The 129923-nt window shown below is 43.5% G+C and overlaps 6 protein-coding genes and 1 pseudogene across 10 annotated transcripts; 4 read left to right on the forward strand and 3 right to left on the reverse strand.

Annotated features, from left to right (window-relative positions):
- The first annotated feature begins 1904 nt into the window (after nucleotides 1-1904).
- Nucleotides 1905-13346, forward strand: LOC120054599 (annotated as a pseudogene).
- Nucleotides 13347-16295: 2949 nt separating this feature from the next.
- Nucleotides 16296-32985, forward strand: LOC120065693 (U5 small nuclear ribonucleoprotein 200 kDa helicase). Its single transcript, XM_039016810.1, has 44 exons — nucleotides 16296-16643; nucleotides 16996-17159; nucleotides 17271-17442; nucleotides 17614-17806; nucleotides 17923-18077; nucleotides 18174-18326; nucleotides 18422-18521; nucleotides 18638-18774; nucleotides 18946-19026; nucleotides 19206-19379; nucleotides 19496-19633; nucleotides 19794-19949; nucleotides 20080-20250; nucleotides 20436-20629; nucleotides 20763-20886; nucleotides 21049-21198; nucleotides 22268-22378; nucleotides 22474-22605; nucleotides 22753-22941; nucleotides 23122-23319; nucleotides 23470-23622; nucleotides 24707-24787; nucleotides 24916-24999; nucleotides 25087-25193; nucleotides 26108-26226; nucleotides 26348-26502; nucleotides 26630-26819; nucleotides 26936-27109; nucleotides 27288-27448; nucleotides 27575-27802; nucleotides 27938-28129; nucleotides 28293-28471; nucleotides 28605-28756; nucleotides 28861-28969; nucleotides 29102-29210; nucleotides 29305-29494; nucleotides 29631-29795; nucleotides 29958-30079; nucleotides 30256-30399; nucleotides 30573-30749; nucleotides 30870-31030; nucleotides 31226-31307; nucleotides 31414-31506; nucleotides 31701-32985. The coding sequence occupies exons 1-44, from the start codon at nucleotides 16599-16601 to the stop codon at nucleotides 31848-31850; spliced, it is 6414 nt and encodes a 2137-aa protein (XP_038872738.1). The 5' UTR covers nucleotides 16296-16598; the 3' UTR covers nucleotides 31851-32985.
- On the reverse strand, nucleotides 32383-39656 carry LOC120065803 (probable cytosolic iron-sulfur protein assembly protein ciao1-B). 4 transcript variants are annotated; one of them, XM_039017095.1, is made up of 7 exons: nucleotides 39276-39656; nucleotides 36276-36424; nucleotides 36065-36176; nucleotides 35850-35938; nucleotides 35494-35686; nucleotides 35310-35382; nucleotides 32383-33648 (listed from the first exon to the last, which is right to left on the reverse strand). In XM_039017095.1, the coding sequence occupies exons 1-7, from the start codon at nucleotides 39412-39414 to the stop codon at nucleotides 33414-33416; spliced, it is 990 nt and encodes a 329-aa protein (XP_038873023.1). In that variant the 5' UTR covers nucleotides 39415-39656; the 3' UTR covers nucleotides 32383-33413. The 4 variants fall into 4 exon arrangements, with proteins under 4 accessions (XP_038873023.1, XP_038872947.1, XP_038872879.1 ...); XM_039017019.1 differs by having other exon boundaries at nucleotides 35310-35385; XM_039016951.1 differs by having other exon boundaries at nucleotides 35485-35686.
- Nucleotides 39657-39817: 161 nt separating this feature from the next.
- Nucleotides 39818-43049, forward strand: LOC120066080 (transmembrane protein 127-like). Of its 2 annotated transcripts, XM_039017305.1 has the most exons (4): nucleotides 39820-39956; nucleotides 40332-40611; nucleotides 40693-40857; nucleotides 41271-43049. In XM_039017305.1, the coding sequence occupies exons 2-4, from the start codon at nucleotides 40368-40370 to the stop codon at nucleotides 41579-41581; spliced, it is 720 nt and encodes a 239-aa protein (XP_038873233.1). In that variant the 5' UTR covers nucleotides 39820-39956; nucleotides 40332-40367; the 3' UTR covers nucleotides 41582-43049. The 2 variants fall into 2 exon arrangements, with proteins under 2 accessions (XP_038873148.1, XP_038873233.1); XM_039017220.1 differs by having other exon boundaries at nucleotides 39818-40611.
- A 5115-nt stretch (nucleotides 43050-48164) lies between these two features.
- Nucleotides 48165-49666, forward strand: LOC120051074 (coiled-coil domain-containing protein 74B-like). Its single transcript, XM_038997704.1, has 6 exons — nucleotides 48165-48288; nucleotides 48384-48425; nucleotides 48553-48649; nucleotides 48769-48961; nucleotides 49085-49188; nucleotides 49413-49666. The coding sequence occupies exons 1-6, from the start codon at nucleotides 48165-48167 to the stop codon at nucleotides 49546-49548; spliced, it is 696 nt and encodes a 231-aa protein (XP_038853632.1). The 3' UTR covers nucleotides 49549-49666.
- Nucleotides 49667-49757: 91 nt separating this feature from the next.
- Nucleotides 49758-105720, reverse strand: igsf9b (immunoglobulin superfamily, member 9b). Its single transcript, XM_038997718.1, has 21 exons — nucleotides 105645-105720; nucleotides 105353-105559; nucleotides 73039-73185; nucleotides 72190-72341; nucleotides 71974-72091; nucleotides 68222-68363; nucleotides 63727-63872; nucleotides 63466-63608; nucleotides 63220-63360; nucleotides 63017-63133; nucleotides 62763-62913; nucleotides 62533-62644; nucleotides 62261-62436; nucleotides 61912-62150; nucleotides 58942-59026; nucleotides 58120-58290; nucleotides 55939-55975; nucleotides 52115-55660; nucleotides 51793-51962; nucleotides 51457-51645; nucleotides 49758-51153 (listed from the first exon to the last, which is right to left on the reverse strand). Exons 1-20 carry the CDS (start codon nucleotides 105718-105720, stop codon nucleotides 51473-51475), a joined length of 6249 nt encoding a protein of 2082 aa, XP_038853646.1. The 3' UTR covers nucleotides 49758-51153; nucleotides 51457-51472.
- Nucleotides 105721-117351: 11631 nt separating this feature from the next.
- LOC120054605 (transmembrane protein 230-like) lies at nucleotides 117352-119470 on the reverse strand. The gene is made up of 3 exons (XM_039002081.1): nucleotides 119073-119470; nucleotides 118659-118781; nucleotides 117352-118523 (listed from the first exon to the last, which is right to left on the reverse strand). The coding sequence occupies exons 1-3, from the start codon at nucleotides 119166-119168 to the stop codon at nucleotides 118383-118385; spliced, it is 360 nt and encodes a 119-aa protein (XP_038858009.1). The 5' UTR covers nucleotides 119169-119470; the 3' UTR covers nucleotides 117352-118382.
- Nucleotides 119471-129923: the final 10453 nt, after the last annotated feature.

Below are 129923 nucleotides of genomic sequence, written 5' to 3' on the forward strand. Positions count from 1 at the left end.
AATGGTAAACTATGATTTATACCTGAAATATGCAAATTTTTCTAACAAAACATATGCTATACAATAAATATGTTATCAGACTGTCATCTCATGAAGTTGTTTCTTGGTTAGTGGCTATTTATATCTTTATTTGGTCGAATTTGTGATAGCTACTGATGCAGTAAAAAAATGGTGGAGTAAGAAAAGTGGTGTCTTTTGCTAACGTGGTTAGCTAATAGATTTACATATTGTGTCTTCCCTGTAAAACATTTTAAAAATCAGAAATGATGGCTGGATTCACAAGATGTGTATCTTTCATCTGGTGTCTTGGACTTGTGATTTAATGATATTTAGATGCTAGTATTTACTTGTGACGCTATGCTAGGCTATGCTAGTCAGCTTTTTTACTGACGGGGGTGCTCCCGGATCCGGGTTTGGGAGGAACTAGAAGTTAACGCACCGAATGACCGATCTGCATGCAACTTGATATGTTGCATCTATGGACAAAGGTCTCTCGGCAATACTTTCCAGACTAGTACCTCAAACAACACTGATCAATAAACATTCACATGGGTGTGGTCTGGCACATAAATGCATATAAATCAATCAAAGGTATTTGTATTGTAACAAAATGTGGTACACATGCTGCAAACACTGTCAAGACTAAACATATTAAAGAACATTCACATTGACCACATGGTGGTGCTATTACGGGCACATGTTTATATCTCTTGATGGGTTTGACTCAGAGTGATGACATTTGGAACACAGGTTCAGGGATAGGAATCTAGCTCACCCACACAATATCTTAGACACCACTAGCTCTGAATGATGCTTCTTACCATAGAGATCCGTCATTTACAAAATTACACTTATTGGCCCAAGCGGAGAGCAATACATCATTCCTGGGGGACGACATGTTTACTGTTGCCTTGTTTTATTCTTGAAGTACCGTATATAGGCTATATATACTTTTATGCTAGTGTATGATTCACTGACAACTTAATATAGGCCTACTGAAAGACTGCTTTTATACTGTATTATTTCAGAGATTGATATTTAAATTGATCTGTCATCATACATGATTTGTAAAGTGCCATCTCTCAAATTTAAATTCAAAACATATATTCTTCTTAGGGTAATCATTCACGCCATGATTAACCCACCAATTATTGGATGTGCTCTTGCTTCACAAATTAACGATCACTGTTTAAAAAAATGCACAAACAGTTCACTAATAAAAAAGTCAATAGGTCAGGTTTGACAGAGATTGGCCCAGTGAGCATGGTGGAGAGAATAGGGTTACTATCAAATGTAAAAAATTAGAAACCGTTTTCACACATACAATGGTTGTTAATTTAACCCCGCCCAAGATGTTTAAATTTACTTTAACAATAGACATGCTTTAACATTGCAGATCCATAGTGTCTGTTTTGGTCCTGTCTGTTAACTCCTGGTCTAATATGTTTATGTCAGTTCAAATATGTAATTACTGTTAAATACTAAAATGAAACAATGATTTTGATCTTCTGATTCAGTGTGGTGAATAAGTATTTATTTTTTATTTTTTTGCAGAACATTGTACATCATCAACCACCTACTGAGGCTCACACAATGGATGTACTTTGCATATTATCCCAGTGTCTAAGAACTCTCAAACCAGCTCAGTAAACTTAGATAGCAATTATTGTTTTACCCTTCACTTTAGCCTCTTATTGACGAGAGCTCGGAAAGGAGTAAGAAAATAGCTATATTCTTTGATTTGAGGCAGGATACCTGAAACGCGTATTTATTGAATCTCAAGGAAGCAATATACCTCATTATTTATTATTCGTATTATCTTGAAAAAAATGTTTAAGTTATTTTGAAAATGTCCGAATTTTTATAATTTTGTTTTGAGATTCAAATCGACATGTTTTTTTACAATGGAATCTACCAGTATAGCATCTCTAGCAGGAGCCACCACTGCCTATTCGAGTGATATGTCAGGCTACCTGTGGCTACTGATGTTGGGCTTTGTCATTGCCTTCATCCTGGCCTTCTTTGTGGGGGCCAATGATGTGGCCAACTTGTTTGGCACAGCGGTGGGCTCTGGCGTGGTCACCCTACGAGAGGCCTGCATCCTGGCCACTGTCTTTGAGACGGTAGGCTCCATGCTGCTGGTGGCCAAAGTCAGCGAGACCATCCGCAAGGGCATCATCGACGTGAACATGTACAATGGCTCCGAACACGTGCTGATGGCAGGCTCCATCAGTGCCATGTTTGGTGACTGCTTATATGACGATCATTGTTAGGAGTTCAGAAACTCCTTGCATACTATGTTGATTTAAGAGGTCTCAATGGCATTTGTTGATATCCTTATAAAGGCAACAAATGAGGACGTTGTTCATGCTTGTGTTCTACAGGTTCTGCTGTGTGGCAACTGATAGCTTCATTTTTAAAGTTCCCTATATCTGGAACCCACTGTATTGTGGGTGCAACAATTGGTTTCTCTATGGTAGCCAAAGGTCATCATGGGGTCAAATGGATGGAGCTACTAAGTATTGGTGTGTAAATGACTGTGGTGATACGCTGCAATAAGGACTTGCTCAGACATGATAATTATGAGATGATGATATCACATTATTAGGGTGACAAAATAAGGGTTGAAAAAAATAAAAAATAAAAATGCTTATGACAAGTCTTACAATGCATTACATCTGTATCGTAATGCATTATTACCATATAGTATTGGTCAGAGACTCATTGAAATATGCTTTGACATAATTATCTTTAGAAATATCTCTCTTTTCTCTCTGCAGTGGTATCCTGGTTCCTCTCACCTCTGCTGTCAGGCATCATGTCTGCAATTCTCTTCTATTTTGTTCGCAGGTTCATCCTGAATAAGGTAAGAGGGGTAAACCTGTAATATTGTTTTTAGTGTTTCAACTTTCTCCTGACGAGAGAATGTAGAAGGATGAAATTACTGTGTCAGCACACAATGGGGAATATCTGAGGAATCTATGAAATAATAGTGACATTTAATAAGTGGTCCTTAGCCATGTGCTCCAAGCCAGATCGCACCCCACCTGTCTTCCTCAGGAGGATCCTGTTCCCAACGGCCTGAGAGCTCTCCCTGTCTTCTATGCTATCACCATGGCCATCAACTTCTTCTCGATCATGTTCACTGGAGCCCCCCGTGAGTACACACTCTCAGTCACTATGCACACATACACCCCACTCACTTCATCCTCCCAAAGCACTAATGCAGGGACCATTGAAACCCTCTGGGGCACCCTTGATGCCTTATTAAAAAGTGTCACTGGAGGCATAAAGGAGTCTGCTATGATGAAATGTGTTAATATTTCAGTCCCAATGTTTTGTCATTCAGCGTATTTAACTACCTGATTTTTTTTTTAAAGAAAACATGCCGCTGTCAGAACCTCTAAAATTACATGTTTTATACTGTGCTGTGGGATACAATTTTATTTTATTGCACACAGTAGACACATCCAACAATATGGGCTACTGTGTATGATATTGCTCACATATTTACCACACTCGTTTTCATGCTTGCCCACATACTTTTACACTTACCCTTACTCATGTGTTCTGTTTCTCAGACATTGAGTAACACAACTGATGCTGATAATCTCACTCATGCTAACAGACACACATAATCAGAACCACACAATCTTGTAAGGCTTCATTTAGAAGATATGAAATGTTCTCTTGGGAGCCCCTCATTGTATCTATGGCAGTAGGAGAGTTATTGTCACTGCATTACAGTATTTGCTATCCTGTATATTTTTATTATTGCTGTAAATGGTGTTTTGCTTCCTGTCTCTCACATCTGTCAAATTTGATTGACTCGTTGGCCATACATTAGTTTTGATCTGTAACATTTTATTAGCTACTGGATTAAATAGGTAAGTATTGAGAAAATGTGCATTACTAACCTCTATAGTATAAAAATATGTTAAAAAGTTGAAACAATAGGTTGGTACATAAACTCAGCAAAAAAATAAACATCCCTTTTTCATATCTCCCTGACTAGCTTTAAGCACCAGCTGTCAGAGCAGCTCACAGATCACTGCACCTGTACATAGCCAATTTGTAAATAGCCCATCCAACTACCTCACCATATTGTTATTTCTTTTATTTATTTTGCTCCTTTGCACCCCAGTACCGCTACTTGCACACTCATCTTTTGAACATCTATCACCCCCGTGTTTAATTTGCCATACTGAGGGCCTCCCGGGTGGCGCAGTGGTCTAGGGCACTGCATCGCAGTGCTAGCTGCGCCACCAGAGTCTCTGGGTTCGCGCCCAGGCTCTGTCGCAGCCGGCCGCAACCGGGAGGTCCGTGGGGCGACGCACAATTGGGCTAGCGTCGTCCGGGTTAGGGAGGGTTTGGCCGGTAGGGATATCCTTGTCTCATCGCGCTCCAGCGACTCCTGTGGCGGGCCGGGTGCAGTGCGCGCTAACCAAGGGGGCCAGGTGCACGGTGTTTCCTCCGACACATTGGTGCGGCTGGCTTCCGGGTTGGAGGCGCGCTGTTTTAAGAAGCAGTGCGGCTTGGTTGGGTTGTGCTTCGGAGGACGCGTGGCTTTCGACCTTCGTCTCTCCCGAGCCCGTACGGGAGTTGTAGCGATGAGACAAGATAGTAATTACTAGCGATTGGATACCACGAAAATTGGGGAGAAAAGGGGATAAAAAATAATTTAAAATAAAAAATTATAATAAATAAATAATTTGCCATACTGTAATAATTTCGCCACTAAGGCCTCATTTGCACACACTGTATATAGACTTTCTCTATTGTATTATTGACTGTATGTGAGTTTATTCCATGTGTAACTCTGTGTTGTTGTTTGTGTGGCACTGCTTTGCTTTATCTTGGCCAGGTCGCAGTTGTAAATGAGAACTTGTTTTCAACTAGCCTACCTGGTTAAATAAAAAAATAAAAAGGTAATTCGTAAAAATCCAAATTACTTCACAGATCTTCATTGTAAAGGGTTTAAACACTGTGGGGTGTTCAACACACATGCTTGTTCAATGAACCATAAATAATTAATGAACATGTAACTGTGGAATGGTCATTAAGACACTAACAGCTTACAGACGGTAGGCAATTTTCCTGGGCCACTATAACTGTGTCCTTTGATTGGTGTCCTTTGATTAGTTCCTGCGCGCGACAGATGTAGCTCGACATTTTCTTTCTCTGTAGTATTGAATAGGTTACCGTCCGGTTGAAATATTATCGATTATGTATGTTAAAAACAACCTGAGGATTGATTATAAAAAACCTTTGACATGTTTCTACGAACATTACGGATACTTTTTGGAGTTTTCGTCTGCCCTTCAGGAACGGAACGAGCCTGTGGTTTTCTGAACATAACGCGCAAACCAAATGGCGGTTTTTGGCTATAAAACTCATCTTTATCGAACAAAAAGAACATTTATTGTGTAACTGGGAGTCTCGTGAGTACAAACATCCGAAGATTATCAAAGGTAAGCGATTAATTTGATTGCTTTTCTGACTTTCGTGACCAAGCTAATTTAAGGCTAGCTGTTCTTAGTGTTTTGTCTAGTGATTGATAAACTCACAAACGCTTGGATTGCTTTCGCTGTAAAGCATATTTTCAAAATCTGACACGATAGGTGGATTAACAACATGCTAAGCTGTGTTTTGGTATATTTCACTTGTGATTTCATGATTTATAAATATTTTTAGTATTATTTTTGAATTTGGCGCTCTGCAGTTTAGCGGTTGTTGTTGATAAATGATCCCGGTAACGGGATCCGTGCGTCAAGAAGTTAACATTAGAAGCCTCCTCCCTAAGTTTGTTTTATTCACTGCTTTAGCACACTCTGCCAACCCGGATGTCCTAGCCGTGTCTGAATCCTGGCTTAGGAAGACCACCAAAAACTCTGAAATCTCCATCCCTAACTACAACATTTTCAGACAAGATAAAACGGCCAAAGGGGGCAGTGTTGCAATCTACGGCAGAGATAACCTGCAGAGTTCTGTCCTACTATCCAGGTCTGTACCCAAACAATTTGAACTTCTACTTTTAAAAATCCACCTCTCTAAAAACAAGTCTCTCACCGTTGCCGCTTGCTATAGACCACCCTCTGCCCCCAGCTGTGCTCTGGACACCATATGTGAACTGATTGCCCCCCCATCTATCTTCAGAGATCGTGCTGCTAGGTGACCTAAACTGGGACATGCTTAACACCATGGCCATCCTACAATCTAAGCTTGTTGCCCTCAATCTCACACAAATTATCAATGAACCTACCAGGTACAACCCCAAAGCCGTAAATACGGGCACCCTCATAGATATCATCCAAACCAACTTGCCCTCTAAATACACCTCTACTGTTTTCAACCAAGATCTCAGCGATCACTGCCTCATTGCCTGTATCCATAATGGGTCAGCGGTCAAACGACCTCCACTCATCACTGTCAAACGCTCCCTGAAACACTTCAGCGAGCAGGCCTTTCTAATCGATCTGGCCCGGGTATCCTGGAAGGATATTGACCTCATCCCGTCAGTAGAGGATGCCTGGTTATTCTTTAAAAATGCCTTCCTCACCATCTTAAATAAGCATGCCCCATTCAAGAAATGTAGAACCAGGAACAGATATAGCCCTTGGTTCTCTCCAGACCTGACTGCCCTTAACCAGCACAAAAACATCCTGTGGCGTTCTGAATTAGCATCGAACAGCCCCCGAGATATGCAACTTTTCAGGGAAGTTAGGAACAAATATACACAGGCAGTTAGAAAAGCCAAGGCTAGCTTTTTCAAACAGAAATTTGCTTCCTGCAACACAAACTCAAAAAAGTTCTGGGACACTGTAAAGTCCATTGAGAATAAGAGCACCTCCTCCCAGCTGCCCACTGCACTGAGGATAGGAAACTTTGTCACCACCGATAAATCCACTATAATTGAGAATTTCAATAAGAATTTTTCTACCGCTGGCCATGCTTTCCACCTGGCTACCCCTACCCCGGTCAACAGCACTGCACCCCCCACAGCAACTCGCCCAAGCCTTCCCCATTTCTCCTTCTCCCAAATCCAGTCAGCTGATGTTCTGAAAGAGCTGCAAAATCTGGATCCCTACAAATCAGCCGGGCTAGACAATCTGGACCCTTTCTTTCTAAAATTATCTGCCGAAATTGTTGCAACCCCTATTACTAGCCTGTTTTACCTCTCTTTCGTGTCGTCTGAGATTCCCAAAGATTGGAAAGCAGCTGCGGTCATCCCCCTCTTCAAAGGGGGGGACACTCTTGACCCAAACTGCTACAGACCTATATCTATCCTACCCTGCCTTTCTAAGGTCTTCAAAAGCCAAGTTAACAAACAGATTACCGACCATTTCGAATCCCACCGTACCTTCTCCACTATGCAATCTGGTTTCAGAGCTGGTCATGGGTGCACCTCAGCCACGCTCAAGGTCCTAAACGATATCTTAACCTCCATCGATAAGAAACAATACTGTTCAGCCTTATTCATTGACCTGGCCAAGGCTTTCGACTCTGTCAATCACCACATCCTCATCAGCAGACTCAACAGCCTCGGTTTCTCAAATGATTGCCTCGCCTGGTTCACCAACTACTTTTCCGATAGAGTTCAGTGTGTCAAATCGGAGGGCCTGTTGTCCGGGCCTCTGGCAGTCTCTATGGGGGTGCCACAGGTTTCAATTCTTGGGCCAACTCTTTTCTCTGTATACATCAATGATGTCGCTCTTGCTGCTGGTGAGTCTCTGATCCACCTCTACGCAGACGACACCATTCTGTATACTTCTGGCCCTTCTTTGGACACTGTGTTAACTACCCTCCAGACGAGCTTCAATGCCCTTCAACTCTCCTTCCGTAGCCTCCAACTGCTCTTAAATACAAGTAAAACTAAATGCATGCTCTTCAACCGATCGCTGCCTACACCTGCCCGCCCGCAAAAAATCACTACTCTGGACGGTTCTGACTTAGAATATGTGGACAACTACAAATACCTAGGTGTCTGATTAGACTGTAAACTCTCCTTCCAGACGCACATCAAACATCTCCAATCCAAAGTTAAATCTAGAATTGGCTTCCTATTGTGCAACAAAGCATCCTTCACTCATGCTGCCAAACATACCCTCGTAAAACTGACCATCCTACCAATCCTCGACTTCGGCGATTTAATTTACAAAATAGCCTCCAATACCCTACTCAATAAATTGGATGCAGTCTATCACAGTGCCATCCGTTTTGTCACCAAAGCCCCATATACTACCCACCACTGCGACCTGTACGCTCTCGTTGGCTGGCCCTCGCTTCATACTCATCGCCAAACCCACTGGTTCTAGGTCATCTACAAGACCCTGCTAGGTAAAGTCCCGCCTTATCTCAGCTCGCTGGTCACCATAGCAGCACCCACCCGTAGCACGTGCTCCAGCAGGTATATCTCACTGGTCATCCCCAAAGCCAATTCCTACTTTGGTCGTCTTTCCTTCCAGTTCTCTGCTGCCAATGGAACGAACTACAAAAATCTCTGAAACTGGAAACACTTATCTCCCTCACCAGCTTTAAGCACCAGCTGTCAGAGCAGCTGCAGATCACTGCACCTGTACATAGCCTGTAAATAGCCCAAACAATTACCTCATCCCCTACTGTATTTATTTATTTTGCTCCCTTGCACCCCAGTATTTCTACTTTGCACATTCAGCTACTGCAAATCTACAATTCCAGTGTTTTTAATTGCTATATTGTATTTACTTCACCACCGTGGCCTTTTTATTGCCTTTACCTCCCTTATCTCACCTCATTTGCTCACATTGTATATAGACTTGTTTTTGTACTGTATTATTAACTGTATGTTTGCTTTACTCCATGTGTAACTCTGTGTTGTTGTATGTGTCGAACTGCTTTGCTTTATCTTGGCCAGGTCGCAGTTGTAAATGAGAACTTGTTCTCAACTTGCCTACCTGGTTAAACAAAGGTAAAAAAAAAAAACTATTAAGGTCACAGTTTTAAAAACGTAGGACACTAAAGAGGCCTTTCTACTGACTCTGAAAAACAGCAAAAGAAAGATGCCCAGGGTCCCTGCTCATCTGCGTGAACGTGCCTTAGGCATGCTGCAAGGAGGCATGAGGACTGCAGATGTGGCCAGGGCAATAAATTGCAATGTCCGTACTGTGAGACGCCTAAGACAGCGCTACAGGGAGACAGGATGGACAGATGATCGTCCTCGCAGTGGCAGACCACGTGTAACAACACCTGCACAGGATTGGTACATCCGAACATCACACCTCTGGGACAGGTACAGGATGGCAACAACAACTGCCCGAGTTACACCAGGAACGCACAATCCCTCCATCAGTGCTCAGACTGTCCGCAATAGGCTGAGAGAGGCTGGACTGAGGGCTTGTAGGCCTGTTGTAAGGCAGGTCCTCACCAGACATCACCGGCAACAACGTCGCCTATGGACACAAACCCACCGTCGCAGGACCAGACAGGACTGGCAAAAAGTGCTCTTCACTGACGAGTCGCTGTTTTGTCTCACCAGGGGTGATGGTGAAATTTGCGATTTATTGTCGAAGGAATGAGCATTACAAAGGCCTGTACCCTGGAGCAGGATCGATTTGGAGGTGGAGGGTCCGTCATGGTCTGGGGTGGTGTCACAGCATCATCGGACTGAGCTTGTTGTCATTGCAGGCAATCTCAATGCTGTGCATTACAGGGTAGACATCCTCCTCCCTCATGTGGTACCCTTCCTGCAGGCTAATCCTGACATGAACCTCCAGCATGACAATGCCACCAGCCATACTACTCGTTCTGTGTGTGATTTCCTGCAAGACAGGAATGTCAGTATTCTACCATGGCCAGCGAAGAACCCGGATCTCAATCCCATTGAGCACGTCTGGGACCTGTTGGATCGGAGGGTGAGGGCCATTCCCCCGAGAAATGTCCGGGAACTTGCAGGTGCCTTGGTGGAAGAGTGGGGTAACATCTCACAGCAAGAACTGGCAAATCTGGTGCAGTCCATGAGGAGGAGATGCACTGCATTACTTAATGCAGCTGGTGGCCACACCAGACACTGACTGTTACTTTTGATTTTGACCCCCCCCTTTGTTCAGGGACACATTATTCCATTTCTGTTAGTCACATGTCTGTGGAACTTGTTCAGTTTAGGTCTCAGTTGTTGAATCTTGTTATGTTCATACAAATATATACACATGTTAAGTTTGCTGAAAATAAACGCAGTTGACAGTGAGAGGACGTTTCTTTATTTGCTGAGTTTAGTAATCCACTGTCCTAGTTGAAAGTGACCCTGATAAGTTCCTCTTCAGTACCTGTCTGACTCACATTATTTGTTGCTGCATGTCCTCTTTCTGATACTGCTCATATCTGAGTATGTACACAAATAGCTTAGTTGGAAGTGAAAAAGTTCTGAAGAAATTCTACCACGTGTCTCCTATCTCATGCGGTCATGAAGTAGGAAGGGACCGAGAAACGACGAATTAGAGACAGCAAGAGGGGTCATTTAGTTTTTACCATCCTTGTGATTATCTAAAAGGACTTTGAAGGCACAAGCAACAGTACACTCAATAGTATACTTGACATTTGTGTATGGTAAATGAAACGGACAGTTTCTACTAAATTACTGAATTATATGCATTTCTAGTTTTAGGAAAGGCGTGTAACCCAACTACACATTTCAACTGAAACATTTGAAGAGAATGTGTTTGATGTGGTTGCTTTGACTGTGATATAGTACAGTAGCAAATATTGCAATTCCCATACCAGGTGCTGTGTAGAAGGATGACCTTGAATTATGTGAAGGGTACATGCTTTAGTGACAGCGCCCTCTACGCCTCACCCTTGTCTGAGCATTCTGTCCCCTGTTCCCTTGTCCTGTACACAGTGCTGGGGTTCGACCAAATGCCATGGTAGGTAACACTGCTCATCTCGCTGGGCTGCGCTCTCATCACAGCCCTGGTTGTGTGGTTCTTCGTCTGTCCACGGCTCAAGAAGAAGATGAAGCGTAAATCTCATTGCTGTTATACAACTTTCAACTTTGAAAGGGAATCGATTGATGTAGAAATAATGCTGATTGCTGCCTTGCTGCTGTTTGTCCATCAGGTGAAGTGGCCTCCAGTCGCTGTGAAACTCCACTGATGGAGAAGACCCCCTCCAAACCTGCCCCACAGGAGCATCCCTCCACAATCAAACCTTGTGACTCCGTTCCCCAGACACCACCAGCCGATAAGCAAAGGGTGGCCTTTAACATTGGAGGCTCAGAGGAGGCTGATCTGGACAGCAACATGGACACCAAAGACTTGGACGTCAGCAATAGTGAGATCCCCTAGTGACTAGTGACAAAATGATTAAGCTTTATAGTATTTTTCCACTCATCTTTATTGTTTGAATTGGATGTATTGTTGCTGGTTATCCCTGTTAGGTATTAATGGCAGAATGGGCCCCATGACTATCACAGACCCACACAATGGCCAAGCCCACACTGTACAAAAGGACTCAGGGCTCTACAAAGACCTACTACACAAGCTTCACCTGGCTAAGGTGGGAGACTGCATTGATGACGACGACGGACGACCCATACGGCGAAACAACAGCTACACCTCCTACACCCTGGCCATCTATGGCATCCATGGGGACCGCAGATGCAAGGGGGGGCGCTAGCAGATCAGCTCAGGAGATTGCGGCTGGACAGCTACAACAGCTACCGCTTGGCAGAGGCAGAGGCAGATGGTGGTACAGTGGTTAAGGAGGAGGCAGAGGCTGTGGGGCTGACAATGGAGGCAGGCAAGGACATACTTCTAGAGGAGGATGAGCTGGAGGTGGACCGGCCAGAGGTCACACATCTCTTCCGGTTCATACAGATCCTCACTGCTTGTTTCAGCTCCTTCGCCCATGGAGGCAACGATGTCAGGTATGCTAGGACAGGGAATATTTAAGCAATAAATGGACAATATACCATGGCTAAGGGCTGTACTTAAGCACAACGAAACGCAGAGTACCTGGATACAGCCCTTAGCCGTGGTACTGTATATTGGCCATATACCACAAACCCCTGAGGTGCCTTATTGCTATTACAAACTGGTTACCAACGTAATTGGTCAAAATAAATGTTTTGTCATAACCGTGGTATACGGTCTGATATACCACGGCTGTCAGCCAATCAGAATTCAGTGCTCGAACCACCCAGTTTATAAAGAGAAATAATTACTGTCTGCTTATTATTATAGGCTGATTATGTGAAGTAAGTATGCTCTCCTTTTTTATTCTCTCTCAGTAATGCAATTGGTGCTCTGGTGGCCCTGTGGCTGGTGTTTGAGAGTGGCTCTGTGGTGTCCAATGCCCCCACACCCATCTGGTTGCTTTTGTATGGAGGAGTGGGCATCACTGCTGGGATCTGGGTGTGGGGACGCAAAGTGATCCAGACCATTGGCAAGGACCTCACCCCAATCACCCCCTCCAGGTATACCATGCACTGAAACTATCTGTGTTTTACATACGTAAGTTTGTGGGCCAATACAACAAAATATCACATTGTTCAAACTCCCAAAGTCTATTCAGTATGAATATCATTCAATGTTCTCTTGTATCTTATTACACAGTATATAATTCTTGCGAATCTTATTTGCTCCTTCCAGTGGATTCAGCATTGAACTGTCCTCAGCGCTCACAGTGGTAGTAGCCTCTAATATTGGTCTCCCTGTCAGCACAACTCACTGCAAGGTAATTCAAGTTTAACTGTATAGATGAGTCGGGTCAATTTTGAGCCTAACAACAAAAAAACTGGCTAGAGCGCTATACCACTGTTATTGAATAATTTGGAAACTTTGTCTTATAATACCATAACGGAGGAATCGCATGACACTTAAATACGTAACAATTCACTCATTAATTGACCAGTGTGAGCTAGTAGAAATCAGTGTGAACCTGTGGATAGTGTTGAGTAAACTTGTTTTTGTTGTGTGCACTCAGGTGGGCTCTGTGGTTGCTGTTGGATGGCTGCGCTCAAGGAAGGCTGACTGGCATCTGTTCAGGAATATCTTCATCGACTGGTTTGTAACCGTCCCCATCTCTGGGCTCATCAGTGCTGCCATCATGGCTCTCTTCATCTATTACATCCTGTGAGGTTCGAATGGACCTGAGATGACCCCTGCCCTCAATCTGTGTTGAAAAATGTGTGTTTTCAGCATTTGTACATACCAAGTCCTGACTTTGTTTCTTTATACACGTGTTTACTGCACAGTACCCAGCATCACAGATGTTGATTACTACATAATGTTGAACATCTGCCATGTAATAAAAAAAAATGTATTGTTAATGTCTAGTTTACAGATCATGCTAAAACTAGAAAGAGTTGTACATCCAGAGGCATTAGTAATGAAATGTTTTATTCAAAATAAAATTACATTACCAAACCATTTGTTGTTGTGGTTATAAGCTTAGTACACATTTACCAGCAAGAAAATACAGTGCAATGAAAAAGTTTAAAAGTAAATTAATTTTGAATAGTCAACTTTTTTCTTTTTTTTTTAACCTTTATTTATCTAGGCATGTCAGTTAAGAACAAATTCTTATTTACAATGACAGCCTACCAAAAGGCCTCCTGCGGTGACGGGGGCTGGGATTAAAAATGAATCAAATATAAACATAGGACAAAACAAACATCACGACAAGAGAGACAAGACAACACTACATAAAGACAGACCTAAGACAACAACATAGCAAGGCAGCAACACATGACAACACAGCATGGTAGCAACACAACATAACAACAACATGGTAGCAACACAACATGGTAATAGCACAAAACATGGTAAAAACATTATTGGACACAGACAACAGCACAAAGGGCAAGAAGGTAGAGACAATAATACATCACACAAAGCAGCCACAACTGTCAGTAAGAGTGTCCATGATTGAGTCTTTAAATGAAGAGATTGAGATAAAACTGTCCAGTTTGAGTGTTTTTTTGCAGCTCGTTCCAGTCGCTAGCTGCAGCGAACTGAAAAGAGGAGTGACCTAGGGATGTGTGTGCTTTTGGAACCTTCAACAGAATGTGACTGGCAGAACAGGTGTTGTATGTGGAGGATGGGGGCTGCAGTAGATATCTCAGATAGGGGGGAGTGAGGCCTAAGAGGGTTTTATAAATAAGCATCAACCAGTGTGTCTTGCGAGGGGTATACAGAGATGACCAGTTTACAGAGGAGTATAGAGTGCAGTGACGCGTCCTATAAGGAGCATTGGTGGCAAATCTGATGGCCGAATGGTAAAGAACATCTAGCTGCTCGAGAGCACCCTTGCCTGCCGATCTATAAATGATGTCTCCGTAATCTTGCATGGGAAGGATGGTCATCTGAATCAGGGTTAGTTTGGCAGCTGGGGAAAGAGGAGCGATTACGATAGAGGAAACCAAGTCTTAATTTAACTTTAGCCTGCAGCTTTGATATGTGCTGAGAGAAGGACAGTGTACCGTCTAGCCATACTCCCAAGTACTTGTATGAGGTGACTACCTCAAACTCTAAACACTCAGAGGTAGTAATCACACCTGTGGGGAGAGGGGCATTCTCCTTACCAAACCACATTACCTTTGTTTTGGAGGTGTTCAGAACAAGGTTAAGGGCAGAGAAAGCTTGTTGGACACTAAGATAGCTTTGTTGTAGAGCATTTAACACAAAATCCGGGGAGGGGCCAGCTGAGTATAAGACATTATCATCTGCATTTAAATGGGTGAGAGAGCTTCCTACTGCTTGAGCAATGTTGTTGATGTAAATTGAGACGAGCGTGGGGCCTAGGATCGAGCCATGGGGGACTCCTTTGGCGACAGGCAGTGGCTGAGACAGTAGATTTTCTGGCTTTATACGCTGCACTCTTTGAGAGAGGTAGTTAGAAAACCAGGCCCACAAGAATGGAATGGTCTACCGTATCAAAAGATTTGACCAAGTCAATAAAAACAGCAGCACAACATTGCTTAGAATCAAGGGCAATGGTGACATCATTGAGGACCTTCAAGGTTGCAGTGACACATCCATAACCTGAGCGGAAACCAGATTGCATACCTGAGAGAATACTATAGACATCAAGAAAGCCAGTCAGTTGAATATTGACAAGTTTTTACAACACTTTTGATAAACAGGGCAAAATAGAAATATCCCTATAACAGTTACAGTAGGATCAGCTTGATCTCCACCTTTAAATACAGGATGAACCGTGGCTGCCTTCCAAGCAATGGGAACCTCCCCAGAAAGGACCTCGGACTCAGTGACTGCCTGCAGGGAGAAACTTTGTATCGGGGCAGGGGAAAAAGAGGGAGAAGCATCGGGATAGTCACATTAGAAGGGGTGGGAGATGAGGAAATGTTGGACGGGCAAGGACTTGATATGCAACTTGTAACTTGATATATAGTTTGAAGAAATAATAGATGAATACCCTCCGTCGTGGTTTACATAGGCACATACAATACAGACACATTGTATTCCTCATAAAATCTTGATTATTCTAGTCTTTCATTAACATAATCAATCATAGAAACATAATGTGTTTATGTGCGACACCTGGGTGATAAAAAATTATAGGATAATAATGAAATGGTGGATACCAGTGGATAGTACAGTATTTTACGTCTACTGTATACGTAGCCTAGTGTGTGTGTCCAGATAATTTGAGACTGGGTGGGCCTGAGGTGATCGCAGTACAGGAAGTATTTAGGAAGAGAAAATATCCAGGAGATGATACACAGTAACCTACATATTAAAATACTATCCACCATTTTAATTGTATTTTTTTTATCACCAAAGTGCCACACAGATTACTAGGCAATGCAATAGAGATTAGCGATCAGGCTATACACTACAGCTACAGTATATTGCAGTATGTACAAACACAAAGGGAATGGAGCAACTGCAGGCAATTTCCTAACTATGTTTTTTTAAAGAATGGCACAGCAGCCCAATTATTAGCTATGCCTTTGTTGGGCAGTATTCACAAACCTATATGACCTCTTGTCATTATATAATAGTCACCAAAGCCCAGCCGGGCTAACAATACAGTCAGTGGTGGTTGATGAGGAACAGTCTGAGCGGGGGTTTTGAACCTGGGACACCTGACACAGCACTAACATATGGATGGGGATGCTATACTCTCACTATTAGTTTAGATTCTAGAAACCCCTATATTTAATTAAATTGGCCATAGCTGTACTGCTTCGTCGAATTGATAGAGGTAACTGTAAAAAATATATAATTTCGAATTTGACCTACGACGCGGACGGAAGCGGAAGTAGTAACTGAAGCGCCGCTTGTTGTTGGAGTGAGCGTGTTCGCAGAAACGAATGGCTAACGCTTTTACTAACAACAAGTACATCACATATCGCTAACTGTATATATTGATACAAAGGATTTTCGCTTACCTCTATTTCTTGATCCAAGCACATCAACATTGGCTGTGGAGCTAACGTTAGCCAACCTTAGTATAGCATCCCCATCTTAGCTGGCTGCTCTAGAAACTCGCTAGCTAATGTTCAGCTAGATAACATTAGCTAGTCATCGTTCTTCCAGTGACACTGTAAATTGTAACTTTTGAACCACAAAAGTGCTTAAACTTTCATTCAAGCAATCATGGCGGATGTTACTGCACGTAGCTTGCAGTATGAGTACAAAGCGGTAAGTATGAAATTGAACTAAGCTAACTAACGTTACTTGGAGATGTTTTCACTCGTGCTGTATTGTTTTCTTGCGCCTAAGTAGTTTGCAGTAGTTATCTAACGTGTTACCGGTATGCTAATGTCTCTGGACACAGTATTGTAATTTCTACTGGTTACTAGCTAGGTAGTTAGCGAGAAGTTAGCCAGCTAACGTTAGTCTGTTAGCTAGCCAGTTTGTCCAATGTTGGCAAACGAATTTCTCTAAATGTGTTGTTTTTGTGCTTCAGTAAGCGTATAACTAGCCAGCATGGTGAAGGCAAGTTTACATTGCTTTACCCTTCCTCTTAACTTTGTCTATTGTCCAATACTAGAACTCCAACTTGGTCTTGCAAGCAGACCGTTCGCTCATTGACCGCACAAGGCGTGATGAGCCCACAGGAGAGGTGCTGTCCCTGGTGGGGAAGTTGGTGGGAACCAAGATGGGTGACAAGTCCCAGAGGACCAAACCTTCAATGCTGGAGGAGAGACGGGCAAAGTAAGTACAAGTGCCTCTTCAAGTCTTTTTCTGGTGCATGTCTGAAACACTTCTTGACTGACTAACCCATGTATGACTATTCCCTCCACCTTTGTCTTTTAAACTGTGCAGGAGGAGAAAGAGAGATGAGGACAGGCATGACATGAACAAGATGAAGGGCTTCACCCTCCTGTCAGAGGGCATTGATGAGATGGTGGGCATCGTGTACAAGCCTAAGACCAAGGAGACCAGGGAGACCTATGAGGTCCTTCTCAGCTTCATCCAGGCTGCGCTTGGAGATCAGGTCAGAGAAATAACTGTTAAGACACTTGTGCAATTATGTGTCTGTCTCAAGGGGTCATTGGTTTGAAAAGAATGAAGAACACTATGCAGACCATATATAATGGTGGAATGAACAATGTTCTATTCAAATCAATGACTTGAATATGCCTGTGCTGTATTTCTGTATCTGCAGCCGAGAGATATCCTGTGTGGAGCGGCTGATGAGGTGCTGGCTGTGCTGAAGAATGACAAGATGAGGGACAAGGAGAGACGGCGTGAAGTGGAGCAGTTACTAGGGCCTGCAGATGACACACGCTACCACGTGTTGGTCAACCTGGGCAAGAAGATCAGTGACTACGGGGGCGACAAAGAGCTCCAGAACATGGGTAAAGAAACAAACACAATGATGAAGGAATGTTTACATTATATTCACTCAACTGGATCATGCATTAATTTCTGGCTACTATTATGCACTAAAATGAACCAATGTTTCAACACACAGATGACAACATTGACGAAACATACGGAGTGAATGTCCAGTTTGAATCTGATGAGGAGGAGGGTGATGAGGACCAGTTTGGGGAGGTGCGAGATGACGGCTCAGATGAAGAGAGTGAAGGAGAGGAAGCAGACTTGGGCTGCACTCTGACAGCCAACGTAAGACCCCTCATTCACATAACACACACGTCTGTGTTTATACTAAACTAAAATGTCTCTTTTAACCATTGCACTAATTAAACATGTATCCTGTAGCTTGGTGTGACAGGTGATGTGATGACAGCCAAGAAGAAGGAGCTGCACCCTCGTGACATCGATGCCTTCTGGCTCCAACGTCAGCTCAGCCGTTTCTATGACGATGCCATAATCTCTCAGAAGAAAGCAGATGAGGTTCTGGAGATCCTCAAGGTATGTGTTTGTGTGTCTATTTGTTTCAGTATCTCTGCCTTTGTCTATGTGGTTGCCTTGGTCTCTGACTGACTCCCTGTCTCTGTATTCCACAGACGGCCAGTGATGACCGAGAATGTGAGAACCAGCTGGTCTTACTGTTGGGATTCAACACCTTTGACTTCATCAAAATCCTTCGTCAGCATCGTCGCATGAGTGAGTACCTATCATTTCCACAACTAATGTACATTAAGTTAACATTTAGAGGGGAACTATAACAGCATGCATTGCCAAAATTGAGAGGTCACTCGTAATCAATTTCTCTGCTACAGTCCAGTACTGTACCATGTTGGCAAGTGCTCAGAGCGAAGCAGAGAAGGAGAAGATCATAGGAAAGATGGAGACAGATCCAGACTTGTCCAAAGTTCTTTATCAGCTGCAGGAGACTGAGAAGGAGGATATTATTAGGGTAAGAAACCATCTTAATTGTTGTATTAATCACTGGATAAGTCATTGTTTCTACACTGTGTACTGTAGACGTATTGGAACAGACTGAAATACATAGAAGGATAAATGATCACCTAAGCATTTAATGTTGGTTCCCTTGGTCTCAAACAACGGCTGGTGTTCATGTCTTCAGGAAGAGCGATCTCGCAGGGAGAGAGTAAGGAAGTCTCGTGTGGACAATGACTTGGAGTCTATGGACATCGACCATGGAGAGGTGAGGAGGACCATGAATAATGCACACATGACTATAGCCTGTCTATAGCCACTGTAATCCACAGACAATTTTCACATAAACTATAAACATTACACACATGTAGCAATGACATGCATTCAATATGAATACATTGATGCTAAATAAATCCTAACTTCAACCATTTACCCCCCCTCTCTCAGTCCATGACCCCTAAACAGTTGCTGGACCTGGAGGACCTGGCCTTCACCCAGGGAAGCCACTTCATGGCCAACAAGAGGTGCCAGCTGCCCGATGGCTCCTTTCGCAAGCAGCGCAAAGGCTACGAGGAGGTGCACGTCCCTGCACTCAAACCCAAGCCCTTCGCTGATGATGAGGTGTGTGTGCGCCTATGTATCTTTTTGATGTAGTCAGTACTGACGCTTCTAGCAAGTGAATGGTCTTATTTTCAAGAAATGTCACCCAAGCCTCAATTGATCATCTGTATTATTAGGTGCTGGTGACCATTGAGAAGCTGCCCAAGTATGCCCAGGCAGGTTTCGAAGGGTTCAAAACCCTAAACCGCATTCAGAGCAAGCTGTTCAAGACTGCTATGGAGACCGATGAGAACCTGCTGGTGTGTGCTCCTACGGTTAGTAAATAAACCACGGTCAACTATAATACACTGCTCTCTGCTCAGCACTCTGTCATGTTGCATATGTTCAATAGTGCCGTTGTTGAACTCGGATTTTTGTTTTATAACTTATCCCAATGTATTTTCTTCCTCTGCCTATTCCACTGGGTGCCTCCAGGGAGCAGGTAAGACCAACGTGGCCCTCATGGCTATGCTAAGAGAGATCGGCAAGCACATCAACCTGGACGGAACCATCAACTTGGACGACTTCAAGATCATCTATGTGGCTCCTATGCGCTCACTGGTACAGGAGATGGTGGGAAGCTTTAGTAAGGTGAGACTTGTTTTTTTTATGGGGTCAGAACTCAGTGTTATATGCTGTCACGCACTTGAATTGCAGGGGGGCTATGTTTGTATAATAAGGAATTTTGTGATTGTGTTTTGCATGTCTCCCTCCCTCCCAGCGTCTGGCCAGTTATGGCATCATAGTGTCTGAGCTGACAGGAGACCACCAGCTGTGTAAAGAGGAGATCAATGCCACCCAGGTCATCGTCTGCACCCCAGAGAAATGGGACATCATCACACGCAAAGGAGGCGAGCGCACCTACACCCAGCTAGTGCGCCTCATCATCATTGTAAGTACAGACACTCTCTCAAACTTAAATGGTCCTCTTATGGACTTTATGCAAGACCCTTTAATCAAACATCCCATTACTATTTCCCAAGCATTTATGTTATTTGACATGATTTTTTAAAACTGTAGTTATAAACTCATTGGGTGTAAGAGCTGTATGTAACTGAGTGTGTGTCTGGTGGTCAGGATGAGATCCATCTGCTGCATGATGACCGTGGGCCAGTCCTGGAGTCTCTGGTGGCCAGGACCATCCGCAACGTGGAGCTGACACAGGAGGACGTGCGTCTGCTGGGTCTCAGTGCCACCCTGCCCAACTACGAGGACGTGGCCACCTGCCTGCGGGTAGACCCCGCCAAGGGACTCTTCTACTTTGACAACAGGTCAGCCAGGGCTCAGGAAGGAGGGTCAATCTCTCCACACACTCTCATTTATCATCCTACTATAGATGAACAGGTTTTGTGAGAGGTTGGATTGAAAGCACAAATCTGACTGATAGTCTTTTCTGTCTTCCAGTTTCCGTCCAGTGCCCCTGGAACAGACATATGTGGGCATCACTGAGAAGAAGGCTATCAAGCGCTTCCAGATCATGAATGAAATTGTCTATGAGAAGATCATGGAGCATGCTGGGAAGAACCAGGTGAGGCCTGCTCAGCCTAGTGTTCTTCAACCATCATCTGACTCTGCATTGCCGCCAACACAAAATATGAGACCCGGAAAATCCTAATGTCTATCAGATGAGAAATATCAACAGACAGAACATTCCACACAATCTAGTATTCCTGTGCTAACTGTTTGTCAGGTGCTGGTGTTTGTCCACTCCAGGAAGGAGACGGGGAAGACGGCCCGGGCTATCAGGGACATGTGTCTGGAGAAAGACACCCTGGGGCTGTTCCTGAGGGAGGGGTCAGCCTCAACTGAGGTCCTCAGGACTGAGGCAGAGCAGTGCAAGGTGAGTTCATCTGACCTGGGGACTAATTTTAGCTAACAAAGCCTGTAGAATGTCCAGAATTCTACACACATCTGTCCCAAATCTGTGAATATTGTCATGGGAATTTCATAATTGTAAGATTCTTATTTGCATAAAATAGACAGGGACCAGTCTTATTAAAATTAGATAATAGTATTTATTCTCGGAGCACGCTCCCATTGAACCACAAACAACAGTTTATATACAAAATATGACGTCATTGGTTACAGAATGAATCTCCTCCTCTCAACCAAGACAAAACAGGTTCAAAAGTTCATCCCAACTCACCAGCGCACACACATGACACACAATATAACTGGATTAACTCCTGAAGTTTCACCATAATTTATTACCACTTTAGCAGACAGCTCCAGATAATGAAAAACCTAGGGAGTCACTCGCTGCCTTATCTAAACATCCCAGGGCTAAGTTGAGTCGGTTCAACCATAGGTTAACGATCCTTTTTGCTTACTTAATAACCCACAACACATATCTCTCCAACTAAGTTGGAATGGTGTTTATTATGTTTTAATTACTCCTTGTTCATGCTACATAATCCCTTATGAATTAACATTATTAATCAGAAGAGTTCAATTAGTTATAGTTCTATTTAAATGTAGATATTGTTTAGTCATTATTCATAAAATTCCTAACAGTAAAATAACAAATCTTTGCAATAATCTGATTATTGAAGCTGCAATATGTAACTTTTTGGGCGACCAAACCAAATTCACATAGAATTGTGAGTTATAGATCTGTGATTCTCATTGAAAGCAAGTCTAAGCAGCGGTAGATCTGTTTTGTGTGTGCTATTTCTATGCTTCCCGTTAAGTTTCATTTTTACATCTTTTGGTTTTGAACACCAACTTTAAACAGCTGAACATACAATATTTTTGATTATTGAAAATATATTTCACAGCCGTTTAGATTTGTCACAAACTGAAATTAATTGAACTATTATAATTTTAGCAACCAGGAAATGGCAAAGCAATTTCTGCATATTGCCCATTAAAAAGAAAGGAACATTACATACATTTTTTTCATCCCCCAGAACCTTGAGCTGAAGGACTTGCTGCCCTACGGTTTCGCCATCCATCATGCTGGTATGACCAGAGTGGACCGTACCTTGGTGGAAGATCTCTTTGCTGATCGCCACATCCAGGTTAGTCTCTACTAACCTCTTTCCTTTCATACAGTCAGAGCTATTGTTACAATGTCACCGGACCTGTCTCACCGAAAGGGCTCTGTCTGTTTCAGGTGCTGGTGTCCACAGCCACATTGGCCTGGGGTGTGAATCTGCCTGCACATACTGTCATCATCAAAGGCACCCAGGTGTACAGCCCAGAAAAAGGCAGATGGACAGAGCTGGGAGCCCTGGACATTCTACAGGTTAGTCTGCATTGGCCGGATTAGACTAGTGAGGTACATACACAGGGCTAGACTTCACTGTAGCAGAGTATTTTATGAGCTAAATAATGCTCAAACTCTGTTAGCTTTGTGAGTTTGAATGACACCTGTGTTCTGTGCTGTGTTCAGATGCTTGGTCGAGCGGGGCGTCCTCAGTACGACACCAAGGGAGAGGGCATTCTGATCACATCCCATGGGGAGCTACAGTACTACCTATCTCTGCTCAACCAGCAGCTGCCCATCGAGAGCCAGATGGTGTCCAAGCTGCCAGACATGCTCAACGCTGAGATAGTGCTGGGCAACGTGCAGAATGCTAAGGTGAGCGTAAACTGGATTTACAACACCGCACACAACTCACCACTAATAACAATACAGACATGCTGTGGTTTGGTACTGAAACTACCTGTGGAGAGACTGGTCAACTAGAACCATTAGTGCTAACATTCAAACCCTTGCTGCTGTAGTGGTCTCACTCCTCCCTTGTTGTCTCCTCATCAGGACGCTGTGAACTGGCTGGGCTACACCTACCTGTACGTGCGCATGCTCCGTAACCCCACCCTGTACGGAGTCTCCCATGACGACCGCAGCTCGGACCCCCTGCTGGAGCGCCGCAGGATGGACCTGATCCACACGGCAGCCAATGTGCTGGACAAGAACAGCCTGGTCAAGTACGACAAGCGGACCGGCGCTTTCCAGGTACACACCGCTCTACACATGCACTCTGTCCAGTGGGATCAATGCAATGACACTGACCTATTGAGGCCTCTTCAAGATTCTGAGATGGTGAAAACAAAGATTATGCTATTGATATTCATAATAGATTACTTTTCTCATCCTTCCCTGAAGGTGACGGATCTGGGTCGCATCGCCAGCCACTTCTACATCACCCATGACTCCATCCAGACGTACAACCAGCTGCTGAAGCCCACCCTCAGTGAGATCGAGCTTTTCCGTGTCTTCTCCCTCTCCTCTGAGTTCAGGAACATCACTGTCAGAGAGGTATGCAGCACTCTAGAATAGGGATGGGCACGGTTATTCAAATATCCAAATGGGCGTTACTATTCGCTTACTTGGGAGAGTATTAACTTTTGAGAGAATAAATATCGGCCTACTTTAACAATGAAAAGGCTTTGACTAAAATGAAATACGATTATCTATGTGACATTGTTACATAGCCTACAAGGATAAACCATTACATTTTTTGTTGTTGTTTAATGACAGTTTGTATGAGTGCGCCCCATTAAAAAGATTCACCGGCAGCCTACACTCGTTTCACACGTGTAGCTTGTTGTTATTGTCAGTCAATCAAAGCGCTGCTGCATTCAGAGGCTCCATGTGTAGCAAGTGAAGAGGGAGATTTCTAATCAATACAAAATGGAATTAAAATAACATAATTAAGTTGGCTAAATGAGAAGGAGTAGACTAAAATAATCAACCAAGAGGTAGGCTGCTGTTTCTTATGAATGGAGTTGTAGACAAGGACAGGAAGCTCATGCAAAAAATACTCAATTAGTTAGCCGTGCTACGTAAGCTAGATAGATAACGGCAGCAACACGCTTTTCTATCATACCATCTGATAGTGCCTGTCTTGGCTGCATCAAATCGTTGTAAAGAAGCTAGCTAGCTAACTTAAAGTAGCCAGTTAAGTTAGCCAGGTAGCTAGCTAGAGTCTTTAACTGGCCTGTAGCCAGCTAGCTTCTTTACAACGATTTGATGCAGCCAAGACAGGCACTACCAGATGGTAAGATAGATAACCTATGGCAGCAACAAGTTTGGCTACTTTCTCTCTCTCTCCCACACACACCCTTCTGCTGAAACAAGCAGAGGGCAGCACACCGGCTGTCTCCATTGAAGTTTGAAAACTTTTTTTATTTTTTATAAAAACATGTATTTCAACTATCTGAATAGCCAGGGAAAAAAGGTGAAATCTTTTAAAATGCCCATCCCTACTCTGGAATACTATATTTAATTACAAAAGGCCACAAATGTTACTGAATGCTTTTGGCCCAGGTCTACACCAAACCAGCAACTGTACAGTAAAATGCTACAGATACATGAATGCTCACGTGGGGTCTTATTTCAGGAAGAGAAGCTGGAACTGCAAAAGCTGCTGGAGAGAGTTCCCATTCCAGTGAAGGAGAGCATTGAGGAGCCCAGCGCCAAGGTATAATACTACTACACGTGTCAATGTTGACACTGTACACTGATCAATGATATGGAACACCACTGCAGTATGTATTGCTAGAGCCCTGTTGCTATGAGCCAGTTCTGAGGTGGGTGTTCGTATTACAGATCAACGTGCTGCTCCAGGCTTACATCTCTCAGCTCAAACTGGAGGGCTTTGCTCTGATGGCTGACATGGTCTATGTGACGCAGGTAAGGCTATGTCCATTTGTTTGTTTGGTTAGAGAGATGTTTTAAGTATGTTACCAGCATCTGACTGTTAACTATATCCTTCCTCAGAGTGCTGGAAGACTGATGCGAGCCATCTTTGAGATCGTCCTGAGCAGGGGATGGGCCCAGCTCACAGACAAGACCATGAACCTTTGCAAGATGATTGACAAGAGGATGTAAGTTAACCATTGCTGTTTATTCCTAGTTTTCACTGATGAACACCTTAGTCACCAGTCCTAGTGAATTATAGTGAACAAAAATATAAACGCAACAATTTCAACGATTTTACTGAGTTACAGTACATATAATCAGTCAATTGAAATTAATTAATTAGGCCCTAATCTATGGATTTCTTATGACTGGGCAGGGGTGCAGCCATGGGTGGGCCTGGGAGGGCATAGGCCCATCCACTTGGAAGCCAGGATGACTTTTTCTCCACAGAAGGGCTTTATTACAGACACAAATACTCCTCAGTTTCATCAGCTGTCTAGGTGGCTGGTCTCAGACAATCCCACAGGTGAAGAAGCCGAATGTGGAGGTCCTGGGCTGGCGTGGTTACATGTGGTGTGAGGCCGGTTAGACGTACTGACAAATTCTCTAAAACAACATTGGAGGTGGCTTATGGTAGAGAAATTAACATTAAATGATCTGGCAACAGCTCTGGTTGACATTCCTGCAGTCAGCATGCCAATTGCACTTCCCCTCAAAACTTGAGACATCTGTGGCATTGTGTTGTGACATAACTGCACATTTTAGAGTGGCCTTTTATTGTCCCCAGCACAAGGTGCATCTGTGTACTGATCTAGCTGTTTAATCAGCTTTTTGATATGCCACACCTGTCAGGTGGATTGATTATCTTGGCAAAGGAGAAATGCGCACTAACAGGGATTTAAACAAATTTGTGCTCAGAATTTGAGAGAAATAACCTTTTTGTGCGTATGGATAATTTTGGGGATATTTAATTTTAACATGGGACACCAACACTTTACATGTTGTGTTTATATTTTTGTTCAGTGTACATGATGAGGCTGGAATGAAATGTGATGTTCCTCTGGTCTTCTCTGTCTGAATGTGTCCCTCTCCTACACAGGTGGCAGTCCATGTCTCCTCTGCGTCAGTTCAGGAAGCTCCCAGAGGAAGTCATCAAGAAGATTGAAAAGAAGAACTTCCCCTTCGAGCGCCTCTATGACCTCAACCACAATGAGATTGGTGAGTCTGCTCTGCATTGCACCCCAAATTCCCCACCTCGATCTGGACCCACTAACACTACACACTCATTGATTCATCCCCGGTTGTTGAAGTTGTCATTGAAAGTGTTTCTGTCCCTCAGGTGAGTTGATCCGCATGCCCAAGATGGGGAAGACCATCCATAAGTACGTGCACCAGTTCCCCAAACTGGACCTTGCCGTTCACCTGCAGCCCATCACCCGCTCCACACTGAAGGTGGAGCTCACCATCACACCAGACTTCCAGTGGGATGACAAGGTCAGTGGATCTGTATACTACCCTCAGGCTGTTAGTTTATAGCTGTTACATGGCTCAGATTAAATTAGGTTTTTCTTACTGTAACACACCCACACATTCATACACACCCTCTCTTTGGCCCATACAGGTGCATGGCTCGTCAGAGGCCTTCTGGATCCTGGTGGAGGATGTAGACAGTGAGGTCATCCTACACCATGAGTACTTCCTGCTTAAGGCCAAGTACGCCCAGGACGAGCACCTGGTCACCTTCTTCGTGCCCGTGTTCGAGCCCCTGCCCCCACAGTACTTCATCCGCGTTGCCTCGGACCGCTGGCTGTGTGAGTGCGACACTCCTCTGGCTAGCTCTTATTAGTAACTTAGTCGATTCAAACTGTGTAAGCAAATCTAAAGTTTTGGAGGATGTCAATTGAAAATGTTTCTCTCTCTCTCTCAGCCTGTGAGACCCAGCTGCCGGTGTCTTTCCGCCACCTGATCCTGCCAGAGAAGTACCCCCCCCCTACTGAGCTGCTGGACTTGCAGCCTCTGCCTGTGACCGCCCTGCGTAATGCCGCCTTCGAGACCCTCTACCAGAACAAGTTTCCCTTCTTCAACCCCATCCAGACACAGGGTAAGACACACTCTGAGACTCTGAAGTGTCACCATTTGGGCTAACAGTTTCTCACTGCACCCATCTGACCTCTAAGACCAATGTGGCCCATTCAATGACTTCGATCAGGCACATACCTCTATACCTTTGTCGCTTACATTTTGAGTAAAATAACGTGTGGTATTCTCTGTTTGTCCAGTGTTCAACGCTGTGTATAACAGTGATGACAACGTGTTTGTGGGAGCCCCCACCGGCAGTGGGAAGACCATCTGTGCTGAGTTTGCCATCCTGAGGATGCTGCTGCACAACGCAGAGGGACGTTGTGTCTACATCACACCAATGGAGGCCCTGGCTGAACAGGTACAGGGTTATCAAGATGGAGTGTTTTCGACTTTAACATAATGTTGTTTTTGTCTGACTTCTGATTATTCGCACTTATATTACCCATTCCTTCCACCCCGTTTAACATCACTCGTGTGTGTCCAGGTGTTTGTTGACTGGCACCAGAAGTTCCAAGATGCTCTGAATAAGAAGGTGGTGTTGCTGACGGGAGAGACTAGCACTGACCTGAAGCTCCTGGGGAAGGGTGACATCATTGTCAGCACCCCGGACAAATGGGACATCCTGTCGCGCCGCTGGAAGCAGAGGAAGAACGTCCAGAACGTCAGCCTCTTCATCGTGGACGAGACTCACCTCATTGGAGGAGAGAACGGGGTAAGGCCATGATCCAAACTGATGAAACCTATATGTCCACATGCCTAGTGCTTTGATTAGATAAGAACTATACAATGCTTTTTTGACATGTGAAGTAAAATATATTGATATTCATACTCACCGTCTTGCTTGAAGCCTGTGTTGGAGGTGATCTGCTCCAGGATGAGGTACATCTCGTCTCAGATTGAGCGTCCCATCCGCATCGTGGCCCTCAGCTCCTCCCTGTCCAACGCCAAAGACGTGGCCCACTGGCTGGGATGCAGCACCACCGCAACCTTCAACTTCCACCCCAACGTCAGGCCTGTTCCTCTGGAGCTGCACATCCAGGTCTGTACCATGACTGTAATGTCCTCTCAACCTGTTACATCATCAACCTGCCCTTATCCAAATAAAACACCAATAAGGTTTTGTCCATAAAATATATTATTATCTGGCTGGATAATATCATATCTGCTCAATTTACCTTAATTGTAATGCCTCTCTCTCTCAGGGCTTCAATGTGAGTCACACCCAGACTCGCTTGCTGTCCATGGCCAAGCCAGTGTACCACGCTATCATGAAGCACTCCCCCTCTAAACCGGCTGTGGTGTTCGTCCCGTCCCGCCGACAGACCCGCCTCACCGCCATCGACATCCTCACCTTCTGTGCTGCTGATGTGGTCCCTCAGAGGTCAGACCCATAACCTTTACACACTTTTTAATAGTTCTGAGTGGTGCAAGGAGTTAAAACTATGTATACAGTGTTGGTAGATGTTATAACATGAGGTCTCAGAGCAGTAACAGATGTACCTGTCTCCCTGTAGGTTCCTGCACTGCACTGAGAAGGACCTGGCTCCCTTCCTGGAGAAGGTGACAGACGGCACCCTGAAGGAGACGCTGGCCAATGGGGTGGGCTACCTGCACGAGGGCCTGTCCACTACAGAACGCAGGATCGTGGAACAGCTCTTCAACTCGGGTACAACTGGCCACTCCCTTAGACCTGCTGATATAGTACATAGTTAGAGAAAGTATAGCGGATGATTGTTAAATGACATACTGTGTCTGGTCCTCTGTCTGCAGGTGCAGTCCAGGTTGTAGTGGCCTCACGCTCCCTCTGCTGGGGCACAAACATATCTGCTCACCTGGTTGTTATCATGGACACCCAGTACTACAATGGCAAAATACATGCGTAAGTAACACTGTTTGTTTATTATATATATTTTTGGTTGTTGTAATGACTACATTCCCTAGTCTATATCACTCAGACCCCCCCCCTGCCTCAGTTTAAGTGTGTTAGTGACCCTGTCCTCTGTGTCCCCAGCTATGTGGACTACCCTATCTACGATGTGCTCCAGATGGTGGGTAAGGCCAACCGGCCCCTGCAGGACGATGAGGGACGCTGTGTCATCATGTGCCAGGGTTCCAAAAAGGTACGTCAGCAATATCCTCTTTTTCTCTCCATTTTCACTCAGTCACTCCATCATTCTGTAATTTTAAAACCTAATCTATTTTTCTCAAATCTAGGATTTCTTCAAGAAGTTCCTGTATGAGCCCCTGCCGGTGGAATCTCACCTGGACCACTGCATGCACGACCACTTCAATGCTGAGATCGTCACCAAGACGGTGGAGAACAAACAGGACGCAGTGGACTACCTGACCTGGACCTTCCTGTACCGCCGGATGACCCAGAACCCCAACTACTACAACTTGCAAGGTGAGACAGGCACACTTACAGCACTGGCACTGCTCTCTACTGTTGAAATTCTAGACATGTAGTATTTTTCCATACCTGTAGTGTTTTTGTCTAGTAGTCTTATGTTAATGTGCTGCTCTCCATCTCTCCCTTCCAGGCATGTCTCACCGTCATCTGTCTGACCACCTGTCAGAGCTGGTGGAGAACACCCTGCATGACCTGGAGCAGTCCAAGTGCATCAGCATCGAGGATGAGATGGACGTGGCACCTCTTAACTTGGGCATGATTGCTGCCTACTACTATATCAATTACACCACTATCGGTGAGAACTACCACAACCAACATCCCATTGTCACTAAATATGGCTTTATCAGTCACATCACCTATGCTGTGAACCACCCCATAGACTAAGCAAATGTTAAAATAGAATACATACATTATACAGTATATAACTTGAGTTACTGATATTTTGTGTTTGTATCAGAGTTGTTCAGTATGTCCCTGAACGCCAAGACCAAGATCCGTGGATTGATTGAGATCATTTCCAATGCTGCTGAGTACAAGAACATCCCCATCAGACACCATGAGGACAACCTGCTCAGACAGGTAAACACACTAATGCACATCAATAATCATAATATGCACTTTTGCAGACTTACCCCACCCAAATAGCCATGAAGAACTGGAAGTAATGGAAAGTGTGAATTCATTGCTCACAAATACTAATCTGGAAGCATTCTATGAAATTGTCATTAATCAAGTTGTATATGTTGTGTTTTCAGCTGGCCCAGAAGGTGCCCCACAAACTGAACAACCCCAAGTTCAACGACCCCCATGTGAAGACCAACCTGCTGCTGCAGGCTCACTTGTCCAGGATGCAGTTGAGCGCTGAGCTCCAGTCAGACACAGAAGAGATCCTCAGCAAGGTGAATGAGAAATGAATAGATGCGTTGGTGCAGTCGAAGCTGTGGTAAATGGACTCTGTAGAGCAGAAAGACTCTAGTATGACCTAGTGTTGAAGAGTTCAGAAAGTAGAGGGTCAGATTTGAAGTGTGCTAGTGTTTTAAAATCTATGTGTATGGTTGTGTGTCCTGTCCAGGCTGTGCGTCTGATCCAGGCCTGTGTAGATGTGCTGTCCAGTAATGGCTGGCTGAGCCCTGCGCTGGCTGCTATGGAGCTGGCTCAGATGGTCACCCAGGCCATGTGGTCCAAGGACTCCTACCTCAAACAGCTGCCCTACTTCACCTCTGAGCACATCAAACGCTGCATGGACAAGGTAACACATCCACTACTGCCTGTGACTCTATTCATTTGTAACACTTCCGTTTTCCAGACAAGGGATCATGGTCATCTTGATTTGGTGTGGATCTTGAAGCTGATCTCTCGTATTTCTCAGGGTGTGGAGAGTATCTTTGACATCATGGAGATGGAGGATGAGGATCGTAGTGGGCTGCTGCAGCTCTCAGACACCCAGATAGCTGACGTGGCTCGCTTCTGTAACCGCTACCCTAACATTGAACTGTCCTACGAGGTGGCAGAGAAGGAGAACATCAAGAGGTGATTTAAATGAGGGTGGTAGAGGGAAATAGGTTGACTGAATATAGAGATCAGTACCACAGGAAAATGTTTGTTTTCTTCGGAGGTTGTTAATTATAAGGTCTTTGCTACTTACTACTACTGCCCAGTGAATCTATAGACCAATGAGAGAAGCAGAGTAAGTGAAGGTGTCTGATCATATCTTTGTGTTTACAGTGGAGGTCCAGTGCTGGTTCTGGTCCAGTTGGAGAGAGAAGAAGAGGTGACTGGGCCTGTTATTGCCCCACTCTTCCCCCAGGTATGGATCATCACCACCAGTTTGTCAGAACTCCTCTAGTGATTCATTCAAAAAGCACAAACTCAACAATGACCATGTATAACCTTTGACTGTGTTGTTGTTTCAGAAACGTGAGGAGGGCTGGTGGGTGGTGATTGGAGACCCCAAGTCCAACAGCCTGATCTCCATTAAGAGGCTGACCCTGCAGCAGAAGGCCAAGGTCTGTTTAGAACCCTAACTGGACCTTAAAGAGCCAATACATGCAAGCATCTGCATATTTTGACAGTCGCCTACATGTAGGCTAGCATGTAAATGATCTAGCATCTGAAAGCCCAAAAGTAATCTTAAAAGGTGAATACCCTCTGTGTCAGCATTGCTTGGCCTCACTCTCTGTGCCCTTTTCTCCCATTGCAGGTGAAGCTGGACTTTGTTGCACCAGTGCTGGGCGTTCACAACTACACACTGTACTTCATGAGTGATGCCTACATGGGCTGTGATCAGGAGTATAAGTTCAGCGTGGATGTGAAGGAGGCAGACAGCGATGGAGACAGTGATTCAGACTAATCAGGCATCAACAGATGACAAGTCATTTCTCAATTCAAGCTGGGATCAGTAGAGGTTGTTTGTTTTGTTTTACAATGAACAAAAATATAAACACAATTTCAACAATTTTACTGAGTTGCAGTTCATATGAAGAAAGTCAATTGAAATTAATTAATTAGGCCCTAATCTATGGATTTCACATGACTGGCAATACAGATACCATCCAAAAAAATGGGCCTCGGGATCTTGTTGCGGTATTATTGTGCATTCAAATTGCCAATGTTCATTGTCCGTAGCTTATGCCTGCTCATACCATAACCCCACCGCCACCATGGGGCACTGTTTGCATCAGAAAACCGCTCGCACACACAATGTATTATGATCATGCTATTTAATATGCCACGCCTGTCAGATAGATGGATTATCTTGGCAAAAGATAAACGCTCACGAACAGGGATGTATACAAAGCACAAAATGTGTGAGAGAAGCTTTTTGTGCATATGGAACATTACTGGGATCTTTTATTTCAGCTCATGAAACATGGGACCAACACTTTACATGTTGCGTTTATTTTTGTTCAGTGTAGATGAGGCATTGAGTCACATTTATAGTCAATCTCTCTTTGGACTGTTATATTCTATTGTGCTTGAGGTAATTGTCAGACCTTTTTGTACAATTGTTTAAATGTGTTCCAGTCGAGGATAGTAATGTGTATATAGTACCTAATTACAGAAGTCTGCTTACATTTTTAGTAAACAACTCAGTGTCTCAATTTGTCTGTAACTGTTTCACAACTCTGCAATCATGGTTGGGTACTTTCTAAATAATCTGTTACTAGTCAATTGTCAAACTCAGTAACGCAATCTGATTTTCCCTTAAGTCAGAAGACAAAGGATCCATCAAACGCATTGTGTGTAATCATAGTGGCCGCTGACTCGCTCAGGTGGAACAAGCTTGCGCCTTTCAAGACTAATTTGAATGTCATTGAACAGTCTTAATGTATTTTCCCCCCCTGGCAACAATTGATTAGTAAAAATAAGTTCAGTTACTCCCAACCCTGTCTGCTATTAAGAGTGATTAATGATCAGCCTGTTTTGTTTGTTGGTGATATACCTTTGTGCTGTCATGGCTTTTCCAATAAAAATTATCCAGACTACTTTGACTGTAAATTAATATAATCTGAAGACCATCTTTATGAACAATTAATATAAAAGCAAAGACATTTTCTATCAAAGCTTACTAGAAGTGGTTTCTGGAAACATGTATCTAGACATAAGTGTGTTGAATCCCTTGATATTACAAAACACCATTGGAATGTGTAATATGTTAGTCAAATACATAATTATGACATGTAGAACATTTAGGGCCCACATTCATTTTTGAACCACAAAACAAGTGCACAGGCAGGAATCTTATCAGTATAATGAAATCATAACCACTCTAACCTCATTAAAACAGGTTATTGCAAGAGGGATTAATAAACATTCATGACACTTTCAGTGCTGTTGGCACCCTTGACAGTACAAGGTAAATTCAGCACTGTTAAACACTGGATCTGGAAGTCCTAACTAGCCCAACATGTTCTCAGACCCCAGACTGGTAGTTCCAGACTGCTATCTCCCCATTGTCACTGCAGGAGACAAGGAGCCCAGCCTCCTTGGGGTGCCATGCGATACAGTTGACATCCTGGGTGTGGGCCTTGGGTACATGGGCAGACAGGGAGAAAGCAGGTTGGTCTGGGTCAGCCGTCTCATCCTCCTTAAACACACGTACTCCGTCATCACCACATGCAGTCGCCAGGGCACCCGTCAGTGGACACCTGAGAACAACCAAAGAGTACTAACTTGGTGAATCTGGCTGCATTTTTAAATATGTAAATTCATTCAAATATAACCTACCTTCCAAAAGTTTGGGGCCACTTAGAAATGTCCTTGTTTTCCATGCAAAATGAATAGGAAATATAGTCAAGACGTTGACAAGGTTATAAATAATGATTTTTAATTGAAATAATAATTGTGTCCTTCAAACTTTGCTTTCGTTCAAAGAATCCTCCATTTGCAGCAATTACAGCCTTGCAGACCTTCAGCATTCTAGTTGTCAATTTGTTGAGGTAATCTGAAGAAATGTCACCCCATGCTTCCTGAAGCACCTCCCACAAGTTGGATTGGCTTGATGGGCGTACCATACGGTCAAGCTGATCCCACAGCAGCTCAATAGGGTTGAGATCCGGTGACTGTGCTGGCCAATCCATTATAGACAGAATACCAGCTGACTGCTTCTTCCCTAAATAGTTCTTGCATAGTTTGGAGCTGTGCTTTGGGTCATTGTCCTGTTGTAGGAGGAAATTGGCTCCAATTAAGCACCGTCCACAGGGTATGGCATGGCGTTGCAAAATGGAGTGATAGCCTTCATTCTTCAAGATCCATTTTACCCTGTAAAAATCTCCCACTTTACCACCCCCAAAGCACTCCCAGACCATCACATAGCCTCCACCATGCTTGACAGGTGGCGTCAAGTTCTGCATCTCACGAATGTTCTTTGTGATCCGAACACCTCAAACTTAGATTCGTCTGTCCATAACACTTTTTTCCAATCTTCCTCTGTCCAGTGTCTGTTCTTTTGCCCATCTTAATTTTTTCTTTTTATTGGCCAGTCTGAGATATGGCTTTTTCTTTGCAACTGCCTAGAAGGCCAGCATCCCGGAGTCGCATCTTCACTGTTTACGTTGAGACTGGTGTTTTGCGGGTACTATTTAATGAAGCTGCCAGTCGAGGACTTGTGAGGCGTCTGTTTCTCAAACTAGACACTAATGTACTTGTCCTCTTGCTCAGTTGTGCAACAGGGCCTCCCACTCTTTCTATTCTTGTTTGGGCCAGTTTGCGCTGTTCTGTGAAGGGAGTTGTGTACTACGTTGTACGAGATCTTCAGTTTCTTGGCAGTTTCTTTGCAATTTCTCACATAGAATAGCCTTCATTTCTCAGAACAAGAATAGACTGACGAGTTTCAGAAGAAAGTGGTTTGTTTCTGGCCATTTTGAGCCTGTAATTGAACCCACAAATGCTGATGCTCCAGATACTCAACTAGTCTAAAGAAGGCCAGTTGTATTTCTTCTTTAAAATCAGGACAACAGTTTTCAACTGTGCTAACATAATTGAAATAGGGTTTTCTAATGATCAATTAGCTATTTAAAACGATCAACTTGGATTAGCTAACACAATGTGCCATTGGAACACAGGAGTGATGGTTGCTGATAAGGGGCCTCTGTACGCCTATGTAGATATTCTTAAAAAAATATATATATATATATCTGCCGTTTCCAGCTACAATAGTCATTTACAACATAAACAATGTCTACACTGTATTTCTGATCAATTTGATGTTATTTTAATGGCCCAAAAATGCTTTTCTTTCAAACAAACATTTCGACGTGACCCCAAACTTTTGGACGTTAGTGTATATTTCTATAAAGAGGACTCTCACCATGCAATATCATACACTGTCCGTCCATGAAACCCTGAAAGGGTACAAACACATTTCCAAGCCGCGTCGGTGCCTTCTGTAAAAAGAAATATATAAAAAATCTGTTGTTTTTCCTTACCTTCCTTTTCCCCAAACCATCTATACATCTATGGAGCATTGTGTGCATCTTTCTCACCCTGCCCACCTTCAGGCTGACATTCTTTCCAGATCTTCACAGTACAGTCATCACTGCAGGAGGCCAGTCTCTGGCCACTTGGGTCAAAGGTCAAACCCCAGACAGTGGAGGTGTGTCCTTCCAGGGTCGCCCTGCACTCCCAGTCATCATCCTCTTCTTTATAGACACACACATTGTTGTCGTAGCTACATGAGGCGAGGAGCTGCGTAGAGAACATCACTTAGCTTTAATGGGGGGAGACAGTGAATGCAGAGTACAGAATAGTGAAACGATTAGTCCAGAGAAGCCTTGCAATGGGGTGTCATGAGATTATATAACATTGCTATTAGTACAAGGAGTGAAACAGCATATGAAATAGGCAGTACCTCCTGTGTTGGGTGCCAGACAACATGCTTGACATCCTGTGTATGAGAGTTTACCACACTCACACACTCATACTCATTCTCCTCATCCACTGAGAAGGAAAGAGATGGTGAGAGACTATTCAAAACTACATGCAGAGAAACAGTTGAATGTTAATACTTGTTTCACGTGATAGGAATGAAATTAGTTTGTATTTCTATATTGGTGCCGCACTAACCTTCCCAGATCCAGACGCTCTTGTCTCTACTACATGTGGCCAGCAAGTTACCGGATGGGGCCCAGGCCACACATTTGACCTCATTCTCATGTCCTTCCAAAACAGTCAAGCACTGAAAGAAACAGAGACAGTGTGATGCTCTCAACTAGGGCCATGTCTTACCATCATCACCATAAATGCATATGCTGTTCACAGTTGCAAGTCCCCTCACCTCAAAATCATCATTCTTCTTTTTCCAGATGCAGGTTTTGGCATCAAAGCTGGCTGAGGCCAGGTAGTTCCCACATGGGGACCATGCCACCTTTCTGACTGTTCTCTGGTGTCCATCCTGGAGCACGGTCTTGCATTCCCAAGAGTCACCTACACAGATAATCAAATGGGGGTCATTTTTTCCAGTAGTGTGCTACTGCAATTTGGGGCGGTCCGGCATGTGGGCATTCCTGCATCCCATTGGTTCCTGCATGAAACACCGGCGACACCGTGTGCTAACTACACTGAACAATATAAACGCAACGTAAAAAGTGTTGGTCCCATGTTTCATGAGCTGAAATAAAAGATCCCAGAAATGTTCCATAAGCACAAAAAGTGTATTTCTCTCAAATTATGTGCACAAATGTTTACATCCCTGTTAATGATTATTTCTCCTCTGCCAAGATAATCCATCCACCTGACAGGTGTGGCATATCAAGAAGCTGTATAAACATCATGATCACTACACAGGTGCATCTTGTGCTGGGCACAAAAACAGGTCACTCTAAAATGTGCAGTTTTGTCACACAATGCCACAGACGTCTCAAGTTTTGAGAGAGCATGCAATTGGCATGCTGACTGCAGGAATGTTCACCAGAACGGTTTCCAGAGAATGTAATGTTCATGTATCTACCATAAGCCACCTCCAACATCATTTTAGAGAATTTGGCAGTACGACCAACACTTGCAAACCAAGTGTAGCCACGCAGGCCCAGGACCTCCACATACAGCTTCTTCACCCAGCTTCCCTGAGAAACTGTGTCAGTGAAGCTCATCTGCACGCTCGTCGTCCTCACCATGGTCTTGACCTGTCTGTAGTCCGGCATCATAAGCGACTTCAGTGGGCAAATGCTCATTTTTAATGGCCACCGGGCAGATGGCAGACGTATAGCATCGTGTGGGCGAGCGGTTTGCTGATGTCAACGTTGTTAACAGAGTGCCCCTTGGTGGCAGTGGGGTTATGGTATGGGAAGGTATAAGCTACGTACAACAAACACAATTGCATTTTATCGATGGCAATTTGAAAGCACAAAGATACCGTGATGAAATTGTGAGGCCCATTGTCGTGCCATTCATCCGCCGCCATCACCTCATGTTTTCACATAATAATGCTCAGCTCCATGTCACAAGGATCTGTACACAATTCCTGGAAGCTGAAAATGTCCCAATTCTTCCATGGCCTGCATACTCACCAGACATGTGAGTTGAGCATGTTTGGGATGCTCTGGTTCGACAGCAACTCCGCACCGTCATTGAAGAGTGGGACAACATTCCACAGGCCACTAAAAGCCTGATCAACTCTATGTGAAGGTGATGTGTAGCGCTACATGAGACAAATGGTGCTCACACAAGACACTGACTGGTTTTCTGATCCATGCCCTTGCCTTTTTTTTAGGGTATCTGTATTCCCAGTCATGTGAAATCCATAGATTAGGGCCCAGTGAAGTTATTTTAATTGACTAATTTCTTTATATGAACTGTAACTCTGTGAAATATTTGAAATTGTTGCATGTTGCATTTATATTTTTGTTCAGTGTAGTTTGCTAGTTAGCGACACAGTGTGCACAGCAAGCTACGCCTAACAAAATTATAAACACAACATCAAATCAAAATCAAATTTTATTTGTCACATACACATGGTTAGCAGATGTTAACGCGAGTGTAGCGAAATGCTTGTGCTTCTAGTTTAGACAATGCAGTAATATCCAACGAGTAATCTAACCTAACAATTTCACAACAATTACCTTATACACACAAGTGTAAAGGAATGAATAAGAATATGTACATGAAAAAATATATGAATGAGTGATGGTATAGAACGGCATAGGCAAGATGCAGTAGATGGTATAGAGTACAGTATATACATATGAGATGAGTAATGTAGGGTATGTAAACATTATATGAAGTGGCATTGTTTAAAGTGGTTTGTGATACATTTCTTACATCAATTTTTCCATTATTAAAGTGGCTGGAGTAGAGTCAGTATGTTGGCAGCAGCCACTCAATGTTAGTGATGGGGTTTTCTAGGGTTTTGCCAGCCCTGGTTGCGCAATCGATATGCTGATAGTATTTAGTGAGCCTTGTTTTCAAAGACTTTACCGAGTTACAGTTCATATAAGGAAATCACTCAATTGAAATAAATGAATAGGGCAGACTGGAGGTTAGTGTACTAGCTAGCTTGATAGTTAGCGACACCGTGTGCCAGCTAGATTGCTAGCACACTGTCGCTCCGTGTGCTAGCTGGCCTGCTAGTTAACTAGCACACGGTGACACTCCCATCTGCTGTGTACTGGAGTCTTCCTAAGGACTAGATGGCTAAACTAGCAGACTGTCCACTGGCGTACGGCTAGCTAGATAACGTTGTCGCCACCGATCCTACTTATGATGGTTTATCAGTGGCTGGCATCCAACATTATTGTGCATTAATGCCACCTACTGTACTGGAGGGCATTGGCTTCCCGCCTGTAACCTAACTTAAAACTAGAATATGTAACTTTTTGAGCGACCAGACCAAATTCACATTGAAAGAACTATATTTCTTTCTCATTGAAATCAAGTCTAAGAAGCGGTAGATCTGTTAAATGTGCTTAAGTTTCCCGTGCTTAAGTTTCACTTTTGCATCTTTTACTTTAGGTTTTGTAGACCAGCTTCAAGCAGTTGAAAATACAATATATGTGGCTATGGAAAACATTTCAAAGGTTTAGATGGTACAATGACTCTACACAATGACTGCTTGTTTTGTCACAAACTTAAATTAGGCGAACAATCAGAATTGTAGCAACCAGGAAATGGCGGAGTGATTTCTGCAATGTGGATCTTTAAAAACCAATATAAATATATAGAGGTGCCTGCAGATGCAGAAATGCCCACATACAGGAACTCCCCCTTCTAATTTTTTGTTTGTTTCCGCGGGCACATGCTGCTGTCAATGTTCATTTCACAGCGGATTTGTCATATTTACCTTCCCTTCCCCATATCCGAATGGTTCGGTCACCACCGCATGATGCCAGCAATGTGCCTTTGGGGTTCCATGCAACATACCAACAGCGGGAATCTGGATGCGCATTGAATTTCTGTAGAAGGGCCAAAGTGTCGTTCATTGCTAGCAAGCTGCTATATAGCTAGTGACTTGTTATTTGCAACTGATAATGCTGCTCCCAAAACAGCAAGCTAGTCGTAGCTATGCAAACGTCATACACACATAAATAAGGAAGACAGCTAATATCCACTTCAAATACGAGGTTTTTATATGGTATTTGTAAATTAATTTCGCAACTAAAGTTTTACCGAAAATACTCAAACCTCAACTTCCTACTTTCTCTTCCTCTCCGTAGGTAAGTGCTGCCAATTTAAAGTCCATTCGGCTCATTACCGCCGCCATCAGTACACGATGATCATTGCATGTTTTTTGGACACGTTGTACCAAATGGCCAAAGTGTAGCTGCATAATATCCCAGTAGGTGGCGGTAATAACAACAAATGTACCTTGGTCTGGTGTAAACGTTAAATCTAAAAAGAAGTGATGATGAACAAGGAAACAATTTTACAGGAAGATAGCTAGCTACTTGGCTGCCTTTTGTTTTTAGCGTAATATCGTTAGTATAAGTCCTCCTTTGGGCGTTTTAGATTGCTTGAACAGATTGTGAGTATCATGTCTTCAGATTTGATATAGTATGGGTGTCAGTTCACGTTACTATTTGTTTGAAGTAAATCAACTAGGATTTTAGACTGCTAGCTAGCTTCTGCTGCTAACAGGCCTACGTCGAGGTCTGAGGTTTGTAGCTAGCTAGACTGAAAATTATTGGTCAATTTGTTTTGTTGTTGAGTAATTTAGCTAAGAGATTGCGCATTGTGAATAGACTTAAACCTATTTATTTGACACATTGTTACCAGTTGACCTACACTAACGTTATCGGTTTTAGTTAAGTTAGCTGATAATTTCACAGACAGAAGGACGCTTTGTCAAAACAAAAGCTGTCTGTCATTTGAAGACTGACTTAGCATAGCTATAAATCAGGCACTGACTCCTGGTTGACGACCAAGTGTGGATTGGATGACAATGTATGCACCACCGGGTACCACTGTCCCCGGAAGCCGAAGAAGGAGAGGAGGTACCGCACTGCCCAAGCAGCCAGAGCGAAGCCTGGCATCTGCCCTCCCCGGAGCACTGTCCATCACGGCTCTATGTACGGCCTTGGCCGAACCAGCTTGGGTCCGAGTTCATGGAGGGACGTGTCCCAAGCAGGAGCTTGGAGTGGCTGATGTCCTGGGATACATTGACCCAAAACTCCTGGAGGGTAAGTAATGATTTTGCCAACAGTGGCTCAAAGCACCTACTACCTGTGGTTTGTGTTAACTATCACCAACTTCTTCTTCAGATTATTGTGTGAACTCCCAGACCATCTTGCTGCTAAGGGTCATTGCTGCCTTCTGCTTTCTGGGCATCCTATGCAGCCTGATAGCTTTCCTTTTGGATGTCTTTGGGCCCAAGCACCCTGCCCTCAAGATCACCCGCAGATACGCATTTGCCCACATTCTCACAGGTATGAATGGGTTTGGGCTGTGGACAAGAGAGGAAATTAGCTATTCAGCTAAAGTGTGAAAACGATTTCAAGGCAAAGTATAAACTAGTGCAGGTATGGCAATATTTTTCCCATGGCAAAAATGAAAACACAAAGCAGACAACTCTTTGGTCCTTTAAAAACCTGCTGTATGTAAATAGTGTGTGCTATAGCTTGGAAATAAATACATGTGACTCTGGATGACATATTGATGTTTGTTTCCAACGTTAGGGCTGTTTTGCTAAATAAGTTCAAAATAAATTGTTTTGTTTCCTTGCCACGATACTTTGTTTCCTTGCCATGAGTATCACAATACTGGCCCTAGTAGAAACAATGGAAATCAAATAATCCCTTTCCTTTTTCCCCTGCCTGATTATTTTTTTTTATGGTTTTAGTGCTGCAGTGTGCCACAGTAATCGGGTTCTGCTACTGGGCCTCAGAGCTCATCTTGTCGCTACAGCAGCAGCACAAGAAGTACCACGGATCACTCATCTACGTCACGTTTGCCATTAGCTTCTACCTGGTGGCGGGGGCTGGCGGAGCCTCCATTCTGGCCACAGCTGCCAACCTGCTGCGCCACTACCCCACAGAGGAGGAGGAGCAGGCTCTAGAGCTTCTCTCGGAGATGGAGGAGAGCAGTGAAACATATCCTGCCGATTATGACATTGCCAACCAGTTCCAGCCGCCTCCTGCATACACGCCTTAATGTAGCCAGCCCGGCCACTTCTTTCTCTTACATCCATGCTTCTCTATGAGCATGTCTATTGGCCTTGTCTCAAACACCTACAGATATGTGATCCAAAAACTGTACCCAATGGATATTCTCTGCAAATACTCTGCTTTCTATAATCAACATCAACACAAATGGACACACTTATTTCTTGATTGTGGGTGCTTGAGTGCATGAAAGCTTCTTTTTACGGTGGCAGAGATTCAATACTTGATTCTTATTTTCACCACTGAAGCTTGGCTTTTAGGAATTTGCATGTATATGGCATTAAGGACTTGACCCTTACATGTAAAGCAAGAGAAACGGGTAATATATGGGGCGTTATTTTAAGAACTGTTGTACGGTTTGGGTCTACACCTGGTTTATTGAATGATCAGATGTGGCGTGAGACTCAACTTAGTGTTTGACAGTGTTTTAAGTCATGGCTTGACAAAGGTCAAGTTCGGAAGTTTGGGCTTTCCACAGTGTGGCAGTAGTATTGGGCATTGGTTTGAAGTGTTAAATGACCGCTTAACATCAATCATTTGAGTGAACTTGGTGACTTGATGACCTGCCATGTGATTATAATTGGACATTTTATCAGTTAAACCTGAAAGGCACCAAGGTTAAACATACACTGAATTTTAGACATTTATTTCTCAATTGAAATGGACCATTATTTATTAACTGTCTCCCTGGTGTGGTAACTTTTTTTTTTACGTGAATGCAAGGCACTGTTGCATTTTATTTAGTCTTAACAGTTGTGCAGTTCTGAACTTGGAAGTCAATAGGTTTTCCATATTAAGTAAGATTGGTTCGTCACAGTAGTAGTAAAAAAAAGTTATTTTACATAAACATGGCCAGTGATTGAGGCCCAAATTGTTATGAAAGTAATTCATGGAAAGCCAATGAGAAATGTAAAGTTTCTCATGGTTTTGCAATGTACGTTATTCACATTTTTCTTATGTTGGACAAATAGAGGAACATTATTTTCTCTTTTTAACAACTGGCAAACAGGGTAGCATGCCATTGTAGATGTAGACTCATCCTCTGTCCACAATGCATTGGTCATTTCATAAATTCAATCATTTCACTCAAATGTATCCAACTGAATGACAACTTTTATTTGTACTTTGTGATTACTTAACTTGAGTTATGTGTGTTGTCTGTGCATGAGTTCTTCCCCCTGATCCTCAGGATTGTGAGAATCTTATTGGAATCTTTTGGGATGGAATACTTCACACAAGTAATCTCAATTTGTGTTAGGATTCAGCCTTTTTTTTCATGTGATTAATAATCTAGTTGTACAAGTGATTTGTTGCTCTATTGTTTATTTTGATATTGTTTCTTTTATTTTAGTCTTTCTGCTTTAATTTCATAAGTGTGTAGAAATGTTAAGTAAAATATTGTGGACAGTTTATATGTTCATATTCTAAATAAAAATAAATGTCCAATTTTGTTTTAACTAATTGCATTCAATCTTAGAACTAAAGATGAAGAGATTCATTCCAAAACACTATATATGTAGTTTCAGATATGTTGGAAACTTAGCATTTTTTGGTTTAAAGAACTTATGAAAGAGATTGGGGGAAAATCTACACCATATAATCATGGCATGGAATTGTTAAATGGCAGTTTTCAAACAAATACATATCACTAAATGGTTTCATTTCAGAGAGACAATCATATTTTTTTGCAAAATGATATATGTCCGCCTCCCTCTGAGAGAAAAAAGAAGTGCTGCAAGGTTTTACACAGTCAAATGTTTTAATTAAGAACTATGCAATTGAATAATACAGTAATACAGTAATATGAGATCTGTATTTAAAATATACAAGATATGAACATTCCATTCCAGCTAAACAATGGATCTAAGCTATAGTGTTTTGCAACAAAAAACAATTTTTAATACACACATCTGAAATCAGTGTTGTGGAAACTACTCTGAAGAAATAGTTTACCAAGCTACCAATTACTTCATACAGGAAGAAGTTAAGCTACACTAAAGCTACTCTTAAGAAAAATAGTTTACTTAACTAAAGTTACTTAGAAAAAATGTTCACTACTTCCAAACTTCTTTGGTAAAAATGTATCTAAATCTGAAATGTCATAGAGTACAAATTGCAAGAACAGATCACTGTAGTCAGATGTTAACAATATGTGATTTTGCCTGTTAAAGATGCAATATGCAGAAATCGCTATGCCATTTCCTGGTTGCTAAAATTAGCCTAATTTCAGTTTTTGTGACAAAACAAGCATAGTGTAGTGTTGAAATAGCGCACATAGAACAGATCTAATGCTTCTTAGACTTGCTTTCAATGAGAGCGATATCTACAACTCAATTCAAAGTGAATTTGCTCGGGTCGCAAAAAAAGTTACATATTGCAGCTTTAAACACAAAGTGAGAATTAAGCTCACAAAAAGTGTTTCACGTGAGAATTAGGCAGGTCTGAAGAAAGAAAATTCTTACCTACCGTACACCCATATTTAGTTACAGTAGTTACAGTCGTATGAAAAAGTTTGGGCACCCCTCTGAGGCTGCATAATAATTTACTCTGTCGTCACAGAAAATGATCACAGTGGCATGCCATTCATTTTCTAATAAAAGCTGAGTACTGGGGTATTGTCCAGACAAAGATTTTTAGTGTAGCAATATTAAGTTGTAAGAAATTAAATCAGATGTGAAAAATAGGCTATGCAAAAATGTGGGCACCCTTGTCATTCTGTTGATTTGAATACCTGTAACTACTTAGCACTGATTAATTGGAACACACAATTGGTTTGGTGAGCTCATTAAGCCTTGAACTTCATAGACAAGTGCATCCAATCATGAGAAAATGTATTTAAGGTGGCCAATTGCAAGTTGTTGTTCTCGTTGACTCTCCTCTGAAGAGTGGCAACATGGGGGCCTCAAAACAACTCTCAAATGACCTGAAAACAAAGATTGTTCAACATTATGGTTTAGAGGAAGGCTACAAAAAGCTATCGCAGAGATTTAAGCTGTCAGTGTCCACTGTGAGGAACATAGTGAGGAAATGGAAGACCACAGGCACAGTTCTTGTTAAGGCCAGAAGTGGCAGGCCAAGTAAAATATCGGAGAGGCAAAGGTGAAGGATGGTGAGAACGGTCAAAAACAGCCCACAGACCACCTCCAAAGACCTACAACATCATCTTGCTGCAGATGGTGTCGCTGTGCATCGTTCAACAATTCAGCGCACTTTGCACAAGGAGAAGCTGTATGGGAGAGTGATGCGGAAGAAGCCTTTTTTGCACACACGCCACAAACAGAGTCGCTTGAGGTATGCAAATGCACATTTGGACAAGCCAGCTTCATTTTGGAATAAGGTGCTGTGGACTGCTGAAACAAAGATTGAGTTATTTGGTCATAACAAGGGACGTTATGCATGGCGGCAAAATAACACAGCGTTCCAAGAAAAACACTTGCTACCCACAGTAAAATTTGGTGGGGGTTCCATCATGCTGTGGGGCTGTGTGGCCAGTGCCGGTACTGGGAATCTTGTTAAAGTTGAGGGTCGCATGTATTCCACTGAATATCAGCAGATTCTTGGGAATAAGTTTGAAGAATCAGTCACAAAGTTGAAGTTACGCCGGCGCTGGATATTTCAACAAGACAACGACCCAAAACACTGCTCAAAATCTACCCGGGCATTTATGCAGAGGAACAAGTACAATGTTCTGGAATGGCCATCCCAGTCCCCAGACCTGAATACCATTGAGAATCTGTGGGATGATTGGAAGCGGGCTGTCCATGCTCGGCAACCATCAAACCTAACTGAACTGGAGATGTTTTGTAAGGAGGAATGGTCCAAAATACCTTCATCCAGAATCCAGACACTCATTAGAGGCTATGGCAAGCGTCTAGAGGCTGTTATTTTAGCAAAAGGAGGCTCTACTAAATATTGATGTGATTTTTCTATTGGGGTGCCCAAATTTATGCACCTGTCTAATTTTGTTTTGATGCATATTGCACATTTTCTGTTAATCCAATAAACCTAATTTCACTACTGAAATATTATTGTGGCCATCAGTTATTTGATAGATCAAAATGAAATTGCTTATCCAAACACCCAATTATTTATAAATGGAAATCATGGAAATTGTCAGGGGTGCCCAAACTTTTTCATACGACTGTAGCTATACCTCTACATGGCAAAAAAAGTATCCTAATTAACTACTGAAAATACTACCAAAATTTGAATTTAGTTCCAACTACCACCAAGCTACTGCAAAATGTAATTAAATTACTCGTTGAACTACACGTAGTTTACCACTGCCAAATAATGTCTAAAATCTATGAATTTAAAATCTGAGAAGAGTAATATTTTTAAGACACATAAAGGTAGCTAGCTACCCATAAGCATTTATTTCTGATGAAAAAACACATTAAAAATTGACCTATATGATGTTTTGGAAATAAACCATTACAGTGGAGGCTGCTGAGGGGAGATTGGCTCATAATAATAGCTTGGATGGAGTAGAATGGATGGAGTGGAGTGAATGGTATCAAACCCATGAAAACCATGTTTTTGATACCATTCCATTTACTCCATTCCAGCCATTATTATGAGCCATTCTCCCCTTAGCAGCCTCCACTGCTATTCAAATGTAGGCTGCACACAATATTTATGCAATCATGTGTGGATGTCTTGAGCCATGTGTGGTCTACAATATAATTAGGATTTAGAATACTAGAATGGACATGAACCTTCTTATGATGGGATAAAGGTCAGGGAGTTGGTCAAACATGGTTTGTCTGTGCTGTGATAAGATATTGTGTAAAATAATGAATTTGAAGAATGTATCTGCACTGTATGTTTGTTAGCTAGCTATCCAGACAGTTTTAGAGGAATGATTCCATAAATGTTTCACATTAACTGCCAATATGCCAGCATTCCATTCAAACAATGCAGTCACAGCAATAGACTGGCTGAAATCAGTTGATCAGTTGATAGGACTTGGACAAGTTGTCGATGCAACAAGTACTGATATTTGGTGCGTTCGTAAATTCACTCAGGAGTGCCAGAGAGCACTCAGAGTGCGCTCTGGGCGTTCGTAAATTGAGAGCGTTGTCAGATTGTCCGTTTGTAAATTCAGAGTGTTTCACTCTCGGAGCGTTTTGCTCTCGGAGTGTTTAGAGCGCAACCTGGAAGCTCTGGCCGAGGAGTAGGGTTGATTCGAGCGTTCTGACCTCACAACTGCAGTCAAGCACCCAAGCTAACTGGCTAAAGCTAGCTAGCTTGTTAGCTACTTCTAGACATAAATGAGAGAACACCTCACTCTAACCATTTTACTTGCCCTAGCAGAGCTGGTTAGGCTGTTTTCATGGTATCCAGAGCGTTGGTGACTGTAACTGTGCTGCTGGCAACAATTTAATTAAGCTTTTTTGCCGATGTTTACTGACACCGGCCAAATTCAACCGGTGTTGAGCGTTGGTAAATTAATCAGTTATTCTGCGCTCTGGAACACTCAGAAGAGAGTCCGAGCGAATTTACGAACGCACCCATTGTATTATATAATAGCGTACACAGTTTTCCAAGAAAACAAAAATGCAGACATTTATGGTCTGTTTACATATATTTTATAGGAGATTTATACAGAAAATGTGTATGAAACCCATTTAAACTGTATTTATAATTAGATGACAATATTTTAGGTTGACAATAATTATATTACACAATTTCTGATATAATGCCTTACTTTTATGTTCCTGCATAAATAAAATCAAGGTTATGCCTCTACTGCCATTTATTCCAATTAGACTGGTTTGGAGTTCTCATTGACCAATATGGCTGTCATTTTAACTCCATTCTGGAACTTTTAGGGATTATGACAATAACCCTCTAGTAATTTAACAGGATCTACGCTGACTGTCGGTCGCTATGGTAACGACTGTTTCGTTGAAGGGAGGCAAAATTGAGACACCAGGAAGTAAGTCGAGCAGTGCGGAGTCGTCTTTTGAAGCTGAAATGTTTAAGATAAGAGAAATGTTAGCATAAACAGCCTAATCAGGACCTATTGGCCTATCTGAAAAGTTACGTATTTTTTCATGATCGTGGTCCTCTGCCATGTGTGGCTCTTGGTGCTATGAACTTAGGCTACCATGCTGCTAAGAGATATGTAGCCTAATTTTACCCAGTGGTGAGCTTGGACTGAAATAGGTGCTGGTACTTGTTTAATTTGGGCCGGTACTTTTTATATTTAGGTGAACGAACTCTGCAATACTTTTAAGCTAATATTCTATAAGAAGTGCACTAACTCATGCAGTAGACAATTTTAGGTACCGGTAGTTCACTACATTCCGGTGAGCTCCTGTCCAAGTCAAGCACTGATTTTACCATTTTAAAATGGCAAACATTGTTAGCCATATTCATATATAGTGTTAAGTGGTACGTTAGCTAATAGTCAGGCGTGTTGTATTTTCTACTATCATGTCAAAAAATAGCAGTCCGGAACATGCCCCACTGGTCCCATGTCAGATTGTCCCCGACAATTACCACGTGACTGGCCACCGAATCCTCCACAATTGATGGACAGAGAAAGTTTCACTTTTCAATGCACCATGGATTCTGACATTAGACGAGTGGCATCATTGAAGAAGGATGTTTTATTCCTACAAAAACAGCACAGAGAAACACTGAGGAAACTGCATGAGGAAATCGAAGAATTAAAACGTGAAAATAAAGGTATAAAGTTAAATGCATCATGAGTATCCTAGTAGGCTACTGTATTATTAAATAGTCTTGTAACAGCCCTAATAATTGATTTATTCAATTTGCAGAACTGCACTATCAGTCGATAATGGAGCCACAACAATCTGAAGGTATGAGTGATATTTTCTTCTGTAGTTTTTTTCCTCCCACACCATCATGCTATTGGGGAATAAATTGTAAGTGTCCCTCCCTATTGAAATGTATTCTTATACCCCCCCCTTTCCCCTTGTGGTTTAGTATCTCCAAAATGCAGATCTCAAACACAACAGCCCAGCTACATAGAGCAGACCAGCCATCCTCTGCATGGTCTGCCATCTCCATTAGCAAATCTAAGGTAATCATCACACTTAACACCTATATAATATCTTTCTTTAAAATATTTTTAATATAATAAGACTTTGGTGGAAGTGTTGATTGAACATTCTCTTTATTTTCCTGCACACTCGCATGCAGAGTGGATACAGCAAGCACATCTCATCTTTTAAGATCAGATTTAAATGCAAAATCAAAAAGGGGGTTGATCACATCCTTGCTTCCCCTGCGGATTGATGGTGGTCCATCTCACTCCCCCTATGCCCCCACCCTGCAGGAGTGTGAGGTCATCATCAGACAGCTCTGTAAAAACAACAACTTGCAGTCCCAGGAGGTAGGCTACAGAGAGGACCCTACTGTATCATGTTCTGCTCTCATTCCATGTCAGAATGTAAGAACACCATGTCACATTTAATCTCAGAATGTTAAAACTCTCTTCTCTCAACTTGTGTTTCAGCTGCTACGCGTGAAGGCCATCCTCAAAGACATAATAGTCAACAACAAGAAAATGTCCCAAGAGGCTTACACACTGACCAAGGCCTACCTCTCTGATGCAGACAGGTGAAATAGTCTACACAATTTATCAAAATGTTTGGAAAAACTCATCCCTAAAATAGTCTTCATATTGAATTATTTATTTCAGAGACAAAGACATTGGAATGTTTCCAAAACTAACTCTCAAGTCGCTGCCAAAAAAACTGTAAGTCAGTCATGCTATTTATAGTGTTATTGAATGTGCTCCATGATATTACTTAAAATAAGAATATTATTTTTGCCTTCTGAAGGCCCCCAGCCCCGATTGGCATGAGAGAAAGAGTAATCTTGCCAGCCATCAAACAGAGCCTAAACTCCAGAATAGCAGAGAGGCAGAAGAAGGCACAAGCTGTGCTGAGATCCCGTCTGAGAAGAGTGGTGCAGTAGGACACAGCATTATCATCACAAATTATGCATCCCTCAGTTTTGAACCAAGTGTGTTGGCTGTGAATAAAGTAAAGATGTAAAGTCTGTGAATGATACACTCTTGAGTTCCATCTCACTAACTGTGACCAATAAAATGAACATGAGTGTAAACTGGATAGTTCAGGACCCTGTTCAATACTTCAATGTCAAATAATAATGTCACATTCTGGTGCTTTCAGAATAAAACCATTTATTCAATACAAACATATAAAAATGACAATAAGAACAACCAAATGTGCAGATATATTTTTTTAAACCCAGTTGGAACAAAACATAAAACAATGTATTTAAAAAATGCAGATGTGCTCCAAATGTACAGATTTACAGCCGCTCCTTAAGTATAGTACAGGCTTCGATTCCTTTATTTTTTATTTTTTGGTTACTGTAAAACAGTTCCAGTACAGTTTTGTCATTACATAACAAGTCAGGACACAATTTTGTGCATAAAATGTACAACAATAAATGGAGACTTCTTATTCCAACATATAATTCATCTTAATTGAGTATATTCACAGTGTGGTTTTCACATCAATGATGTGAATTTGCATGTAAACATTGTTGCATATCAAAACCCATGTTAATAAATATACAATAATGCTAATTATGCTTGTAATTTTGTACAAAAGATAAAAAAGAAAGATGTAGATGATTAAAATATATACAGTACTTAATCTCAAACCATATTGTTATTCTTGATCTCTAATAATGTAATATATGCTTAATTTGGGAATATGTTTAACCATATTTGTGAACGGTGAACTACCTTATTTTTGACAAAGGTAAAGCAAAGATGATACACAACCTTTCCCTGACATGAACAACATAAGATATTCAAGTCAAGAAATGTCAGCATGAATTCTTTTTCATATGATCGAGGATTAGGATGTTGAGTTTTTAATGGTACCAAAAATATAAGGTTTCATTGTCTAGGGCTACAGTACATGAACACATTTACACTGTTAACTCTTACAAGCAATCACTCAACACTTTCCTGTTAGTCTGAAATACTCTGCTGAGAAAACTGAGGATTATTACAAACACATAAATGAGGGAGATTCACCTGTGACAAGATTGTAATTGGGAAATTAATTTTTAAAAGTTTTTCTACCCAGGTAATGATGCAATACAAAGATGAAGCCTCGCTCACTCAAAGCACAATCCATTTCCCTTGGGGATTGGTGACTCTAAATGCAAAATAGTGTTTGTGTTGATTACACAAAACACAAGAAATATAAATATCCAGCATCTCATAATAGGCTTCAAACAGATCAAAGTATTATTCTGTGTCAATAATAATGGCACACAACACAACTATCAATATCTGTGGCAATTGGTGTGTACAATGTGAGCCATATGATCAAGCAGCATATCCGGTCTGTCAGTTGGTTATACTTTTGACATTGTTCTGTCCACAGAAGATCCAGTTGAACTGTTGAGGATATGGATTTTGTACATATAAAAAGTAGGTATCATGAAGCTTCAATAAAGATATCCAGCATTTATCGAGGACCACAGTGCTGTATTCTGTGCATCTGAGAAACTATTTGCTTCCTTTCTTTGAAATATCTGAAACACAAAATGATAGAATACAGCACACTGTTAAATACATTCCCAGGACAAACAATACATCAAAATACTGCAAGATTATCATTCCATTAGCTAGTACTGCCTGCTTTTGTCCCTGACAATTTTCATGCATCTGTTGTGAAATTGTGCATTGCTTAAAAAGACAGCGTTTTAAAATTTAAGGAAAAAGTGAATGTACAATTTCACAACAGAGAGGGAAGAAAACTGTCAGGGACAAAGGCAGGCAGTGAGAGGTCAAAGAGAAGGTGAGAGGGTAGCAGGAGCAGGCAGAGAGGAACGGACCAAGGTGGGCAGGCGGTTAGAGGAGCGCTGAGTTGGAGTCTGTGTCGGGGGGGAGGCAGGGATCACTGGTGCAGGAGGTTTCCTGAGCGCGCCTGTACTCCTGGTACTCCAGGCGGAGTGCGTTGAAGCGCGCCTCACTTAGGGAGCGACTGTATTGGCAGCGAGGTGGGTTGGAAACTGGTGAACTGACTGAGGGAGGCGGGCGGGAGGGAGAGGAACAGCATGGAATGGGAGAGTCATGGGTACAACTCACATCACCACAACAAAAGGTACAAATTAATTCACACATGATATGATACATTCAGTGTGGTGAATAATAACATACTATTCTCTTACCATTCCTGTGGCGGTCCTGGAGGCCAGGTGCAGAACGGGGTCGATCATGCCTGCCCTCCCCCCTGCCCCGTCCTACCCCTGCCTGTGGCTTCATGGCCTCCAGGACTTCCGAGTCCACACAGACATCAGTGGAATCCCACTCATAACTCTCATCAACTGATGTGTTCCTTCTATTGACAGACACACAAAACAAGTGGTCAGTCAGACATACACAGGACAATAACAATAGTTTAACAGTATATCAATAACATATTTGCAATATCCTACATTTTTGGGGCTGTGAAGAAATCTGTGTGATGTTGGACTGGTGCGGTAGTTTCACCTTTTCTTTCTCCGCTCAAGTAGATCCGTCTCGGCTCTGTGTCTCTGTGTCTCACATTCCTCAGTTGTCTCTGGGGAGCTGAGAAGGGTGGGAGTGATAGAGAGGGACTGGCGGAGGAGGCCAACGCTACCTCTCCCACTGCTCTGGCTGGCATAACTGGCCCTCCCTCCTTCCCTGTTATCTCTCATCTCCACCTCGGCCCCCGCCCCCTTACCCATCCCTCTCTCTGCTTGTCTATGACTGTCTACATCTCCGGGTGGGAAAGGGCCACCATGGTAGGGTGAGGGCCAGCTATACATCCGGGACAGGTTGGGCCTCGGTGGGCCCCTCTTGGACTCTATCGGTCTGGGGTAGTCCCCCCTCATGCCTGGTCTGGGTGGGTACTTGTCTGGTCTGGGTGGGTACTGGGGTATTGAGAAATCCATAGGGACATATATGTGCTGTACAGACCTCAGGGCATCCTGATATGTGATAGGCGACCTGGATGCATCAGGATAAGCACTGGCCTGTCTACGCAGATCAGATAGGTCTCGTCTAGCAGAGCCAGGGGGTTGACTTGGTGGGTACATGGAGGAGCTGAGGTAGGTATAGGAAGAACTGGCTAGGGATCTGTCATACCGAGGCCTCTCCAAGGATATTTCAGCATACCTAGCCCTTTCCAAGCTGCTTACACTCGGCCGTCTAAAATGGACACCTTCTTGCCACAAGGGGCCTGGCCTGGAGAAGGAGGATGCAGGGGTGCGTCCTAAACTATAGGACTTGGCCTGGATGTCTGGTTTTGGGAACTTATCCCAGTAACATTTCTCTGAGACATAAGTCCTTGGGCTTTCAAAATGCTCCCATTTCTGTGACCCTAAGCTGATGGACTTCTTCAGAAATGGACGAGGCTGTCCCATGCCTGAGAGTGTTCTGCAGGGGCCGATGCTCAGAGATTTCTTCATGAATGGTGCATGGGGTTGATGGATCTTAGAGGCTATTTTATTAGTCCTGTTGCCCTGAGAATGAAGTGTTTGGACTTGTTCTGAAGCTGACTCTGGTTTACCAGCAAAAGTGTCCGGGTGTTTTGACACAACGTCTGCCATGCTTTTATCTGCACTAACCAACGTCTGGACTGGACTTATACCCATTCTCGATAGTTGTCTCTCTGAGGCTGTGGTCTTTTGACTAATCAGTGGTTGCGACTGCTCATGGTTGTGATGATAACTCCCTGTGAGTTCTGAACAAGGTGATTGTTTTTTTGACCAGTCTGGAATCCCAGCTTTGTGGCTTGAATCTCTTGCTTCCACTTGCAGAGAGTATCTATAGGCTGGCTTCTCAACTGCTTCTGAAGTTCCTGCTGGACCAACAGAGTGTCTGTTTTCTAAAAAAGAAACTTTTTTTGGGCATGAACTTGTCTCAAGGTTCTCCTGCACATGAACTGCCCAGTTTTTTGGAACCACATCTGGCTTACCTTCCAGAGAAGTCTCTGTCTGTGGCTCTACGCTTTGGCAAGTAGTGACTGTGAGTTCAGATTCATCCCCAGAGTCATCCACACTCATCTCAATGAAACCCGGGAGGCTCAAATACTCCAGAATTGCACTTGTCTGCAGTGGGGACATTTTGGGAGCCTGGTTTGTCTGCTTGTTCTTGAAAGACTCCGAGACTCTGGCAACAGAGAACTGGGACTGGTCACTATCACACTCTTCCAGAAGAGTTAAGTGGGAAATGCGACTGGGGCTGTCACTAAAAAGCGCCCTATCACTCCTTCTGGAGCGTGTCCTGACACACTCTCTCTCCTGCTCAGGGTATAACAGTGAACTCCGAGGGTCATTCCCAATCTTATCATCTCTCACTTTCCCTTTAGCCCCTGCTTTGTGGAGCTCATAGGGCAAAGTAGAATAACTAGAAGGACTCTGATTTACTCTCTCCTTAAGGCCATCTATCGTCTCTGTTTTCTCAGACAGACTATATGATGCAGTGCCTGGGTAAGGCTGAACAGGACTTGTGGCTCTTACTCGATCTGCTGAAACAGATCTGACACTTTCAGCTGCTGGCTCCAGATGCTGTGTACCATAAGCAAAGGACAATCTTGGTTTTAAGGCACCTCCCCCTGGTTGCTTCTTTTCCCTCCAGCCTTCCACAACCATAGAGCTTCTACGATACGTGTCCTGCTCTCTTTCTACAGTTCTGTCAGGATTCCTCGACCTGGCTCTGCTTCTGGCTGTTCCTCGACCAATAGGTGGGCTTTCTGATGTAGGGGAGAGCAGAGATAGAGTGATGCATTGAGTGGCTGGGGAGCATGAGCAGTCTTCAGGTAGCGAGTCCTTCATGGCCGACCCAATGTGACATTGGTGAGGATGTTGGAACCTTGGTGTGGTGCTCTCTAAGGGGCTCTGCACTGGGATAAGGCTGTTGATAGAGGTGACTGGGCTGATGTCCCATTGGATGTAGGGGGAAGGGAGCCGGTCCATTGGGCTGCTCGTGTTCCCAAAGTAGCAGGCCCTCCTATAGTCCGATAGCTGATGGGTCTGTCCGGAAGCCCGGTGGGCTTTGGGACGTAAGGTAATGTCTTGTGGCTTCCATATAGGATCTTCAGCCCCTGAACTATCCAGTTCCCTGTTAGGGCTTTCTGCCTTTTCAGGCTGCCTTTCCTCTTTCTCCCGCTCCCTTGCCCTCTGGCTGGCGGTATAGTTCTCCAGCTCCCTCTCCATCTCCTCCCTCTCTTTGGCCAACTGCAGACACTTGCTGAGGTTATCCCGCTCTTGTTCACTTGTATCAATCTGTGAGACCAGTGTGCTGGCGTTGGTCAGCTGGCTATCTCTCCCCATGGGATGGTAGCCTGCTTGGTGATGCCTGTCCCTCTCCAGCTGTCTGGCTCTCCTGCCCAGGCTGGGGAAGATGTCCTCTGGGTGCCCAGCATGGTATCTTTTCAGGGAGTCACAGGCTCTCTTCTCACTGCTGTCGGAGTAGAAGCTGTCTCTCTCCAGCAGAGCCTCTGAGATGCCCTGCTCGTCATCAGAGTAGAAGCAGCCGTGACGGGAGAAGTTCCTGGCCATGGCCCTCACTCTACCCGGGGAAGCAGGGGGCTTGCTGAGGTCAGTAACCTCCACTGTAAGGGAGGAGTCCTTTCTCTCTCCCCTCTCAGAGCTCAGACTGCTGGACTTTGGAGAGTCTTTGAAAGATGTCTGATTGCTCCCTGTGCCACTATCTCTCCCATTGGTTTGGGTTTGTAGGAAGACTGTTTTCACGTTTTTCTTCATGTTGGAAAGAGTAGATCCCTCTAGCAGGGGCTGGACTATGAAACGTCCATCTGGGCCTCTTGAGATGGACTCCAGAGCAGAGGGTGAGGGGGCATTACCCCCCAGGTGGCTCTCAAAGATGGTGTAGTGGGGTGGGGGAGAGGAGCTGGACAGGAGCTGACTACGCTGGTCCTGGTACTCTCCACGGCTGCCTTTATCAAAGGAGGAACGGTCAGACTGGGAAGATGAGGAGTTGGGGAAGAAAGACAGGGGAGGACACAGCTTTATCTTCAGAACGCTGTCAGGGCTGTCAGAAGGCGAGCGAGCTCTGAGGAAGAGAGAAGAGTCATAGGAGAAGTGATGAGTTCAGTTGAACAGAATAAGACAGGATATTGCATTATTATATTATTGTCTCAAGCTTAAAAGAACAATATGTAAGGATGCATTCAGTGGCTACAAATTGCTATGCTTATTGTTATGAGTAGCAGATAAACACACATTAATATGCAATGATTCTCAAAAAAGGGCACATAAGAATGGAAAATGGGTTGGTTAAAAAACAGCCAATGCAATGAGGGAAATATGCTGGTATGGATGGACACTTACTCTGGAGAAGGACTCTTCTGGAAGGCAGAGGGGAGATCTGGAGGAGAGAGAAAAGGTAAAACAATGGCACACATAAAATAAACAAAAATGATGTCAACTGAAATAGATTAACATGCATTACATGAAAAGAAACCTAATGAAAGTTTCTGAGAGCTGGTCCAGTCATCAAGGCTTTGGAAATCCAGCTTAATAATAGGCTTTGAAAATACTTTAGTTGCTACATCTGTTTTTGGACATAAATTAATTATATATACTCATTGATTCTTGAAGAATATAACTTATACACAGTACCAGTCAAAAGTTTGGACACACCTACTCATAAAAGGGTTATTTTTACTATTTTCTACATTGAAGAAAAGTAGTGAAGACATCAAAACTATGAAGTAACACATATGGAATCATGTAGTAATCAAAAAAGTGTTACAAAAATCGAAATATATGTTATATTTGAGATTCTTCAAAGTAGCCACCCTTTGCCTTGATGACAGCTTTACACACTCTTGGCATTATTTCAACCAGCTTCAAGAGGTAGTCACCTGGAATGCATTTCAATTAACAGGTGTGCCTTATTTAAAGTTAATTTGTGGAATTTCTTTCCTTAATGCGTTTGAGCCAATCAGTTGTGTTGTGACAAGGTAGGGTTGGTATACAGAAGATAGCTCTATTTGGTAAAAGGCCAAGTCCATATTATGGCAAGAACAGCTCAAATAAGCAAAGAGAAACGACACTCCATCATTACTTTAAGACATGAAGGTCAGCCAATACGTAAAACTTCAAGAACTTTGAAAGTTTTTTCAAGTGCAGCCGCAAAAACTATCAAGCGCTAAGATGAAACTGGCTCTCATGAGGACCGCCACAGGAAAGGAAGACCCAGAGTTACCTCTGCTGCAGGGGATAAGTTCATTAGAGTTACCAGCCTCAGAAATTGAAGCCAAAATGAATGCTTCACGGAGTTCAAGTAACAGACACATCTCAACATCAACTGTTCAGCGGAGAGTGGGTGAATCAGGCCTTCATGGTTGAATTGCTGAAAAGAAACGACTACTAAAGGACACCAATAAGAAGAAATGACTTGTTTGGTCCAGCAATGGACATTAGACTCGTGGAAATCTGTCCTTTGGTCTGGTGAGTCTAAATTTGAGATTTTTGGTTCCAACTGCCGTGTCTTTGTGAGACGCAGAGTAGGTGAACGGATGATCTCTGCATGTGTGGTTCCCACCGTGAAGCATGGAGGAGGTGTGATGGTGTGGGGGTGCTTTGCTGGTGACACTGTCAGTGATTTATTTAGAATTCAAGGCACACTTAACCAGCATGGCTACCACAGCATTCTGCAGCGATACGCCATCCCTTCTGGTTTGCGCTTAGTGGGACTATCATTTGTTTTTCAACAGGACAATGACCCAACACACCTCCAGGCTGTATAAGGGATATTTGACCAAGAAGGAGAGTGATGAAATGCCTCATCAGATCACCTAGCCTCCACAATCACTCGACCTCAACCCAATTGAGATGGTTTTGGATGAGTTGGACCGCAGAGTGAAGGAAAAGCAGGCAACAAGTGCTCAGCATATGTGGGAACTCCTTGAAGTCTGTTGGAAAAGCATTCCAGGTGAAGCTGGTTGAGAGAATGCTAAGCGTGTGTAAAGCTATCATCAAGACAAATGGTGGCTACTTTGAAGAATCTAAATCTAAAATATATTTTGATTTGTTTAACACTTTTTTGGTTTCTACATGATTCCATATGTGTTATGTCATAGGTTTGATGTCTTCACTATTATTCTATAATGTAGAAAATAGTAAAAATAAAGAAAACCCCTTGAATATGTAGGTGTGTCCAAACTTTTGACTGGTACTGTACATGTATGCCTCATGAGCTCAGCTCAACTCAATCAGAATCCAAAATAAAAGCTTGTTTTACTCCAATGTTTGTTAACAATATGACAATATGCTTAAAACTATAATTTTGATATCTTGGCCGGTCAGTACATTGCATCAATAGCTATTTCTATGAGTGGTAACATTTCTCCAAGCCCATCTTTCAGCTTTCCATTCCTTTGTTATTGTTTCAACTGCAGATTGCCCATTTAAAGATAACCTCTAATAAAACACTTCAATGGATAGAAAGCTTGAAATTCTTTCTCTTTTAGTATCAGGGAAATGTTAGGATAAAACAGTCTTTACCATCTCTCCTCTTCCTGCGCTGATGGGCTCTTCTGTGACTCATAACACAGGCTGTCACCAAGGAGAGGATGATTGAGAGGAACAGGAAGCACACTCCACCCAACACACCAGCCAATAAGGGCTCAGGGACAAACTCCAGAAAGCCTGGCCAGACAGGGTACATCTCCATGCCTGCAACCACAACAGGCACAGTGTGTTAGTAATGCACTAACAACACCGTAGAGACAGCCATGCTTTTGGCTAACAATCAGCGTAATACATGTATCAACATAATGACAACTGTCAAGAGTCATGACTATCACCAAGCACAATTGATATAACTGTTACATAATGTTTAGGGCTGTTTAGTCTTTGTCACGCCCTGATCTGTTTCACCTGTTCCTGTGATTGTCTCCATCCCCTCCAGGTGTCGCTTATTTTCCCAAGTGTATTTATCCCTGTGTTTCCTGTCTCGCTGTCCCAGTTTGTCTTGTATGTTAGTCAAGTCAACCAGCGTGTTTTTCCCGTTCTCCTTGTGCGATTCTCTTTTTGATAGTCTTCCCGGTTTTGACCCCTGCCTGATCATCCTGCCTGCCCTGACATTGATTCTGCCTGCCCTTTGGTACCTTTTGGACTCTGAACTGGTTTTGACCCTTTTGCCTGTCCATGACCATTCTCTTGCCTTACCCTATTGGATTACTAAATATTGCAAGATTCCAACCATCTGCCTCCTGTGTCTGCATCTGGGTCTTGCCTTGTGTCATGATAGTCTTAGCTTTATAACATAACCAGTGTTTCTATCATACAGTTGATCAGAGCTGGCTGTACAGTAAGGATACTAACCTGTGGTGTTCACATTGACAGACTCACTGGGCTCACTCAGTAGCTTGTTACTGCGAGACACCAATCTCAGATCATAAATGCAGTCCTGAGAGGGGACAGGGGAGAGGGAAGAAGGACACGTGTTCAATAAACACAATTCTGGGCAACATACAATGGCTTGCGAAAGTATTCACCCCCTTGGTATTTTTCCTATTTTGTTGCCTTACAACCTGGAATGAAAATTGATCTTTGGGGGGTTTGTATCATTTGATTTACATAACATGCCTACCACTTTGAAGATGATAAATATTTTTGACAAAACAAAACTTGGGCATGCATACCTATTCACCCCCCCCCCCCCCCCCCCCCCCCCCCCAAGTAAATACTGTGTAGAGCCACCTTTTGTAGCAATTACAGCTGCAAGTCTCTTGGGGTATGTCTCTATAAGCTTGGCACATCTAACCACTGGGATTTTTGCCCATTCTTCAAGGCAAAACTGCTCCAGCTCCTTCAAGTTGGATGGGTTCTGCTGGTGTACAGCAATCTTTAAGTCATACCACAGATTCTCAATTGGATTGAGACCTGGGCTTTGACTAGGCAATTCCAAGACATTTAAACGTTTCCCCTTAAACCATTCGAGTGTTGCTTTAGCAGTATGCTTAGGGTCATTGTCCTGCAGGAAGGTGAACCTCCGCCCCAGTCTCAAATCTCTGGAAGACTGAAACAGGTTTCCCTCAAGAAATTCCCTGTACTTAGTGCCATCCACCATTCCTTCAATTCTGACCAGTTTCCGAGTCCCTGCCCGAAGAAAAACATCCCCACAGCATGATGCTGCCACCACCATGCTTCACTGTGGGGATGGTGTTCTCAGGGTGATGAGAGGTGTTGGGTTTGCGCCAGACATAGCATTTTCCTTGATGGCCAAAAATCTAAATTTTAGTCTCATCTGACCAGAGTACCTTCTTCCATATGTTTGGGGAGTCTCCCACACCAAATGTGTTTGCTTATTTTTTTTCTTTAAGCAATCGCTTTTTTCTGGCCACTCTTCCGTAAAGTCCAGCTCTTTGGAGTGTACAGCTTAACTTCTTTGATATAGGGGGCAGCATTTTCACTTTTGGATGAATTGCGTGCCCATAGTGAACTGCCTCCTACTCTGTCCCAGATGCTAATATATGCATATTATTATTACTATTGGATAGAAAACACTCTGAAGTTTCTAAAACTGTTTGAATGATGTCTGTGAGTATAACAGAACTCATATGGCAGGCAAAAACCTGAGAAAAAATCCAAACAGGGAGTGAGAAGGGTCGATGTTAAAGTCATCGCCTATTCAATTCCCTGTAATATATGGATCTGTTTGCACTTCCTACGCCTTCCACTAGATGTCAACAGTCTGTAGAACGCTGAATGAAGCCTCTAGTGTGATGTGGGGCCAGATGGGAGGTGTTTCAGTCACTGGTCTGGCAGATTGCCAGTTCTTGCTCACGTGCCTTCCTCATGATATCGCCTTGCGTTCCATTACTTATACAGACATGAAGAAATGCTCCGGTTGGAACGTTATTGGATATATATGATAACAACATCCTGAAGATTGATTCTCTACTAAGTTTGACCAGTTTATTCGACTTGTAATATAACTTTTTGAAGTTTTTGTCCGATGTTTGCCTGCATCTGCGTGAGCGTTTGGACACGCAAAAGTAGCTAAGTAGCAAAAGTAGCTAATTGGACATAAGTAATGGACATTATCGAACAAAACAACGATTTATTGTGGAACTATGATTCTTGGCAGTGCATTCTGATGAACATAATCAAAGGTAAGGGAATATTTATGATGTAATTTCGTATTTCTGTTGACTCCAACATGGCGGAGAAATGTTGTTAAATCTGAGCGCTGTCTCAGATTATTGCATGGTGTGCTTTTTACGTAAAGTTCTTTTTAAATCTGACACAGCGGTTGCATTAAGAACAAGTGTATCTTTAATTCTGTGTGAAACATGTATCTTTCATCAAAGTTTATGATGAGTATTTCTGTTATTTGACGTGGCTCTCTGCAATTACTCCGGATATTTTAGAGGCATTTCTGAACATGGCGCCAATGTAAACCGAGATTTGTGGATATAAATATGCACATTATCGAACAAAACATAAATGTATTGTGTAACATGATGTCTTATGAGTGTCATCTGATGAAGATCATCAAAGGTTAGTGATTAATTTTATCTCTATTTCTGCTTTTTGATACTACTATCTTTTGCTGGGAAAATGGCTGTGTTTTTCTGTGGCTATGTACTGAGCTAATATAATTGTTTGGTGTGCTTTCCCCATAAATCCTTTTTGAAATCAGACATGTTGGCTGGATTCACAACATGTGTAGCTTTAATTTGGTGCCTTTTATGTGTGATTTCATGAAAGATTGATTTTTATATTTGAATTTGGCGCGCTACATTTTGGGACGCTACCGTCCCACCTATCCCAGAGAAGTTAAAGTGGTCATATGGACAGATACTCCAATCTCTGCTATGGAGCTTTGCAGCTCCTTCAGGGTTATCTTTGATCTCTTTGTTGCCTCTCTGATTAATGCCCTCCTTGCCTGGTCCGTGAGTTTTGGTGGGTGGCCCTCTCTTGGCAGGTTTATTGTGGTGCCATATTCTTTCCATTTTTTAATAATGGATTTAATGGTGCTCTGTGGGATGTTCAAAGTTTCTGATATTTTTTTATAACCTAACCCTGATCTGTACTGTGTATGTCCATTACATAATCCAAATAAAAATCCATTTACATTACAGGTTGTAATGAAACAAAATAGGAAAAACGCCAAGGGGGTGAATACTTTTGCAAGGCACTGTATCTGAAAACACATTAAAGCTTGGAAGTCATCGTCTTCAGATTACAGTTAATGTACTTTAAAGTACTTTTCACTACACCTCATTTATCTAATAGTTAGTGTCTTCATTCATTCTGCCAAGGTCCAAAATTATAATTGCCTCTCACCCTCAGTAATCCTTGTACCAGTAGTTCACTCTGGTTGGCCTTCACAGCGCTGTTGAGAATGACCCATTGGCCTCTGTTCCTCCGAGCGTGGAGGACATACCCAGTGAGGGGTGTGGCCTGAGACTCAGGAGCATACCACTGTAGAACAATCCCAAGCACCGTCTGATTGATTGACAGGAACGAGGGAGGGTCGATAGTTGATAGAGTGGTGATCACTGTCGGTGGATCTGTTGGTAGGGCTGTGGAGGAGAGACAGGATAAGATCAGACTTGTACATACAAAAAAATGTCGATCAGTGTCCAATACAGACAAATTAAAGGGTGCTTTGTCAGTTAAAACTTGTACTGACCCTGCGTCCTGACAGAGGTGATTTCACTGAAGGGCCCAGAGCCCAGTTTGTTCTGAGGCAGGACACTGAACTGGTAGCTGGTGCCAGCCAGCAGCCCTGTCACCAACAGGTGGGACTTGGACGTGGGCACTGGGAGAGATGCCCACTCATGTTTCCCTCTGGAAGCCTGCTTAACCCTGGGGTCAAGAGGGAGGGACTCAGAGATTTAAGAACCATGACAAAGAAGTGAATGGCCAGTGTCATTCTGAAAAACATTGAGATTAGTTACTAACCAGATAGTAAACTTCTGGGTGTATCCTCCATCAAATCCAGGTTCCCAGGACACATTGGCCTGGTTCATCCCGGTGCTTACTGACACGAATGAGGCAGCATGAGGGCTGGTGCCTGGGGGGAAGATGAGGAGGGCAATTTGGCATACACCAGTGGAACGGTATACCCTGTTTACCAATGTACTACAGAATGGCATGTCTTGCCATGTTACTCCATGCAGAGGTCAACTCACCCAGAACCAAGATCACAGTGCCAGTGATGACAGTGGCCACGCGGTTGGTGGCAAGGCACTCCCAGCCCCCCTGGTGGTCTTTCCTGAGAGGCTTCAGGAGGAGGGAGCCGTTGGATAGCACAGTGTATGTGGAGCGAGGAGTGGGACCAACCTATGAGTTGAGAGAGCAACAACAGAGATGAGCGTAAACAGACAGAGAGAAAGGGCTATGCTCTCTGGGGTTCCATCAGCTGTGTCTATTAGGGACACCTCACCTTGCTCCAGGTGATATTGGGAGAGGGGTCTCCATCTGCCTCACAGGGGATGACTAGCTCCCGGCCCACCTCCTGCAGGTACTCAGCACGAGGGGACACAGAGAATGAGGGCGGATCCTGCAGAGGGAAAGACAGTTTTAAGTCCATCCAGACCCACAGGCAGCAGGGTTTTCTATGACCAGGGGCCTGGAGACCAGCCTTACCTGCAGGATAACCTTAGTGGGTTCAGACTGGCCCATGGTTCCATAGCTGTTATAGGCAGTACAGGTGTACATGCCCACTGCATCATCATTGGCTGTGGCTATAAACACTGAGCCCTCAGAGTTCACCTTCCAGCCAGGGACCTGAGCAGACATAGACAGAAGGAGAAAACAAACATGAAATACAACAGAGATCAATGACATGTATTCTATGTATTAGGATTCATGTTTCCCAGTGTGAATACCTACATTGTCAAGGTTTAAATTGTTCCCATCTTTGGTCCAGTTGACAAAGAGCATGGGGGGCTCAGCCTGGACTGGGCAGAAGATGACTCCCCTCATGCCCGTAGGTAGATACGTTTCCCTGGGCATCCGGCCCACCCGGGCAGGGTCTAAGAGAGACAAAGGAAATATATATACACTAAGTCACTCTCCCAGAGATGAACTATAACACACAGGCCAGGAAATCAAGACATGCATACAGTAGCCTAAGTCAACCACAATTCTTACGTTTGACTTTGAGGTGTGCTGAGACAGAGGGTGGGGTCATCAGCCCATTGGTTGGTGTACAGGTGTAAATCCCAGTGTCCTCTGGGACAAGACTAGGGATGAGGAGTGTGCCGTCCACTAAGATCTTCACACGGGTCTTGAGATAGCTGAGAACAAAACACACACACATCACAACCTGGCCTTGAGTGTCTTCTTAGTTGCAATATGCTCCATTGTCTAAGAATTAACTGTGGTCACAATGCTACTACTGGTATATAATTGACTCACTAACAATCAAATTAACTTGTATTGTAGAGGCAAATGCTTTGTGAGATTACATAGAATCAATGCAATGGGCTTGGAAACATAGATACACATCATAAGACAGTATGCTTCTCACATATCCCAGTCAGTGGAGGCTCGTCAGAGAAGGAAGGGGAGGACCATCCTTTTTAGATAAAGCTATACTAAATATATTCAAATGTCATTAAATACTTTATTAAAATACACTGTTTTGCAATGAAGGTCTACAGTAGCCTTAACAGCACTCTGTAGGGTAGCTGTAATGACGAGGCGGTGAGTCGGAAGCAAGTGCAGGTGAAACATTTTAATAAAACAACAAAACCAAGAACACGACACGAACATAATACAGAATGACACCTCACCAAAGGGATGCATCAGGGAGTTTTTTTGTTTTTGTGTTGGAGGTGATGTCGGGTCCGGGTGTCAGGACCGAGGCATCAGGCTCTCACTCCTCAGCCGGTTCGTCAGATTTCTGCGCCTCAGCGGAGGCGACCGGTTCACTCCTGATCCCCGGGATCGTCCCACTCCTGATCCCCGGGATCGTCCCTGTGGTTGGCGTCCTGCGGCTGGAGCCGAACGCGCCGGGAAGGGGGTACTGTCATGTATGCTCTCTCTCCGACGCTCTAGGTCGCCATGCTCCTGCACCTCAGCTGGATCGACAGGTTCCCGCGCCTTAGCAGAGGTGACAGGTCCGCTCCTGATCCCGGAATCATCATCTTGGTCGGCGTCCTGCGGCTGGAGCCACGTGTCGGGGAGGGGGTACTGTCACGTGTGCGCCCTCTCTGCCTCTAGGTCACCAGGCTGCTCGTTAATGCGCACACCTGTCACCATCGCTAAGCGCATTAGCGCAATATGACACTCACCTGGACTCCATCACCTCCTTGATTACCTGCCCTATATATGTCACTCCCCTTTGTTCCTTCACCAGGCATCATTGTTTCTGTTTCAGTTTCATGGCTGTGCATTGTTCGTATTTTGTATTATGTTGTGTTTATTTATTACAACACTCACTCCCTGAACTTGCTTCCCGACTCTCAGCGCACATTGTTACAGTGCCGACCACCATGGTGTAGTCGGAGGACAGCTAGCTTCTGTCCTCCTCTGGGTACATTGACTTCAATACAAAACCTAGGAGGCTCATGGTTCTCACCCCATTCCATAGACTTACACAGTAATTATATATTGCGGAGGACATCCTCCAACCTATCAGAGCTCTTGCAGCATGAACTGACATATTGTCCAACCAATCAAAGGATCAGAGAATTAATCTAGTACAGAAAGCATTATCTACAGCTAGCTAGCACTGCAGTGCATAAAATGTGGTGATTAGTTGACTCAAAGAGAGAGAAAGACAATAGTTGAACAGTTTTGAACAAATTAATTTGTTCCAAAATGAAGAAGCAAGAAAGAGATAGAGACAGATTTCATATTTTTTTTACTTTCAGTTTCACTTACTTAGCTAGCAAATGCAGCTACAGTTGAAGTCTGAAGTTTACATACACTTATGTCATTAAAACTCGTCTTTCAACCACTCCACAAATTTCTTGATAACAAACTATAGTTTTGGCAAGTCGGTTAGGACATCTACTTTGTGCATGACACAAGTAATTTTTCCAACAATTGTTTACAGACAGATTATTTCACATACACTGTATTACAATTCCAGTGGGTCAGAAGTTTACATACACTAAGTTGACTGTGCCTTTAAACAGCTTGGAAAATTCCAGAAAATGATGTCATGGCTTTAGAAGCTTCTGATAGGCTAATTGACATAATTTGAGTCAATTGGTGGTGTACCTGTGGATGTATTTCAAGGCCTACCTTCAAACTCAGTGCCTCTTTGCTTGACATCATGTGAAAATCAAAAGAAATCAGCCAAGACCTCAGAAAAAAAATTGTAGACCTCAACAAGTCTAGTTCATCCTTGGGAGCAATTTCCAAAAGCCTGAAGGTACCATGTTCATCTGTACAAACAATAGTACGCAAGTATAAACACCATGGGACCACACAGCCGTCATACCGCTCAGGAAGGAGACGTGTTCTGTCTCCTAGATATGAACGTACTTTGGTGCGAAAAGTGCAAATCAATCCCAGAACAACAGAAAAGGACCTTGAGAAGATGCTGGAGGAACCAGGTACAAAAGTATCTATATCCACAGTAAAACGAGTCCTATATCGACATAACCTGAAAGGCTGCTCAGCAAGGAAGAAGCCACTGCTCCAAAACCGCCATAAAAAAGCCAGACTACGGTTTGCAACTGCACATGGGGACAAAGATTGTACTTTTTGGAGAAATGTCCTCTGCTCTGATGAAACAAAAATAGAACTGCTTGGCCATAATGACCATCGTTATTTTTGGAGGAAAAAGGGGGAGGCTTGCAAGCCGAAGAACACCATCCCAACCGTGAAGCATGGGGGTGGCAGGATCATGTTGTGGGGGTGCTTTGCTGCAGGAGGGACTGGTGCACTTCATAAAATAGATTGCATCATGAGGCAGGAAAATTATGTGGATATATTGAAGCAACATCTCAAGACATCAGTCAGGAAGTTAAAGCTTGGTCGCAAATGGGTCTTCCAAATGGACAATGACCCCAAGCATACTTCCAAAGTTGTGGTAAAATGGCTTAAGGACAACAAAGTCAAGGCATTGGAGTGGCCATCACAAAGCCCTGACCTCAATCCTATAGAACATTTGTGGCCAGAACTGAAAAAGCAGGCCTACAAACCTGACTCAGTTACACCAGCTCTGTCAGGAGGAATCCAAAATTCACCCAACTTATTGTGGGAAGCTTGTGGAAGGCTACTCGAAACGTTTGACCCAAGTTAAACAATTTAAAGGGCAATGCTACCAAATACTAATTGAGTGTATGTAAACTTCTGACCCACTCGGAATGTGATGAAATAAATAAAACCTGAAATAAATCATTCTCTCTACTATTATTCTGACATTTCACATTCTTAAAATAAAGCGGTGATCCTAACTGACCTAAGACAGGGAATTATTACTAGGATCAAATGTCAGGAATTGTGAAAAACGGAGTTTAAATGTATTTTGCTAAGGTGTATATAAACTTCCGACTTCAACTGTAGCTAGTTTAGCCTACTCAAACACAGAGGGATGCTATTTTAGCTAACTGGCTATAACTATCCAACACAACACTGGAACTCTTAAAAGTCAAGGTAAGCTTTTGGTTTTACTAATTTATTGCCATCGGGGCCTGCCGGTGTAAGTGCTAAATTGCTTACTGACTATACACTGTAACGTTACTGCATGATTGTAGAGGGTTTACTAACGCATTAGTTCTATTAGCTATGTTGATGATGATGTTGCTTTAGCTTATATGGTGACAACAATGTAGGCTGTGTGTAGCTGTTATGATATGGTTTGGCTTGGAAAGTTTTTTTTTGCCTGGTCACATACAGCTGATGTGTTGTGCATTGAAGTCCACAAGCGAATGGAAAAGGTGAGAGGAGGAGAGCGCATAGATGTGAGAAGGAATACAACATGGCTGCTGTGAAAGTGAACTGGGTTTACACGTGATCAGGTGTGTATTCATTCCGCCGATTCTCTTGAATAACGTTTCTTAAACGGAAGCAAACGGAATGAAACGGGGATAAACATACCTGAATTTGTCCAATAGAAACTCTTGTTTGCAACTATTGGACTAATGATTACACCCTAGATCAGCTCGATGCAGGCAAGAGTGTGCAATGCAGTATTGAATGTGTCACTGTCTGTCTGTCCATGTGTCTGTCACCTAAAATAAATGCCTCGACCAGTGTGCACCTACACTGTAAACTTTCATTCATAGGCTTGGTTGAAGCAACCTCATGATGGATATAGGGAAACATTTTGTATAATGTACTGTAGTAGCCTAAACCTATCGCTGTCACATTGAACTGGGTGAATGGAATATGAATGACAGTTATCCAATATGCTGTAATAAAAATAGGCCATGCTTATGAAAATAAAAAAGATTGTCCTCCGTCATCTTAAACTGCGCTGACTGCCACTGATCCCAGTAGCTTCTGTAGTTTGTGTTTCTACTGTAGTTTGTGTTGTAGTTTGTGTTTCTACTGTAGTTTGTGTTTCTGTGTGTGTTTGTGTTGTAGTTTGTGTTTCTACTGTAGTTTGTGTTTCTGTGTGTGTTTCTACTGTAGTTTGTGTTTCTAATGTAGTTTGTGTGTTTACAATGTGTCAAAGTCAACTCACTCTATATGGTAGACATTCTGTCCCTGTTTCCACCACTCATAGGTGAGGTTGGAGGGATAGGCCTCAGCTTGGCACTGCAGAACTGCATCCTGGGATATGTTGAGGGTGGTGTCCTCTGGGGCGATGATGATGAGTGGAGGACCTATTTTGAAGTTGGGAGAATTTAAGTTACTGCATACATGTGCTTTTATCTGGTTGTAAAACAAGTGAGTCATACTGATAAACCTTAATGATACAGGTATGAGGACACAAATAACAGCTGAGGTTTTGATGTGACAAGAACAGTGCATTTATAGACCATACACCACTAGATGGAAGTGTCACAGTAGCTCTGGGCCTGTATCCACAAAGCATCTCAGAGTAAAAGTGCTGATCTAGGATCAGTTTAGCCTTTTAGATTATAATGAATATGATTATATTGACAGATCCTAGATCAGCACTCCTACTCTGAGATACTTTGGGGATACGGGCCCTGATAGTAAAATGGCGCCGGAGGGGAAGGCTGCCGTCTTATCGGCTCTTAACCAACCATGCTATTTTGTTTGTTTATTCGCGTTGTTCGTAACTTGTTTTGTACATAATGTTGCTGCTACCATCTCTTATGACCGAAAAGAGCTTCTGGACATCAGAACGGCGATTGCTCACCTCAAACTGGACAAAGAGTTGTTCTTCAATGAGTCGGACGGGAGGGATTTAATACAGACACCCGACCAGGCCCAGATCACCGTTATTTGCTGGAGAAGAAAACGCAGATTTCGCGGAAAGAGATCAGGGTGCCTTGTGAGGATCAGGCGACGAGAGGCTAATCTTCCCATGCCTTCCGTCCTGCTAGCTAACGTTCAATCGCTGGAAAATAAATGGGACGAACGGAAAGCACGTTTATTCTACCAACGGGACATTAAAAACTGTAATATCTTATGTTTCGCCGAGTCGTGGGTGAACGACGACATTAAGAACATACAGCTGGCGGGTTATATACTTTATCGGCAGGACAAAAAAGCAGCCTCTGGTAAGACATGGGATGGGAGCCTATGCATTTATGTAAACAACAGCTGGTGTATGATATCTAAGGAAGTCTCGAGGTTTTGCTCGCCTGAGGTAGAGTATCTCATGATAAGCTTTAGACCACACTATCTACCAAGAAAGTTTTCATCTGTATTTTTCGTAGCTGTCTACATACCACCTCAATGAGCTGTATACCGCCATAAGCAAACAGGAAAAAGCTCATCCAGAGGCTGCACTCCTAGTGGCCGGGGACTTTAATGCAGGGAAACTTAAATCAGTTTTAGCTAATTTCTATCAGCATGTTAATTGTGCAACCAGAGGGAAAAATATTAGACCACCTTCACTCCACACACAGAGACACGTACAAAGCTTTCCCTCGCCCTCCATTTGGCAAATCTGACCATAATTCTATCCTCCTGATTCCTGCTTACAAGCAAAAATTAAAGCAGGAAGTACCAGTGACTTGGTCTATAAAACAAGTGGTCAGATGAAGCAGATGCTAAGCTACAGGACTGTTTTGCTAGCAAAAACTGGATTATGTTTAGGGATTCTTCCAATGGCATTGAGGAGTACACCACATCAGTCACTGGCTTTATCAATAAGTGCATCAAGGACGTCGTCCCCACAGTAGTGACTGTACGTACATACCCCAACCAGAAGCCATGGATTACAGGCAACATTCGCAATGAGCTAAAAGGTAGAGCAGCCGCTTTCAAGGAGTAGGACTCTTACCCGGAAGCTTATAAGAAATCCCGCTATGCCCTCCGACGAACCATCAAAAAGGCAAAGCGTCAATACAGGACTAAGATTGAATCGTACTACACCGGCTCCGACACTTGTCGGATGTGGCAGGGCCTGCAAACTATTACAGACTACAAAGGGAAGCACGGCCGAGAGCCACCCAGTATCACGAGCCTACCAGACGAGCTAAATAACTTCTATGCTCGCTTCGAGGCAAGTAACACTGAAACACGCATGAGAGCATCAGCTGTTCCGCACGACTGTGTTATCACACTCTCCGAAGCCGATGTGAGTAAGACCTTTAAACAGTTGAACATTCACGAGGCAACAGGACCAGACGGATTACCGGGATGCGCACTCCGAGCATGTGCTGACCAACTGGAGAGTGTTTTCTTTAACATTTTCAACCTCTCCCTGTCTGAGTCTGTAATACCAACATGTTTCAATCAGACCACTGTAGTCCCTGTGCCCAAGAGCACTAAGGTAACCTGCCTAAATGACTACTGACCCATAGCACTCACATCTGTAGCCATGAAATGCTTTGAAAGGCTGGTCATGGCTCTCATCAACACCATCATCCCAGAAACCCTGGACCCACTCCAATTTGCATACCGCACCAACAGATCCACAGATGATGCAATCTCTACAGTGGTCTCAAGCCATAAGACTCCTGAACAGCTAATCAAATGGCTACCCAGACTATTTTCCCAGAAAACATATGTGCTTTAAGTTGGCTTTCTGTTAAACTAAAGGCAGAGGCTGCGGATCCGTAGGTAACCACCATATCCCAGCCCCCTGGAACCCTTTTCCCCAGGGACGCATTCAGCAGGACGCAATGTTTTGGAACGTTCAGAGAGAAATATGTGTTGTAGAACAAACATGCCTCTCTGACATGTTGAACAAGGAATCACGTAGGCTCTATTCATAGCATTCCTATCTGCAATGTTCAACAACATTTGGCTACTGAACGTGGCCCGGAGCTGAAGATCGGAATCACGTTCTGTGCACGTGTTTCTTTACCTCTAATTTACGCACACATTTTTGTGGTCAAGTTTTACAGGTGAAAAATTGTAAGCTGACATATGGAATTGTTTTAAGAAGGTCCTACCATGGATAATTTAGCTATTTGATTTAGAATTTTAGGACACCTTTAGGTATCAAACTAAATATGTATAAATTATTTGATAAAATATTGAATTTGGCCTTTACCACTATAGCCCAGAGAAACACATTGAATAACACATTCCTAAATGGCAAAATATATATATATAAATCATAATGAATATATATATTCGTATAATTATATATATATATATAATTATACGAATTGATGCTGTTCTGAGGGCAAAAGGGGGTGCAACTCAATGTTAGGAAGGTATTCCTAATGTTTTGTACACTCAGTGTATGTACTTGCTAATACCCTGAGATCTTGGAGTTGCAGAAATTATGTTGCAGAAATTATGTAGCAAAAATTTAAGTGTAGGGTAAAGGCAAGCACCCTAGGTGTAGACAGTACGCTTTGTGTGGTCAGTGTAGGCTCTTTCTCCCTTTCTCCAGGCTCCTCTCCAATGAGAGACATACAGTGGTGAGAAAGACAGGGGTATTGAATCCTGGTGTTCCTAATGTTAGGAACATTTATTCAGCTTTGATCTAACTTTATTAAACGACCACCATTCGTCAGAGTAGCCTGTTCTCTATGAGAAGAGCAGAGACTATGAGTAAAGTAGGGAATCCCATACATGCGCAGAAGCTTTAGGACCTTTAGCTGACGGGAAGAGGGGTCCAGAAAAGACGTATCTGCAGCCACTCCGTAAACTAAATGGTTAGTAAACTAAATGGTTTGTCTTCTTAACCAGACCTAAGGTTTTAAGGACTAATGTATGAACCTTTAGGGGTTAATACATTGGAGACCCTTAAGGTGAGCGAACTGAGCTGATTGGGCTTATGAGAAGTCCGCAGAGGACCTGCCTGCCTCTCCCAGATGGTTAGAAGATAGTCAGACTGACCTTTGACCTGCAGCTGGGTAGTATGGGTCAGATTCCCCTCCGAGTTGGACACATGACATTTATACATTCCTGATGTCTCTCTGGTGACGGGGGCCAAAGATAAGGTGCCATTGAGCACCTGTGAGAGAGGGAGGGAGAAAGAAAGAGATTGCAGATGCTTTGAATCATGACCAACAACTTCATCCAACAACAGCAAACAGAAGCTTTTCTACATACCACTATCTTTTCACCATTCTCAATTGGGGTCTCATCTTTATGCCAGATAACAGTTGGTCGAGGGTTACCATGGGCACCACAGCTGAGGGTCAGGGAGTCCCCTAGCAGGACTTCCACAAAGGTAGGCGGAGTCTTGATAAATACAGGTGGGGCTGTAGGGGGAAAATTAGATGATCTTTAAACAAATGTAACACAATTATCTAGCTAGTTAATTAACTACTGTGTAACAATTAGTTAACTAATGGGAAACTATGAATTATGTTACTGCTATATTTGTAAGCTAGTCATGGCCTCTGATCACCCAAACATGTTGAGTAACCAGGTACGTTACATGGATGTAACACAATACTTGCCCTGATGACATCCTATTTGATGCGTAAGGGAGGAAGAAAATAAGACAAGATGGACAAATGGAAAGAAAGAGAGGATGAGAGGTAGATAGTAAATTGGAGTGGCATGTGTTTTGATATGTGGGTGAATGGGAAAACAGAATAGGAAAAGGAGAGAGTGACAGTAGGAGGAGAGAAGGATGCAGGACAAGAGAAACACTTGAACACAAAACATTGTTTTCCCTTTAGCCTCCACTATCCTGGTGAGGTCACGTGCACTGTGTCTACGTCCCCTGTGGCGAGACGAGACGTGTCGTGAGCAGTGTGTAAAACACTGAGCATTATGCAACAACAACTTATACACTGAAAAAAGACTCCATATGAAGATAAACAGGAGGGACATGCTGAGGATGTTGAGAATATTCTAAAGGGAAAACACTGATGGTTGTGAGCAGTTAGAGGATGACTTGTCCTGTAGGTCCAGTTCCTCTGACTGCCACAGAGACCCACTGAGCTGCACCTGTGATGGAGAGGAAGGTCCAGGTGCCATTGCGGAACTCGTCTGTGGTGCAGTCCAGGAGCAGGATGCGACACTCGAACCAGCCCTCGTCCTCCAGGCTCAGCCCCTCCACCAGCAGCGAGGCCCCCCGGGTCAGAGACACACGGCCTGGGCACAGAGAGAGACAGAGAGCCCCCAGGGTCAGAACATACAACCAGACTAGCAGAGTCAGCACATGCAAACAGAGGGCTTACCAAGCAGAGGACACAGGCATCCAATGTCACAAAAGGCCACAGGCAAAGTCAAACCTCATGGGTTTTCAGGACATCAACTATACTGTCCCATTTAAGTTTTCTGTGAGTTAGTATCAAATAATCAATTATACATTACTTAAATTCCCCAAAGGGTTTAGGGCTTTTCGGTCTGCTTAATGGAATATATGGAATGACATAAATGGCAAACAGAGAATGTAATTTAAAGAGAAGCCAGAGACCTTGGGATAGGGAAGTACAAACACATGATTCAATTGTGACAAGCAGAGCAAGATTCTAGTTGAGAAAGATTTACTATATTTAGACTTCCCGTTGTTTACAATACGGAGAGTGATGAAGAGAATAGATAAAAAAGGGTAAAGGCAGTTTGGTACCAATACATCAACACAATAGAGAAGCTCTTATCAATGTCAAAATGTCACCAGATTCCACCGGAATTTGAAGATTTGTTTTGAAATGTATCACCTGTTTTTGTTTATCATGGAGGAGCATATGGCAGAGAGGGAAACTGTGGAAAGCGGAAGACACTTTATGAAGTGCTCTCTCCCCCCCACCTCCTTCCAAACACACGTCTCTCTATCTCACACTCCGCCCCTCTCTTTTTCTTTCTACTTCTTACAACTCCTTGTCGGGCTTTGAAACGTGATCTTTTGGTTGCCTGGTGACTGAAGCCTGGTTTTCAGGGTACTAAGTTACCCGTCTTTCCCCACCCCCTCCTTATTCAGTCTCTCAATGAACTCTTTTTTCCCCAAATGCAGGGTTTTAAATGATAGGAGGATGTGTATAGTAAATCAGTGGAAAACTCATGCTTTTAGCAGGCAACAGCCAAGCAGTTTTAAAATAAACAGAGCAGTCACAGAGAAACCTCATGCATCCCCTCAGAACAAAACAAACGTACCCAATGAGTTACTCATAAATGTAAGTTAATAATGTTTGGAGCTATAAATGAGCAGAGGAGGAAGCCCTTGGCTTTTAACTTGGCTTTTAAACACAGGAAATATACATATTTTTCAAGGTGGAAAAAGTTAAACCAATTAACCCTCTGACAAGGAATAGGGAAAGGGAAAGGGGGATACCTAGCCAGTTGTACAACTGAATGCCTTCATATGATGAGGTCTGATAAATGCTTAGGCTTTATAAGCCTCTGTAGTAAGCAATTGTAGTAGATAACCAATGCAATTCTACAGCCTGCAGAATCTAGAATAAAGACTGCAGGCACCTTGTACACTAAATCCTATGATTGACAACACAATGTGTAAAAAGCCCCTATTTCCAGAAAAAAAGCCCCTAGTCTGTTCATTGAATAAGCATGAGAATAGAAACGAAGTAGCACCCTCATCATTGAATCTTTTCACGACACAATCTTGTACTTCAGCTCCTGAGGTCATTTCACCAGGGTGTTGAATGACAAAAAAGATTTATTGAATTTACTTCAACTTTGAAATTATGCCAAAAAACATCAGAGGAAAACAGCGACTATTCAGCTGTCCAGGATGTTTTCCCTTCAGACAGCAGTGGCCGGAGGTAGCCTTGTGATTAATTAAGCAAAATGCACCCACAGCCTTGAGGCTTCAGGGTGAAACACCACACTGTGTTTAAAAAGGGATTAGAATAAGTAACAATTAACCCCACATTCCAGAGAGGGGCTGTTGTTTTGGTTAATAGTAAGGTATGCTTGCAGAGGTAATGATTGTCTGACCTGCTTCAACTCAGACCCAATCATTACTGGGCGGCTCTCAGTTTGTGCTTACATAAAAATGTACCTCTGATCCCAGGTCAGTGTTATTAGGAGAGCTGATAGGACACTCAGAGAAAGGAAATGTGTGCTGAAATGATAACAGGTGTATCAAAGACTTCAGGCATTGGCTGTTATCTCAAAGTGAGGGATCCTCCCTGAGCTGTCTATTTCCTGTACAGACTTTTTCCCAAAAAGCAATGGAATTAACTCCACACCCAGTGCACTGGAGAAAAACTATTTCATGTGTAACACTTCACACACACTCTCACACCTAATCCCTTTGTGGCTAGAAATGCTGAGTAACATTTTAAATTCATTAAGATTACCAGCACCTCTAAGAATGATTAAGAATCAAACACAAACCAAGGAATTCCCAATAGCCAAATAAATCTAAATACTGACATGCAAGCATGAGCGTGCACAGCATATGAGTTGATTTTCAAAACCTTGAGTGTGCAGTTCCAACTGGCTCACCACTGGGGAATTTTTAGTTTGACTATCAAACACTTAACTTTCTTGCTCCCCTCCTGCCTGTCCATCACTACAAAGGGAAGGCAACTCCCCCACACCACCCCTCGTAATTCTCTCAGATTACCATAGTGATGAAACCAAGAATACCCAAGGCTGGGAGTTTGGATTTGAATTCAGTTGCTGTGGAAACGGGGAGCGACGACGGGGTAAAACACTGGGAAGGGAGGGCCAATCACAGGGGGTGGGTTTGTGCCTGTGATTCAAAAAAATTACACATGGAAGAAACATGTTTGGATTTAAATAATGGGTAAATGGCTTGTGACTGATCCAGCAGTAGGAAATGGAGACAGTGGGTGCATTCGTAAATTCACTCTGGCTACCTACTCTGATTTCAGAGCACTCTCGTCTGAGTGTGCCAGAGCGCAGAATAACTGACAAATTTACGAACGCTCAACACCCATTGAATATGGCTGGTGTCAGTAAACGTCGGCAAAAAAAGCACAATTCAATTGTTGTCAGCAGCAGTTCTTGATAATGCTCTGGATAACATAAAAACAGCCTAACCAGCTCTGCTAGGGCAAGTAAAATGGTCAGAGTGAGGTGTTCTCTCATTTGTGTCTGGAAGTAGCTAGCAAGCTAGCCAACATTAGCCAGTTAGCTTGGATGCTTGACTGCAGTTGTGAGGCCAGAACGCTCGGATCAACCCTACTCCTCGGACAGAGCTTCCAGTGTGCGCTCTGAACGCTCCGTGAGCGAAACGCTCTGAATTTACGAACAGACAATCTTACAACACTCTGAATTTACGAACGCCCAGAGGGCACTCCGAGTGCACTCTGGCACTCCAGATTGAAATTACGAACGCACCCAGTGTGAGAGCTAAAAGAGAGCCAGAGAGAGAAAAGCATGTTTTAATTCGAATCTGAGGTCAGACAATAGTGACAAATGCAGTTTTATTTTAATTATTTGTCTAGCCATGGATGGTCCCAAAAGGCAAAATTGCTTCCATTCATAAAAACAAATTAGAATAAGATAAAAAAATAAGTATGTGCCCTGTAAATGATTGCTTTTGTTATTAAGATGGACAGATGGGTCACTACCACATGATTTAAAATAATGTTCCAAATTAAAGGTGTGGACAATTTCCAATCCATCCCAACTCGAAAGAAAAATATGGGGATCTGAATACTCATCAAAGATGACCAAGTATTGATTAAAATTGTTAAATGGCTCAGCGCTGCATTCTACAAGGAATACAATGACAGATTATGGCGTGGTTATAGAAGGTATTTGGATCAATAAGCCACCGACTACTACCAATGAGTGAGACCTCACTGACCTCAGTGAGCCTGCAACATTCCAGCAGACACATTCATTACTCCCACTTGGCCTGCATTAGCACAATATCCTGAGGTCCTCCTATACACTAGTCTCTATGGAGCACAGAGACAGAGAAACACTAGCTGCTCCTTTTTCCTGTCTATTCTCCTCACTGTTTTTCCACCCCCAGATATCACATGACGACTTCAGTCCACCTTGCAACGAGCTGCTATTCTGACAGGTCTGGCTGGTGTGCAGTGAAGGGTGCATAATGGAAACTCTAATGCACCCATTCAGTTCAGCATTCCCCTCTAAGACGCACCACCCTCCACATTAGCCAGAGTCAAGTTCTCCCCCAGTGGGTGGCAGGTTAAAAATCACTCAGCTCTTTCTGTGCTGCACCGCTCACTGCACTGCCAGAGAACTGGCTTGCCTGTATTCTGACAACAGTTTTTATGTAACCATGGCCTGGGGTTTTAATATACAAGGAGGCTCTCTGTAATGTACTGCATTGTGTTTAAAATCACTCTGTGCTCCCATGCTTACTTTAGTGAAACTGGTGTTAAAATCGTATTAATTTTACCCACATAATTCCATTCAAGCTGGGTGTCACACATATGGAAGTCAACACTTCCGATGCAGTGATTGTGTGGCAAATGCTGTTCATTGTGGTCCATGCAGCCTCTCAGCGTTAAATCTCTGGGATAATGTTCTATTGTTCGGAGGAAATGGAATGGACATGTGATTGTTGCAGTGGTGGTTCCCACTGCTGCGTAATTACATGTTGTAATGCACGGGGATATACAGAATTTCATATGCTACAATTAATAGCGGCACCTATGGAGGAAGACAGATCATTCTGTTTACAGAGGCCTCAGTTTTGTTTTTCTTTATCCGTTCCGTATGTGTTTAAGGGAGACAGGCAGAGGTGCATTGTGGGATGTGTTTTGATTTGAATACAATCATAAGTCTGGGGCCAGCCCCCAGCCCCTGACAGCCCACCCCTCCCTTACCCCCAAATTTCCCTCTTCAATCCTCCTCTCCCCTAATCAGTTTAACCCTCTTATGAATAGCTCTTTGTCAAGCAATAGATTACAGTTAACTCAGTCCCTCTCTCTCTGTCCGGCTGTTTTAACCCTTGCACCAGCAAGCACGTTCTGCTCACATGGTCAAGCCACTGCAGCAGTGAGTGACACATCCAAACCTCAGCCCCAGCCAACTTGGCCAACTACAGAATGGCCCTCCATGCCTGAATCAGAAAACAAGCTATTTAGAAGCAACAAGTCAACCATGGTCTACAGCATTTAAATCTGTGACAAAGCATGGAAGTGTCAATGTACATACTAACATACTGTATGACTTAGAAATTACCATGTGCAGGTGTTCATGCATGTGTTAGTTTTTTTATGAGCCCTTTTGTATTCCATACATGATGTACAGTACTGGTAAATAATTGACAGATGCTGCATTTGTTCTGCTCATTCGTTCAAATGAAATCAAGCTTTATTTATACAGCACATTTCAGACATGGAATTTGTATTAAGGCAATTCTAACATTTTAAAAACATTACAATACATTCATTACAGAATTCACAAGATACTAAGTGTGTGCCCTCAGGCCCATAATCCACCACCACATATCTACAACACAAAATCAAGGTGTATGTGTGTGTATTGTGCATATGTTATCATGTGTGTATGCATGCCTCTGTGCCTATGTTTGTGTTGCTTCACAGTCACTGCTGTTCCATAAGGTGTATTTTTATCTGTTTTTAAAATCTGATTCTACTGCTTGCATCAGTTACCTGATGTGGAATAGAGTTCCATGTAGTCATGGCTCTATGTAGTACTGTGCGCCTCCCATAGTCTGTTCTGGACTTGGGGACTGTGAACAGACTTCTGGTGGTATATCTTGTGAGGTATGCATGGGTGTCTGAGCTGTATGCTAGTCGTTTAAACAGACAACTTGGTGCTTTCAACATGTCAATACCTCTCACAAATACAAGTAGTGGTGAAGTCAATCTCACCTCTAGAGATTGACATGCATATTATTAATGTTTGCTCTCTGTGTACATCCAAGGGCCAGCTGTGCTGCCCTGTTCTGAGCCAATTGCAATTTTCGTAATTCCCTCTTTGTGGCACCTGACCACACGTCTGAACAGTAGTCCAGGTGCGACAAAACTAGAGCCTGTAGGACTTGCCTTGTTGATAGTGCTGTTAAGAAGGTAGAGTAGCGCTTTAATATGGACAGATTTCTCCCTATCTTAGCTACTGTTGTATCAATATGTTTTGACCATGACAGTTTACAATCCAGGGTTACTCCAAGCAGTTTAGTCACCTCAACTTGCTCAATTTCCACATTATTTATTACAATATTTAGTTGAGGTTTAGGGTTTAGTGAATGATCTGTCCCAAATACAATGCTTTTAGTTTTTGAAATATTTAGGACTAACTTATTGAAACCAACTGCAGCTCTTTGTTAGTGTTTCAGTCATTTCAGTTGCTGTAGTAGCTTAAGTGTATGGTGTTGAGTCATCCGCATACAAAGACACACTGGCTTTACTCAGTCAGTGGCATGTCATTAGTAAATATTGAAAAAAGTAAGAGGCCTAGACAGCTGCCCTGAGGAATTCCTGGTTCTACCTGGATTATGTTGGCTTCCATTAAAGAGAGGCTTCCATTAAAGAACACCCTCTGTGTTCTGTTAGACAGGTAACTCTTTATCCACAATATAGCAGGGGGTGTAAAGCCATAGCACATATGTTTTTTCAGCAGCAGACTATCATCGATAATGTCAAAAGCCACACTGAAGTCTAACAAAACAGCCCCCACAATCAATTTCGGCCAATCATCAGTAATTTGTGTAAGTGCTGTGCTTGTTGAATATCCTTCCCTATAAGCATGCTGAAAGTCTTGTCAATTTGTTTACTGTAAAATAGCATTGTATCTGGTCAAAACCATTTTTTCCAAAACTTTACTAAGTTTTACTAAGTAACAGGCTGATTGAGCCAGTAAAGGGGGCTTTACTATTCTTAGGTAGCGGAATGACTTTTGCTTCCCTCCAGGCCTGAGGGCACACACTTTCTAGTAGGCTTAAATTGAAGATATGGCAAATAGAGGGCCAATATCATCCGCTATTATCATCAGTAATTTTCCATCCAAGTTGTCAGACCCCGGTGGCTTGTCATTGTTGATTGACAACAATAATTTTTTCACCTCTTTTTCACACACTCACTTTATGGAATTCAAAATGACAATTCTTGTCTTTCATAATTTGGTCTGATATACTTGGATGTGTAGTGTCAGCGTTTGTTGCTGAAATGTCATGCCTAAATTTGCTAATCTTGCCAATGAAAAAAAACTTTAAAGTAGATGGAAATATCAGTCGGTTTTGTAATGAATGAGCCATCTGATTCAATGAATGATGGAGCTGAGTTTGCCTTTTTCCCCAAATTTATTTGAAGGCGCTCCAAAGCTTTTTACTATCATTCTTTATGTAATTTATCTTTGTTTCATAGTGTAGTTTCTTCTTCTTTTTATTCAGCTTAGTCACATGATTTCTCAATTTGCAGTACATTTGCCAATCGGTTGTGTAGCCTGACTTATTTGCCATTCCGTTTGCCTCATCCCTCTCAACCATACAATTTTCCAATTCCTCATAAATCCACGGGGATTTAACAGTTTTTACAGTAATTTTCTCAATGGGTGGATGCTTATTAGTAACTGGGAAAAACAATTTCATAAATGTGTCAATTGCAACGTCTGTTTGCTCCTCATTAAACACCACAGACCAACAAATATTCTTTACATCAACAGCATAGGCATCACTACATGTTATCCAGATACTGACTGTTAGCACTTGGTGGTCTATAGCAGCTTCCCACAAGAATGGGCTTTAGGTGAGGCAGGTGAATCTGTAGCCATATTACTTCAACAGTATTTAACATGAGATTTTCTCTAATCTTTACAGGAATGTGGCTCTGAATATAAACAGCAACACCTCCACCACTGGCATTTCTGTCTTTTCTGTAAATGTTCTAAACTTGTATTGCTACCACTGTATCATCAAAGGTATTGTCTAAGTTAGAGGTCGACCGATTATGATTTTTCAACGCCGATACCGATACCGATTATTGGAGGACCAAAAAAAGCCGAAACCGATTAATCGGCCGTTTTTTAAAAATGTATTTGTAATAATGACAATTACAACAATACTGAATGAAAACTTATTTTAACTTAATATAATACATCAATAAAATCAATTTAGCCTCAAATAAATCATGAAACATGTTCAATTTGGTTTAAATAATGCAAAGTGTTGGAGAAGAAAGTAAAAGTGCAATATGTGCCATGTAAAAAAGCTAACGTTTAAGTTCCTTGCTCAGAACATGAGAACATATGAAAGCTGGTGGCTCCTTTTAACATGAGTCTTCAATATTCCCAGGTAAGAAGTTTTAGGTTGTAGTTATAGGAATTATAGGACTTTTTCTCTCTATACCATTTGTATTTCATATACCTTTGACTATTGAATGTTCTTATAGGCACTTTAGTATTGCCAGTGTAACAGTATAGCTTCCGTCCCTCTCCTCGCCCCCTACCTGGGCTCGAACCAGGAACACATCGACAACAGCCACCCTCGAAGCATCGTTACCCATCAATCCACAAAAGCCCCGCAAAAGCCCCTTGCAGAGCAAGGGGAACAACTACTTCAAGGTCTCAGAGCGAGTGAAGTCACCGATTGAAACGCTATTATCGCGCACCCCGCTAACTAGCTAGCCATTTCACATCGGTTACACCAGCCTAATCTCGAGAGATGATATGCTTGAAGTCATAAACAGCTCAATGCTTGAAGCACAGCGAAAGGCTGCTGGCAAAAAGATGGTGGTGTTTTGTTTCCAAAAAGTAGGGAAATTGTCAACAAAAGTTACACCCATTGAGCTACAATAATCACGTAGCCAGTTGTGAAGAGAAAGAATCCCGCTAAAGCGCTCAATGCCACGATTCAGAGATGGCACAGGGCCAGATATGATGTGTCTGTTATTAGTGTCGAGCAGAGAGTCAATCAGCTCTTTGAAATCCAGTTTCAACTGTTCAGAGCTACCCTTCATAATGTAATTAAAACCCATATGGACTACGATAGAATCGATGTCCATGTCCTGGCGTAGTACATTCGGGAGCAGCTTAGTAATGTCATTTATTTTCAAATTCAAATCAAATTTTATTTGTCACATACACATGGTTAGCAGATATTAATGCGAGTGTAGCGAAATGCTTGTGCTTCTTGTTCCGACAATGCAGTAATAACCAACGAGTAATCTAACCTAACAATTCCAAAACTACTACCTTATACACACAAGTGTAAAGGGATAAAGAATATGTACATAAAGATATATGAATGAGTGATGGTACAGAACGGCATAGGCAAGATGCAGTAGATGGTATCGAGTACAGTATATACATATAAGATGAGTAATGTAGGGTATGTAAACATAAAAGTGCATAGTTTAAAGTGGCTAGTGATACATGTATTACATAAAGATGGCAAGATGCAGTAGATGATATAGAGTACAGTATATACATATACATTATATTAAGTGGCATTGTTTAAAGTGGCTAGTAATACATTGTTGATCAATTTCCATCAATTTCAATTATTAAAGTGAGCTGGAGTTGAGTCAGTATGTTGGCAGCAGCCACTCAATGTTAGTGGTGGCTGTTTAACAGTCTGATGGCCTTGAGATAAAAGCTGTTTTTCAGTCTCTCGGTCCCTGCTTTGATGCACCTGTACTGACCTCGCCTTCTGGATGATAGCGGGGTGAACAGGCAGTGGCTCGGGTGGTTGTTGTCCTTGATGATCTTTATGGCCTTCCTGTGACATCGGGTGGTGTAGGTGTCCTGGAGGGCAGGTAGTTTGCCCCCGGTGATGCGTTGTGCAGACCTCACTACCCTCTGGAGATCCTTACGGTTGTAGTCGGAGCAGTTGCCGTACCAGGCGGTGATACAGCCCGACAGGATGCTCTCGATTGTGCATCTGTAGAAGTTTGTGAGTGCTTTTGGTGACAAGCCGAGTTTCTTCAGCCTCCTGAGGTTGAAGAGGCGCTGCTGCGCCTTCTTCACAACGCTGTCTGTGTGGGTGGACCATTTCAGTTTGTCCGTGATGTGTACGCCGAGGAACTTAAAACTTACTACCCTCTCCACTACTGTCCCGTCGATGTGGATAGGGGGGTGCTCCCTCTGCTGTTTCCTGAAGTCCACAATCATCTCCTTTGTTTTGTTGACGTTGAGTGTGAGGTTATTTTCCTGACACCACACTCCGAGGGCCCTCACCTCCTCCCTGTAGGCCGTCTCGTCGTTGTTGGTAATCAAGCCTACCACTGTAGTGTCGTCCGCAAACTTGATGATTGAGTTGGAGGCGTACATGGCTACGCAGTCGTGGGTGAACAGGGAGTACAGGAGAGGGCTCAGAACGCACCCTTGTGGGGCCCCAGTGTTGAGGATCAGCGGGGTGGAGATGTTGTTACCTACCCTCACCACCTGGGGGCGGCCCGTCAGGAGGTCCAGTACCCAGTTGCACAGGGCGGGGTCGAGACCCAGGGTCTCAAGCTTGATGACGAGTTTGGAGGGTACTATGGTGTTAAATGCTGAGCTGTAGTCGATGAACAGCATTCTCACATAGGTATTCCTCTTGTCCAGATGGGTTAGGGCAGTGTGCAGTGTGGTTGCGATTGCGTCGTCTGTGGACCTATTGGGGCGGTAAGCAAATTGGAGTGGGTCTAGGGTGTCAGGTAGGGTGGAGGTGATATGGTCCTTGACTAGTCTCTCAAAGCACTTCATGATGACGGAAGTGAGTGCTACGGGGCGGTAGTCGTTTAGCTCAGTTACCTTAGCTTTCTTGGGAACAGGAACAATGGTGGCCCTCTTGAAGCATGTAAAGACTGGGATAAGGATTGATTGAATATGTCCGTAAACACACCAGCCAGCTGGTCTGCGCATGCTCTGAGGACACGGCTGGGGATGCCGTCTGGGCCTGCAGCCTTGCGAGGGTTAACACATTTAAATATTTTACTCACGTCGGCTGCAGTGAAGGAGAGTCCGCAGGTTTTGGTAGCGGGCCGTGTCAGTGGCACTGTATTGTCCTCAAAGCGAGCAAAGAAGTTATTTAGTCTGTCTGGGAGCAAGACATCCTGGTCCGTGACGGGGCTAGTTTTCTTTTTGTAATCCGTGATTGACTGTAGACCCTGCCACATACCTCTTGTGTCTGAGCCATTGAATTGCAACTCTACTTTGTCTCTATACTGACGCTTAGCTTGTTTGATTGCCTTGCAGAGGGAATAGCTACACTGTTTGTATTCGGTCATGTTTCCGGTCACCTTGCCCTGGTTAAAAGCAGTGGTTCGCGCTTTCAGTTTCGCGCGAATGCTGCCATCAATCCACGGTTTCTGGTTTGGGAATGTTTTAATAGTTGCGGTGGATACGACATCGCCGATGCACTTGCTAATGAACTCGCTCACCGAATCAGCGTATTCGTCAATGTTGTTGTTGGACGCAATGCGGAACATATCCCAATCCACGTGATCGAAGCAGTCTTGAAGCATGGAATCAGATTGGTCGGACCAGCGTTGAACAGACCTGAGCGCAGGAGCTTCTTGTTTTAGTTTCTGTCTGTAGGCTGGAAGCAACAAAATGGAGTCGTGGTCAGCTTTTCCGAAAGGAGGGCGGGGGAGGGCCTTATATGGGTCGCGGAAGTTAGAATAACAATGATCCAGGGTTTTACCAGCCCTGGTTGCGCAATCGATATGCTGATAGAATTTAGGGAGTCTTGTTTTCAGATTAGCCTTGTTAAAATCCCCAGCTACAATGAATGCAGCCTCAGGATATGTGGTTTCTAGTTTACATAGAGTCAAATAAAGTTCGTTCAGGGCCATCGATGTGTCTGCTTGGGGGGGAATATATACGGCTGTGATTATAATCGAAGAGAATTCCCTTGGTAGATAATGCGGTCCACATTTGATTGTGAGGAATTCTAAGTCAGGTGAGCAGAAGGACTTGAGTTCCTGTATGTTGTTATGATCACACCACGTCTCGTTAATCATAAGGCATACCCCCCCGCCCCTCTTCTTACCAGAAAGATGCTTGTTTCTGAAGAAACCAGCTGGCTGCACCGACTCCGATAGCGTCTCTCGAGTGAGCCATGTTTCCGTGAAGCAAAGAACGTTACAGCCTCTGATGTCTCTCTGGAAGGCAACCCTTTCTCGGATTTCATCAACTTTGTTGTCAAGAGACTGGACATTGGCGAGTAGTATGCTAGGGAGTGGGGCGCGATGTGCCCGTCTTCGGAGCCTGACCAGAAGACCGCTTCGTTTGCCCCTTTTACGGCGACGTTGTTTAGGTTCGCCGGCTAGGATCAGATCCATTGTCCTGGGTGGAAGGCAAAACACAGGATCCGCTTCGGGAAAGTCATATTCCTGGTCGTAATGATGGTGAGATGACATTGCTCTTATATTCAGTAGTTCCTCCCGACTGTATGTAATAAAACCTAAGATTACCTGGGGTACCAATGTAAGAAATAACACGTAAAAAAACAAAATACTGCATAGTTTCCTAGGAACGCGAAGCGAGGCGGCCATCTCTGTCGGCGCCGGAAGCATTTTCTGGAGCTCCTGGATAGGACATTGTTTTTGCACCAGGAACAGTCACATTTCTTACCATGGAGCTGCCTAAAATCACAGGTGGAAAAAGGACAAGAAAATCTGCACACTCCCACGCTTCACAGGATGGTTTAGGCCTCTGACAGATGGAGAAGTCCCACTTTATCCAGAGCAGGGACGGAAGGCTGCCGACGTAGACTTCAAAATTGTATGGGAAGGAGTAGGAGTAGGCACAATGGCCGCAGACACAGGTACCCCCAGCGACGAAGGTGCAGGAAGATCAGGATCCAGGGCGGCAAAACCTTTCGTTGTTTGTATCCGCTCCTGACCTCTCGTTGGGAGTGTAGGCTGCCTTGAAGCAGGCCACTGTCTATGGCTTCCACGGTTCGTGACATGCGACCATCTTTGATTGCCATGCTCCTCTTGCTGTGCTCCTTCGACTCCACTATCATATGTGGGATGAGAGGCAGGAGATGGCTCCCCTGGCGAACGAACTCCGGGCAACACCTGCCAGTCGGATAACAACAATCAACAAGACGGAGATGCATCCAACATGCACGAACGCTGTCCAGCCACTGGGGTAGAAAAGGTAAACATTCAACCCTGCATTTTCACCAGTTTCTTACGTAGGCTGGCTACCTGCATGATCAAGGAAACCACCTCAAGCCTATAATCCTCGACAAACAAACAATTGCCGCATTGGAACTCTGAGTGATCCAGTTTGTCCCGAAACAAAACATAGTAGATACAGCTCCTACAGCGCTGGAACCGTTCATTTACCTCTCCAGACAAAGACGAGCTCCATTAGAAAACTCATCTGGGACTAACTTCATTAGCTTGATGGCTAATGTTAGTAGCTTAGCTAGGTTAGCGACTCTTTCAATCAGACTTTAACCTGTCAGTTAAGCAGGATTGCGGGACAATAAATAGCGGCCCTAGTTGTTAAAAGATACCCGCTTAGCAGAATCCATGCAAAAACAAGTTTGGCATTGATGTTTAACAAAGATTGGTTATGTTTTCGTTAAGATAACAAACCAAGTGTTTCCAGTATACAGTGTTCAGCTGCACACTCTGATGATGTGAGATAGTTAACGAGTGTGAGGATGAATGGTGAGGATGAATGGCAGCACCTGATGCTTCTACAGCCAGGAATGCAACGCAATGCGCTTCACAGAAGAAAAAGAACTATGAAAAAACTATGAAAATAGAAGCTGAAAAATTTACTACACAACAAACATACGAAAAAAACAAAAGAATGCCAAAAACTGAACAACTAAAAAGCACGCTAAGGAAAAGCAAAGCTAAATATATGCGTTTTAATTGTACAGAAATTAATATAACTACTGTTACCTGACGGAAAACAACCTCTCTGTCACGTTCCTGACCTTATTTCCTTTGTTCTGTATTGTTTAGTTGGTCAGGACGTGAGCTGGGTGGGCATTCTATGTTATGTGTTTCTATGTTGGGTTCATTGTCAACTAGCCTGATATGGTTCTCAATCAGGGGCAGGTGTTTTACGTTTCCTCTGATTGAGAACCATATTAAGGTAGGCTGTTCTCACTGTTTGTTTGTGGGTGATTGTTGCTGTGTCTGTGTTTGTTTCACCACACGGTACTGTTTCGTTTCGTTCGTTCGTTTGTTCCTGTTCGTGCGTTCATGTTTTATGTGTTCTCAAGTTCAGGTCTGTTAACGTCGTTTATTATTTTGTAGTTTGTTCAAGTGTTTTTTTCGTCTTCATTATTATTATTAAAATTATGATGTATTCAACCCATGCTGCGTTTTGGTCCGATCCTTGCTCCTCCTCAGACGAGGAGGAAGACGAGCGTTACAGAATCACCCACCAACCAAGGACCAAGCAGCGTGGTAACGGGCAGCAGCGACAGCAGCGGCAGCATACACAGGACTTCTGGACATGGGAGGAAATTCTGGACGGTAAGGGACCCTGGGCACAACCTGGAGAATATCGCCGCCCTCGTGAAGAGCTGGAGGCAGCTAAAGCCGAGAGACGGTGGTATGAGGAGGCAGCACGGAAGCGAGGCTGGAAGCCTGAGAGACAAGCCCAAAAATGTATTGGGGGGGGCTACAAGGGAGTGTGGCGAAGTCAGGTAGGAGACCTGCGCCAACTCCCCGAGCTTACCGTGGAGAGCGAAAGTACGGGCAGACACCGTGTTATGCGGTAAAGCGCGCGGTGTCTCCTGTACGTGTGCATAGCCCGGTGCGGTACATTCCAGCTCCACGTATCGGCCGGGCTAGATTGAGCATTGAGCCAGGTGCCATGAAGCCGGCTCAACGCGTCTGGTCTCCAGTGCGTCTCCTCGGGCCGGCATACATGGCACCAGCCTTACGCATGGTGTCCCCGGGTCGCCAACACAGCCCAGTGCGGGTTATTCCACCTCCCCGCACTGGTCGGGCTACGGGGAGCATTCAACCAGGTAAGGTTGGGCAGGCTCGGTGCTCACGGGAGCCAGTACGCCTGCACGGTCCGGTATATCAGGCGCCACCTCCCCGCCCCAGCCCAGTACTACCAGTGCCTACACCACGCACCAGGCCTCCAGTGCGTCTCCAGAGCCCTGTTCCTCCTCCACGCACTCGCCCTGTGGTGCGTGTCTCCAGCCCGGTACCACCAGTTCCGGCACCACGCACCAAGCCTCCTGTGCGTCTCCAGAGCCCTGTGCGCCCTGTTGCTGCTCCCCGCACTAGCCTTAAGGTGCGTGTCCTTAGCCCGGTACCACCAGTTCTGGCACCACGCACTAGGCCTACTGTGCGCCTCAGCCGGCCAGAGTCTGCCGTCTGCCCAGCGCCGTCTGCACTGCCCGTCTGCCCAGCGCCGTCTGCACTGCCCGTCTGCCCAGCGCCGTCTGAACTGCCCGTCTGCCCAGCGCCGTCTGAGCCGCCCGTCTGTCCTGAGCCTTCAGGGCCGCCCGTCTGTCCTGAGCCTTCAGAGCCGTCCGTCAGTCAGGAGCCGCTAGAGCCGTCTGTCAGTCAGGAGCTGCCAGAACCGCCAGCCAGCCAGGAGCTGTGAGAGCCGCCAGCCAGCCAGGAGCTGCCAGCCGCCAGCCAGCCATGACCTGCCAGAGCCGTCAGCCAGCCATGACCTGCCCGAGCCGTCAGCCAGCCATGACCTGCCAGAGCCGTCAGCCAGCCATGACCTGCCAGAGCCGTCACTCAGTCCGGAGCTGCCCCTCAGTCCGGTGCTGCCCCTCAGTCCGGTGCTGCCCCTCAGTCCGGTGCTGCCCCTCAGTCCGGTGCTGCCCCTTGGTCCAGTGGGGTTGATATGAAGGGTCGCTATTAAAGGGAGGCCACGGAAGCGGGGATTAACTATGGTGGGGTGGGGGCCACGTCCAGAGCCAGAGCCGCCACCGTGGACAGATGCCCACCCAGACCCTCCCCTGTAGGTTCAGGTTCCGCACCTTGGGGGGGGGGGGGGGGGGGGGGGGGGGGTACTGTCACGTTCCTGACCTTATTTCCTTTGTTCTGTATTGTTTAGTTGGTCAGGACGTGAGCTGGGTGGGCATTCTATGTTATGTGTTTCTATATTAGGTTCATTGTCAACTAGCCTGATATGGTTCTCAATCAGGGGCAGGTGTTTTACGTTTCCTCTGATTGAGAACCATATTAAGGTAGGCTGTTCTCACTGTTTGTTTGTGGGTGATTGTTGCTGTGTCTGTGTTTGTTTCACCACACGGTACTGTTTCGTTTCGTTCGTTCGTTTGTTCCTGTTCGTGCGTTCATGTTTTATGTGTTCTCAAGTTCAGGTCTGTTAACGTCGTTTATTATTTTGTAGTTTGTTCAAGTGTTTTTTTCGTCTTCGTTATTATTATTAAAATTATTATGTATTCAACCCACGCTGCGTTTTGGTCCGATCCTTGCTCCTCCTCAGACGAGGAGGAAGACGAGCGTTACACTCTCACTCAACGTCAACAAAACAAAGGAGATGATCGTGGACTTCAGGAAACAGGAGGGAGCACCCCCCTATCCACATCGACAGGACAGCAGTGGAGAAGGTGGAAAGTTTTAAGTTCCTCGGCGTACACATCAAGGACAAACTGAAATGGTCCACCCACACAGACAGTGTGGTGAAGAAGGCGCAACAGCGCCTCTTCAACCTCAGGAGGCTGAAGAAATTTGGCTTGTCATCTAAAACCCTCACAAACTTTACCAGATGCACAATTGAGAGCATCCTGTCGGGCTGTATCACCGCCTGGTACGGCAACTGCACCGCCCACAACCTCAAGGCTCTCCAGAGGGTGGTGCGGTCTGCATAACACATCACTGGGGTTAAACTACCTGCCCTCCAGGACACCTACAGCACCCAATGTCACAGGAAGGCCAAAAAGATCATCAAGGACAACAACCACTCGAGCCACTGCCTGTTCACCCCGCTACCATCCAGAACGCAAGGTCAGCACAGGTCAAAGCTGGGACCGAGAGACTGAAAAACAGCTTCTATCTCAAGGAAATCAGACTGTTAAAAGCCATCACTGACACAGAGTGGCTGCTGCCTACATACAGACTCGAAATCATTGGCCACTTTAATAAATGGATCACTAGTCACTTTAATAATGCCACTTTAATAATGTTTATATATCTTGCATTACTCATCTCATATGTACAGTATATACTGTATTCTATACCATCTATTACATCTTGCCTATGCCGCTCCGTCATCACTCATCCATATATTTATATGTAAATATTCCTATTCCATCCTTTTACATAGATTTGTGTGTATTAGGTAGTTGTTGTAGAATTGTTAGATTACTTGTTAGATATTATTGCACTAGAAGCACAAGCATTTCGCTACACTCGCATTAACATCTGCTAACCATGGGTATGTGACCAATAAAATGTGATTTGATTTGAGGTATAACATATTATGGGGAGTTAACAACCAATTCTATTTACCTGAAGCAAACTGAAATCACGACCAACGGGCCAACGGATGCAGATCCTGACCTCGTAAGCCCCGCCTTCCTGGCTATAATACCGGGGCTCGCATTCATTTACTCAATTCAATACCGCTCTCAAGGAGCCCGAAGCCGCTGGCGGTGCGGCACCAAAATATGTTATACCTTGCCCCCTCCTTCAGGGACGAGTAGTTGTATTCATAACTGTACATTCCCTTTCAGTCGGTCACTCTGTATAAAATACTATAGGGACATACAATCACACCCCAAGCCGGCTCAGAGGGTACCAATCTAGGAGGCCCATGGCAGCCCAAGCACAAGCAGGTTCCACCGGCTCCAAAAAGAGAAGCAGAGAAGCCTGAACTGTCAGAGCCTCATGAGGCCTGGACTGTTAGAGCACCATATAGGGAACCAGAACCTGCTGCAACTTGGCTATGTGCACTGACACGTTGCCACTGCAGCCCAAGTCCATAGACCCCACGGTTCCAAGAACAATACCTTACAAGCCTGAAATGTCAGAACTCATACAAGGAAGCGCAATTCCAAAACAACAGAACACCTGTCGTTAATAGGTAAAGTGCACCTGCGTGCTGCATAGCATCGACCAGAGTCGATGAACCTAGGGAAGCCAGAGGCTAAAACCCACAGTAAACCTGCAGTAACCTGGAAACTGTGCACTCGTGCGCTGCCACGGGTGCCCAAGGCTGCCCAAGGCTCAAACCCACAGAAAACGATGGTAACCCTGATAATGCGCACTCTGAGCATTTCGCCCTTCAAGGCAGCCCAAGGCTCAAACCCACAGGGAAACAGTGATAACCCGGACAGATCGCTGCTTAACATCGACCACAGTGGTCCAAGTCCATAGACCCCACAGTTCGAAGAACAATACTTACTGTACCTTGCGAGCATGAAAAGTCAGAACTCGTACATGTAACTGCAAGTCCAAAACAACAGGGAACCTGCTGTGACTTAATAATGCACAATCGCATGCCGTCTCATCGATGAACCACGGCAGCCCAAAACTCAAATCCACAGGGAAACTGTGATAACCCGGATAAATGCACAATTTGCGCACCGCCGGACACCAAGGCAACCCAAGGCAACCCAAGGCTCAAACCCTCAGGGGAACTGTGGTAATCTGGATAAATGTGCAACCTGTGTGCTGCATAACATCCACTCCCGGACCCAGCCTTAAGATCACTATGAGCCACACCGGGAGCAGTTACATTCAAGCGATAAACTTCACAAACTGGCTGCAGCACAGATATCACCAATCGTCATGCCCCTGAACAACGCCCAAGAAGCCACCACATCCCTAGTAGAGTGAGCATGCACACCGCTTGGCAACCCTTGTCCTTTGTTGTCACACGCCAGGGAGATAGCTTCCACCATCCAACGAAAAAGACGCTGCTTAGAAAGTGCCCTACCCCGAGCTGGATTAGCAAAACAGACAAAAACACAACACAGACAGCCTTGTTCGTATCAATATACAGTACCAGTCAAAAGTTTGAACACACCTACTCATTCAAGGGTTTTTCTTTATTTTTACTATTTTCTACATTGTAGAATAATAGTGAAGACATCAAAACTATGAAATAACACATATGGAATCATGTAAAAATCAAATAAGTGTTGGCTCAGACCAGGGTCTAAGCCTATGGCACTTACCTGGGACCTGGTGTTGGTCCTGGACGCTCTGTGTGGGCCTCCGTTTGAACCATTGGGGTCTGTGGACCTGAAGGTCCTTTCCTAGAAGACTGCCCTGCTCATGGCTTTGGCATCAGCGTCGTTGGGGATCTCGTGCTATCAGTACACCCTTCCTGTTTGGAGTTCAAGCCTGGTGACTCCAAAGTGTCCCCTTCTGTACTGCCTGTTCCCTCATGACTGCATGGCTAGGCACAACTCCAAAACCATCATTAAGTTTGCTGATGACACAACAGTGGCCAGATCACTGACAACAATGAGACAACGATGAGACAGCCTATAGGGAGGAGTGGTGCCGTGTGGTGCCAGGACAGCAACCTCTCCCTCAACGTGATCAAGACAAAGGAGATGATTGTGGACTACAGGAAAAGGAGGACCGAGCACGCCCCCATTCTCATCGACGGGGCTGTAGTGGAGCAGGTTGAGACCTTCAAGTTCCTTGGTGTCCACTTCTCCAACAAACTAACATGGTCCAAGCACACAAGACAGTGGGGAAGACAAAACCTATTCACCCTCAAGCGGCTGAAAAGATTTGGCATGGGTCCTCAAATCCTCAAAGGTTTCTACAGATGCACCATCGAGAGCATCCTGACTGGTTGCATCACTGCTTGGCATGGCAACTGATCGGCCTCCAACCGCAAGGCACTACAGAGGGTAGTGCATACGGCCCAGTACATCACCGAGGCCAAGCTTCCTGCCACCCAGGACCTCTATACCAGGCGGTGTCAGAGGAAAGCCCTAAAAAATTGTCAAAAACTCCAGCCACCCTAGTCATAAACTGTCCTCTCTGCTACCGCAATGCAAGTGGTACCGGAGCGCCAAGTCTAGGCCCAAGAGGCTTCTAAACAGCTTCTACAACCAAGCCATAAGACTCCTGAACAGATAATCAAATGGCTACCCAGACTATTTGCATTGCCTCTTTTACACCGCTGCTACTCTCTGTTGTTATCTATGCATAGTCACTTTAATAACTCCACCTACATTTGGGGCAGCAGGTAGCCTAGTGGTTAGAGCGTTGGGCCAGTAACCGAAAGGTTACTGGATTGAATCCCCGAGCTGACAAGATAAAAATATGTCGTCCTGCTCCTGAACAAGGCAGTTAAGCCACTGTAGGCCGTCATTGTAAATAAGAATTTATTCTTAACCAGCATGGCCACCATAGCATTCTGCAGCGATACGCCATACCATCTGATTTGCGCTTAGTGGAACTATCATTTGTTTTTCAACAGGACAATGACCCAACACACCTCCAGGCTGTGTAAGGGCTATTTGACCAAGAAGGAGAGTCATGGAGTGCTGCATCAGATGACCTAGCTTCCACAAACAACCGACCTCAATCCAGTTGAGATGGTTTGGGATGAGTTGGACCGCAGAGTGAAGGAAAAGCAGCCAACAAGTGCTCAGCATATGTGGGAACTCCTTCAAGACTGTTGGAAAAGCATTCCTCATGAAGCTGGTTGAGAGAATGCCAAGAGTGTGGAAAACTGTCATCAAGGCAAAGGGTGGCTGTCACGTTCCTGACCTTATTTCCTTTGTTTAGTCTTTGTTTAGTTGGTCAGGACGTGAGCTGGGTGGGTGTAGTCTATGTTTTGTGTTTCTATGTTGGGTTTGTTGTTTGGCCTAATATGGTTCTCAATCTGAGGCAGGTGTTTTCCATTGTCTCTGATTGGGAACCATATTAAGGTAGCCTGTTTGCACTGTTGGTTTGTGGGTGATTGTTTTCTGTCTTTGTGTTCTGCACCAGATAGGACTGTTTTCGGTTTTCACATTTATTGTTTTGTAGCTTGTAGTGTTCACGTTCTTATTCTTTATTAAACATGTTGAACACTAGCCGCGCTGCGTTTTGGTCCTCTCCTTCATCCCAGGAAGAAAACCGTTACAGTGGCTACTTTGAAGAATCTCAAATATAAAATATATTTAGCTTTGTTTAACCTCTCTTGGGTAGGGGGCAGTATTTTCACCTCCGGATGAAAAGCGTGCCCAAAGTAAACTGCCTGTTACTCCGGCCTAGAAGCTAGGATATGCATATAAGAGTAGATTTGGATAGAAAACACTCCAAAGTTTCTAAAACTGTTAAGATAATGTATGTGAGTATAACAGAACTGATATGGCAAGCAAAACCCTGAGGACAAACCAAAACCCTGAGGATTTTCCAATTGTTTTCTATGGGATACCCTTATTATTAGGAACCTGGTTGCAGTTCCTATGGCTTCCACTAGATGTCAACAGTCTTTAGAAATTGTTCAATGTTTTTCTTTTGAGAAATGAAGAAGTGTAGTTCTATTCATTGTAAGTGTCACTACAGGGGGACTCTATTGTTTTGGTGAGCATGAACTGGAGCGCGCTTCACGTTGTTTTTATCCGGTATTATAAACAGTTTATTCCGTCTTAAATTTGATCGATTATTTACCTTTTAGGGTACCTGAGGTTGGATTAGGAACGTTGTTTGAAATGTTTGGACCAAGTTTACAGGTAACTTATTAGATACTTTGTAGGCATGTTGGGCGAGTTGAATCCCGTGTATTTCTGAATCAAACACGCCAAATAAATGGAAATTTTTGGGACATAAAGAAGGACATTATCGAACAAAAGGACCATTTGTGATGTTTCTGGGACATTTTGGAGTGCCAACAGAAGAAGATCTTCAAGGTAAGGCATTAATTATATCGCTATTTCTGACTTTTGTGGTGCACCTGCCTGGTTGAAATATGATTTTCATGTGTTTATATGCGGGGGCGCTGTCCTCAGATAATCGCATGGTTTGCTTTCACCGCAAAGCCTTTATGAAATCTGACACAGCGGCTGGATTAACAAGAAGTTAAGCTTTATTGTGATGTATAACACATATATTCTCAAGAATGTTAAATATTTGAATTTGGTATTTTTGAATTTCGCGCTCTGCAATTTCACCTGTCCCACCTGCCCATAAGAAATTAACATGATTCCATATGTGTTATTTCATAGTTTTGATGTTTTCACTATTATTCTTCAATGTAGAAAACAGTAAAAATAAAGAAAAACCCTTGAATGAGTAGGTGTGTCCAACCTTTTGACTGGTACTGCACCGGACATAGGCCTAACCTTGGGAGCAACTGCATTAGGACGTAACCTCACTTTGGAGTCACCAGGCGTGAACTCCAAACAGAAATGGTGTACTGATAGCATGTGGAGATCCCCAACGACGCTGATGCCAAGGTCATGAGCAGGGCAGTCTATCCGTAGAGATAGGATCCCCCTGAGAAGTAGATCTGCACCCACGTTGAGATATAGGAAGATACGCCGCACTGAGCGACAGAAATGCGCACTGCTCCACACGAGCAGATAACGGGCCAGGTTTAGGAGAAAGAGAGAGACCACGTGCCTCTCTGCCTATTGATGTAAGCCACCACCGTCCTATCGTTGGACCTTATCAACACATGCTGGCCCTCCAACATTGGAAGGAAATGCTTCAGCACTAGCAAAACAGTCAGTGGCTCTAGGTAATTGAAATGCAGAACCCGTTGTGCTGTTGACCAAATCCCTCTATCTGAGTAGCCGTCACACAGAGCTCCCCATACCAATAAGGATGCGTCTGTCGTGATCACCCTGTGAGACATTTCCCGGCCCATGAGAACCCCTGCAACAGCAGTCGCAGGTCTCTCCAAGGAGTCAGTGCCTGTCACACCTGCTCCCGCTCTTCCCCCGACTGCCCTGCATTACGCATTCCAGCCACCATCATTTATGCACACCTGCCTTCCCTCGTCACACGCATCAGCGATATTGAACTCACCTGGACTCACTCAATAACCTGTTTATTACCTCACATATATTTGGCAGTTCCCCAGCTCTCTTCCCCGCTGCTGCATTGATTGTAATATGTCCGTGTTATCCGTGTGCTGACGCTGTTTCTGTCTTGTTCTATGTCTGTTCCCTATTAAATGTTTGACTCCCCGTACCTGCTTCTCATCTCCAGCGTTGTCCGTTACAGCGCCCTTAGCCATGACGGGGAGACCATGAGCAACTGATGGCAGTGGGGAGATGAGTCCAGACGTGTAGCTATCACCCAGCATTGAACGCATCAACAGAAGTCCCAGAGGCACCACAGCTATCATAGAGGCCATCGGCCCTAATAACCACAGGCACAAGCGAAAAAGCCACCAAGTGCACCAGCGAACCCATGCCAGACAGAGCCGGAATGCGACCCTCCTCCATTAGAACAAAAACGCATGATTCAGAACCGAGTCCAGAACGAGACGAGAAACTGAATGCGCTGAGCCAGAGTCAAACAATTTGTCTTGTGATTCACTATGAACCCCAGCGAATGAATATGGGAAGCCATCGTGGCAGTGTGGAGCAACACCTGTTCCCTCGACTCCGCAACGACCAGTCAATCGCCCAGATAGGCCAATACTCTTATCCCCTGTTACCGCACCGGTGCCAAAGCTGCCTCCACCATCATAGAAAAGGTGCTGGCGATAGGGAGATGGGGAGGATGTATAGTACATGTAAATATGTACGTGAACCAATCGCTGGGACACACCGACTGCAATAGACGGTGAAGTGCGAGCATTTTGGACTTGCAACCTTGAGGTGCTTGTTTAAAGTCCAGGATGGGACGCAACATTTCATCGCTCTTGGGAACTAAGAAGTACCGGCTGTACCAACCATTCTGTACTTCTGACACGGGGACCACCCGAATAGCCTGCTTTTGAAGGAGAGAGGAAATCTCCTATCTTAAGACAGGCGCTAGACCTCGGGGACCAATGATGTAATGACGCCAAGAAAAGGAAGAGAACGCACAGCGAACTGGAGACCATAACCCCTTGTCACCATTCTCATCACCCATGGTGAAACTGTGCATGCCCACCACTGGACAGAGCATGCTGCCAGTCTCTCATTCATTATCTCCTGAAGGGCCAGAATGCCATCCTGAGGACTGGGATAATTAGTTTGTTTTGTCCTGCTTGTTTTCATATCGACCACTCACCGTGTGTCTGAACATGGAGAAGGAACTGTGTGTTCTGATACCCAGCCCACACTAGGTTTGGGAACCTCTGAGCAAAGATTAGCCCCCTTGTTGGCCTCCGGAGCTAACAAACTCGCCACTCATCAGCAAAATCTTTAAACAGGGTTAAGCCACGCTTCAGGGACAAGAGGTAAATACCTTCACCCAAACCTTCAGGAACTCCGCTGCGGGGGAGAAAAACACCATTAAAAGCGCATCACCACCAATGGTTCGCTCTCCCCCGCCGAAACCAAAGCCGGGGCTTCAAGCTGCCCAGGAATGATGTCATCCGATTCACACTCTGAAAACCCGCCAATCAGGGATAGTATATCGTTCTCGGAATCCGAACTCTGAACACAGCTAAAGAAACCGGAATGAGCCTAACTCAGCTGAGATGACACCCCTATAAACTCCAACCATCAATCTTCCTCACAAAGTCAGCCCGGCCGGAGACAATGGTTGTGCAAAATATTCCAAACCAATGCCTCCTGAGTTTGTTTCCACCTCTGGCAAACAGGACAGCACTCATGAGTATCATTCATTTTCATTGTGAAACCACATGCCCTAAGGCACGGTCAGTGGTTCAAACTCAGCTGGTTAGCCTTTTTGAACTTACTCTTGCCACTGACCATCTTACTCAAGCAAGGAAGCATTGGCTACACAAGCAGAGCAGAAAGTAGTTTGCTTTTAGCAAATCCAAAAAACCAATGCCAAGACCCAAAACTCACAACATATACAGGGACGAGTACTCTCTCTCAACTAACAGACACGTACTGTAACTCGTAGCCAAATCTCGTAGCCTTCGTGTGCTTAAAACGTTTGTAAATTACGTGACACGTTCTTCCTTCGGGAGAGTTGAAGTGCAAAGAATTGAGGAAATGGATGCGAGCCCAGGTATTATAGCCAGGAAGGTGGGGCTTCTGAGGGAGGGCTCGACATCCTTTGGCCGATGGGGCTTGATTTCAGTCTCTCCCACTGCTCCCTCATCTTTGAGTTCCAGCCTTCTTCATTCCCCTTGTACCGCTCGAGGATAGCGTACATCATAACGCTGATGTCCGGGAGGGCACTCGCCTGGGCTACGGCGGTGTGGGAGCAACAGTCCACCGTCTGCCTCAGTCTGGAGGAGTTTGTGGCGGAAGTACGGAAGGTGGTCGAGTCTCCATTGTCCGGGAGAGAGGCTGCTCGTAAACTGCTCCAGCTACGTCAAGACGTCCATAGTGTGGCAGACTACGCAGTGGATTTTCATACGTTGGTAGCTGAGAGTGCCTGGAAACCAGAAGCATTGTTCGACATATTCGACACGGATTATCGGAGGTGATCAAAGATAAGCTCGCAGCCCGGGAGCTGCCCATGGATCTCAACTCCCTCATAGCCTTGACCATCCGAATCAATGGGCGGCTACGAGAACATAGAAGGGAGAGGGAATCTGTCCCCTGTTGCCCTCGCTTAACCTCGCTTAACCCCCGAAGGCATTTCCGAGAGAATCCGATGTCACCCGAGTGCTCACGGGAATCGCCGAGGGCGGACGCCTCCTCCAGAGCCCAAGCTACTGGGAAGGGCTCGATTATCTCTGGATTAACGTTTACGCAGACTGAACACCAGGAGCTAGTTGTATTGCAGGATAACAGGACATTATATTTCCATAAAAAGTCTAGGCTCATCAGTAGGTATGAGTACTCTGTTGAGCCGGACGAGGATTTTCCAATCTCCCATTACTCGCACCCGTATCAATGCCACCCTTTTATGGGGTGACCAGGCCAAATCACTCTGGGTGCTCATTGACTCTGGGGCCGATGAGAGCTTTATCAATGCTACATTGGTGTCGGAGCTTGGTATCTCCACTCAGCCCCTCTCCATTCCCATGGACGTCAGAGTGCTGGATGGGCAAACTATTGGCAGAGTCACCTGCAATACCCTCCTTTGACCTTCTCCCGGGCACTACAGTCCCTCGGGGGTTGGCTTTACACCCTGTCGGGTCTGGAGACCAAGGCTATGGAGGAGTACATTGAGAACTCACTCATTGCAGGGAGTATTTGCCCATCGGCCTCCCCCGCCAGCACATGGTTCTTCTTTGTGGAGAAGAAGGACAAAACCCTGCACCCATGTATCGACTACAGGAGTTAATGGGTAAAAAATACCCTCTACCACTCACCTCCTTGGCTTTCGAACCTCTTCAGGTAGCGACCATCTTCTCTAAGTTGGACCTTCAGAACGCCTACCATCTGGTTCGGATACAGGAAGGAGATGAGTGGAAAACAGCCTTTAACACAACTAGCGGGCACCATGAGTACTTAGTTATGCCATTCGGGCTGACCAACGCTCCCGCTGTGTTCCAGGCCCTGGTCAACAATGTGCTCCGGGACATGCTGAACCGGTTCGTGTTTGTCTACCTCGACGATATCATGGTCTTTTCCCGGTCAGCTCAAGAACACGTCCTCCACGTCAGACAAGTCCTTCAGCGTCTCCAGGAGAACCAGCATTTCGTTAAAACGGAGAAGTGTGAGTTCCATCGCTCCACCATCTCCTTCATTAGATACGTCATCGCTGCAGGACATATACAGATGAATCCAGACAAGGTGAGAGTGGTGGTGGATTGGCCTCAACCCACATCCAGAGTGCAGCTGCAATGTTTCCTGGGCTTTGCTAACTTCTACCACCGCTTCATCCAGGATTACCTCATCGTGGCTTCCCCCTCTCAGCACTCACCTCTCCCAAGGTTCCCTTCACGTGGTCTCCAACAGCTGACCAGGCGTTCTCGTACCTCAAACGTCGATTCACTACAGCCCCCATCTTAGTACATCCGGACCCATCCGGTCAGTTTGTGGTGGAGGTTGACGCCTCGGATGTCGGAGTTGGGGCCGTCCAGTCCCAGCGTTCTGCCCAGGATCAAAAGCTGCACACCTGCGCTTTCCTCTCCCATTGTCTTACCCCTGCTGAGAGGAACTATGATGTGGGAAATCAAAAACTCCTCGCTGTCAAGATGGCGTTGGAGGAGTGGAGGCAGTGGTTGGAAGGGGCAGAACACCCATTCTTAGTGTGGACGGACCATAAGAACCTGGAATATCTCCGCACCGCCAAGCACCTCAACTCTAAGCAGGCTCGTTGGACCCTGTTATTCACCCGGAGGGGTTCCGGCTAACCAGATGTTTGTCCCCGACTCTGCCCGTTCCCCGGTCCTGGAATGGGCACATTCCTCTAGACTGACCTGCCATCCAGGCTCCAGTCAGACCCTGGCTTTTGTTCGGCGACGCTTTTGGTGACCTTCCATGGTGCCGGATGTCTCCGCATTCGCCACCGCCTGCACGGTTTTTGCACAAAATAAGACTCTGCAGCAAGATATGGCTGGCCTATTTCAACCACTCCCTGTTCCTCACCGCCCCTGATCCCATATATCGGGCTTCCCCCAGCAGACGGCAACACTACTATCATGACGGTGGTGGATAGGTTTTCTAAAGCCATCCATATTATTCCCCTTCCCAAGTTACCCTCAGCCAAGGCGACGGCTCAGCTCATGGTGCAGCACATCTTCTGGATCCATGGACTTCCGGGCGACATGGTCTCCGATCAGGGTCCCCAGTTCTCGTCCCGGTTCTGGAAGGCATTTGCACCCTCATTGGGTCGATGGCCAGCCTGTCCTCTGGTTTCAACCCCCAATCTAACAAGCCAATCAGGACCTGGAGACGGCCTTTTGTTGCCTCGTCTCCACAAACCCCACCACCTGGAGCCAGCAACTCGTGTGGGTGGAATACGCCCGCAACACCCTTCCCTGCTTGGCCACTGGTCTCTCGCCCTTTGAGTGTTCCTTGGGATATCAGCCCCCGCTCTTCCCCGAGCAAGACGAATTCAGCATACCCTCTGCCCAGATGTTCATCCGCCGCTGTCGCCGTACCTGGAAGAGAGCCCGGGCTGCTCTTTTGAAGACCACATCCAGGTATCGCAACAAGCGGATCGCCACCGTACCCCTGCTCTCCGCTAGCGGCTCGGGCAGAGAGTATGGCTCTCCACTCGGGACCTGCCCCTCCGAGTGGAGTCCCGTAAACTTTCCCCCCGTTTCATCGGCCCATTCCCCATCGCTAAAATCCTTAGCCCCTCTGCTGCTCGCCTTCTGTTGCCCCACACCCTCCGTATCCATCTTACGTTTTGTATGTCCAAGATAAAACCTGTGTCTCACTGTCCTTTATCTTGTGTTTCCAGGTCCACCCTTCTCCCCCATCTCATCGACGGCCATCCGGCCTACACGGTGAGGCGCCTCCTGAGTATTCGACCTTGCGGCAGGGGATACCAGTACCTGGTTGACTGGGAGGGTTATGGCCCAGAGGAGAGGTGCTAAGTCCCTGCTAAGAACATCCTGGACTCAGCACTCATTGCTGAGTTCCACCGCCGGCACCCTGGTCAACCAGGTATGTGCCCGGGCAGGGCGCCAGGTGGCGCTCCTAGAGGGGGGGGGGGTCCTGTCACACACTGATGGGTTTCACCTGTCTTTGTGCTTGTCTCCACCCCCTTCCAGGTGTTGCCCATTTTCCCCATTATCCCCTGTGCATTTATACCTGTGTTCTCTGTTTGTCTGTTGCCAGTTTGTCTTGTCAGGTTTTACCAGCATGCTTTCCCGTCTTCCTGTTTTCTCAAGTTTCTGTTTCCTAATATTCCCAGTTCTGACATTCTGCCTGCCCTGACCCCGAGCCTGCCTGCCTGCCGTTCTGTACCTGCCTGACTCTGACCCGATTACGAACCTCTGCCTGCCCTGATCCCGTTCTGTACCTTACTGACTCTGCCCTAGATTACAGACCTCTGCCTGCCCTTGACCTGTCTTTTGCCTGCCCCCTATTTGGTCAATAAACATCTGTGATTCTAGATGTCTGCATCTGGGTCTTATCCTGAGTTCTGATACTTTCAATTTATAACCCTCTCCTTGTTGTAAACTACTCTTCCAACAGTACAGGTGTTGTATCTTAATTTTATCATCCTATTGTTGCAGGAAATGCAAATTTGTCATGTATTCAAGGTTTAAACTTTCCACTTTAACATTTCAGACTTGATTTTCCCTATCCAAAACTGCATCAACCCCTAATTTTTTAAAATGATAATCCAAACAAAAATGCACATTTCCTGTTGCTGCATGATTATTTTCCTTCTGTGAGAAACTTAGATTAACTCAGATTAAGATCCTTTATCTGTAGGTAACAGAGGCCTGGCTCAACCAAAGCTCCTCTCTTCTCCTGTGTGAAACTCAAGCCAAGTCTGGGACAGGTCTGGGATAAGGTAGAACCTCCCAGGCAGTGCTTGGGCCTTAAGGAAGGACTTCACACAAAAGCTCCCAGGCAGCACAATACTGGGCCTGATCTCATTCCCCCTGCTCTGATTCCAGGCCCATGGGACACACCTACAGCGCTGTGAGATGAAGTAACAGAACCTTTGTCCTGACGGAGTAACTTAGAGCTGGATAACATGAGATCCAAGGGTCTAGCCTGCATTCTTCTCATATTGTGTCACTGTTTAGCAAACGTCTCCCTGGTCCAGTTTTAGTAGAAATACAGATTGCTGCTGGATCATGTGGGTCAGCCTCAGCTGCCACCTCTCTGTTTGGCTCTCTCCTGGCTGAGTTGGTCGAATAGGGTCATGTTTAGTAAGGCGTTGTTGACCAACGTAAAATGTCAATTCCAATTAAAAGATGGTGGAGGAACAAGGCTCATTAATTGAGGTTCTTTAATGTGTGTATTTGTATGAGAGCGAAACAAGGCCATGACTCCCCCAGTGTTCACGGCTCACATTGAGACAGAATGATGGGGGCCTGCTGGGCTGAGTCTGGGGTTTTGCCGCTGTCGTTCTACCCCCAGGAGGGTGTGCCCTCCACACCGTCTCCACTCATTTAATTCAGCGGAGAGGACACATTTGATCTTCCCTTTTTAGAGCAATTGCCCCTGACAGCGCGGCCAGTGAATGGAGACTCACAGGCCAGCCTGGACTAACACATTTCATCAAAAAGCACAACTCCAACAGACTTCACTAGCCGAGTTGACTCTACTTCAGTATTTTAGTGACTATTTATTTGTCTCTTCCTCTTTGTTCTCAGGTGATTGATGTTCAGCCCTCCAGGGCATGTTTAAAAAAGAGACAAGGAGGAAGAAGGATGTGGCACTGGGCAGCCTCCTTCAAAATGGTTTCTCTCCAGAAATAAAAGACTTGCAAGTAATCTGTAAGTAATCTGTCTGTTTCAGAGCGAATGGCTTCTAATGGGGTCAACAGAAGGACATTACTCTGTGGCACAGACACAGACACAGCAAGCACTCCTCAAGCACTCACTGTAATCTGAAATACACTTGATATCCTATCTGAACAATTAGAGATTAAACGTATTACTTTATTATACCCCCATCCAAAATAACGCTTCCTCTCATTCTTTCATGAGACACTATTAGACTGGCGGATGGCGTCAGTGCAAGATTGTACATGAGAGATAGAGCAGTCTTATAAACTCTTAATAAGGATGAAAAAAAGTTAGGCATTTCTTCCTATTACTCAAAAGTTTTGTTGTGCTTGTTTGTCCCTGAGCATAGAGACAGCTTGAGACAAAGATCAGGAAGTGGTTGTGTTTCATACTGTCTAGTGAGGTGGGGCTGTGGTTCAATCTGAAATCCCCCATACATTTTAATTTGATGGTAGAATACATTAGATCCGCACTGCTGATACGCTTCACATGTTGCCACCTGCCTCCAAAAGGAGGGGAGCTGAGAGGATATGAGGCAGACAGGGGTTAAGCAGACCCCAGACACACAGAGAGGGAGAATATCCCTCATCAAAACCAAGTCCTTTTTGATTTCTAACAAACCGTTAGATTGTTGTTGTTACTTTTCTGTTGTTTTTACCCCCATAGCCTCAGTGATGAATTATGGGTTATGTTGCATCACATGATTGTCTTAAAACAATAACGCTGGGGTTTATGGGTGGGTCAGAAAGACGGCCAGACATCTGTTGGTTAGTGCTCTTCCCGGCCATTCCTGAATTATCAGAGCCTGGTCGGTGTCCAGTGCATGCCAGGGTCAGTGACCTAGATGTTGATCTTTAGTGTGATAGCTGAAATCATCTACTGATTGTTTTTAAGTGAAAACCAACTGTAGGTGGACTTGAAAGGCTTCCTGCCAGGTTCAGTGACCTAGATGTTGATCTTTAGTGTGATAGCTGAAATCATCTACTGATTGTTTTTAAGTGAAAACCAACTGTAGGTGGACTTGAAAGGCTTCCTGCCAGGTTCAGTGACCTAGATGAGAGAATATGGAATTTTGGAGGCACAAGTACTGGCGTGGGCTCCGTCAGAAGAAGGGGTGGATGTGATATAGACCTTTGTCTTTTGTTCTCTGAGAGACAATGACTGGATTATGGTACTCTAGGTAAGAAAACTCTATTATTCCATATACTTAATTCATTCTCCTTACAGCAAAGCAACCTCTTCACTGGGTCACCCCTCTGAATACCAATAAAAAACTGTCATCTGACCACCAGCCCCCACCCCACCCAAGCCTGTCTCAATTCAACCATACTCCCCCCCCCCCCCCTCCTTGCACTCACACACATATGCATGCACACATATGCATGCACACACAAACATACACACATACATGCGCACACACTCACACACAGCCCCGTCTGTCATCCCACCCCCCTGACTGATCCATTAACATTTTTACGTCCTCACCCAGGCCCTGCCCCAGTCCCCTGCTCCGGTACTATGGAGGCCCTACCACACACCCAGACACGCAGTGTAATTACAGGGCTCTTGTTTGGGTGGATTACCTATTTGGGGTATTCTCACCACTGAAACCCCCCAGCATTCATAAATACCCTTGTAGCCCCCTTCCCCACCCCCACTCAAAACAAAACAGCTGTACTTAAATCACATTCCCAGCCAGCTACTAGTGAGGGGAAAGAAAGGCTCAAAGGAAGATAATTGAAAGTTGTTTTAAGACAATGTGACCTTATTGCACAGAATCTCTTCAGATATAATCAGAGAAATGCGTCTTTTTCAGGTCCTTGTCTTGAGGTTAAACTCTCCTTTGTCCTTCTCCCATACGATACACTGAGGAATGTAGAGACTGCACTGGGGTGTTGTATGCAGGCAAATGGCTCCCAATAAACCAACAGGACAAAAGATTCAATTGCACCAGGACTCAAAGTGAGACCCAAAAGGATCAAATGTTCAGCCATGTTGTATAACTGCAATTGCCACAGTGTATTTGCTATGCATTGTGTAATTTGAAAGAAGCAGTGATAAGACATAGATCTGGGACAAGAGGACTCACCCTTGTAGTTGGGATGCACACGTGGTGCGTACACTCCGAATTTGATGAGGATGGGAACATTGTAACCCAGACGAACCCACTCCACCACGTGCAGTGGGAACAGGTTTGGGGTGGTGGCTCCTGTAGAAGGGGGGGCAAGACTGCAACCTAGCTCTGCAGTCCCCCCAACCCTGGCTCGGACCACCGCCTCCACACCCTGGGACGTACCTGAGGAGAAAGCACACAGGTTGCAATAATACAATGGTGGTAGGCTGAGCATGACTGGTGAATCGGCAGTAAAACATGTTGATGCCTGAATAGTCAACAGTCAACATCCACATGTGGATCTGTTCCACATAGGTTTGAGTCTCATGCAGAGCCAGATACATGCTGAGTTTTCTCCAAAATGCATTCTGTGGAATTTCTGGTTACACATTCCAGGAAGATATTGAGTAAATATTCACTTTATTTTTTGCAGGGCCGAGAACCGATGATAAAATTGTTTAGCAGCCAGCAACAGCTTGGCTGCTTTATGAGAGGGAAGGGGAGGACAAAGACAGGAGAAACAAGGCTAAACCCAAAAGGCAAGGATGGAAAAAAACTGGAAGGACATTGAGAAACTAACATGCAGTAAAGGATAAGAGATTAGAGTAGATAGCATAAACATATTTAAATGTCAATAAATATTGGATGTCAGCCTGCATATTTCCAATGCCTGTGTTAATCTCCAGAGTATGCTTAGTTTAAAACAGAAATGCAGAGGCCATGTAAAACAATGACACTCCATTTGGTGACAAGACCGCTAGACTGCAACTCTTTAAACATGTTTCAATTCCATTAACGACACCTGGGCCAGAGCCTGAGAGCCTGTGCCTGCAACCGGGTGCCTGGCAGTGTTGTGTTGTCTCTGTACCTCGTCTGGCCTAGTGATTAAGCACTAATCTCAAAGGGGGACACTCCCTGATAAAGGGCAGGACAGCAGGCCCCTCACCGCTCCCTCCCACTCCGCCACCCCCTGGGGTCCACACATGGCCTGCGCTCCACAAAACTCCCCTCCCCCTAGAAGCGTGCCTTTGGGATGGGGCCAGTATAAATCCCAGATTGATCTTAATCCGCACCCGTAGATTTTTTTTTAGAGTAGGATTTCACCCTATTCCCTTGTACACACTTGTGTCTAGACCCCCAGACCCCCTCCTCATCACTTTCCCCAATCCAGGCCATGTGTGTATAGTGGCAGATGTCAGAGATTTATCAGTATGATGCTGTGAATCATATGTTCTAGGGAGTACATTCAGAAAATTCCACTGGCCAGTACATGAGATTCAAGGGCTATGTGAACAATGAATCTAAAGAGAGTGGTATAAACTACAGAGGAAAATACATTGGTAGTTAAGGGTAGAAAAGGATGCAGAGAGACAGAAACAGTGAGAGGAAGATAATGAATTGGATGAGAGGGTTTCTGTGATAGTGAATTGGATGAGAGGTTTTCTCTAGAGGTACATTTTACATGATATGTTTTTAAGGTGTATAACTTAACTACAGTGTTGTACCATTGTAACATAAATGTATGAAGTGAATTACTTAGGTAGCTAGTAGAGCAAGGCAGGTGTAAGGAGAGAAACCAATAAAAATGTGATGAGCATAGCAAATCTTCCCAGATGTACAGTATGATACTTACGCAGCAGACAGAGGGCAACAACAGTGGTGACACCCAGAAGCCACTGTCTCTCCAATCCCATGGCCGTCCCTCACACTCCTTCACACATCTCCCAACCTGAAAACACAGAAACACACACATTCAATTCAAACCTCTGACATACAGTAACACACAGCCTTCAATACTGTACAAGGACCTTCCCACTGCATCTGGCATCAGACAAGACCAAGGTAATCGTCCAAGTTAACATCAACCCTAAAGTATTTCATAATCCCTACTTTAAAATGCATTCCAGTCTGTTGATCACTTGATAACTGACTGCATTCTGTAAATAATCTTTGCACACTGCAAATGTGATGTCTGATCTGTGGTTGGGATTTGGAAAACATGCTTATTCAAACTAGCATTGGGAGGGGAAATATTTCCCCTGAGTGGACATCATGCCCTGTTTGTGTGTGTGTGTGTGTGTGTGTGTGTGTGTGTGTGTGTGTGTGTGTGTGTGTGTGTGTGTGTGTGTGTGTGTGTGTGTGTGTGTGTGTGTGTGTGTGTGTGTGTGTGTGTGTGTGTGTGTGTCTGTCACTGATATGGTCAAAGAGATTTACCTTCTGCCTCTGATTGGTTCAGCTCATACCGTAGGTCTGCGGTATCATGCTAACTGGGCTAAAAGCTATAGACACGTGACACGTGCAAGAGGAAAACACCAGCGACATCTCTGTTTACTGACTGGCTATCTCAACCTGGAATATACAAGGTCTGAGGTCATCTGCCTTTGGCCTAAAGAGCAGGAACCCAGACTTCATCAAAGAAATTGGAAATACAGACATTGTCATCCTACAAGAAACATGGTATAGAGGAGATCTCATCATCCCAACCCCAGTCTAGTCATCATCCCAACCCAAGTCTAGTCATCATCCCAACCCCAGTCTAGTCATCATCCCAACCCCAGTCTAGTCATCATCCCAACCCCAGTCTAGTCATCATCCCAAACCCAGTCTAGTCATCATCCAAACCCCAGTCTAGTCTTCATCCCAACCCCAGTCTAGTCATCATCCCAACCCCAGTCTAGTCTTCATCCCAACCCCAGTCTAGTCTTCATCCCAAACCCAGTCTAGTCTTCATCCCAACCCCAGTCTTCATTGCACATTCAATTAATCTCTCCTCTTGAGTTTCAATGTAAAAAATTGTATCGTCCAGAGTTTTTGAGAAGAGAACCCTGTAAATGCCATGAATTTAATTTCTATATCTGACATTGTGCAGTACTGCTCCGACCCACTGAATATGAACCGGATATTACTGTAACCAGACTGCTCAATATTCAATTTCCTAGAAAGAAAAATGTTTAGAGCCTGACAATAAAATGGGTCAACAAAGCTGGGAAAACTGAATCTGTGCTACACTGTCTGGCCAGTGATGCGTTAAGGTTGCAACCTACATCTTAAAATCATCTACAATTTAAGTTATCCCCTTCCCTTTCTTAGAAAATATTGGAATGACCCCCCCCATTCCAACATACTCTCCCACACACTGTATTCTCCCACACACTTTATTCAGGGCCACTAATACCAGCTTATCACTAGTCTAAGTTAATTACACTAATATAAGGAGGCTATTTTTGGAAAGCTAACAACAGCATATTATGCCAACTCAACTCACGTGACACATTTGGTGCTCTAGTGTCACACGTTAGTTTGCCATTTCATCATGTAAAAACTGCCGCACTAGCATTATCCAGCCCTAACTCCAGGTTCTGCAATTTACCTGTGCTGAGATGGGAGTAGTGGCAATATTTGAGGTGTGTCCTTGACCTATCTAGCCATGACCCACAGTTTCCATGGAAGGAGAGATGTGCCTTTTGTGCCGGTGAATCTCGTTTTTAGAAACATAAAAAATATATAGGTTTCCCCCCATTTTGTTTAATTTGATTAAAAACTAAGCATAGCCTACCCTCCCTTTAATCAAGGCTGGTTTAGCAGCATCGCATAGGTGTGTCTTTTTATCCTGACCATTAGCCAAAAGTACCCTATGAATAAAGTGCTTTTAAATGGTCTACTGGGAGTGCTTTGAGGTTTTTTCCCTCACAATTCACATATCTGAATTTAGCTTGTTCAAGTAGGCCAGGGGTTGGCAATAGGTGGCCCGCGGGCCAAAACGGAAAGCGATTTTTTTTGGGGACGACCAAAGTCTTTAGGATTTTCGTTTTTGGTAAAAGAAATACTGTAAAATCACCAGGAATTCAGCTAAAAGGTATTCCCACTAATTTAAAAAAAGAGACATAGGTGATCGTGTCTCAATGTAATCAACTTATGAAATGATTGTAATTTTCAAATACAATCTCTTTTTGGGATTAGTTGTGGTCAATTGGCAGTGTACAAAATATTTAAATCATGTTTCGCCCCCCTGACCATCCACTCGGACAAAAATTGGCCTGCGGCTGAATCTAGCTGCCTAACCCTGAAGTAGGCTATCCATCCCCATTTGCAATGAGCGCCACTCATCCGATTACCAAAGACACACTACAAACTATTCAGTCTTCCGTATCAATGTCGGATGTTTTTGAGAATCTTCCTAGCACATAGGAATTGATACAATTGACTAGGGCCAGGATGATACCAGTATCAGGATAGTCGTTAGTATCGTGGCAAGGAAACAAAACACAAAGCGGATTTAACTTCTTCTTTTTTTAAATGTTTACATTATTATATATAGATTTTTTTCAATTTTGTGATATCCAATTGGTAGTTACAGTCTTGTGCCATTGCTGTAACTCCCGTATGGACTCGGGAGAGGCGAAGGTCCAGAACCATGTGTCTTCTGAAACACGACCCTGCCAAGCTGCACTGCTTCTTAACACACTGCTCGCTTAACCCAAAGCCAGCCACACCAATGTGTAAACACTGTCCAACTGGCAACCGTGTCAGAGTGCATGCGCCCGGCCCGCCACAGGAGTTGCTAGAGCGCAATGGAACAAGGACATCCCAGACGGCCAAACCCTCCCCTAACCCGGACAATGCTGGGCCAATTGGGCAGATTTAACTTCTTTAGAAAAACAGCCTGTTTTGTTGGAAACAAACATCATTATGTTGTCATCCAGAGTCACATTTATTTATTTTCCATGCTATAGACGGGTTGGTTGATTAGCAACAAAACCGACGTGTGTACAACAATGGTGCAAAACAGACAGGCTTGGCTTAGATTGTTGACAACATTTAAACTATATTTAGTCTACGATGTTTATTGAGAACATAAATCAATTTGCACAATGAGCACTTGTTGTCTCTAAAATACATTGTTACACCGTTACAGCGAATTTGAGCCATATTACCAAAGACATGACGTTAGTCAAAACACCTCAACACAAGACATGGTATCAAGAACAAGATCAAACTTGCTGGAACGAGCCACTTACGATTTCCCACATGGTAGTCATTGTTGCTAACTATCTGGCTGTCCAGAATCACAACAACACACAGCCTTCTGCCTCTTGAAGCACGCGCATCATTTTCGTGACGTTGTCAGCGAACCCATCTATAGCACACAATATTTTAAATACAGTAGGTTTTTAAAGGACCAAAGAGTGTGGTCTACCTCAAGTTTACATTTTTGCCATGGAAAGAATATTACGATATTGGTATCGTCACAGCCCTACAATTGACAGGAGCCTAGTGTTTTGTATAGATGTGCAAATGTTATGCAAAAAGAAATTTAGGCCTACAGTACGTGTGCAGTCTGCACAGAGTGCCATAGAATGAGAGAATCAATTTATGATATCATGTTTCTGACCCGATCATATTTAGCAATATTGTTTGGTTGATTATTTTTCGTTTAACTTGATAAAAAAACAAAATTATTATAAAAATTCACTGTCCATGGGTTTATGGTGAGAATGTACAGTACATGGCTCAAATGCAATGCAATTTAGTCTGCTATTTCCGGAGAAGTGCAAATATGATCTGTGAGACAGTTCCATGATGTTTATAAAACATTACATTTGAGAGCAGTATAACTGTGAGTGGACATATATTGGAGCTTTATCCAGCTCCTGTGAAAAGTTTGGATGTGTGTAAAACCCTCCATAGTCTAAGATGCCTTGTATGTATTATACGCCCACAGGGAGCAATTATTGTGCTTGTAACTGTATTTAGGCATAGCCTATTTAAAACAAGTTGTTGTTTCATAATACCGACATTTTAGGCCTACTGAATTGAATGTTGCTTATTGACAACATTTGACATGTCTTGTGAGAGACCCGTTGACAGGGGAGTGTCCAGACTACAGACCCTGCAGAGAGAGCCTGTAGGGGTCAAAGTCTACAAGTGTAGACAGGAGAGACATAGGACAGCCCCCACCACTATTCTGTGGCTTCAGGTACAACCTGTTTCCCATGGCAACAGAACAAGGCAAAAAGTCCTTTAAATGCAAACAAATGAGGCCTACAAGTTTAGCTCAAGACGCTACATACATTGTATGTAGTAATGAAGGGTTACATACTGTAGGTCACTGATAGTATGTATGTAAAATGACAGTGCTAGTCATCTGCTGATGCACAGTACACCATCTTCCATAATGTCAAAGTGCCTTTCCTCTCACAATGGAAAAGAAAATTGGGTGCATTTACAATGATTATCTCTCTATTTTTAACTAAACAGAGGACTCAGTGTTCTTTCTGAAAGCATATATTCAGACATCATTTCACTTATGGGACATGCTCAACAAGAGTTTTTCTTTTAGTTTTTTTGAGTAGCTGGTTTCATACAAATACACCTTGTAAATGATTATGAATGATCAGCTTAGATGTCTACTTTCGAATTATGTCCATATTGCCCAACAGTAACTTAAGTTCCTTTCACTAAAAACTAGCTTTAGTTTAGTCCTTTTACACAGTCCTGAATAGCAGACAAATGCAGCTCTGCCAATACAGGGAGCAGATGAACCAGGGGTCTGGGGAACTGAGGAGAGGGGAACCTGGGGATATCTGAGGGGAAAACAGAAATTGCATAATAATGTCTAAGAAGCCATTGAGGGTGATCTGGACCGTTCTGCCAAACTGATTAAGCTGATACACAACTGATACACAACCACAGACACTCATATAGTCTGGGCTTTTGCTCCCATAAGTTTGGCAATCAATGCAGTAGACTAATACACACTTACATTTTACTTTGTAATGACAGTGTAAGGATTTTTAACCTTGTTAAGACTAGTTGCATCTCTTACTGGTCTTCAATGAGACAAATTACCTAGGACTGCACCCTTGTGAACATCTAGTCTAATCCAGTACTGCCGCTCCCAACCTTAATAGTGTAATCAAATTAGAATTCAAAGTTAAAGGGCACCTGTCAGCAGCACACTGTCCTGGATATGCTTGTACAAACACTTGGTGCATTTTTTATTTGGCACTGCTAGGCCTAGCAGACTGACAGTCTTTGATCCAGCTGACAGATGCAGTATACCAAACCTGTCCCCTTCCATCCATCACCTGTGAGAGAGCCATCATACATAAAACTCATAATCTATCAATACTGTTGTCTACTCCTCAGTAAAGTGTTGTAATCATGTCAGCAAATACTGTACCCTAACCCTCTAGAACATTCTGTTTACAGGAATGCTTGCCATTTTGATCGCATTATAAATAACATGGACGGTTTATCCCATCCAAATGTGTCACGCACTTGCAGTAGAGCTAAGGGAGAAGACAACGAACAGGGCCAAGCCGGATCACATACCAGCAGGTAGGCTGCAGCACAGTTTGAAGAGCCCTACATTAAGAGGTGAAAAGGTGGAAATGTGGAGGGAAATAATACCCCCAGGCCAGGCCAGTAGTGAGCCCACTGAAAGCAGACCTGAAAAAAGAAGGTGAAGTTCAGATCAAAAGGATTTCCATTGAGATCACAGCTTTGCAGCTAGAATCACACACAGACAATATTGTGAATTTGTACCTCAAACTCATGAAAAATCTACCTGACACTATCCATCTGTTTTACTCTCTACTCCCACTCATCTGGCAATACATAACCCTAACCCTAAGGAAATCCTATTGGCATAGCGGCCAAGGCCCATCAGTGATGGTGGTGACAGAGATGGAACTGATAAGCAGCTATATTACTTTCTTAGTAATCCTGGTTAATCCTGCTTGGGCCATGGCCTCAGAACAGGTCAGCTGGGTTTGAGGGGGGAACTTGACAAACTGAGGACCATATCACAGGTGCAAAGAAAGAACACACCTACTAGTAAATCATAAACAAAGGAAACAATTCATCCTCTCCACATCCCACGAGACTAAATCTTAAAAGCAAAAGGTTTAGGCCAACAATCTAAACTTTGACCCAATGAGGGAGTACTGAGACCAAACTCTTATTTCAAGATGTAATGGAAAAAGAGACATCGGAGGAAGCATTTCCTACTTCTTAAAAGGTCTGAAGGTTCCACCATTTGCACTCTGATATCGAGTTGAAGTTGAAGTTGCTAAACACAACCAGGGAAGTTGTAGGAAAAGCTCCTAGTAGATTTAGCTGTAGCACAAACTCATTGTGTGGAGTGTGTAGACTTTTATTTTGTGTTCGTGTTGCTTTGTCCAAAGTTACCCAAAGTGCTGTAAAAAGGAGCAATAGAAAAATACTATCCAAATCCATAAAGCACATTTAAGTTATACGTTGCTCAAAATACCCCAAAATGATGTGTACCCCTCAGTTCCCCACTGCAATGATGGAGTGTGTAGACAGAGTATAGTCATCTATTCATCTACTACGTTCCTCACGGTTTCGTCCTTTTGTCGTATCTTTCTTCTCCTCCCTACCACATGCACTCAGTTTGAGCGCTCCAGACAAAAGTGCCTTTTCGTGGGAACGTCCAACGTATAGAGGACGTGTCGGGGTCTCTGACAAAAGACAAATGTTATGCAACAGAACATGTCCGTAGACAATGGCAATGTAATGTTGCATATCCACCAGTTATGCTGTTCAAGTTGAAGTTTTATTGTCACATGCACAAGTACAGTGAAATGCTTCATTTGGAATGTACTATTTTGCCTCTCCAGAAGTATGTTTCTTATCAAGTCTATAAAACCCTCAGTGGAGAAGTGGATCAGCCTGGCATCAGTTGAGACCCATTAGGTCTATATGTTGTGTACCGACATCCTCCTTTAATTTGACCAGCCCTTTAGTGGTTTGTCCCACCCTATGAACTCTGGTGGCCAGGCAAATCCAAATTCAGGCCAAACCATGGGGACATAAAGCTGCTTACAGACACTGAACTGAGGTGAACAGAAAGTGTCTCAAGGCATAGATAGCTGACTGCTGCACCTGAGCTAGAATACTTCACACGGATGACCACGTCGGTTTTGTTAGAAGGTGAGAGACAAAATCAAGATGCTAGCCCAATGTCTTGGTTGAGCCAAAGATAGCTAAAACAACACAAAAGAAGCCATTTGATTCTGGAGGTTAATTTGTACCTAACCAGGTCAACTCTTACCGTCTAAGACTGAGGAACATATTCAGAGTTTCCAACAACACTGCAGATTGAAATAGCTATGTCTATACTATGGTGCTATTGACACGCCATTCAGCAGAATATTTCTTTCTTTGCTCCCTCTCTTTAATCTCCTTTAGGTTTTCCCCAAAAAACTATAAACGGTTTTGTATCAAATCCATGCAAGAAACAAAAACGTCAATTATATATGCTTTAGTACACCTCAATGCTAAATAAGTCATTACCCAACATTTTAAAACAGTGTAAAAAGTTAGACCTTCTCTAAACAAGTATGCAGAACATTGAACCACAGAGTCTGGTAAATCACTAAGGCCCATGAATGAACTGAGTGTTACAGTTGGACTTCGGTCACAAAGGTCAAAACCCTGAATATTTAAATCTACAAAATTAGCAATAACAATCCCCCATCACTCTGTTATAATGGAAACTTTTACTAAATCATGAAACAAGTGCCATGTTAGAGAACTAAACTTTTTAGCATCAATGATGCCGTTGTGTCATGATGAAGCACCACAGTGCCAACAGGGCTCCAAGTCAAGATCTCCAGGATCAAACTCATACCCATGTCAAGCAGAAGAAATGAAAGACACAACGCATGGTCTTTCAGAATGAAACCAGTCTCAATAACCATGTGTGGACTGAACTGGCGACTCATTCAGAGTATGAAGTAAGAAATGATACATCATATTTTGTTGTTTTTTTGCATTCATCCACGTTGGGGGATGGGACCCCCAATTGCGATGGGAGGGTTTAGTAGCAGATGCTGTTCTGATTTATCAGTTTTCAAACATAAAGAAGAAGATAATGTGTAGCAGTCAGGCTTATATTTGCATGCAATAAATAAGTAAAGAATAAGAATTAAATCAAATATCAACAAACATTTCTGAAATGGTTACTTTAGAGCTCAATTAAGTAACTAGATGGTTTGTTTACATGGGTGCTCATGTCATTGTCTCCATATCAGGCAAAAACAGGTGCCTCTATTGTCTGATGTGCAGTCACGTGGACTGATAGGAAAGGGACCCAACCTATATAAGAAATTACTATTCTGCTGTGATTGATTGACCATTGTTCTCTGTATGCATTAACGTAATGCATTAATTAATCTTAATTTATTGAAGGCTATGAATAATCTGCCTGGCTCTAAACGTTCACTTACAGTAAATGCTAACGCACGTTTAAGAAATTATCAATCTGTAATTACAGTGGATAAAGAAACATGTCACGAGCTAAATAATCAACAAGAACAGACGTCAACACAATGCACTACAGGAGATATTCTGCTTGTCAGACTGTTTCCATGGTCGGTTGAATATTCGAGACAAAAGTATAGCCTACAACAGCATAAGTTTTGTCTAGACTAAAACTAGAATGAGGAATTATGTGATTGTGAAATAAAAACATTTAATATAATAGTATATTGTATGTGAATGGCCCCTATTTACATTTGCATTAAAAGTGGACCCCGTGTGAAACTCACAGAGTCTGTTATTCACATGTAGGTTGCGCCCGATTTAAAAGTCCCTTTACCTTGCTTGAGGCACTTCTCTGACTTGACCAGAATAAAATCAGTCCATCAGGTCCTTTGCTTTTTTCAGCATGCAGGTTGGCGTATTTGGGCTTTCATTCGTTACTCTAAAGTTTGATAAGGTTGCCTTAAAAATGCAGGTGTTCGACAAAGGCAGGTGGTCGCATAGTTTATAACAGCGTGGCAGACTGTCTCACGCGCGCCACATGATAGTTGTTAAACACAACCAGGGAAGTTGTAGGAAAAGCTCCTAGTAGATTTAGCTGTAGCACAAACTCATTCAATTCTCAGGTTTTAAATCCCATATAAAGATAGAGAAAAACCTAAGAAGTACCTAGATTGGTTTAGAATCCTTTAAAAGTTTCCGAGCATTATTTTATATTGCTCTTCTTCGTGTTGCTTTGTCCAAAGTTACCCAAAGTGTTGTAAAAAGGAGCAGTAGAAAAATACTATCCGAATCCATAAAGCGCATTTAAATGATACGTTGCTCAAAATACCCCAAAATGATGTATGCCCGCCAGTTCCCCACTGCAATGACGGAGTGTGTAGACAGAATACAGTCGTCTATTCATCTACTACGTTTCTCGCGGTTTCGTCCCTTCGTCGTATCTTTCTTCTCCTCCCTACCACATGCACTCAGTTTGAGCGCTCCAGACAAAAGCGCCTTTTCGTGGGAAAGTCCAACGTATAGAGGACGTGTCGGGGTCCCTGACAAAAGATAAATGTTATGCAACGGAACACGTCCGTAGACAAAGGCAATGTAATGTTGCATATCCACCAGTTATACCTTTTTTTTTATGTTCAAAATGTTATCCAAAAGTCCTTGCGTTAAGCTTTTGTTCTCCTCCATGTGTCTTTCCGTGTATATTCAATTTATTAATAAAGCCGTTATTACTGGGAGAAAATAGGCTACTTTGTCACAAAAGTTACAATAAAATTCCTTCACCACACGTTTGACAATCAATATGGGAGTGGGATAGTTTTCCTTTGAACAAATGCAACAGTGTTGTCCCTCAAAGAACTACATGTAATGTCTGTGAGCTTTGCTTTGTTTGGGGTCTGGAGTGGTTGTGGTAAACTGATCCTAGACCTGCCCAAGTAGCAACCCCCTACTCAGTTGATTTAGGAAAAACTACTGTAGACTTGCTACACTACCAGTAGCACCATTGACCCAGAAAATATCCAATAATAACAGCTCTCACACTCACAGATATTACACTTTTGGTTCAGACAACATCAATGGTTGTCTGTAGAATATATATATATATATATAATTATTATTATTTTACCCACAAAGTAAACTTTGGCACACCACAGGGGGGTGTGAGTTGACACAAAAGTGGAGAGTAGTTCATGATACAGTCTTTATTGGAGCTGGTGCTCAACCACAAATGCCTTTAAATTGAATATATGGATACACTACAGACTTCATTGCAAGTGACAATGCCTTTCAAACTCAGCCAGTGGAAAACTACACCAGACACTATATTGTTGCGTGACTACTTTTCCTTCTTGACTCTCACAGGCCTAGCAGCACACCATATGGAGATCAAAGGATTGGCATAAATCACATAAAATACTCATACCAGGAACCCTCCAGGAAAATATAAGCGACATTTCAACAGAAAAACAAAGCGTCAACTTTCAAGTTTAGCCATAATATCTCAAACTCATGGTTCTGTTGGGGTACCAACCAGAGTGAGAGTAAATTGATTTATGGTTACACTGATCAGGTCTTTCAGTTGGACAATACAATTAAACTCATGCCTCCCTTACAGTACAGCTATGTATTTTATCAGAAATTACATCCTTCCCTTTTACAGCACAGCTGTGTATACCTACACATGAGGCCAAAACGATGGGAATAAATAAACAAAATTTGCTCTATACCTCAAACTGCAAATTATGTAGGTAAAAAAATGCATCCTAGAATCACATTTCCAATTGATCAGTCAACTAAAAATCAAGGGTGGACTACAGTGATAGGTGGGATGAGAGTGGCTGAGAGCTGGGATTAAATAGCTCATGTTCGGTTATGTATTATTGTTATGTGATTGCTGTATATAAAAGTGCCATGTATGTAAAATGTATATGTAAAATGTATGCATATGTAGCAAAAAAGCAAACAATTTCATGAAATAAATACAAATGTGCATGTTCTTTGTTAGAAACAATAACACAAACCTTTCTAAATATAGTAGTCATTCATAATGAAGTATGGTGATAATCCAGTCAAAGAACAAAAAGTGAATGGACATTACATGATGAACATAAACATCAAAAGGACATCTGCTTTAGGACTACCCTGGATCCCAGTCTGTTTACTGTATTCAACAATGTTATATGAAAATAACAAAGGAGTTGCCTCAGTTAGGAGTGGCTCAGTCATCAAAGTCTGGGATATCATCGTAGGAGTAACCACGGTAGCCCTTCGATGCATAGTAAGCTATCCGCAGGTGATAGAATCCAGGAAGGAAAACCAAGATTCCAATGATGAGAACGGGCACAGTCCGGTCAGCATGCTGAAATTAATGAGGAAAAAAAAGATATCTAAGAAACACAATGGAATATGTCAAAGCTAATTATGTGAAATCTATTTGTTGTGCTGTTGTAAAACATGACAGGAATGTACCGATGGACTCAAAGTTCATACTCACTGTGACTTCAAAGTATCCTGCCAATAGGAGGGCTCCAATGGTGATCAAAAGAGAGCCAATCAAGAAGAGGACAGTAGCCAGTGCAATGGCTTTGTATGGGACCTTTGGTGGGCTCTTTTTGAACTGCGGGGACAAACATGACTTCATAATAACATACCACAGAAGTTCAATAAATTGAATGGTACATTTTTGTAATATGTGTATCACCAAACCATCCCAAAAACTTTTTTTCAATACTGATATGAAAACATTATTCTATATACAGGGTTGTTTGATGCAATAACAACATTGGACTATGTCTATAGGCTACATAATCCCATAATTACCATGGGCATTTAATTTCAAATAAAACTAAGCCTATATAGATTCTATTCCAACCCTACCAGGCCCATTCTAGCACACTAAAGCCCTTACCTGCAGGTCAATGTAGCCGTCATCATCATTGGATAATTTGGCGTACCTGACCTTAGTGTTAAGTATTCCTTGTCTTAAACTGCTGCGAGCGTTCATCTTTACTTTAAATGACTTGCTAAAACTGTTGCATTGTTCTGTTACATTGGCAGCCGGTACATTGTATCATTTCATATTGAGAAATGCTACAATGATGACACTTGCCTATTCAGATACACTGTTGTCAACTTGCAACGAACGTGTTAATCAGTTTGTCAGCTCCTCTCGACTCACTATAATCAGCCTATGTTGCAACCAAATGAAAATAGAAAGAGGGATACTGCCTTTTCAGATCTGGAGTTAGAACATAAACATAACATTTTGTTGCAATAAAAACGTCCGCACTCATGCCCTCTTCCTTGTTTAGTTTGTACAACACATGCGCAGTGCTCCGAACCGTCCCTGAACTGGAATGGAATTAGGCTAGGCTACCACTAAGGAGCGGTGCCGTATCACATCTGAAAAATAAGTTGGTACAGCTCAAGTGGACCACAAAACATGTAGGCTAGGAGACACTCATGTCAGTATCTGTCTTTTCATCAAATCAATAGATCTATCACGTGTGAGTCCACATATTGTAATAGTGACACTGATGTTAGATAGTTAGCGCTTTTATATTCCGTATTTTGTGATTTTGTAGTGGTTTTAGTGTAGCTTTCTCTGCATCCTCTTCCCATGCATTGTTTACTTCAGCCCATTCATAGAAGCTACATTTAGCGCCTATTGATGAAGATATCTTCTTCCCCGGGGACTTTTGCTAAGAGCCCCGACACTTGCTCAAAACAATCATCGCTTGCAGAATGGTTTTTGAAACATAAGGAACGTACACTGAGTGTACAAAACATAAGGAACACCTGCTCTTTCCATGACAGACTGAACAGGTGAATCCAGGTGAAAGCTATGATCCGGTATTAATGTCACTTGTTAAAGCCACTTCAATCATTGTAGAATAGGAAGGGGAGGAGACAGGTTAAATAAGGAATTTTAAGCCTTGAGACAATGGATTGTGTACGTGTGCCATTCAGAGGGTGAATGGGCAAGACAAAGATTTAAGTGTCTTTGAAGAAAGTATGGTAGTAAGTTTCAGGCGCACTGGTTTGTGTCAAGAACTGCAACACTGCTTGGTTTTTCCGTTCAATCAATCAATTATGTATTTATTGAGCCCTTTTTACAACAGCAGTTGTCACAAAGTGCTTATACAGAAACTGAGGCTAAAACCCCAGAGAGCAAGCAATGCAGATGTGATCAACAGTTTCCTGTGTATCAAGAATGGTCCACCACAGCAAAAGGGGGTGCAACTCAATGCTAGGAAGGTGTTCCTAATGCTTGGTACACTCAGTGTATTTTTCATATCAACGAGAAATAAAAAGAAAAAGAAAAGGTTAAATTACTACACACACCTTTTATAGGGTTAGGGTTAGTGTTCCCACAAGGCCATATCTCCATGTTACAGTGCTTGTTTATGGAAAACAGACGGAAGACAGAAGTGTGCTCCAAACACCTGTGTGTAAGCGTAACTGGGGAGTAAGTGTAGTTCATCAACTGGAAGCACACACCGTGTATGGATCTGTGAAAATCTGCTACAGTAAGTGTATCTTGTTTATTTGAAAATGTATTTCACTCTGATATGAAAGATAAAGGCCATATGTTTAGAGAACCGTTTCGCAAGTGATGATTATTGACATTTCTAAACGTTAAAACACATTGTCTGAATTGTAGTTCACACAGAGCCAGCCAAGGGCGAAGCTAACCTTTGAAAACCATACAGAGAGAAGGGTTATCTAGAGCTACGCTACTTATACCCTGGCTACACCTTGAGGTAGTTGTCAGATCGTACATGATTATACTGTGCATGTTCACAGCATAGTGCGTAGTCTTGAATCGTGTCTTTTGTGAGCATATGAAAAGAAACCAAACCAACAGATGGTAGCTGGGAGGGCTTTTGCAACAGTTCACCTAACATGACTCTTGATAGGCTTCCAGACCTCCAGCTACTGCATCTGTCACTTCCTGTTGTGTGTGCGAATACGATTAAGAAGTTCTGTTGAAATAACAATCAAAACTATCCAGGGATCACCTCCCACCCCTACACAGTTGCACAAAAGTCTTTGTAACTAAACATGAAATGGTATAAAATCCATGTTAGACATTCATTTTCATACGATGACAGCACGTCACATTGAATTGGCAATCATTGTTATCTGAAATTATTATCTAATATGGTTATCTAATATATCATCCTTTGCCTTGAGGCTTGTACTCAAATATAGATTTCTGTGTAAATATAGCCTTCAGGACCATTCCATCAGGACTACCTAGTCTGACGACTCCTGGCTGCCTTGATTGCCATGTATTCTTATCTCCACCGGCACAGCCAGAAGAGGACTGGTCACCCCTCAGAGCCTGGTTCCTCTCTAGGTTTCTTCTTAGGTTCCTGCCTTTCTAGGGAGTTTGTCCTAGCCGCCGTGCTTCTACATCTGCATTGCTTGCTGTTTGGGGTTTTAGGCTGGGTTTCTGTATAAGCACTTGGTGACATCTGCTGATGTAAAAAGGTCTTTATTGTTTTATATACTTCAGTGTTTCACTGCTTTGTTTCCATCTCTGTGTCCTAATAGACATACATTGAGTGTACTAAACATTAGGAATACCTTCCTAATATTGAGTTGCACCCCCCTTTGCCCTCAGAACAGCCTCAATTCGTCGCGGCATGGACTCTACAATGTGTCGAAAGCGTTCCACAGGGATGCTGGTCCATGTTGACTCCAATTCTTTCCACAGTTGGATGGATTCCTTTGGGTGGTGGACCATTCTTGATACACACAGGATACTGTTGAGCCTGAATAACCCAGCAGCATTGCAGTTCTTGACACACTCAAACCATTGCGCCTGGAAACCTACTACCATACCCCGTTCACCCTCTGAATGGCACCCACACAATTCATGTCTCAAGGCTTAAAAATCCTTCTTTAACCTGTCTCTTCCCCTTAACCTACACTGATTGAAGTGGATTTAACAGGTGACATCAATAAGGGATCATAGCTTTCACCTGGTCAGTCTATGTCATGGAAAGAGCGGGTGTTCCTAATGTTTTGTCTACTCAGTGTACGTACTTACTAAGGTGCATTACATTTGCACCATCCACATAAAGTATGTCTGTTTTCATCAAATTGCCTCAGAATTAACAACTCTCTGCAGGGTTAATCTTGTCCAGAACACTGTGGTCTATAAAATGACATATCACCTTAGATCAATAGCCCTTTAGTACATTCATGAATTGTAATACAAGAAGTTGACTTTTTCAATGAATGGTGATATTGGGTCAAAAAAACAATTAAAGGCCATACACTTCTTAGAAGATGTTGCTCGTGTTTACCATGGCTCTGTCTCAGAGAGTGTTTAACAGACTACTAACCATTTGATTATCCATCCAGTGTCCGTGCAATAAGAGCTGTGCCTGATGACTCTGCACAGGTCAATAAAGTGGATACACGGTCCGAGAAGAGAAAGCAGAGAAGGGCAGAGGCAGACAGTCTATTCAGGGTATCTGATGATTCTTATCAGGTAGCAGAATGACATCAATGTTATTTTTACCCTCTACAGTGTGGTGTGTTCAGGGAGATTAGAAACAGAAGCACACCAGGTAACTTGTACAAAAGCTTTGATGACATTGTGTATGAAGGTTCATCTGGTTGTGACTACGGTTGTCTGACTGATTCTCCTTGCAATGGATTGTCATCTCTCTGGTCACGCACAGCAATGACCTGGATGGCACATAAAGCAGTACTGCACACCTTTTACCCTCTGATAAATAATTAATGTAGTTGCAGTTGATAGAGGGTAATTGTCTTCCTTCCCTGAAAATTGCTTTATTCCCAGCTAGTAAATAATGTTCTGAGAATCATATGTTTTTGAATGCTTGGTGAGAGCGTGGTTGTCCTATGGTTATTTTGCACACAACGTTCTGGGAATGGTGCAGGATACCCAGCTGGCACATAACATTCTGAGGTGGGAATTTCAGTATTTCAGCATAACGTTTCCTACGGGTTTCCTCATGGTTCTATTTCAAATAATGTTCTCAAATTGTTCTCAGAACGTTAAGAAACAATGTTCTGTGGGAATTTCAGTATTTCAGCATAACATTTTCTGCAGGTTTCCTCATGTTCTTAGAACATTAAGAAAACCTTCCATAAAAACCACAAGAAATCATTAGTAACGTTTAAATAATGTTGTACGAATTTCATTTAAAAACATATACATTCTGTTCTGTGTCACCAAAACTCTGTCTATCCTCTATCTTGTTAAGTGTGTTCAGGTGTGTTGGCTGCACCCACTAATTGGCCACACCTGATCTTAATGAGTGCTTGTTTCCTTTGAAATGGGGTCTGTTTGAATAGACTCAAATTAACAGCTTTGTATGAGTAAAAAAAATCATGCTCCATCCTGGTGGCGCAGTGGACTAATTCCATGGATAGACAACAGAAGATCATGGTTTAAATCTCACTGACGACATACCACAATAAAAAATAAATGTTTGCATAATTAAAGCCTACCATGTGTCCTCTCTGTGCTTGGAGTTTGAAACAGTTAATAACACTGCTAGCTTAGGTTAAGTCTTATTTGAAACATGTTCTCAGAACATTATTTAATTACCTTAAAATAACCTGTAATTTCCCATCTCAGAATGTTAATAAAACCTCACAGGAAAACTTTCAGGAAACCATAGTAAAATGTTCTCAGAACCTCCCTGCAACCTAAAAATATGCGTTCCCAGAACAGGCAAAATGTTCACTTCCGTTCTCAGAACGATTAAAAAACTTTACATTTTACTGGTCAGGATACTTATAGCTTCATTCCTAGAACCAATGGGAAAGCAAAAACAGACATTCCCACAACTTCCAAGGAACCAAATGTGCTAGCTGGGTTATTCACATTTCCCCTCTGGTCCTGGGAAAATTGGACCATCGCATAGACAAAATAGAGAGCCCCCTGTAGGCAGGAGTGTCTGATAGCAACCTCACCATACAGCCCTCCAGCAAGGTAGCTGGGAAACAGTGATATGAGCACTTAGTCAGGGTCACGCACAGCGTTCATGGAGTAAATGCTCAGTAGATTATGAATACTCTTACGGATAAATGTGCTTTAGCAAATAAAACAGAGAAGATATGATTTCAATATCTGAGAACCTGTTCCAGCTCTGCTGTTATGCTCATCAGTGTTGCTTTATATAAAATACATTAATATCTTGTCTGAAAAGGTATTTGAATCTTGAAGATGCTTAGCTAATTACTCTGTGATCAGATAACACAACATATGGTTAGAGTTCAGAGTAACCTTGGGAATACTTCATTGACAAGGATGTGATGAAAATGTTACTTTGAACATACAGATGTAAAGGGAATTTTAATTGGAAAAATATTGCTCCTGGTGTTTAGAGTGAGACACTAAAGACACTGAAACACATCAATATGGTTACATGATAAAACTTGATAAAGATGTGTGAAACCAAGCTCTAAATTGCTCAAGAGTTAGTTTGTCAACATCTAAAATAGTTTGTCCGAAGGAGACATGGAGTGTTGTCATTTTAGATGATAACCACTAGAGCATAATTCCCCAACTGTCAGTTATAGCATAATACCAGATGAACATGGCCCTGTGGATGTTTGTGTGTGTGTGTGTGTGTGTGTGTGTGTGTGTGTGTGTGTGTGTGTGTGTGTGTGTGTGTGTGTGTGTGTGTGTGTGGTATCATCCCTCCGTATCCCAGGGCGTGACATAGCACAGCAGTCAGGGAGCTGCAGCAGGGCCATCATTAGAGTCCTGTTTTGGGGCAGAGTTCCATCAGCTAAAAAAATTAAAGCCGACTTCATTACAGCAATTCCGAGAGGAGCTTGACCGCTGGCTTGACCATTACACCACTTCAGCGTCACACTATTGCCCTGTGCCGGTCTGCTGTCACTTTAAACTCACTGCTGGGCCCCAGACATCAATCGATGTGGCATTCTGTGTGTCTGACACGTATGCTAAGTTTAGGTGGGTATAGAACAGTATGACAACAATAATGACCCTTTCCTTCCACATAGATGCCATTACATAGGCTACATGGAACATGATGCTTTTTAAATTCCTCTTATAGGGATAGAAAAGGTGATCTTACCGAAAGTGATTGGTTCACAGAGAGTGAGATACTGAGACACTGTTTAGCCACCTGTATTTCTTTTTGTACTTTTTAGTGATAGCCAATCGGTAGTTACAGTCTTGTCCCATCACTGCAGCTCCCTTACGGACTCAGGAGAGGCGACGGTCGAGAACCATGTGTCCTCTGAAACACGACCCCGCCAAGCCGCAATGCTTCTTGAAACACTGCCGTACAGCTGGCGACCAAAGTCAGCTGTGCATGCGCCCGACTGCCACAAGTAGTCGCTAGAGCACGATGGGACAAGGACATCTAAACCAGTCAAACCCTCCCCTAACCCGGATGACGCTGGGCCAATTGTGCGCCGCCTCATGGGTCTCCCGGTCACGGCAAGCTGCGACACAGCCGGGGATCGAACACGGATCTGTAGTGAAGCTTCAAGCACTGCAATGCATTGCCTTAGACCGTTGTGTCACTTGGGAGGCGGAATTAACTTCTTTAGGAAAAACAGCCTGTTTTGTTGGAAACAAAAATCATTGTATTTCATGTATTTCTAACCTGTTGAATTTTATCTGACATGAAAATGTTGGTTCTCAAAATCAACATGCAAGAATTTCCTCCTCATCTTCCATCTGCCTGCCCATGTGAGCCTTGAATTCACTTGAACCACTGATGCATCAAAGCCTGTCTTTTTTTCTACCTGAAATGTTTTTGTGTGTGGGTGGATGATTGGCTGGTGTGGTAACAAACTTCATCAGTTTCAATAAGGCTTCATCCTCGGTTCAAAGGGATGACTAGACTGTCACCGCCCTGTATACATGTGAAGACCCAGGTATCTATAAGAGGCTGCAGGACAGATGTACATGATCATACAATGTCTCTGTTTGGTTTTATATTAATCTGTCATCTCCTCATACTGTAAAAGGCTCTTGCTATTGGAACTGGATGGCATAATTTTTTGTCAGTAAATCCATAGATGGTTGTGTGCTCCAACCCATTAATAATTGTGTTTGAAATACGTACAGTTGAAGTCAGAAGTTTACATACACTTAGGTTGGAGTCATTAAAACTCGTTTTTCAACCACTCCACAAATTTCTTGTTAACAAACTATAGTTTTGGCAAGTCGGTTAGGACATCTACTTTGTGCATGACACAAGTCATTTTTCCAACAATTGTTTACAGACAGATTATTTCACTTATAATTCCCTGTATCACATTTCCAGTGGTTCAGAAGTTTACATACACTAAGTTGACTGTGCCTTTAAACAGCTTGGAAAATTCCAGAAAATGATGTCATGGCTTTAGAAGCGTCTGTTAGGCTAATTGACATCATTTGATTCAATTGGAGGTTTACCTGTGGATATATTTCAAGGCCTACCTTCAAACTCAGTGCCTCTTTGCTTGACATCATGGGAAAATCAAAAGAAATCAGCCAGGACCTCAGAAAATAATTTGTATACCTCCACAAGTCTGGTTCATCCTTGGGAGCAATTTCCAAATGCCTGAAGGTACCACGTTCATCTGTAAAAACAATAGTACGCAAGTATAAACACCATGGGACCACGCAGCCGTCATACCGCTCAGGAAGGAATCGCGTTCTGTCTCCTAGATATGAACGTACTTTGGTGCGAAAAGTGCAAATCAATCCCAGAACAACAGCAAAGGACCTTGTGAAGATGCTGGAGGAAACAAAAAAAAAGTATCTTTATCCACAGTAAAACAAGTCCTATATTGACATAACCTGAAAGGCCGCTCAGCAAGGAAGAAGCCACTGCTCCAAAACCGCCATAAAAAAGCCAGACTACGGTTTGCAACTGCACATGGGGACAAAGATCGTACTTTTTGGAGGAATGTCCTCTGGTCTGATGAAAGAAAAATAGAACTGTTTGGCCATAATGACCATCGTTATGTTTGGAGGAAAAACGGGGAGGCTTGCAAGCCGAAGAACACCATCCCAACCATGAAGCACGGGGATGGCAGCATCATGTTTTGGGGGTGCTTTGCTGCAGGAGGGACTGTTGCACTTCACAAAATAGATGGCATCATGAGGCAGGAAAATTATGTGGATATATTGAAGCAACATCTCAAGACATCAGTCAGGAAGTTAAAGCTTGGTCGCAAATGGGTCTTCCAAATGGACAATGACCCCAAGCATACTTCCGAAGTTGTGGCAAAATGGCTTAAGGACAACAAAGTCAAGGTATTGGAGTGGCCATCACAAAGCCCTGACCTCAATCCTACAGAATATTTTTGGGCAGAACTGAAAAAGCATGTCAGGAGGCTCTGTCAGGAGGAATGGGCCAAAATTCACCCAACTTATTGTGGGAAGGTTGTAGAAGGCTACCCGAAACGTTTGACCCAAGTTAAGCAATTTAAAGGCAATGCTGCCGAATACTACTTGAGTGTATGTAAACTTCTGACCCACTGGGAATGTGATGAAAGAAATAAAAACTGAAATAAATCATTCTCTCTTGTCACGCCCTAACCTTAGAGATCCTTTTTATGTCTCTATTTTGGTTTGGTCAGGGCGTGAGTTGGGGTGGGCATTCTATGTTTTGTGTTTCTATGATTTTTATTTCTATGTTTTGGCCAGGTATGGTTCTCAATCAGGGACAGCTGTCTATCGTTGTCTCTGATTGGGAACCATACTTAGGTAGCTCTTTTTTCCACCTGGTTTTGTGGGAAGTTGACTTTGTTTAGGGCACATAGCCTTTTGGAGCTTCACGGTTTGTTTTGTATTGTTTATTGTTTTGTTGGCGTCATTTCGAATAAATTAGAAAATGTACGCTGACCACGCTGCAGCTTGGTCCGCTCCTTTCAACAGCCGTGACATCTCTACTATTATTCTGACATTTCACATTCTTAAAATAAAGTGGTGATCCTAACTGACCTAAGACAGGGAATTTTTACTAGGATTTAAATGTCAGGAATTGTGAAAAACTGAGTTTAAATGTATTTGGCTAAGGTGTATGTAACTTCAACTCTATGTGAAATTTGAGTAGTTGTCATCAAGGAACTTGCAATATATTTGATCTAAAAGAACAACATCCCCAGCTAACACATAATGTTCTAACAGCCATATGTTTCTTAGAGCTTGGTGAGAGCGTGGTTGTCCTATGGTTATTTTGCACACAAACTTCCCACAACTTTATGGGAATGGTGCAGGATAGTTGCTTGGCTTTGGAACATTCTCAGCACATTTAAGGAACTTTACAAAACAAAACAAAATGTTGGTGTATTTCATTACTTTAACAGAACGTTTCCGCAGAATGTTTCCGTTTTGGCAATGTTCAAGGAATGTTCTCCAACTGGTTTGACATTGGGAATGTTTTCAAAAAGTTGAGAGAATGTTAAGAAACAATGTTCGTCTGTGGGAGTTTCAGTACATCAGCATAACGTTTCCTACAGGTTTCCTCATGGTTCTAAGTCATGTTCTTAAATTGTTTCCGAGAACGTTAATAAAACTTTCCATAAAAACCAAAAGAAAACTTTAGTTATGTTCAGAGAACATTCTAAGAATGCTATTTAAAAACATATACATGCCGTTCACAGCATTAACAAAACACTATCTTCTATCCTTTTGTATATATTTTTTGTATATAATAACACCTTGTAATAAAGCATTTATAATGGAATAGTAAATCATTTATTCATAATTTTATTTTACTCTGATATTTGTAAATGCTAGTAATTTAGTTATTCACACATAAACAACGTTTGAAGTACAAAATAATGATTCATAAGATAATTTATAAGATGTTTAAAATAGGTCCTCATAAACCATTTACTAATCATTAGTAAATGGTTTAGTCTTTTTACGTGGTCTCATCTGAAGTTAGGGATATTTTATAAACTGTCATCATGGCAAAGGGTGGCTACTTTGAAGAATCTTAAATATAACAAATATTTAGATTTGTTTAACAATTTTTTGGTTACTACATATGTGCTATTTCATAGTTTTGATGTCTTCACTATCATTCTACAATGTAGAAAATAGTAAAAATAAAGAAAAATGTATGAGTAGGTGTGTCCAAACATTTGACTGTTACTGTATATAAAAAATGTTATTGGCCAATCCACCATCCCCATCTTTGGAGGACACAAATAACTTTGCTTTTATAACTTTTTTGTTGTTGTTACATGTACATTCTACACAGATTTTACAGACATGGTACTTCTTTACACAATAGTTACATAGCAAAAATCTACTTATTTGATATACATTACATCTGGATGGATAGTACTTAAACATATTCGGTATACATTGTATATAGTGTTTTCAGTCATAACTATAGATCATGAGCTTTTAATCCCACCCTTCTCTATGTTCTATCTTGTTAAGTGTGTTCAGGTGTGTTGCCCATGCCCACTAATTGGCCACACCTGATCTTAATGAGTTCTTGTCTCCTTTGAAATTAGTCTGTTTGAATAGGCTAAAATGAACAGCTTTGTATGCTTTAAAAAAAATATGGCATGCTAGCTCCATCCTGGTGGCACAGTGGACTAATTCCATTGATAGAAAACATGTAGGTTATAGGTTTGAATCATACTGAGGCTGTGTCACAATTTAAAAAAAATGTATTTGCGTGATTAATGCCTAGGAAATGAATTTCCATGTGTCCTATCTGTGCTTGGAGTTCAAAAAGTTAACCCAAAATAAGCTAGCAGTGTTATTAAAAATCTT

Source organism: Salvelinus namaycush, chromosome 1 (genome assembly GCF_016432855.1).
Source record: "Salvelinus namaycush isolate Seneca chromosome 1, SaNama_1.0, whole genome shotgun sequence".
Classification (NCBI taxonomy): domain Eukaryota; kingdom Metazoa; phylum Chordata; class Actinopteri; order Salmoniformes; family Salmonidae; genus Salvelinus; species Salvelinus namaycush.

Bases quoted from the DNA above. Each gene is read 5' to 3' on its own strand.
- igsf9b (XM_038997718.1), bottom strand. From the start codon at position 105,720: ATGTATCTGGCTCTGCATGAGACTCAAACCTATGTGGAACAGATCCAC. The intron at 63,361-63,465 runs GTAGGTATTCAC...ATGTCTGCTCAG, and splicing joins ACAATTTAAACCTTGACAAT to GTCCCTGGCTGGAAGGTGAA. The intron at 63,134-63,219 runs GTAAGGCTGGTC...TTCCCTCTGCAG, and splicing joins CCACTAAGGTTATCCTGCAG to GATCCGCCCTCATTCTCTGT.
- LOC120065693 (XM_039016810.1), top strand. From the start codon at position 16,599: ATGGCGGATGTTACTGCACGTAGCTTGCAGTATGAGTACAAAGCG. The intron at 17,807-17,922 runs GTAAAGAAACAA...TTCAACACACAG, and splicing joins CAAAGAGCTCCAGAACATGG to ATGACAACATTGACGAAACA. The intron at 31,031-31,225 runs GTGATTTAAATG...TTGTGTTTACAG, and splicing joins GAGAAGGAGAACATCAAGAG to TGGAGGTCCAGTGCTGGTTC.
- LOC120066080 (XM_039017220.1), top strand. From the start codon at position 40,368: ATGACAATGTATGCACCACCGGGTACCACTGTCCCCGGAAGCCGAAGA. The intron at 40,612-40,692 runs GTAAGTAATGAT...CTTCTTCTTCAG, and splicing joins TGACCCAAAACTCCTGGAGG to ATTATTGTGTGAACTCCCAG. The intron at 40,858-41,270 runs GTATGAATGGGT...TTATGGTTTTAG, and splicing joins ATTTGCCCACATTCTCACAG to TGCTGCAGTGTGCCACAGTA.
- LOC120051074 (XM_038997704.1), top strand. From the start codon at position 48,165: ATGGATTCTGACATTAGACGAGTGGCATCATTGAAGAAGGATGTTTTA. The intron at 48,426-48,552 runs GTATGAGTGATA...CTTGTGGTTTAG, and splicing joins GGAGCCACAACAATCTGAAG to TATCTCCAAAATGCAGATCT. The intron at 48,962-49,084 runs GTAGGCTACAGA...CTTGTGTTTCAG, and splicing joins ACAACTTGCAGTCCCAGGAG to CTGCTACGCGTGAAGGCCAT.
- LOC120054605 (XM_039002081.1), bottom strand. From the start codon at position 119,168: ATGAACGCTCGCAGCAGTTTAAGACAAGGAATACTTAACACTAAGGTC. The intron at 118,782-119,072 runs GTAAGGGCTTTA...TTGTCCCCGCAG, and splicing joins ACGGCTACATTGACCTGCAG to TTCAAAAAGAGCCCACCAAA. The intron at 118,524-118,658 runs GTGAGTATGAAC...CATTAATTTCAG, and splicing joins CAGGATACTTTGAAGTCACA to CATGCTGACCGGACTGTGCC.
- LOC120065803 (XM_039016886.1), bottom strand. From the start codon at position 39,414: ATGAACGACACTTTGGCCCTTCTACAGAAATTCAATGCGCATCCAGAT. The intron at 36,425-39,275 runs GTAAATATGACA...TTATCTGTGTAG, and splicing joins TCGGATATGGGGAAGGGAAG to GTGACTCTTGGGAATGCAAG. The intron at 35,939-36,064 runs GTTAGTGCGGCA...TTTCCTTCTCAG, and splicing joins GAGCGTCTGGATCTGGGAAG to TGGATGAGGAGAATGAGTAT.